The sequence below is a fragment of the Strix aluco genome, chromosome 22 (genome assembly GCF_031877795.1).
Source record: "Strix aluco isolate bStrAlu1 chromosome 22, bStrAlu1.hap1, whole genome shotgun sequence".
Classification (NCBI taxonomy): Eukaryota; Metazoa; Chordata; class Aves; order Strigiformes; family Strigidae; genus Strix; species Strix aluco.
In genome coordinates, this window is record NC_133952.1 from 9,047,978 (window position 1) to 9,188,515 (window position 140,538).

Genomic DNA, 140,538 nt, shown 5'->3' on the forward strand with positions numbered 1-140,538 from the left:
TTTACCAGGCAGACTCGGTGGCATGCGGGGCTGGTAGGACATCTCCAGCCTTTCATTTTCCACCAAGAACTGAGGAGAGACAAAGATCAGAGGTGCTGAGGAGCTGTCCTCTCCCCAGCCACGCAGGGCTCCTCCAGGAGCTCGCCTGCTCCTCTGAGGAGCCAAGGTGGGATGGAGAAGGAGGTGTCCGGGTTGGATCCTGGTGTGCAACATCCGATCTAGTCAGATCCTCCTGTGACTTGTTCCCCTCCCTGAGATGACGAGGTAGTGACCTTCCGTGCTGCTCCAGGCATTGTACGTGCACACCGGCCTCGGCCTCCTCCTCTGCTGGCGATGTGTGAGGGTTGGGCACCGTTTGTGGAAGGGGAACTGTGAGCCAGGGGTATGGGCCTGCCGAGGGTGGAGGTGCACTCGCGGTTGGGGTCCACCAAGAAGCACCACCTCCACCTGCGTTTGTGGTTGGGCTCTCCAGGCTTCCGAGGTGCTGGTGGAGGAGCCGTGTCCTCTCTTCCCCACGGCATGGTCTTGGGTGCAGCAGTCACTCACCTTCCTGGGGCTTGCTTGCTCCAGACAGTCACTCAGCTCCAAGTGACCTTCCCAGGTGTTGCCCTGTCTCTCCTTACCCACGGCTGAGGCAGACCCCGCTGCCTTCAGCTCTGCTGGGTGACACCTGAAACAACTTGGGGCTAAGTCTACACATCAGGCTTGGATCAGTTCATGTACACGCTCTCAAAAGAACCTCTGACTCCTGTAAACTTCCTTGTTCTCTTTCTAGCATTGATTTGTTCGTCTTACACCAAGTCCCCAGAGTATCCTCCTCCTCCTGGCTTTCGCCTGCAGTTGGGAGGGGTTTGGGTACCCCAGTGGAGTCCCACAGAAGAGGCGGCTGCAACACCATGTTCTCCCAGGTCACGCTCGACTCGTGCCTTTCCATCTCAGTGTCTGAACCTACTGCTTCAGCTTAGGTGCTGCAGTGACTCTGCCAAGGGGAGGGAGGTCCCTGAGACACCCGTGGGGATCAGCACCATCACTGGCTCTTGCCATCGCTGCAGTTTCTACCCCTTTGGCAGGGCAGAGCGTCCCCTCCAGCCTCCAGTCTCCCTCTCTTCTCATCCCCACACCCCCGGCACACCCTGGGAGTTGCCTTGAGAGATGCTTGAGGCTGCTGCCCTTCCCCGTGGGAAGAGCTGTTCCCTGCTCAGATTGCAGAGGGATGGGAGCTTTGAGAAAGCTTCCTGGCAGCCCAGGATTTTTTTTGTCCTCGATTTTCTGCTCCCAGCTCTGCCAGATGCAGTAGTTCAGCCCCATCCAAACGTGGTTGAGCCTCTGATTGGCAGAAACCTGGTCCCCGGAGTCAATGTGGGACATTTCAAGCACCTTTACGCAGCTCACTTGGAGCACAAGGGCAGATTAAAAGCAATGTATTATTATTAGACGAGAGTATAGTTCATTCCTTATCGAGTCACAAGTGTCTAAATTGATGGGTTTTTTTCCCTGCTTGTTTCATCGCCCCAGGTCTTATTTTACTGCATGTTATTAAATCTCAACTTGGAAGGGAGAAAGTTAATTACTGCATGGGCTTTGCCATGGTGCTAATTACAGCAACGCCAGAGATCTTTGCATGTGTTGATTTATGCTCCTCTGGGAAGAGGGGATTCCTGCCCCAGTTTTATCTCTATTTCCCGTCATTAAAATCTGTACAGTGACATGCACAAGGGGATCAGGGAGATGTTTGTAGACCTCCATAAGCTTGTGATTTCACGCACTGGCCTTTGGTGGGATTTCACACGTGTTTTCCTACATCTCCAGCAAACACCCCTGACCCTCTCTATCCCATAACGCCCAGGTGTCCTGCAGTTCCTCTGGGCACTGGAAAATCTTTTGCTTGGATTTGCCCCAAAAGAGCAAAACCACTAAGGCTGTAGCTTTGTATGAAAATATAGAGAAGGTATCAAGAGGCAAGACATGGAGACAGTGGGCTCGTGCTCAGCGCTCTCTGCACTGCGGGAAGTGGGGATGTGGCCGCTGAATGGTCCTGCTGTGGGACCATGTGGGAGGTGATGCTGGAAAAGGGGAATCATTCCCCCAAAACACTGACTGGTTCCTCCAAAACAGCTCGCCCAGTGCTGCCATTTTGTCTGGTTTTTGATCTAATTAAACCCAAAGAGCTGAGGCAACGTCAGAAATAGTGGAAGGTGTTGCTGCAGAGCCGAGCAATCCGTCCTCTGGAAAGTGAGCAAGGATGGAGCCGGTGGCAGAAACATGAGCTGAAGCCTCCTGCAACACTTGCAGCAAGGATGAGTTTCTGGAAGACCAAGGAGATGGTGCTTGGTGGAGGACTCCTCGAGTCCCTCCAGATTCACAATCTCATCTGTTCATCTCAGCCTCTATGGAGCCGTTGCCTTTATGGGTTTTTGGCTCGATGGGGCAAGGTTTTAATCCAAAAATCAGCTGGGAAGAGTCAGCAGGATGTGGTGCCGGAGGGCAGAGGTTGGCTGCAGATGAGGTACGGGCCATGTCTCGCTCCTACATGTTTTTTAAGCCTTTCATTTAGACGAGCTTGGGCCCTCTGCTTTGCTTGGAGGAACAATCACGTAGGTAAGGAGTGAATGAGGCAGAACCAGGGGCTGCAGGCTTGCAGCTGCTGTTCCAGCTGCAGCACATAATGTATTTCCCAGATTAAAAGGTTAAAAATCAGCCATCTCTTGCAAGACCACTTCCATTTATGGCTTCATCTCGAAAATTAATCTTGAAAATATTCCTCTCCCTTTGCTCTTCAATGAGCACTCAGGGCAGTGGTCTGAATGTGGTCTGAGGGCAATGGTTGCTCTGAAATCCCCAGGGATGGACAGTCTTTGCAGGAGGAGACACAGATGGGCTTCTGACACCATTAAAGTTGGGCAGAGCAGTTTTTGCTCCATCTTTGGACGTGCAGATAAACCAGGGCTCATTTAAAAGGGCCGGCAGAGGGATGCTTTTAGCGTCTGATCCTCTCCTGGATGCTCCCCAGAGCCAACGCTTGCTGACTTTTAGGGCTGCTGTGAGCCTTCTTGTCTTCTTCTGGTCCTGAGAGATGGATTTATTAATGGCTCAATGGCATGAATGATAACTGAGTGAGGGAAAACATCTCTCAGACGTGCTAAAATTGCAGGAGGCACTGAAGCAGGGCCAGGAACTGCAGGCAAAAATGAAAATGATAGAGAGGGGGTTTTTCAGCCTTTTCAGATAGTTTTCAGCTGTTTGCAGCAGGGATTTTTAACCACAGGGTTTCTGCTGCTTCCACCTTGAGCCACACTGCAAGACCGACAGGTCTTCCTGGCTTTTAAAAATTAACTCTAAACAAGTTTTCTGTTTCAGGGCAGATTTTGGTTCCTGCTTCTCAAATTGGTAGAGCCCGGAGATTTTCTTCTTGTGCTCTTGTTCTTGAAGGGTAATATTTCCTTTTACCTGGGGGGCTTAGGGGTGTTTGGTTATAACCCCTGTGAACATCCCCTGCACTGCGGGGCCGTCGCCCACCCAGGGAGACTTCAGTAAAAGCCCCTCTGGGATGGCAGCGCGAATTAGCTCATTGTTGCTGATTAACCCCTCATCCGTAATTCCCCAGGATTGGGGGGCGTGCAGCGGATCTAGCAAGGTTAATAAAATTTGGGGATGGCTTTTGTTCTCCCTTTGGGGGACAACGGGGACCTGGGAGAATCTCGCCGGGAAGCACCCACGCAGCATCGCGCCCCGACATCGCGCCCCGAGGATTAATTCGGAATCAGGCCCGTTCTTTTGGGCAGCGAAGGATGGATCTCAACAAGAGGAGTCGCAGCTCTTTGGTCCTTTGTGTTTCAGCTTCAGCTCCAAGCAGAAAAAAAAAAAAAAGGAAGAACAAACCGGAGGGAATTTGTTAAGGGTGCTGCAGGGGTGCACGTGCACCCTGTAGGGGAGAACTTGTGCCCTCCATGTGCTCCGCTACGGGGTGGGGGGGGGTCGCACGGTGCCCGGGGTGTTTGCTTGGCACGGGGGGGGCCCGGCCCGGCCCGGGAGATCCCCCCCCGCCCCCCCGGTGGGCCTCGGGGTCCCGGGGGCGCACAAGCCGCTCCCGGCGGGGCGGAACGTGCCCCCCCCCCGCAGCGCCCCCTGCCGGCCGCGCCCCGCCGCGCCCCTCGGCCGCGCCCCGCCCGGCGCCCGCTGCGTGGTGACGTCAGAGCAACGTGCCCCTGTGCCTGCGCCGAGGAGACCCCGCAGCGAGCTGCCAACGCCCGGCGGAGACTGAGGTGAGCGGCCGCGCCGGGGCGGGCACGGCCCCGCCGCGACCCCCCGGCCCTGCCGCGACCCCCCGGCCCCGCCGCGACCCCCCGGCCCCGCGGTCCCCGCCCTCCGGCCCCGCGGCCCCGCCGCGCGGGAGCCGCCTTCCCGGGCCCGCGGGGTGGGGGGTGTGGGGCCTCCCCGAGCAGCCGCCAGTGAAGGGGGTGGGGGGGCCCTTCCCAACGCCGCGGGCGGGTGGGGGAGTGCGGGCTTGCGCCGAGCCCCCCACCGCACCCCCGGTGCCTGTTGAGGGGGGTCTCGGCGTTTGTGGGGTCGGGTCTGCCGGGGGGCGGCGGTGGCGGGCCTCCTCCTCCTCCCCTCCCCCGCTTCCTGGCGCGGCGGGCGGGGGCCGGACCCTCGGCGCTGGGGAGCGGCGGCAGGAAGCGCTCCCGCTCCTGCGCTGGGTGCATCGGCCAGCGCGGGGGCCTGGGCCTGGTTCCCCGCCGGGGCTGCCCTGCCCTGGCCTCCCGCTCCGCCGGGCGGCTTGGCTGTGCTCGGGGGCCGTGGGGCAAAACCCCGGGGGTCAGCTTGTGCTTGTGGGGCTGCAGGTTGGGCTCTCCGGCCTCCTCCAGGCGAGGAACGCCGGGCACCACAGCAGCGCTGAGCCGCAGCGGGGGTGCGGGCACTGTGAAGGGCTTAGCTTAAGCTGTATGTGCAGCAAAAAGTCAGTTCCTGCACGAAAATGAGTTGGGAGGCGCTTCCTGGGTTTTCCTTCCTTAGGTGCGAGGTCGCTGGCTTAGTTGAAGACTGTCCCACAGTGCAAATGATGTTGCGGGTTTTGGCTGGGGTAGGAGCCGGCACTGCTCTGAGGGTTGGTGTTGACATACACGTCTCCTTCTTTGAAATCTCCTCAAGACGTATATACTTCAGCAGCGTGTCACCTAGCTGTGTTTTAAACGTTTGTTTTAGCGATCTGGACTTCAGCAGTGTTTTTTCCTACGAGCAGGTAGAGCTTGTAGCTGGTGGCGACAGTGGGAGACGCTTGTATAGCCAGGTAGCTGTGAACATAACTGGCGTTGTGAAACCTGTGCTTAGTGAAGAATTGCAAAATTGTCAGAATTCCTGTTGCCCTGTCTGTGTGGGTACTGCAAGTGGTGGAGCCGGAGTGGCTTTGCTACCCTCTTTTGGCAAAAGCCCGGGGAAGACAAGGCCGTAATGAGGAGGCCATGTTACACGGCAACTGGGTAGTCAGAAGTAGTTCGGTCTGGCCATCTGTGATTGTCTTTGTCTCCTGTTCATCTGTGTTTCTTCTCTCCTAGGAAAGGAGGTGCTAGCTGTCTTTATTCAAGGTGTTAAATTGCAGTGCCCCAAATATCCTTTTTTTTTTTTTTGGAAGGGATTTAAAACTTGGATCAAGCCCCTCGTTGCTAATCAGAGTAACTCAGTAAAGCACTTAAAGCTTCTCTCTTTCAGTTAGCAAAAAGATCTTATGCAAAACCAACTTTAGATAGAAAGCCTTTGTATTCAATTAGCTATACGTAGAAAATCTGTTGTTCTGCTTGGTAAACTGTTCTTTCTTGTTAGTGTAGGATTATAGGGGAGGTAGTATGGGCAGATGCATGTTTGAAACAGGTCTTATGGATGCATACAAGACTTCAATTTTTTGCTAACTGGGGAAGTGGTTCTGTGTTTAAATGTTCACTTGTACGCTTCAGTAACAATGAGAAAGAGGATTTTTAAGTCTTGGCAAGGAATAAAACTACTGTGATGCAAGATAAAACATGTTTGCAGTTTGGTAACATGTTCTGGACAGAAATTTTAATCATTAGATTTGCATACTTTGAACTTGGTTATTCATGACCCGCGACTGATGCTCTTTAATTCATTACGTGCCCTGCACTGGGATTGGTTGGTTGCCTGAAACTGATGGCCAGTTTTGGGAAGTTGATGATGTTTTCACCGTTTAATGGAAATGCTCTGGAAGTCCTGGAGTATCTAAAATGGAAACTGTAGATTTTCTACTAAAAGAACAATAGTAAACAGAAACAGAGCCCATCTGAAACTCCTAGGGATTTTCCTGATGAGTGTGCAACTGTGCTCTTCTTTCCTGTAAAGCGTACGAAAGGCCCATGTGAAGTGCAGCATGTAGTGGACCGCTAATCCTGATGTAAAAGTTCCTTCTGGTTAAGATGCAGTTGTAGTACTAACATAAATTTCCAACTCTTATGAGCACAGACAGCTGGACATCTTAATTAAAATCTTTTCAACAGCTATCTGTTAACCTACAAGCTTCAAAGTTAATACAGCATATTGATGTAGCTGGCTTCCAGCCCTGCTTCTGGATCCTTGTACAATAAATGAATATGCATTATTGCAGTTGAGGTGTGTGTAATCTGTTTTATGCTAATGTGAGTGCTCACAGCTTTTAAAAATATCTATGGGCTTGTGTATTTTAGCCCTCTCTTTCCTCTGGTTGCCTCTTGTGGTCAGCTGGGCTTTCATGCCGTCATTAGGGTTGATCATATGAATTTCAATGATCCTAGCTTCTGGAGTGTAGCCTGTAAGGAGGAATTGTAGGGGGATGTAGTTATCCTCGCACTTGAGACTGTTCCAGATGAAAGAACAACACCTTTTTTGTAGGAGATGAGGATGCTGTCAAATTAAATGGAAGTGAAATTGGTTTCTGGTACTCCAGGTAGCAAGAAGCTCTCTTTAACCACTTAGGGTATTGTAGACTTCTGCCTTGGCTCATCTCACCCCATTGTGCTAAATGCAGGTGAAAACCCCCCTATTTTTAGTATTTATTATATGACAAATAAAACAATTTATTGACTAGATATGCTTTTATGCTGACTTTTAAAAAGAGATTTAAAGTACCTTTACACTTCTGCAGCCTACTGTCATTTAATCAGGTGACTTCCTTCAAGCCTTCTTTAAAACAGCTTACACCATGATAGCTAAGGGTGTCCATCAGCAAGGTTTACCCCTAGAAATGGCAGGTAAACCCTTTCACCAGAGTGTCCCCTAGGTCTAAAGCCTGGCACAAAGTGACCCCTCCCTGAGTGTGTCTGGCCACCCCTGTGCAGCGGTCAGCTGCCTCTTGCAGCCCCTGCTGCATCTTCATGGTGGTGCTCAGGTAAGTGACAGAAATGGCATTAAGACAAGGTATTCCCAGCATCTGGTGGGGGATCTTCTAGATTATTTTTGGGTGGAAGAACTGGGTTTTGTGTGCAATAAACTTAAAATAATGAGTACAAGAATCAGAGTTTCAATGTTGTTGTCTTGTAATTAATCTTTGTAATCTTCCCTTTGAGTTTCAGATAGTGACTTCTGTTTTAAAGAGTTTTAAAACTTCAGAATACTGTTTGTCCTGTTCTCAATAAAGCAGCTATTCTTTTCTTGAGATATATTGACTTTTCTAAACAAATGACATTTTTATAAAAGAGTTTAGTTTTGAAAAAGCTCTTACAAACTGGTGTTCTATTTTAAGGTCTTGGGCTGCTAATTCACCCCATACTCTTGAATGTTACGTCCTAATTCCTAGCAGGAGAGTTGGTCTGTGCGCTGTGCTCTTGTCTTGTGAAAAAACAAAATAAAACCTTTATAAAAAAAGTAATGCCTTTCTGTCTGGAGGTGGTGTGCAGACACCAGCTCATCTGTACCAAGACTTAGGTGCCTGTGGTCGGATTGCATGGTATCAGCATGTGTTTTTTTAAGTGTAGACCAAACAGGGTGAAGGTTTTTACCAAGCTAACACAGAGTTAGAGCAAATCTTAAACTGTGTAGTGGAGTGGGACTAGTTGAGGCCCAGCGGCAGACTGTACAGTGGGATAGGATTGCTGTCACTTGTGGTGCCAGGCTCCCAGCAATAGCTGAGGCTGCCAGAATTGTCTTGGTTTGTAAAAAGCTGTTTTGAATTGCTCAGCCTTTCTGAAGTTGAAAGATGCTGTGCTGTGTTTTTGGCCAATTATGAGTGTTCTGTTTGGGGGGAAAAATGACAAAAATGCTCCTGCAGCTTTGGATGTAAGGAAAGAAGGCATCTGCCACTTCATAAACTGGTGTAGCTGTTTGCATTGGGCCAGCTGTGGTTGGTAAACAGCTGAATGCAAAAGGGCTTGTTGTGGGAGGGCTGTGTGCTGGGCTTGGATTTGACAGCAGGCATGCTCTGGTTGTGGTTCACCTTGGTGTGTCAGGAGCCTCTAGGTCAAGTTTAGTGATTTTTTTTTTTTTTTTTTTTTAATTATTTTTTTTTTTTAGTGCTTGTGAAGTGATGCTGAGCTAAAGGCTTAGTTCCTCTCAGAAGGATCCTCTTCCATGTCCTGGAGTGGGGGCTGTTAACTTCTTCTTGAGTGTCTTCTGCATTTCCGTACCGAGAAGCTGCCAGTTGCCCGGCAGGCCCTTGGTCCTGCTGCCTTGGTGGCGATCGCGGCGCTGCGGGTGGCTTTGCCTTCTGTGCGAGGAAGGGTGGTTGCAGCTGCTCTGGTTCCTTCCTCTGGTTAGGTGAGTGCAGGGCTACCTCTCCCACCTCAGTCCTGCTGTTAGCAAGCTTTCCAGCTGCTTTGTTTTGCTAGAAACACCAAGATAGCTCTGTGCCTGGGAAAAGTTGCTTTTGCAATGTTTTTTAACAACGCTTTATCTTTTTAGTCCATGGACAGTGTGTTGCTACTTGGCCTGAGCTATCCTCCCCCCCAACACCCCACCTCCTGACGGCTCCCTGAGCACCCACAACTGTGCCGCTCCCCGAGTGTAACAGGAATGAGGGGTGATCTTTTGCAACTGGTGGGCATGCAGGGTGCTTCCCATTATGCAAAACCGTGCCTCAAAATAGAGGAACTTCTGCCGGTGTCTGTTTTACTACTCTTAAATGTAGTTGGCCATGGGTATGGGGAGAGAAACACCGAGGCTAGTGCGCGCTGGGATTTGGTAATGTACGTGAATAGGAGTATAGGTACAGCTCATTTTTAAAAATATTTACAGTGTGAAACTAAGCTGATAAAGGTAGTGTTTTTTTAATGTGGTATTAAAATACTGAACAGGATTTTGTTACATGGTAGAGTAAACCAGCTTCCCGTAGAGTAGGAAAATGACGAGTAACAATGAAAGATTAAAATGCCTTTGACAGAAAAGGACTTAATGTAAGCCCACACTTCCCGATGTTTAATCTGGGGCAGGTTTTCCCAGTGCTGACGGCTGGTTTTGACAGTGTAACCTTAATCAGAGTAAGAACAGAGAAGTTGACGCTTTTGCTTTCTTCTGTTGAGTTTGTGGTGAAGTTAAAGTAGTTTTTCTGAGCCATGAAGTGGGACAGATGGGCAATGCCAGTGCTAAAGCGGGTGCTTGCAGCACCCTGTTAACTGGTGTGGCAGCAGAGGGCCTGCTGAGTCATACTCTGCCTGACCGGACTGCACGGGCGGCTTGAAGTAGGACTAAATTCTGATAATTTTGAATTTAGGACTAAAATGCAATGACATGGCTTTCCCCTTCTTTTTTTGAAGTTGTAGAACTTCAAGCATGTTGGTACTGCTGGTAGCTTAGGTTCAGGCCTTTAAAATTCCCCCACCCAGCTGTCTTCACTTCCTATCTTGTGTATGTCTCTGCTTTACCAGCTTGTTGTGAGGAGCCTTAGTGAAGATGTGCAAAGCAGATGTCAATTCTTACATAATTAGAAAAAGAAAGTTGCATTAAATGTAGAAAATAGCGGTTCATCTCAGTTGCATTTTGAGATCTCTTACTACTTCCTTGGTAATTTGTAGTAACTTGTCCAGAAATGGGAGCTTCAAAACCACAGAGGTGTTGATACACAGGTTTTGTCAAGTAGCCGACTTAGGGGTGCGCCGAGATCCCAGACACATACTTTACCTCAAATGAGGATTCCCATAATAGCAAATTTTGTGGGTTTCAAGAACAACATCAGCCTGAGAACTAAGTTAGGCCTGTCATGGTGACGGTGAGCCCTTGTCTCTTCATAGAGCTCGCTTTTGTGGGCCTGCCTAAACATTTCTCATTCTTGTATCCAGCACCAGGTTGAGACTATGGGTGTGGGCAGGCGTGTGAGGCAGAGCCCACCAGTGTGCTCTGCTGCTGTGAGTCTCTCCAGCTTCAGACTGAGACCTGCTGGCTGCGCATCTGGATCTTTACCCAAATTCTTGTGTTCGTCTTGACACCGAATTGTAGCACAACTGAGCTTTTTTTGGCCATATGTCTCATAATTAGATGCCTTCCATATGAAGCGAATAGCAATGGTGGGTTTTGGAGATCTCCCTTGTGGGGTGCAAATGCTGAGGTAGGATTTAAAGGATTGTCTGACTTGTTAGTAGCAATTTAAAAAAAAAAAACAAACCACCAACCAACGCTTAAGAAGGGTATCTTTCTCAGGATCCTGAACTGATGCGATACAGGATTGTTTCTTGAGTCTGTCCCTTCTGCGTTCTTCAGGTTTTGCCTTGGACTTCCTGATTTGCCTTGTTCTAAGGGAGTGCAACTCCTGCGCTGGTTTGTAGTTTGACAGCCTTTTTAAGCTCTGTTTAAGAAATTAAATACCCAGGCCTTAAGCTCAACTTGGAATCTTTGGGAGCAAACACGTTTTTGTATATAGCTTCTGTGCCTGTAGTAGTCTGAGCTATGGCAAAGACAGGCAGGTGGTCTTGGGTGCCAGGTGGTTTAGAGCATAATATATTCTTTTAAATTTTGTTTACCACATTGCTAGCATAGACATGGCAGATGTGATTAGTTCTGGGGTGAGATCTCCATGAAGAAGGTGATTCCTAGCAGACAGAAAGGTGGGAGATTCGGGTCATGTCTGTAAATGGCTGCTGTACACCTGCAGAGGAGGATACTGGCCGTGGTAGTACTGCTCTTGAAACCAGTTTTGTCTTCCATGCCTGTTAGACTTTCTGGAGTTCAGCTCGTAATCAGAGTGTGGCTTCTTTCACTGTTTTGCATCATAGGTTTGTGACAACATCAGTGCACCAGGAGGCCCAAGGTCTTTTAACTCTGTGGTTGACAGCTGAACTCGTGTGGTCTCTTCGCTAGTGGCTTGTGATCTTTGCGGGGAACTGATGTGTTGTATGCAGTGACCTTTGATGAAGTGTTTGCTGCACCAGGTTTGTAGTACTGGCATGCAGTTAGTACCTTCTTCATGTAATGCTGGTAGGTATCTGTGGTGGGGAAAACCTGATTGCTTGGATTGTAGTAGCTGATTATCTCTCTTTGGTGCCCCAGATTTGGGAGACTTGTCGCTTTGAAAAGCAAAAGTGTATTTTGCAGTAGGGGTAGAGGAGGTGGCAGAGGGCAAGGACCTTGAAATGGTGGGGCAGAGGTGCCTTGAAATGGCTGTGATTAATCCAGGAACAAATTGTCAAATAAAAACAAATACTTTATTTAGATACGTGTTTTTATAAGATATGAAAGTAGCATGGAAGGATAAAAGTGGCTAACAGAGATCAGCATGTAAAATCCTGTGAATGTTGTTCTTTTATTGTGGAATCCTGAGTGCTTTGAGCCCACAGGAGTTAGGTGAATAACCTGTTTACTGTATAATTAAATTATTGGGGTGTGTGGGGGGGAAGGTCTTACTCTTAGTTTTCAGAACTGGCTCTGTTTTCCTGCGGTGTGGAGCGGGCTTTCAGACAGGATCTGGAAGCTGAGGTGGACTGGTTGTTTCAACTCGTGAGTTAATGGTGTATACTAAAGAGCATCATGAAATGGTTCTTGGTCACTGGCTGGCAGTTGCTTGCAGCAAGCTGAGTTTAGCTGGTACCTGTGATGAAATGGCAGCAGTTTCAGTCCTGCCTGAAAGAGGAAGTCGTGGTGCTGCTGAGGCTCGACAGGAAACTAGTGCAGGATGTGTAGACAGATTTGACAGCTCGGTTTCCTTTGGCTAGGAGAATGTACACATTTAACCTGAAAACAGACTTCAGTAGCTTAAAAATAAAAGGAATCTTAAGCTTGAAGGCTTGTGGTTTCTACTTGAAAATTGCATGTACAGCAAGAGTGAAGGCAAGATACTGCAGATTCTTACCTCGGAATAAGTAGGGAACACTGATTGTGTACAAAGACCCACAGAATTTCACTTAATTCTTCACGATCAGTAGTTCATCATCTGAATTACAGACAGTTTTTATAACTAAATCTCCCATAGTAATGCCACATTTCATGTGCTTGCCATTAAAATGGGAAAATTAGGCTTGCACAAGAGGGGTTGTGGCTCTCGGTGTCAGGGTGCATTTGGGACAGCATTTCTTGCAACTTGTGCTTAGTAAGTGGGAACTTGCTGTAGGTACCATGGATTTCTTCAGCCTTTGGTGATCTGTCAGTGTCTTTTGGTGCGTGCACAGGCCTGTGTGAAGAAAGTGCATAATTCCAAATTTTCCTTTGCGCTAGGAAGGATTACTGATGTACACAACATCCCACTGGAGATCTCGGTTAACTCTTTGTTGCAATGCTTACATCTCTGTTACCCTGTTTTGGGATTAATCCTAAATGCAGATCAGCTGTCTTTCATAAAAGTGTAACTGAGCTTTAAAGCAAAATTCTGTAAAATGGGCCTGTTCAGTCTGGAATAGGGCTGTCTGATGAACTTGACAAAGTTTATAAGGCTTTGTAATCTGCAGCTTCCAGAATGCTAGATTCTAGTTTTCCAGGATACTGTTGGGTTCTGTGAAATCCTGCGCCTGTGATCATGTGCTGAACAGGTTAAAATCCCCAAAATATTAGAAGTGTGATCGATCAGTTAACATGTGCTTTACTGAAGCACTGAAGTTTTTAGTTACAATACAGAGAGGTTTGAGAAATTAAATCCATTCAGTGTTGGTTTTTTTTTTTTTAGAAGTCTTTAGATCTTGTTGAACAGAACTAAGTCATATTGACTTGCATTACATTCCCAGTTTATCAGCTCTCCTTTCTGGGCTTGGCCAGGTGGCTCACAATTACATTGCTCAAAATCCACTCACTGCACTCAAACTGGGATGACTTCAGTATTTCAGTTCCCTTAGATACTTTACTTGGAGCGTTGTCTAGTCCTGCTGGGTGTTGTATATGTAGACTTCCTTTTATTAGGCTACTTTGGAGGGGGAACAAACCCAAACCTCTTCGAGGGAGGGAGACACAGAGAAGTTGGGGGGGGGATGAGTTATTCTCTAGTTGTATCTCATATTGGACTAAATTATGTTTAAACCACAAGTCAATGTATGTGTCTTTAAAGCCTTTCCTATGGGAGAGTAGGTCCCAGGATGGTGCATCTAAGCTCCCTGAAAATGAGTTTGTTTTTAGCTGTGTTCTGTGGACCTCTTAGAAGTGAAAAACATGAAGTAGCTCATCCAGCTAATCTAGAAAGCCTACTAATCCAAGTAAAATAACCTATTCAACAACTCTACTTTCCCACTGGGTAAGACTTTGGAGGCCTATGCTTAAGACTCTAAATCTGTTTAAAACTTAGGCTAACTTATTTCACTATTTAAAGATAAAGTTATATATCCATTAAAAAAAAAAAAGGCTGAGGGGATCCCTTTACCCGAAGATGTGCTCGAATGCATTTTGGTCCTTTAAACATGTAATCCTGAAGTGTCTAATGGGGGGGGGGCAATTAAACAACTGTGTGAGAGAAGTGGAAGTTGCTTGGTACATAGAGAACTTCTAGTAGGCCAGTTGAATTTTTTTTCATGGTGAATTTTGCTAACATCTTCCTTTAGAAAGAAGGAAAAAATAAAAACACCCCAGCCTGCCCCGGGCTTTTCCAGGTCCCCTGTTGAGCAGTTTAGGTTCTGCTTTATGCTCCAGAGTAAGGCCTTGGGTTATTTGCCCTCTGTTTTGTTCCCACTGCCAGAAAGCTTAAAAGGATTGGATCAGCTGGTAGGAAGAGGTGGCTTGTGGCTTGAGTTCAGGGCCTTTACCTCACACTAACACCCCAGCGCAGGGTGGTACATGTTTGAATTGGTGATGCAGACTGTGCTATCCCTTCAGGTGTGGGTTTGAGCTGCAGGGTGAGAAAGCAGTGCTTTTATAGGAAATACTCTTAATTTGAACTGCTGGTGTTCCCTACCGTATGAGTAATTACGTAGATCAAGTTGATCATTTGCTGCAAAAGTCAGAATTGACTGTTGCAGGAATAATGCAACCTGTGTGCAAGGTGTGTGTGCACAGCTTGTGCTCGGTCTTAGCTGGGGTCTTTGAGCTGAGCCCTTACCAGAGTACAGCAGCTGCTTCTCTCCCAGAGCCGGTGTGGGCACTTGGCTGTGTCTGAGGGCAGGAGGAGGGGGGAAGTTTGCAGTACAGTCAGGTGAGCTGATGTGGTTTCGTTTTGTTGCTTGCTTGATGCTCGCCGGAGGAATGAGTTTTAAAGAGTAGCACTAAACACATCCCTTTTTTTAATGAAGGCATGTGTGAGCTTATCTTGTATGAGTGCATATTCGGCATTTTAAGATTTATAGTTAACCATGGACTGGTATGCTGCAGTGAGCATAGGAAGCGCTTCAGAGTCTGGATTTTTCCTCTACTGTGCTTCTTTCTGGGTTCTGGAAAGGCTGTCTTGAAGCAGATGTGCAACCTGCAAATTATGGTTAAATGAGGAAATACAAATAATTGGGGCAAAAGGGTAGAAGAGGAGGTAGAGCAGGAAGAGGGGGAAGAAAATCAGAATGGAGGAGGAGGTGCCTGCCAGGGGGAGGGCAGGGTGGAAAGCGAGATTGGGTTTGTCTAAAGGGGTGTCTGCGTGGTGCTGGATGTGCTTGTCCCCTAGTGATAGCACTTGGGCTGAGCAAGGACAGCTGGAGCAGGGGTGTCCTCAGCTGGGGTAGGCAGTGTAATGAATTCCACTTAAAATTGAAAAAGCATACAGGAAGTGGCTGGGAAACCCTGTGTGGAGGGTTGTTTTATGCTTCATTTATTAACTCTGAAAGGAATTTGCAAAGGCTGCTACCTGTGCTGTGCAGTGACACAGCTGAATGGCCGTGTTTGGGCAAATCCCAAAGCAAAAAGCAGATGATGGTGCCTTATTGTGTGGATAAGGCTGGCAGGCTAGTGAGGCATGCTGGTAATTTAGGCTGGTTTTACTTGGAGTGTGCTTGAGTTGGTTAGCTAGGCCATACCTGTTTTGATGTCTTTTCCTTTTAAAATCATCTGAACAAGTGACTCATCCCCTTCCACCTTTGTTTTGAGCATGAAGCCTTTCTTAATTGGGGACTGAACTGCTCTGTTCCATTGCCTGCTTTCTTTCTGGTGACTTTTTTTATTCTAAAGTGTGACTCTTCCTCTGTGTTCTGCCTTGCCGTGCTGGTGGCACTGATCTACATGAGCACCTTTGCAGTTGAGGGAATATTGACTAATATTACTTAGATATAAACAGTTGAGCTGGCCTGAACACAAAAAAAGTCTTTTGAAATGGAAATGATTGCTTTGTTCTTCTGAGTAAATGTGTGCTTGTTTCAGGGCCAAATTTCAGAGCTTTTTGTAGTATTAATGAAGGGCCTGTTGATATGGCTTTGCTGGGCGTCCTGCTGGTTGTCTTGTGTGAAACAGGTCTGCTGCATACATCAATAGATTCTATTATTTTGATATTGAAATACAGCACCAAGGAGAGGGTTGGTGATAATGCCTGATGCCTACGCAATCCTTCATCTCTGTATATGTTGAAAGAAGATGTATAGATAGCAGTGTTGTGAGTGCATGACGTACCAGATGCTGGCTGGTACATGGTGTCCTGCTCTGACAAAGACTCTTTGCTGCCATTTCCTAAAATTGACCACTTGTGGATCTCTCTATGGCTTGTAGGAATGGTGGTGATTAGTATTTCCCTACAATATTTTTTTTAGGGACTTTAGAGGATGTTTATTACCCAGGTAGATGTCTCTGTCTAAATCTTTGGGCATCCCTGCAGTATCTGAAGAGAGGCTGGTGGTGTAAGGTTTGTTTTCAGTCACTAGCAATTACCTTTCCTTGCAAGTGTGATGTGATGTGCAGTATCAAATCATGTTGCTAGCTTTGACCAGAGTCCTCAAAAACCTGGAATTGCATTGTACTTCTTGAAGGTCACTCTGAGAACTGAAATCCCCCAAAAGTTCCCAAATGCATAGTTCAGTAGGGTTTGATTCAGTTTTTTAATGTAGGTACCCAGAAGTGAGAGCCATGGCAACATCCTTGGTAGGCTAAAGCATTGCCACCATTCTGAGGGTAAATTTGCTGCAGTGGATGTCTCTTCTTGTTCCCTCTGCCTCCACCCTGGCAAGGGGTAACTCAGTTTGCAAGTCTTTGCTGCTGTAATTAAAACTACTTCCAATAATATGGAAATGTTGAAAGTCAGTGGGAGCTTTGCCACTTAGGCTTGCTGGGGTCAGGATTTCACACCTGTATGTGAATGAATGGCTAGAGGCCTGGTACTTTTTCTAATTAAAGTAATATATAAATGCAGGGCAGCTGTGTCTGGCAGTGTTAACTAATGTTTGGAGGAGGTATTGATGGCAAATACTGGTTAATGTGCTAAAGTCTGTGCTGGGACAGTGTCGAAATAGCTGGGTGCATTATAATTTTGTAATGTCTGGAGAGTAATACAGTTCCTTGGGAACCAGATGCCCTGCTGAGCTGCTCAGTGCTGTTAGCCACTTCAAAGGTGGCAATGAAGGTATGTGTTAAGTAGCAACTTTAACCAAAAGATTGTAGAACTGTACTTAGCCTTAAAAAAGGCGAGGGGAGGAGGAGTTCATCATGTTTACTTCTGTCCCTGCTTATTTTTATCCCATAAACTAGTTTCAGAGCTCACACTGCTGTGTTTCCTGCTGAGCTTTCTTCACAGAAGTGCTCTCCAGAGGGAAGATCTCTTGGGAGGCAGGTGTGTTACTTAGCAGCTATCAAGACCCAAGCTTAAACTTTTGGCTTTCAGTGTGTGTAAGGCTGGATGCTTCCATGCGTTAAAAACAGAGTCTGGTAGAGCCTAAAGACCTTTTTTGCCCATCTCTAGGTAACTAGGCAAAAATCCCACTGTATATTAGACTGACTGAATTTACCTAGTCCTCCTTCCCAGTGCAGAAAAGTGACCATGCCAAGCGTAGTCTTAGATGGTGTTTGGCAGTTGTATGCAGTGGGAGGGGTCTAGTGGTAGGGAGGAGGTATTTGCACTTATGAAAATGAGCAGCTTCCTATTGTGTGCGTGATGGAGGGAATGAATCTACCAACTGATTTAGGAATGTCTCGTTTTTGGGTCCCAAATATGCTGCTGGTGGTTTAGGCTCTAGTCAAAGCTCATCAATGCCATATGCTGCTATCTGGTGATCATGAGAAACATCTAAATATATGTATCTTTTTTTTTTTTTCTTCAGGGTTCTCGTTGGAGCTGATATACTAGTAGACTTCAGCTATGCAGACGATCAAGTGTGTAGTCGTGGGTGATGGTGCTGTTGGTAAAACCTGTCTCTTAATTTCTTATACAACAAATAAATTCCCATCGGAATATGTACCAACGGTAAGTGTGGGAATGGCTCCAGTTGTTCTTTGGGCATGATGGGGTAGGGAAGCATGAGTTTCCTTCTGAACTACCCTTTATGGTGTGCACACCTTAATACTTGTTGTTACAGCCTGCTTTCCTGTTGGAGACTGAACTAATACATCATGGAAAAGTAATGATCAGTCTGATACGCTGCTGTTAGTTATCTTTGGCATTGCCTGGCAGTGCTGGGATGCCTTTCCTGTATCTGGTCTGTTCTTGCTGCTTCACTGCTCTGCAGAATCTGGGCTTCTGTTTGTTGATGGCCACCAGCTGGATTCTGTGAACAAGGTTATTTGCAGTTGTTAGGACTGCTAAGTGGAGAGCAAGGAGCAGGAACACCTGCTCTCCAGCTTGTGATCTCAGTTCTTGCTACATCTTCATTTTTAGGGAAAGTAGTATTTTATGCTGCTAGAGTAGTCAGTGAGTACACTTAATGCTTGCAAAGCAAAAATGAGCATCAGAAACTCTGAAAGATCCAGAGGCTGTGCAGTGTGGCTAGCTAACTTCAGCGAAGCATGAGAAATATGTTTGAATTTAGACTGCGCAGTTTCACTCATTTATACTGTCAAGCATCTGCCAACTTTGTGTGTAGTCCTTGACTAATTCTAAGTAACCTTTTTGAGTTTTACACCCTCAGTTTTCTGAGATTCTGAATCCCTTGACTTACCTAAAGATCAAGTTGGGAGCATTTTGCTGACTGCCTGTGAGAATCATGTGTATTATCTTTCCAATAGAAAAGTGTTTTTCTTTTTAATATTGCATATGCAAGATCAGCATACTGATACTGAGGTGGCTCGGTTCTTTAGTGAGATTGCTGCAAGAGACTTTGACATCTGGATGCTCTTTTTACTAGTTTTCTCTGTTACGGACCTGAAGAGGACATCATCTACTAGTGTAAGATTTGAAGAGTTTGCCTAGCTACCTCAAATTTGGATCTGGAAATGCATTGCAAAGAGATTAAACACCTGCTGCTGAAAGGGTCAATCTTTTCTGCTATTGTAAAGCAACTTTAAAATAGCTCCTCTGAGATGGCAGGTAGCTCTGCCTAATAGCTCTTTCAGAATAGTTACTTCTTTATAAAAATGTCCTCTCTTTGTGGAAAAGAATTTGCAGTGAATGTCATTGCCTCTTTTTGAGGTATTGGCTTTGTACACTATCCAAAGATTTTTCAACTTGCCAGATTTGAGGTTTGTTAAAGATAGGACAGACTTCCACAGGGCAAAAATGTTTGTGTTTAGTTGTGGATCGGGAACTAAAGATGAAAGAACTCCTAAACCTGAGAGTGTTCAGGTTGGATGCAGTGGCTGCTGTTAGGAACCTGAGGGTTTTGTTGTAGGCGTGGAGACCCACGGTCAGCCTCTCTCATGGAGGGCCTCTATTATGGACTGGTAGAGAAGTTGTGTTTGAAACTGTTATTTGCCATTCTTAAGTTTTTGAGAGTGGTGTCAAATGTCCTGCTGCGAGGCTTCTAGGACAACCACATCCTGTGCTGAACCTGTGGAAGTCTGCTTGCCCTATTTAAGCTATTCTTTATGGTCAAGACAAAATGAAAGTGGTCAGCGAGTTCAGGCAGTGAATGTTTCTATACTTACCCCTAGTGAAATGACCCTTAATTATGTTGCAAAAAAAATGTTATAATCTTAAAGTGTATATTTTGAAAGCTTGCGAGTTTGTCTGCTGTCCTGCAGATGGTAGTACTGGCTATAAATCCCTGCTAACAAGCAATGTGGAAAAGCCACTCAAAGTAAGTTGCTTGCCAGTAAAGTGTGTTCAAGGTGTGCTAAGGCTTATTTATGCCTTTTAAAACTGTCCCATGTTTTCAGAATAGTATTTACCTCTGCACTTCATGGCTTGAGGAACTCACTGTTCTGGGGATATCACAGGCCTACTGATAATTCTGTGTATGGCCTAAAGGTGTATTTCAGACTCTGGAAACTGGTAAGTAACCTCTGATATTCCAACTAATACTTCTAGTAATAAATGGGCAAAGAACTAGCATTGTTTCCAAAATGAAAGCAAGATGTCTGAGAGCTGACAAACCTTCATGTCCCCAGAGTGTCTGTGGCTGAATAAGGACCCTAGAGTAAGGTGGGTAGGACTCAAACTAACAAAAATGTTTAAGCAGGAGGAGAACCTGGAGGTAAAGTTCTAATTTTGAGAACGTGGTAAATACTGGTGGTAGCTCAAGGCCAATGTACCAACAACACCGGGAATCAGCTGCAGCAGCTACTGCGAAGTCTCTCTTGAGAGGAAGGTGGCACCTTTCTTCCCTGACGGTGTCCAGTGGTACAGGGCACAAAGCAGTTAGTACAAGGTGAGGATGCTTTAGCAAATTATTAACAGTCTGGCTTCACTGAGCTGCGCTGTGTGTGCAGGCACTGGAGTGGCTGGTGTAAGCTGCCTGTGCCACTGTCCTGTGTAGCTGTTCTTGTGCAGCGATGTGGCCAAAACTGACTGGAGAATGCACCAGTTCAGGCTGACAGATTAGTTTTTTTCACTTGGCTCTGTGTTTTGCAGCTCTTTCTCTTTTTTGAGGATATTTCCCGGTGGGAGATGGGTTTCATACTGGTACTGCACATGGTTTGTCACCTGCATGTTTTTGATGTCATTGCTATTCTCAGAAAAAGCAGCAAGGGACATGTTCACGGAAAGCCACTGGCAACATTTGGGTAGTGGCAGATCAGGTGTGAGTCCTGTAACACAAAAGCTCATGCCACCTGCTGTAATAGACTGTGGCACCGGCAGGAACTGAAACTTCTTGTTGGGCTAATTGTTGCTCTGGTTTTTAGCCTGTCTGGCACAATTAAGGATGAAATTTTCTGTGGATTATGCTATGAGGCTGTAGTTGCCAGGTTTGCCTGAAGGCTGGCCTTGTAACCCTGGCCTCCTTAGGGCTGAACCTTTTCAATAGTGACTGTACCTTTAAAAAAAAAAATTAAATTTTAAAATCGCATTTTGCAGCTAGGGAGCTTAAAATAAAAATAACGATGAGGGCGAATGCATGCTAATTGCCCTAAAGGGCAGCTACAGGTAATACTATTGACTTCCTATCCGCTGGGTGAAAATGAGGAGAGAGATCTTTGGGGGATAAAGCTGCTGACCGTCTTCTAACATCTGAAAAAGCAAGTGCTCTGACCCTCAGTGTGGAGCATACCAGTTTTTGGTTCTGTACCTAGCAATAGATGAGTTCATCCTGACCTGTCCTTTGGAGGCTTAAAGTAGTAGTTGTGGCATATCGAATAGGCGCTGGGAAATGCCTCTTCCACCCTCCTCCAGCCTGAAGGTCTTATTTGTAGCTTGACACTTTCTGGGTTGTTCAGTAAGGCAAACTCAGTACAGTGTGTAAAGGTTTGGGCTGCAGGTAATGGAGATCAGTGTTGAAACCTCTTGCAGAATGTTAATCCAAAATAGTATGAGAGGTAGACTTCTGCATCTAGCTGATGTTCCTGGGGATGTGGAGCGTGCAGCCATAGCTGCCTTCTCAGTTGCTCTGAGTTGTGAAAAGTTGAAAAAAAATCAGTGTGGTGTCTACACTACTACTACTACTCCAAAAAGGCCATTGAATGACTCGAGCGTGTCCAGAGAAGGGCAACGGAGCTGGTGCAGGGTCTGGAGCACAGGTCTGATGGGGAGCGGCTGAGGGAACTGGGGGGGTTTAGTCTGGAGAAGAGGAGGCTGAAGGGAGACCTCATGGCCCTCTACAACTCCCTGAAAGGAGGGTGCAGAGAGGGGGGATGAGTCTCTTGAGCCAAGGAACCAGCGCCAGGACAAGAGGGAATGGCCTCAAGCTGTGCCAGGGCAGGGTCAGACTGGCTCTTAGGAAGGATTTCTTTGCAGAAGGGGTTGTTGGGCGTTGGAATGGGCTGCCCAGGGCAGGGGGGGAGTCCCCCATCCCTAGAGGGGTTGAAGAGTCGGGTTGACCCAGCGCTGAGGGATCTGGTGGAGTTGGGAACGGTCAGGGTGAGGTTCATGGTTGGACTGGAGGAGCTTCAAGGGCTTTTCCAACCGAGATGATTCTGTGTGTCAGGTACAGCTTTAACCAGGGCAGTCAGGTAGAAAGGAGACAGATCTGAACTCTTGGAAGTTCAGCTTTGAAGTGTTGTCTTGCTTCTTTTTTAGTTGTTTTGAAGTGTTGTCTTAACTCAATTTTTAGTGGGATTTTTTTCAAGGATCTAAACTCTTACTAAAACCCTGTTCATATATCCATGTGACTGCTTATTTCTGCATGTCCCTCCCTCCTCACTTCCAAGCTTTTGAGATGACTGCTGGCCTCTTCAGTGTTGTGGTTTACTTCAGCTGTGGGAGCTGCTCAGACTTCAGTTCTGTGTTGAAGAAGAGCTTCCCTATTATTCAGAGATCTCAGCTGTCTCTGAGTAACCTTGCACGACAGTATGCAGGGACAGGTTGTTTGGGTTTTTTTTACAGTGGAAAGGATTTTTTTGCCAAAGGTACTTTCTGAAATACTGTCTGTTGCAGTTCTGAAGATAAAACTGTTACTGTAATTACGGATACTGACCACAGACAGTATACTCTTTAATGCTGAGTGTGTGGGTGTTGAAGGAGAAGGCTTTGGATAGGTCCTCACACTCAATTATGTTGTAAACAAGTTACTGGATGAAACATTTTTGGTAGCGTTACCTTTTGATCTGTAGCAGGTCTGCCTTGGAGGACAGGACTGTTGTGCCAGAGGCTGTACAGAGACAATATAACTTGGTCTGCTGGAGCTGGATTCTCCATTTAGATTGAGATCACATGAATTTGATACAGACTGATTTTGATCAACTATATTGCTTCCTCCAAAGATGGAGGGTCAATTCCTGTTGAAAAGATGGGCTCTGTATTGAATTCCCCAGAAGTTCAGAAAGATGAACTTCAGAGGACTCGGATCCTGAGAGAAGCCCCGTAGCTCTGTGCCCTGAAGGGCTGGGCTGAAGTTTATCAGTTCTGTCTTTGTGGGGATGTGTTTACTGTGTCAGACCAACAGTGAAGGTTGAAATTTCTGTGGCGGTGTGGGAAGCCTCCGCAATTACAGGCAAGAGGTGCTGCAGGTGTTTTGTTCAGTGCCTTTTACCCTGTTATATGCAGTGGCGTATCTAGTGTGCCTTTGCTTCAGATCCCTCACAGAAACAGCTCTTGCATCCCTATTCCCTCTTGAATTGTCCCGTAACAGCCTTAATTAATGGTAATAGCATCGCAAGCCTAATGGCTTCTGTTATCCTGTGCAGGTGACTCTTACACAAGTTGGAGTGGTCTGGCAAGGTAAGTAGGGTGATGGTTTGAAAGGTGGCTTGTACACATCCTCTTAAATGTTTCTCTTTTCTTACCAGGTTTTTGATAACTATGCTGTAACAGTGATGATCGGAGGAGAGCCTTACACCCTAGGCCTCTTTGATACTGCAGGTGAGAAAACAAGTGCTTGTGTCATTGTAACTGCCCAAGGTTTAGTGGAGGTGGTGTTGAACGTGAAGACATACAGTTGTCTTGGGGTTTTTAATGAAAGGGAAAAAACTTTCTTGGTTCTTCATTTCTGACCTTTGAGGAATTGCTAAATCAAGTTCACATAAAAAAACTACCAGCGAGCTACAACCCCCCCTGCCCCCCAAACATCTACTTTTTTTAGAACTGTTTTATTTTGTGACACCAGAGGACAAGATTCAAACTTTCATCTCTGATCTAGGTGATAACTGGAGGATAATGGTTTTCTATTTTTTGAACAAAATTTAAGGAGAAAATTGTGTTGAATAAAATGTGGATTATATGTGGGTTTTGTTCAGTAAATAGCCTATTTTTTGCCAAACATCAGTACAGAATGACTAACATTAGAACATATGCATGTGTTGTGTCTCTAAATTCTTAACATCGATGAAGTCAAGATGTTGTGTGGTGCTTCGTAAGCCCTCTCACTATAGGCTTTTTTAAAATTAAAAATAAATCTGCAGGCCTCTTTGTTTATGGTTATTAGACTGTATCTCAGGTTCTGGCTGGGGAAATGTACAACGATTAAACAGCTACAAACATTGCTTTGCACGTGTGAAAATTTAGCAAGAAAACTGGTTCAGCTGTTAGTTACCCAGTCCCCAACCTGTAATAATACCAAAGTGGTATGGCAGTATCTGGTGTTGTAAATTATCCTTCAAGAGAGTCCTTCCAGAGAGCTTAGATAAGCTGTTACCTCAAATTGTCTTGCTAGAGCATAATCTGAAGGTTTCCAGCTGAATTCTTACAGATGCATCATTAATGTCTTATTTGATTAATGAAATGATCTTAGGCTTCCAGTCAAACACTGTAGGTTCAATTTTCTCTTCACATTCTCCTAAATGTGATTTACGTGTTAGTTTTTGCAAACTCCCTAGTTCATGGCTGAGGAGTTGAGCAGAGAGGCTCCTTCCTGACGCATGCTGTGTAGGCTGCTGTAGGGACCAGTATTTAGATGGGTCTTAACTGTAGCATTCTGGTACCTGCATGGGTAGAAGCTGTGTTAGATCCTTTTCTGCCTGTTTTCCTGCTGAGGTCCTCTGGAAACTGGTGTGTGTGTGTGTAGATATGCATATCCATATGCACATCAACGTGAGTGCAGTAACCCTGAAAGTCATTTTGAAAACTCACTAAGTGGCTTTAGTGCGTGCAGGTGACTCTGTGCACTTGTGAATATAAAGGCTTTCCTTTCAGAGCTGGGCTTTTGTTCTTTAAAGGTCACCTGCTTTTTGCTGAATAGTAGCCAGCACAAGTTACAGAACTTAACAATGGGCAAACTCACTATTAATAACTGTCAAATTGGAAAAAAAAAAAAAAACCCACAGAGTCTTTGTTTAGAACTTGTACTATGAAGACAAAGCTTTCTGGAGTAGTCTGTTAATCACAACGAGGTGTTTTGGTCAGTGCCTAGCTCCTCTGTGTCCAGCTAAGCATGATAGCTGTAACAACCTGCCTAGACCTCCATCTTCACACTGTAGATCTTCCTCCATTGAGATGTCCCAAGTGTTGAGTTGGCTCCTTCAAGATCTCGGAGGTCTTTGTGCTGTGTGATAGGTGAGAGAGCATCGGTTGAAATCTGAGGCATTTTGAACGAGTGTTTCTGACTTGGCTGCCAGCAAGTACAGCAGCTTCTGTAGTGCCAGGTTTGCTTTCTAAAAATAGAGTGCTACTGAATTGAGGAGGAGGAGGTTTAAGAATGAGCTGAGCAGAGTTGGGCTGGTGGTGCCCTGCAGGGACTGCCTGCTCTCTTTCGGGCCCAAAGGGAAGAGCCTGGCTTCCCCTGACGTACAGCCCATGCAGGGACTCTGGTGCATTCTTAGGGGAGTGCTGCTGGATGGTCTGAGTGTGCCCTCACCTGTAACAGCAGCATTCTCCTCTTACTGCTCGGAGGACACTTCACGAAGTGGTCACAAGTGTAAGTCAGAACGTTCTAGAGAACAAAACTGCCTCTTTGGTTTTTTCCCTCCAAACTGCAGGGTTTTTGCAGGGTAACGAAATTTGATGGCATGATACTTTTAATGAATGGACTTGGTGCAGAGGACCTCATCTGAACTGGATCCATGTTTGGTAACTTCATTACAATCAAGGAAAGTGTTATGCAGTCTGAGGCTGTTTGATCTAAAGGTTATTAGAGCGTACTCCTATCAGACTTCCTAGCTCTCCTGTGACTCTAAGCAGCTCGTTGTTACATAGCAACTGAATGAATTGAGGATTTGAAAACTGGGATCTTTGAATGGTTGGGTTCAGGGCACGTGCTTAAGAGCTAGGATTAATCACAGTAATGCTATTGTGCTGGAATATGTGTTCTAACCACCTGTAAAGGGCAGTATTTCATGGTCTGGGTCTCTAACACTGTGTGAATTTTCTCCCCTTCTAGGTCAGGAAGACTATGATAGATTACGACCCCTCAGCTATCCACAGACAGATGTATTTCTGGTCTGTTTTTCAGTGGTGTCTCCTTCTTCATTTGAAAATGTGAAAGAAAAGGTTGGTTGAACTCTGCCTAAAAAGGGAGCTGCTGCAGTGATTTTGGAAATATGTCAGGAGTTATCTGAGGTGGTTAGTAACAAATACTGTGTCTTCTGTGTCTTTAGTGGGTACCTGAAATTACTCACCACTGTCCAAAGACTCCTTTCCTGCTTGTTGGGACCCAAATTGATCTAAGAGATGATCCCTCAACAATTGAGAAACTTGCCAAGAACAAGCAGAAGCCCATAACTCCAGAGACGGCTGAAAAACTGGCCCGGGACCTGAAGGCTGTCAAATACGTGGAATGCTCTGCACTTACGCAGGTGAGAGTTGGTCTTTGACCATTTTTGCTTGTTTGTGTTCCATGCTTTTTTTCAGTTATGGGGGAAACCAGCTCAATATGGATGTGAAAGGGTATGAGCTCTGTTTCTGCTGATGACACAGTAGCTTTCTCTTTGTCCTGTTGTTGTAAGGCACAAGGAGTTGGCAGTGGTAGAAAGAAAATGAGCCTGTGTAGGTTAGGCATAGTGTAGAGGGGTGATGGAGGAGGATGTTTGCTTTTGTGTTGGAGGAAAATAGCTATTGAAAACTTAGGAGTGTTACAGACAATAAGTGGGTTAGGACACAGAATGCAACTCTCCACTGAAGACAACAGGCAAAGAAAAACCTCAGAAAAGTCAGTTCTGGTACTTCTAAGACTAGGAGCCTTCATACTTGCGGGACCTGCTTTCTCTTCCTGCGCAGTTGGTGGTGAGCTGTTTCCTGTGTCCGCCTTGAGATGGAAGTTCTGTTGAAACAGAAAATAACAATGAAATAGTTCTTGAGACACAAATGTGGTGATGTTGTGTGAACTAACTTGTGAATATGAGTCTAAAGCCAACTAAAATAGCTAATTAGAGGCCAGGAAACCCAATTATCCTTTCCCTTGAAATTAGGAATACTAGGATGGGGTGGATGGGAGCCATCGGCTGGCTAGCTGGCATGTTGCCTTGACTTTGGATGCCCCGGGAACTTGTGTGCCTACTCTTGCAGAATTGACTACAGCTCTTTAACAATTTCCTTAATGTTACTCTAAAGAATTTGTCCCCACCTGATGTGCATTGCACTAGGGGTGCACAGTATCAAGTCCCTCCCTCTTTTCAGTTTTGTTGTACATTCATCTCTAGTATCTTGAACACAAAGCTTTGTTGCTAAACTTCATGAAGCCTGAAGTTCTGCTTATCTTGTACCTTTTGCCCTGATTGCATGTTGACTCTTCCGTTTGGGATCCTGAGACTTTTTTTTTGTAACAAAAGATTTGCCTGAGTGTTTGCTGAGAAGGAAGAGGCTTTCAATGGAATTGTGCAGGACACTAGCACTGGAGGTGTTGTGACAGGCTCATCCTGGGGATCCCTGATCAAAAGGTGGTCTTGGCTGTGCTTCCTTGCTGCCCACACACAAGCTGAGGGATATTTGTGCCTGAGTTGTAATTCTCTTGGATCTGTTCAGTCCTGAAATACCATTTTAGGTGGTGTCTGGCACATCCTGAACGCTGATGTGAACCAGGCTGTAGAACCTGCTAGTTGGTTAAATATATACCAGGACTTTGTCCTGTATAGCTCACTGAGACCCTTTCCTCTGTACCTTTAAACTTGCCTTGTTTTTCAAATTGCATGGAAGCACCTAAAATTGCCAGCGTAAGAGTTGATGTGATTAAAAATTTCAGTGTTTATCCATTCTTTTTACTTCCAGATAGACTAAACTGTATCTGTTGCAGAGAACAGCTTTATCACTTGGAAGCTCAGCCTGAATTTCTTCCAGAGCACTAGTGCTTGTATACCTATTGATGGTTTTAGGAATCAAGAGTAACCTGGGAAGGAGGGTTCAGAAGCCTTCTCACCTGGAAGACTAGTTGGTTTGCATCTGCTCTATTCTTCTTCCTTCATTTATTGTTGACTCCCCTCACAAAACACCTTTTTCCTCAGCCTGTCAGTAATAGCTGCCAAACAGAAATGTAGATTATTTGTGAAGGGTTGCTTGGAGTTCCTGGCAGCGATCTAGCTGGCAGCTTGCTAAACACAGAAGTCGTCTGGCTTTGCTAGCCAGGAGGGTTGTTTTCCTACCTGCAAGGCAATGTTGTAGTAGCTGATGTCAACTACTCAGCTGGGTAGTTCACTCTCTCTTTACCTTGGCTTCTGTCTACACAGTTCACCTCAGCAGTGTAGGGTGTCTTTTTACCTTCCCAACTAATTTAAAAATGACTTTGACACCACAGTAGCAAGTAATCATAAAATCATGGAACCAGAGCATGTTTGGTTTTTTTTTTCCTGGGAGGAAGAATTTGCTTGTCTGTGTAGAAGAGTTGATGTTCTGAAAGTCCTAAGAGGCTGAGTTGGAGTCTTTTCTGTGAAGACAGAATATCTTCTTCCTGAGTTTGGATGACTGCCATACTGAGGAGTCAGTTCTACTCCCTCTTTCCTCAGGTTATGGAATCCCCTTTTTTAATTAAGGCACTCTCAATGTCTATTTTCAACCTTTCTCTACAAAATAGTACCCAATACCACTGTAAAAAGCGGATAACGCTTTGCTGTTAGGTAAGGGTGGCTGACAAACAGATAACCACTGAAATGATTGTTGCTTCTGTAACACCTAAGAGGTAAATGTCTGAAGCTCAATGCTAATACCTAACGCAAGGGAGAACTCTTCAGTTCCTTTTTTCCCCCCTGATGCTGGGTTGACAGTTTTGATAGATTTATAAATTGTCTTTAAACTGTCCATGAATGGAGGGTGTAAAGGGAGCCAGAGCTCAACCTATTTCCCAGTGCAGCACAGGAGCCGTGTTACTTTAACCAGAGTATCAAGGCCTGTGTGTCAGTGGTATCAAACACAGTTCCCTTCATGCGGTTACTCTTGTATCATTGAGGCTTTCAACCCCAGTCCCATTTTTGTAACCATTGTCCCTGTTTTGTTTTTTTTTCTCCTCTTCCCTTGAGTGTTTTGCTAGGTCCTTCAAAACAAATCCCAAATTCTGTTCTCTTTGAACAAATTAATTTCTCCTGTGCAACAGGAAAACAAAAGATGAGTCCCTGAGTAGGAGAATTAAGGAAGCTTGTCTTCTTGATTCTTGCCCTGCCTGGGTTCTTAGTCTAACAGTACGTAATTGAGCTTATACTGCAGCCTTATTCTCAGAGAAAGAAAATCTGATTAGTACTTGGACTTCACATAGGCATTATTTATCTGAAGTCTCTAGCTCTTTTGTCAGCCTAGGTTGCAACTCATTTAAAAAAAGTTGCTGGGGAGGATGGACAGAATGACTCTGCATGGTAATTTCCTTCTGATCTTTCAAGTATAATCTTGCGTGTAACATGATGGACTTCAATGCTTCCAGATAGAATTGCCTTAGAGATCTCCCATGTATGTGCTTCAGTAAAACAAGATTAAAGCCCTTCTAAAAGGAATAGATCCAGTCTAACCTGTGAGGGAGAAACCAGTTACATTTGATTTAAATAAAAAAAAAAAATCTTAATTTTGCAGACTACAATTGTTTAGAGGAAATAATTTCAGCGTTTCTGTTTGTCTTTAGCTGGGATAAAGCAGTTCTGAATTTGTGAAGGTCACACTCATGACAGTAGATTTAGGCGAGTCCAGTTAGCATAAACTGAGCCAGGTTTCACTTCTGGTGTTCTGTGTAACTTGGCAGAGTTGCGTGGGAGTGGTAACACACTGCAGTGTTCCTGTTGTGCTTATACCAAACGCAACGCATGCTTCGTGCTCCGGTGAAATCCCTGCAGACTCCTTGCAGCTCTGTGACTGCTTGTCTGTGTTGGATCTCAGTTACTCCAAGCCTGACACCGTTTCTGTCTTCCTGTGACTTGAGTGGTTATACTTGCTTTGATAACTAAACTGAATAACTGAAATGCACCATTTCCATGCTGGCTCTCAATGTCAAAACGTCTGAAGATGACGATGGCTTACCAGAGCAGTACTGCTTCGATCCCCAGTCGTGTTTTCCCAGCCATCTGGAGATCTTCAGTTATTCAGGGGCTGAATCCACAAAGCAGAGGAGTTGTTTGAGCCTTTGCTCTGGACTAGCTGCCACTGGGGTAGTTGGGAGCAGTAAGTCCGTGCATCTGAGGTACTTGCTTATCCACAGTGGGTGGCTACAAAAGGTTTACCTGACCTTTTGGATCCCTGTGGTGGGGCAAGCTGCTCTCCGCTGTGTTTATTCCCCTGTAAACTCCCTGAGTGTATATTCAGCAGTTAAGTGGAAACCACCATCGCTTGTGTGGCCCCTCCCACCCCTGCGTTTTTGCCAGTTGCTGCTGTGTTTGTGCCTCTGCCCTTCTGGGTGTTCACTTTGTCTAACTTGGTCCATCACATGTTCTGTTTCTGACTTCTGGGTCATCTAAATGAGATTTCCTCCTGGGATCTACTTTGTTTTTTGCAAAGTAAATCTGTTTACTGCCTCTGTGAATTCAGCCTGGTCTATCCTGAATGCTCTTTGTATCTGCTTGTTTTTCTCTAATCCTCTAACCTGGCTGCTGTTTTTTCTCCTCCCCTCTGTCTTGTAGAGAGGTCTGAAGAATGTGTTTGATGAGGCTATCCTAGCTGCCCTCGAGCCTCCGGAAACTCAGCCCAAAAGGAAGTGCTGTATATTCTAAACTTTCTCCTTCCCCTCTTGCTGCTGCTTCCTCTGTCCCACTACTGTAGAAACCTGGTTAAAAAAATGAATAAAACCACCTTGATTGAAAGCTGTTGTGTCTGCTTACCATCTTAGAGCAACCTCTGTATTAGCTCTTGGACTGAAAACAATACTTAAGACCTTTAGTAAAACATTGTGACTGTGGAACACGAACTGGACTCGCTTAACTCTCTGCTGCTTGGGTTGCCAGATGTGGGTAGCTTTATAATTCAGGCTGTTGGGGGAAGGGATCTGGTTACATCATTATTTAAAGAAAGATCAAAAGAATAAGACATGATGTTTGATCTTCCTGAATTCAACTGGAAGAAGCGATGCGTGTTTTTTTTCAATTTCTACTTGTGACTCTTGTTAACTGTATTTGCATGACAAAAGTACATGAAACGGTGATCTGCAAGTTACGCTGTAATGTGAAGGGTTTTCTGGTTCTCCTTTGTGCAGTGAGATGTTTTTCTGTTGCTATTGCTTTGGCTGTCTGTGCTGTAGTGGAGTATTTGTCAGTCCTTGGGGGGAAGGAAGTATCAATGTACTTGCTACTGCTTTATGAACTGTTAAAATTCTTGCTTTCACTAACATGGTAGACCTCTTCATTTCAATAATAGATCCTTAAAGCCTGTTACTGTAAGATGTAAAGCTGCTTCTTACTATCATGCTTCTGATTTTTATTGTTTTAAGGAGAAAACATAAATTGTAGCTTGTCTTTAAATTTTGAAATTAAAAACTGCGGTTGTTTGTATAAATGACTGATGAAGCTTTATTCCGATTTGCACTCCTGGCTTCAGTTTACCACTTAACGCAATGTACAGTACCCACTTCGTACTCCTCCCGTCTTGACTTCTCTGATGCCATGCACAGCTTCTGGGCTCTACCTGGCTGCTTCTAACGGTCGGGCGTTTGGGGCCAGAAGCCTGACCGGGGCGTGTACCGGACCAATTTATCGTTGCATGCTTGCCTTGTCTCTTCTCTCCCCCGACACACGGGTGTCTGCGCTGCTGTACTGGCGTGCTCCCGATCGAGCTCTTCCATTTGAATGCAGCACTTTCTGCTTTGTCATTAGCATGTGAAACGTGTTAGTAGCCAACTAATCATAAAAATTGCCTTAAGGAAATGACTTTGGTACGTGTGTTTTTGCTTCTCGTGAAGTATACTGATCTGGTCTCAAAGAACGTGCGTTCCTGTTGGGAAAATGAGACGCTGCGCTCAGGACCTGCGAACGGCAGCAGTGCGGCTTGGACAGAGCCTCGCTGAGCAGAGGACGCTCTGGGAGTTGTAGATGGCAAACCTCAATTCGTCGTTAGAGGGGTTTGTCTGCCACTTGACTTTCTGTGGTTTTGTTTGTGTGAAAACTCAAAAATGAGACTGCCCCTTTCTCTCTTTGCCCCTTTTCAGAAAGGCCTAAAGAATGTATTTGACGAAGCGATATTGGCTGCCCTGGAGCCTCCGGAGCCGAAGAAGACTCGCAGGTGTGTGCTGCTATGAACGTCCCTCCACAGCCCCTTCTGCAAAGCTGGTGTTTGATGTCATACTAAAAGCAATGTTTAAATCAAACTAAAGATACAAATTTTAAAATTTGTTTTCGCAATAATGACAAATGCCCTGCACTCCCATCTCCCCCACACGATCCCTGTGTGAGATGAGAATGTTAGTGTTTATTCCCCAGTGCTCCCTCAATTCAGTTAAACTAGTTAATTTTGAGTAATTATGTATTATCAGAAAACACTGATCAGTACTAGTTTTTTATTTTGTTTACTGTTTCTAATTTTTTTTTTGTTTAAAATCCAGGCATGCTTGTGATGACTTTTTCTGTAACAGACTAATTCTAGGCTGTTTTACTGAAGCCTTGTCCCTTATGCCAGTCTGGCAGGACTCGGTTCTGGTTTCAAGAACTTCTAGGGCTGTTCTGCAGCCAGCCAGCAGCCTGGGTTTGAGCAGACTTTAGTACTAAAGACAAATACAGGAAAGTAAAATGTCCCAAGCTGGTGCTCCTCTAAGGAGGAGTGTAGAAAATGTATCTGCATCTCCTCTGAAGTTGCCTTGTATCTCTTCCCCCTGGCTTTCCACTGTGCAGGTCATAAATTTCTACCCCATCCTCTAAGTTATGAAGCCTTAGGAATACGAGAATCATTTTCTCTGGATGCACCATCAGACTTGAAACTAGCTTGCCAGTCTCTTCCTTAATCTTTGACATCATAAGCTTTTTGTCACATGATGAAGAAATAACTGTACCTTTTTAAGCATGCCCAACTGATTCAGTTGGCTTTTAACAAATTCATCTTCTGCCAATCCTTAATTATTAGAGAAACGCTTACAATGACCAGCATAGACACTGCTGTTTGGACACTGAAAGGACCTGGTGTATGTTAAGATGAGTTTTGGAGCTGGTCCTGGTGGTGCATCTCTTACTGGATGGCTTGGCATCCTTCAGGGAGGGGTGGAAAGATAGACCTGTGTCAGTAGGAGGGAGCTGCAGGGAGGGGTTTCTAGTGTTCAGTGTGGCACCCTACAGGGACCAGTTAAGGGAATCCTCTTTTTCTGCATTTTGCTCGTAAGTAACCTTGAACCTGTAAGATGGGCTCCAGTCCACTGAGGATTGTGTGCAGGGTCTTTACATAGACTGACTGCAGTGTTGTAGGGATTTTACCAAAAATATATTTTGGCTTGCAAATTCAAAGTTTTTTAAGACTTAGGGAATCTCCTCCATCTTCCAAAATTCTGATTTCTTGTAGACTCATTAGTGTTGAACCAATGCTTTTTCATGTGTAAGTTCTTTGTATATGCATTCTTTTCAGATGTATTAAACATCAAGTATCTTCACAAGCCTGCCTGAGGGTAGTTATTTCCCTTGCCTTTCTCTTGAGTGTGAAGGACTTTTAAATATGGCTTTTATCCCTTGCGAGCTCCACTCTCCTCCTTTCAAGTTAGTTTGGGTCTTTCCTTAATGCTTAATCCTGTCAGTTCGTGTCTTCCCTCATTTCTGCTGGGCTCAGTTCTGTCAAGGTTGCTCTAAACTTTGATGCAATGTCTTTGCTGTTATACCCAACTCTGAAGGGAGGGCACTGTGGTTTTTAACAAAAGGAATACTCGTTGTTGTGCATGTTCCCAAATATTAAAAGTCGGATTTGGGGGGTTATTGGGCTCTTGCACCTCTTCTGTCAAGAAGCTAGTCTTTGTGGAAGTTTCCTGTTGTTCACTGGCAGGGAACCCTAAAGGGTCAAATGACATCATACCTATCTCCCTCTCAAAAACACACGGAATTTGTTACACCTTTTTGTTAGTTCTCATAAGAAACAGTGCAATCTTACACTGTTGATGCATAACTTGTATTAATTATTAAAACACATTCCGAAGAGCCTCATTAAAGGTCATTTTTATTTTAAGAACCTGACTTGAGTGCTGTAATCCAGAAGCTCAGGGTCAAATGTGTGCTTTTCACTCTTTTTAGTGATTAGAGCTGCTGTTCAACTTTGCAGTACAGTTTTTAAGTGCTGTCTTCTGTGGGGAGGCTTGGCTGCAGGTCTGTGGCTTGCAGCTGAAAGTTCTGCTGGTACTTGTAATGTCTGGTGACAGTTGAGTGTTGGTGGCTGCTCTGTGAGCTTGCAGCAGGCTGAAGTGGACTTCTGCACCTTCTCATAGCTAAACCTAATTCATATGTCTAAAGCCAGCAGCAAGACTGGTGACCAAGGGTTTGCCTGTATGAAATCAGGCAGAAAACTGCCTCTGAAGTGGGGGGAGAACCCTTTAGGACTTGTGCTTTAAGCACAAGTGTGTCAAGCTTTTTCTGTCTTGGATTCATCCTTACGTGGAGGTTGCCTGTAGCTGTCTGGTCTCTCTGCATATGTTTTTATGGCAGTGATTTGGGGCAGTCCTTTCACGCAGGTCCGTTTGGCTAAGCAATAAAGTCTGTGCTGTTAAATTGGTGTCACGAGGTTAAACTTGCTCTGGAAGGAATCCTGGAGGTGTTGGATGATGGAAAAACACCCTTTTCAAAGAGTGGTGCTGCTTCCTTCCTCTCTGTGTTGCATTAACTTTGCAGAAGTCTGCTCTGATAGCTCCATGACTCCACTAGTACATAGCTGTCCCAGTCCAGAGAGAGGATGGGATGCTGGAATTGGTTAAACAAGCAAAACCAGCTTAGCTCATGGGCTTTTTCACACCATGCCTTTTTTTCTCTGGAGCTCAGTAGTGAGGCCTCTCTCGAGCTGGGTGTGTGAGATGTGCTTGCTCTGTGTTGTCAGGTTATATGAGTTGCTCCGAAGAGCTCCTTGGGGACTGCCTCCTCCCTGTGTGAAGGCATGCAAAATGGGCAAAACCAGTGAGAAACATCACTTTCTTCCCTTTCTGGGGCTGCCATTTTTAGCTAGCAGGTTTGAAAGCAAAGGACTTGGAGGCAGGTGGGAATACTTGGCATTTCCCTTGATACTAGTGTGGCAAGTATGTGGTGTGAGCTGGGATTGCCTCATGTTACTGCTTTTGCAATAGAGGACTTGCCTGTTCGAAGGTGCACCCACAGCTCGGGGTTGGCTTCCTTATCACCTGTGAGGATTCCTGAGGTACCCATAGCAGCTCACTAGCACAAATAGCACAAGAGGTCTGGGCTGGCTGCTTAACCAACTGCTACATGTGTTAATCGTGTCGCTTGTAAAGGGCCAGAAATCTCTGTGGTAAGGCATCTGAGAATCATACTGAAATTGCTCTAAGGACTGAAGGCTGCATGGGCACTGAAGAGCAGCTTCTTGTTTTAAAAGCTGGGATGCACAGCGATATCTTAATGAAATGTCTTGGTTATCCATGTAACACTTCTACTAAACAGCCACTTCTTCTTGCATAAGGAATAGGTTAGTGATTTCTGGATTTTGGTTGGCTCTCATGTGAACCTCCAGTTCCTAACACTAAATCAGTTTTGCTTAAAAGCAGGTGGTGAGTGGAGCTCTTGCTTCTGTTGGCTACTCCAAACAAGTGGCTCTGTATCAGCTGCTTGTTGCCTCTGAAGCAGTAATCATCCCCTTTCCCTGCCTTGGCTGTGTGTTCCCACACCATCCTTCACGTTAGCTCCATTCAGCTGTATAGGGAGACCTATAGTCACTAATTGCATGGAAATGTAACATCCTGTAGGATACTTTCCTGCTGAACTAGTGGACTCTACTGCCTGGTTTCCATGGTCAAGCTGATCCAAAATGACTGCAAGGGAGGAGGTAGGAGAGCAGATCTGATGCAGAGGCTTAGGGAGGAGGAGGGAATGTGCACACAGTCTGACCAGTTCAGCTGTATCAGGTAAACACGTGTATGCTGTGGTGACAAATAGCATGAATCAGTTTGTTTTCCCACTGTGCTGTTGTCAACAGAGTTGAAATATGAAAGTTGAGGACTATCGGCTCAATAGGCAAGTACTTAATGTTGAGAAAAGTCCTGCCTCTGTTGTAAGGGACGTACTTGCATCAGAAATCCAAAACAAGAGGTTGGACTCCAGGATTGATTACTGGTGGGAAGAGTGCTCCAGGGCAGTGGTTGCTTTCCTGAGCAGGAGATAACTTAAGCACACCCTTATGTTCAGTCCCTCCCTTGCTGATTTAGTTAATATGTGGAAATTCCCGCTGTGTCTAAGCTAATCTAACCCTGCTGTTTCTGTAGCTCCTGGTGCAGGCATGGTCTCTGCGTGGCTGCTGTAACTCAGACTGGTTTTAAACTGGGGGCTGTTTCTTCTCTCCAAGCTTCCCTGTGCTGTGCCATCAGGAACATGTTGGAGATGTGAGCTTTGTCTTGGTCTCCTTTGCCTGTTTCCTTGTGGGGTAATGGGAAAGAAACTACGTTATGCCTTGGAAGGTGCTGCTGAACAACAGATGCAGCTAGGGTGGTCTTTTCTTCAGCGTTTGGGAGGTCGGTGAGACCAGCTGAGCTCTGCAGCTTTCCCAGGAGGGAGTTCATCTGCTCAGCCATATTCTTTCCTCCTCTCAGTCCCAGTAATGTGCTAGTTCTTGCCATCAGCGCTGTGCATTATGCTTACTTAGGTGTGGCCCTTATTAAAACATGGGTAGGATATCGTGTAAGGAAAGATGAGCACATTTGATAAGACCTCTGAGAGAAGAGCTTTTGGGAGCAACTGCATCTTTACCAGCACCACTGAGTCACCCAAACTCCTTAGCGGTTTGTTTCATGGCATTGCCCAGGCTGTGGTACACCGCCAGGCAAGCTGCCTGGTGCCTGAAAGGCAGTGTGCTGTCTCATCTGACCTGGGGATGGTCCTCTTCATTGTTCCCTGTCTCTGCTTGGGTTACGTCTGTCTGCTCATCCTTTCTTAAGGGGCTCCCAGAAGGGAGGTTTGACAAGGTGCAGCTACTTTATTGTTAGGTCAGATTGATGTGCAAATCTCCCGAGTTGTCTGTACTTGATGTGATCTGTTTTGCATCCCAGAGCGGTTTTGGAGTGTGCTAGTTGGATTTTTACTAGGTAAAATTTAAATGGATATTGTCCTTCAGCAGCGAATGGAGTTTGGGTCTTTGGGACCTGGCTAGAGTTAGTTTGAAAGGACCCCTGAAAAACTCACAGTGTTGCTGTTGGGTATGGTTTCATTTGGCAGATCTGCTCCTGCTGTCTCTGCGCTTTGCTGCTGTAGACACAGCTAAAAACAGACTGATGATTTTGGCATGTTCCCAAGAGGCAGCAGTGTCCTCTGTTTCTTGGCCACCATCTAGGTCTCATTTTGCAGCTGGTAGCAGCTGCCTCCTTTTAAAAACAGACTTTGAGTGGGATTTGTGAGAGCTGTTGTCAGCACTGCCCCTGACCCAGCCTTCCTGTTGCGTTAACTGCACGCACCAGCCACTCACCACGCAGCTATTTCACGTGGGGTGCTTGTGGGGTCCTGTGCTGGGGAGGTGCGTTGCTTTGCTTTCCCTGGCTCACACTCTGCTTCCTCTGAGAAGCATTTCTCACTGTTGTTCCTCTTCAACCCCTGGTCTCCTGTCTGAGGACCTGCAAGTCACCATTTGGGTGCACAGTCCTTCCTGCTAGCGAGTAGTAAAACAGAGAAGATCAAGCATGAAAGAGGAAAGTACTGCTTCAAAAACTGTAAACAATAATCCTGAAGTGATTAAACTAAGAATAAATTAGTTCTATCTGGTGAAAGGGTCAGGCCCCGGCTCCTGTCTGTGCATGTTACCTTAGTCCTGGTGGTGATTTGTCTCTTTTTGTGAGCTGAATCAGTTCCTGAAACCCAGCCTGGGAAAAAAGAAACCATGAGCGGGGAGTCATTGGTTGGCTGGAGTTCTCCTGTGAACTCCTGCCCTAAATGACTTGTCCAGGATTGCACAAGAAACTGGTAGCAGGGCACAGGCTTGAGCTCAGCTGCGAGGTTATCTTAACTAGAGATCCTGCTGCCCCGTCATAAACACTGCCAGGTCCTGGACCTCCTCCCTCTCCTTCCCTTGTAAGCTGGTGCCAACTGACCAACTCCTCGCTATAGTGAGGTGAGATAAAAATACCATTTATCATGGGCTTAGACCAGGATAAAAAGCCTAGAGAAAAAATAAATTGGCTTTAGCTCAGACAGAGAAGCCTGGATGAGGGGCAGGGGAGTGACACTAACTCCTGATGCTGCAGCAGGGCTCCTGTCTGATTCTGAGGACTCTCTTGGGGATGGAATCTGTATTTTTCTTAGACCTCACCTGGTGCTGCTGCCCTCTGCCTGCTTCTCAGCTTTGTTGGAGCTTGAGAGTAACAATGGCAGGGTATTTGTCTGGTCACCCCTAATCTAGTGGTCCCTAGAAATTACTTAAGTCTTTTCCTTACCCCAAGGAGGTTTTGGGTCTGAATTGTCAAGGTCAGCCTTGAGAGCATACTGCTAAGGACCAAATCACCACAGACCCTCTGCCAGATGTGCTGACAGGCCACTGGGATTGCTTTGCAGCAGAGAAGAGGGCTTCCCTGAGACTTGAGCAGTCATCTCATCGCACCTGAAGCCCACTGGAAGGGCTGAGAGCCTGTGGTGGGGTGTCTCTTAAGTTACTGTGGGGCAGTAGCTGGGCAAGCAGGTTTCACTGCTCAGAAATGGAAGATTTAATGTGGCCAAGCCTGTAAATGGTTACATTTCAAGCTGCCCTCTGGTGGTTTCGGACCGAAGGACTGAGATGGAAAGTCAGCCTGCATTATTGACGTCAGCTGCTCGTAAGAGCCTCTGCAGCAAATTGGATTGAGCGCTCCCCGCACCACACCCAGGGAGCTTCCGGAGCTGAGCCACGCTTGGAGCAGGAGCCCGCAGGGTGGGACATGGTGGGCTGGACTCCAGCAGCCTTCTGGGCCTCCAGGGTGGCCTGCAGCGGTACCCGGGTCATGTGTGCTGCTAATAAAGCCTGATGAGGGACGAAACGAATCAGCTGTAAGGATCACACAGCTTGGTATCTGCATGGGTGGTGGCTGGATGTTTCAGGGTGAGGTGGAGTACTGGAGCAGGAAAATGTAGGCTAAAGGCCTTGGAGCAGCTTCTTCATGGGCTCTCTGATAAGAGATGGGCTTGAGCTCTGAAGCACAGGTTTACAATCACCTTTAATCCCTTGCCATCAGTATTTGTGCTGGGATAAACTGTGTGAATGATAAATGTCTAGTTCAATTCTACATCTCACATTCCCGACTTAGGCTTTTTGCATGTGTGAAAATACTCCCTTCTGATAGCTTCGAATTTCCAGCTTTTTGCTTGGTTCTGAAGAAATTGGGACTCGGAGGGTTTGGGTAGCCCATATGGAATGTGTGTGTGTGCATCTGCTTGCTCCTCCTGTGTGTCTACTTGCTGCCCCTCTCAAGCTAGAGAACTGCCCATGTGAAAGATGTAGTTGTAAGTGTATGGGCAAAAAGCCCACACCCCACAGTACAAGGAGAGTACTGGCCCCATCTGTACGTTCACTGCAGATACTGGTTGGAGCTGGACAAACTCTGTGCGGGTTTGAGTGGTGTGTCTGCCTGTTGGCTGAAGGGCTGATATTCCCTGGTAGCAGTTACAGTGGCCGAGCTGTATGAAGGCGTTAGGGCATCTGCAGGTACTGTGCTGACATCCCAGCGGAGCTGCAAAGGTTGCTGCTGAAAAGTCTGGCTCCTCTTTCCTGAATCAAAGTGGTTTCTGTACAAGCCTGGGATGCTGAAAACCTGTCAACACTCAACATGTGGGAGGACATCAACAGCTCTTATTTTGGGGTGATAGTGCTCACCAAAGCATACCTGTGACTGCATGGGGAGGGGATTTCTCTCACACATGCAGAGGGAAATGGTTGCTTTATCTGCAATACCGCCCTGGAAGGATGGATGGGTAGTAAGCAGAGTGCTGCATACATCTTCCTTGAATTTAGCACGAGAGCTAGAGTCTAGGTGCTATTTCTCACATAGATGTGACCTCCCTGTGTGCCTGGTGACATGGTTACGCTACAGGGAGTTTACCCAGGGGAAACTCGCAGCTCTTGGCCCTTCCTGAATGTTTTGGGAGCATCAGGTAAGTGGGGAGGGTCCCTTGCCAAGAGCTGCAGCAGCAGTGAAGCAGGTAGGTATCTTGCCCCCTCCTTCATGATGCTTTGCTGGTTTGAAGGTGTTTCTCTTCCCCTTCCCATCAGGTGGGAGCCTTCAAAAAGTCCTGCACTCCTGCTCTGTGGCTAGTCCTGGCTTGGTCATTTGTTTCCCAAATCTCCTCACTCCCACCTTTCACAATTTGGTACCCAAGGGGAACTTGAGGTGCCAGCACAGCGCAAGACGCTTCTCGGAGCTCTCAGCGGGGTGCGCTACTCTTTCTTGATGGTTTCTGAGTTGTTTGCTGCCTGTCCCAGTTCTGGGCTGTGTACCTTCCTTACATCCAAAGGCCAGCATAGGATAAGAAGCAATTCCTTTAAAATGCGGGGCTAACGTGGGCAAAACCAGAAACACCCAACGGCAGTTGGCAGCTGGCCATGAGCACCTTCCCGCAGCAGTTGAACGGACGGCTCCCGAGCGAGGTAAGTGACTGCTCTGGCCCTCGAGGAGTGTTTCAGCCCAGCCAGCGCTGTCAGCTCCTTCTTTCGGGCCCTGTGCGGGCTCTGTGTGTGCAGTGGAGGTGCAGGGCTGTGCTGGGTGAAGGGGGTGCTTGAATCCTCTGTAGGAGCTAACGGTGTGTGAAAAGCTGGCCCTGTAAACATGCTCTGGCTCCTTCCCTTCTCCTGGGCAGTGTCTGACTTGGGCACCAATTTTAGAAACTGCTGAGGCATCGTGCTGGCGACCAAGAGGCTGCTCCTTGTTTCCTGCGAGGAGGGCCAGGTCTCGGGTGCACTCTGTGCCTGGGTGACAGTGGCTGTGGAGGAAGAGCTGTTCTGCTTTCTGAAAAGCAGAAGCAGGAGGAGTCAGAAGGGCAAGCGGGTGGGAGCTGAGGCTGTGGTACAGTTATGTGGTTGCTGCTCTCTGGTTTTATTCAAAGTTTGGTTTTAAGAGATGTTGGCCGGCCCACCCTGGAGCACATCTCCGCCTTCATCCCGAGTGGTGGCAATGTTGGGATGTGCAGGTGGCTGCTGAGGTTGTCACCGACAGCAGGGGATACTTGGCAGCTCAGGAGGTGGTTATGGCACATCCCTGCTTAGGAGGCCTCTGTGCCAGCAGAGGGTGAGCTAACGAGTATTGATTCAATTATGAATTTGTCCTGGCCCTGGGTCAGGACCTGGGGAGGAAGGGGTCTGCTCAGCTCCCCAGGCACACTGCATTGCTGTGTGACAGGAACGGGACACTCGTGGCTCCTGCTCTGTGGGCGTAACTGCTGTGGCATTAACCCTTTGCTCACCGTCAGGATTTTCCTGTGGGTAGCTCTGAAGCTTGTCCTGTATTGCACTGCCTTCATTCAGTCTAGTTCACCAGAGCGTGTAGCAGCAATCACAGCTTTCTAGCACCCAAAGATCTGGCTCTGAAGCACAAGAAAAAGCCTTTTCCACAACTGCATTTCTCCACTCGTGTTCCGCATCAGGAGCTCTCGGGGTAAGCCAGGCAGGTATTGCTTGCTGTAGGCACAATTTTTACAGGACTGGGGAGCACTTGTGGTGATTTTCAGATTTGAGGGCAAAGAAATGAGCCCACCAACCTCTTCTGAGGATGGCCAGCGGTGTGTTTATCTCAAATCTGGGCTGCTGCGCTGGATCTGCTGTTGGTACCTGAACTCCATGAACACTGTGAGTACACCTGACGCTGGTGGGAGACCAGCAGCTGTGAAGGCTGGTGCCAGTCTCTGCTCTGCCTGGTGTGAAGAGCATCCGTGGTGCAAGCTGGCATCTCCTAGGAGCTCTGCACGCTGGTGCAGGGTGAAGCAAGGCTGGCCCCATCGTTGCTTGGGGGTTGAGGAGTGTTGCCTTCCGTGTACAGGTAGGGGTTTAGGCTTTGCTGCCTGTGTTGGGCTCACAGGGAGGCGAGGGCAAGCACAAGATAAGTCATTAAGAAGTCATTGCTATACTGTGGAGCTGGCATTGCTCAGTGTTTGTCCTCCAATGGGATAGGCATCCTTATTGCTGCCCCTGGAGGTTTTTTTTTTTTAATTTCCTTTGAATTAATGAAAAGAAAAAAGGAGGAAAAAAAGAAAAATAAGTCTTTTACAGCAAACCAGGGCCAACCGTCCCAAGAGGTGCTTATGAACCTGGGACTGACTGATATTTAAAGCCCTGTTAAAATAAACCTTGAGATGTTTTGCGCAATCTATTTTTTCTTCCCTTATTTGACAAATACTGATCACCCTGATTTGGTATGTGCTCAAATAACAAAGATGGTAATTTGTCACCTACGTGCAGTAGGGGACTGCGTGGGGACTGAGCTGGCTGCAAGAAATAATCTGGAATTTCTCACTGCTGCTCAGCACAGGGCTTCTTCCAGCCTGTGCAGCTAACCTCACAGTGGTGTCCTGTCAGCCACGGTGCTGTCCCATTCCTCCGCTTACAGTGGCTTTCCTTGGGATCAAATCAAGTGTCTGGGACATGGAGGCTTTCAGTTTTCCTGTGGGGTGCCTGTGGCACCATTGCCAGAGCTGTGGGTGAAGCTGGAGGGGGCTTGGGGCACGGGGGTCTGAGGGAGGTGGTGCAAGCCTGGCCTCTGGTGTGAGTGGATCCTGTGGGGATGTTATATCTGGGTTAGTTATGGGATCACAGGGGTGGGTAAGGTATCCCCTTTTATGTGGGTGATTATCTCCTGCTCCTTGTGGGCTAGTTGGCAAATTTTTGGTGACCTGAAAGGAGCAGTTTAGGACAAGCCTGGTGTTTCCAAAGGGGGTGTCACTGCTCCAGTTAATCCCAGGTGAGCCCTTCAATGAACTGTCCCTGGGAGGCTGGAGGAGAGGAGGGGAAAGCTGCTGATTTCCCTCTTCCACTGACAGTCTTCTGCTGTGTCTTGGTTCCCCACGTGTCTTCCCAGTATCCTCTAACCCTGTTCCTCTTCTCTGTTGTACCTCTAAACCTTTCCACCTGTCTCATACCCTCTGCAATTTCTCCCTTTCCGTCTATCCCTCTCTCCGCAGCTTCCTTTCCTCTTCCCCGCGCCCCCAATTTGCCTTCTGTCCTTTTGAGCTGTCTCTTATTAGGTCTCCCCTTCCCTGGAGGGGGGAACCTGTTTATGGAGCAGCATGGAGAGATGCTGGCACGTAACATCAGGAGACGGGGCCAGGCAGCAGATCCCATGTGTTCAAGCCTTCTTGCAGACATCTCAGCGTGCCATAGGATCTGCCAGCAGTTGTGTCCCTGATTCCCCTGGGGTCACTGTCCTTGAAGCCTTTTGGAGGGGGAAGATGTGCTGCCGAAGCTGGGCTGGCCTTGCTGCAGCCTCCTGAGCAGGCGTGGGGAGAGCTGGCTGCTTGCTCGGGGTTACAGCGAGACTTTGAAACCCCTCTAGCAGTGGGAGTGAAGTGGCACCAGTTCTTCAGAGCTTTCCCAGAGGCTGAGAGTCGGTACTGTTGTGGTTTGTTGTTTGGTTTTTTGGTTTTTTTTTTTCCCCCAAATGTGACACTCTTGTCTTTTCCAAGAGGCGAAGTAAAAGTGATTAGTGTTATGTTTGCTCAACCTTATCTACAGCTGAACAAACTTTTTCCTCCTTAGGAATTATTATTTGGATGAAAATGAAAATGGTTTACTTGTTAGTGCTGTTACATAGTATCATGTGTTTTTCTTTCTTTTTATGTCCCCTTTTCTTTATGATCCTAAAGCTGGTGCAGTGGGCTGTGGGGCAGCAGGCCTATCTGGGTCCACGCAGCCCAAATGATTTTTAATTGAGCTGGTGGCCAGGCTGGCTGGGAGCACAGTGGGAATGTTAAACCCTTTTCCCTTGAAACCACTGATAGAAAAAATGAAAACATTATTACTAAAAATAACATTTAGCCTTTTCTGTGAACAGGTGAAGCAGATGCAGGTGCCATCCTTGCTTTCATGGGATGTGGCCACCTCAGCTGTCCTGGGGTGGATTTTCAGGCTTCTACCACGTAGGTACAGACCTCTTGCCCTGCCCTGATGGCTGTTGCCTTGTCCCAGGATGTGTTGGCTCCAGAGCTGGGGTCTCATCAGCAGGATGCTTTGCAAGGTCCTGGTCCACCACCCTGCCTTGACACCATTGCAAAGCATCGGTGGGCTGAGGGGTGACCAAACAGCCCCGTCTTGGCCAAATCGCAGAGATTTTGGTCCAGTCCTGCACGCTGGCCAGGCTTCGCACTGCAGGGCAGCACCTCTGTGCAGGCTTTCCCAAGCCCACTAGATGGCAAACACGTAAAAGCTTTGCTCCTCCGCTCCTGGCCAGAGTCAGGCCACTGTTTGCAGTGCCAAGGAGTGGGCTGGAGATACTTTTTTTTTTTTTTTTTTTGTTGGGGGCCGTCTGCACCAGCAGCCACCGGCTGTAGGTCTAGTGCAATCATTTACATTTCCAGCTCCTTTGTATAACATCAATACTGGAGAGTGTACAAACTGCTGAGCTGTTTACAACTGCGCCGGGGCTCTGCCATCAACAGAGCGTGGCTGAATTAGCAGCGTCCAGCTGGGCTCCGACTGCTGCCGGACTGCAGAGAGCAGCCTCAGCTCTGTTGGTTTTGGCTTCCTCCGGATGAACCCAGCCCTGGTTTAGAGAGGATCGGGAGGAAGAGGAGAGGCGCGAGGGGGTTTGGTGGGGGAGTTTGTTTCCACTGATGGGCTGTGTTGAGCAGCCTGGGTTTCCCTGCATCTCCCTGGCTGCGGGGAAAGCTCATCCTAAGCGCCTCTTTGCCCTGAAATTGTGTCTCCACGGGGTGGTTTCTGCATGGAGACAGGACAGTGGGCAGAAAGGGCTGAGCCCCTCTTGGGTGCCCTGATCTGGGGTTTGTAGAAGCTTGTACCAGCTGTGATGCTGCCCAGACACCCCATCCCTCTTTGTAGATGTGCCTTCAGGGCTGCTCTCTGTCCCCTAATGTCTTAACCCTGGTGAACCTGGGGTGGCTTGGCCTCTTTGGTGAACAAAATTGCCAAGGGGGATGGGGAAAACTCCTCCCAGGGAGGACACTGCCACCAGGCTGATGCCTCCTCCCGGCTTTGGCCTCTGGACCTTTTCATGTTCTTGGCGTGAAGTGAAGATGCTGCTCAGGTTTGTGGGCTGGGACTTTTTTTTTGAGGGTTCAGTGAAACAGTGAGAGCATCTTTTGCTTCCTGAAAGTAAGGAAGCTTGAGTCTGCTGGGCTGGCATGTCTCGTGATATGGAAGAGCTGCTACCAGCAGCCCAGAGAACCTGGGGATGTGGCTGCCAAGGGAGACTTCTTCAAGGTGCTTGAGTAATTTGGGAGCTTGATGGATGCAGGTACTGAACTGCCCAGAGAACTGACTCTGAAAACCCTCCCAAGACTTTAATCTGTATCTTGAGAGGCTGAAATATCTTTGAAAATCTGGCCGTGGTGTCTGGCCAGAGCTCAGCTGCCGTGCCTAGAAAGCAGTATCACTTTTGAAGATGGGACTGTGTTGCTCGAGGGAGCTTTTGTAAATGTGAGCTTTGACCCTGTGCCCTGATCAAGCCTGTCCTGCTCCCGAGCCCTGTCTGGAGACATGATGGGGGATGATTTGCCCTGGGGCTGCCTGCTGAGACTGAGGTGGGTGTTCAGATGCACTTCTAACCCTGGGAGAAACAGGAAGGGTCTGGCTGTGTGATGTGTCCACAGTGCTAGCAGGGCATGCATGGAGGGCATGCGTTGCCCTTCAGTGATGAACTTGTCTGTGAATCCAGGAAAGCCTTAGTGTGATGCTGCGGCACCTACTTTGTACCCTAGTCCTTCCTCAGACCCCTGCGGCAGGGTCCCTGCCCCGCTGCATGGTGCAGGCTTTGCAGGGAGAGCACCTGGAATTTGATTCCTGCCTCGACCTCACTCATTATAAGTGTCTGCTCCCTTCTAGTTTCACTCGCCTGGCTCCAGGGTGGGTTAATCTGTCAAATTGTTTCTAACAAACCCACCCAGACAATGAACTATCTCAATCTCTGCCCCCTCTCCCCTCCTGTGACCGACAGCAATTTGGGTTCGAAAACAATAGTCCTGGTCTAACAGACCTGATTTCATTCTCTGGGGAGATTGCAGGTTTGGTTGCTAAAGATAACTGAGTTTACGTGGTCAGCTCCAGCTCTGCAAAAGGTTCAATTTACTCTTGTGGTGTTTAAAAATTAGCACAGCACACTGCAAAATGAGTGTGGTGCTCGCTCAACCCGCTGCTCGTGTCCTGTGTGGGAGTCAGCCTGCAAAAGACTGGACATTAGGAAAAAATTTTCACCAAAAGAGTGGTCAGAGAGTGGAATAGGCTGCCCAGGGAGGGGGTGGAGTCCCCATCCCTGGGTGTGTTTCAGGGTCGTTTGGATGAGCTGTTGGGGGATGTGGTGTAGGGGAGAACTTTGTAGAGTTGGGCTGAGGGTTGGACTCAACCTGAGTGATTCTGTCATTCTGTGAGAACAAACCATGCTGGAGGAGCTTCTGCTGGCTCTGATGACCCATGGGAACGTCTTGGGACTGGGGTGCTGGTTTAGGAAGGTCTGCATCACTGTGTTTTCATTTCTGGGAGCAGCTCAGGGTCCCAGGCTCTGGTATGCAGCTGGGTCTGTCAGTCTTTTGACACCATTCTGTCCAAAAAGCCCCTGAACCTGCTAGCTTAGCTTGCCAGCTCTGGCTCCTTGCCTGCTTCCCTCCTGAAGGCTGGTTGGAAGCACACACACGGACAGAACAAGCACTTACATCTGTCATGATGTTGCTGCAGCAACAAAAAGAATCATTTTGGTCACTCCGGGTGCTGTCAGAGCTTGAAGTACCAGAGACCCACACCCCAGCCAACGCCAGAGGCTGAGACCTGGCTGTATGTTGGCTGAATGGCTCTTTATTGGCATCTTGGAGGAGTTGTCTGGGCAGGTCTCCTCTGTTTTGGGGTGGTGCTGGCAGCTGGGGAGCCAAGACAAAATGGAAGCATTGGTTCATCCATGCTTTCCTGGGCAGTGGGTGCAGCAGGTCCCTGGTTTCAAGGGACATCGGTGGGTGGCAATATGCTTGGTGTGTCCTATCTGTGGGTTTGGTGACACTGGGTAGAGTCTGCTTGGCCGCACTGCTGGCAGCAGAGCGTGGCGGGTCAGACCCAGCTGGGCTGGAGCTTGCAGGGCAGGCTCTGTTCATTCCTGGCTTTTGGGTGTTTGTCCCTCTGTGGCTCCTTACTTGTCCCTGAAGACCTTGCAGGGGTAGATTGGAGATCTGGTGGGTAGATGTCCTAGGAGTTTTCCTGCCTCCACAACATTCCCAAAATGAGCTGGCACTGGAGTGGTAGCTGGCTCAGGGCATCCTTCACATTTTATGGCTTCTTTCCTCCTCTGGCCCACCCTGCTGAGGACGAGACCCTGGGGATGTGGCAGCAACCGAATCCTTAGCCACTGGGTACAGCGGAGCAGCGGAATACACAGAGGAGCCACTGAGCAGCGGGCCAAGCCCTGCTGCCTGGGGTGAGTGCCCCAGAACAGCCTGGTCCTGCCAGGTACAGCTGCCTGGCTCTCCACTGAGGCCAAAACCTGCATCCATCCGCCCCATCCATCCGCCAGCCTCTGCCCTGGCCCCCTCACGTTTTCCTCTCCTACGGCTTTGCAGATGCATTCAGGGGCTGGAAGCTGCTGGGCGCACGCAGGCATGGTGGAAAGGAGCCCAAGGGCTGGGCAGAGGTGGAAAAGGGGCTGCTTTGTGCTGAGGGGCCTTCCCAGCCCGCTGGCAGCCCCCCAAGCCCTCCGCCTCCTGCCACTCCCCCCCCAGTCCTGGCAGCCCCCAGTCCTTGGCTCCTTGGGGCGCTTGCACGAGGCATCGTTTGCTGAACCCCCCTCTCCCTCCCCACCATGGGCTGCGGCACGGGGATGCCTGGCCAAGATCACAGGACAGCTTAAGGGTTTAAACAGATAGGAGGCTTAATAGCTTGACCCTGGGACCTCTTCATTGCCTGCTTGGGGCAGCGGCTGTGATTTTGCAGCGTGTGTGGGAACATGTCCAGAGCCAGGCATTGCTCTGCTGGAGTGGATCTCTGGCCGTGCGTTGCAACAGGGGCTGGACAGAGCCGGAGCTGGACAAACCTTCGCTTGCAGCAGAGGACGGAGCGTCTGCGGGCCAAAGGGACTCTTAGAGTGCGTGCTGGGACTCAGAGAGGCCAGGCCCCTGTGTGAGCCTGGCTTCTGCGGGGGGGAATGTGGTCACCCCTCCCTCTGCTGTCCGTGGGGCTGGTTGGGGGACCACGGGCAGGATGGGCAGCCAAGCCCCTGCCTGAGTGTACTTGAAGGGACCCCGCAGAGGCAGGGATTTGTCTCTGGCTGGGAGATGTGGACTTGGGGCTGCTGCTTGGTGATGCAGGTGTCACCTCCTCTCCTCCAGCGGGTGCCTCCAGCGTGATCTGGGCCATGTCCTGGCATGGATGATGGGTGGGAGAAATATGCCCCCAACTACAGGAGCAGCGAGAAGGAGCTGGCACACGGGGGTCACAGCCTCTCTGATGCCACCTGGGGTCCCCAGTACATGCTGACCTCCAGCAAGACACGGTGTGGTGCTCAGCGCTGCTATAATGCCACCGGCTGCTCTCCTGCACCACTCCCGACACGTCTCCTTGTGTGCTGCCCTGGGGCTGTCTCAGCGTGCTTGCACAAGGCGGGCAGCCCTGACCTGCTCGGGGCTGTGTGGGTGGCATCCTGGGCTGGCAGCGACGGTCTGGTGCCCTGTGCCAAAGGGCTCCGAGCAGAGCTGGCCCAATGCATGCTGGCATGCCAAGGGGGAGGATTTGCTGCCATCTCCCTCTCCAGCCATCAGTGGGTTTGTCTCCTGGAGAGCAGCCTGGGTCTTTTTGTTGTCATGAGACGTGTCCTGCATTCTCTCCTTGGAGAGACAGGGAACGATTTTAACTCTGCAAACCTGTTGAACCCGAAATCACCACATGCCTCAGAAAAGCCTGGCAACCCTGCTTGTGCTGCAGCATTGTGAGGTTCAAACAGAAGCAGGAGCCCTGGGGTGAGTCCCAAAACCCTGCCAGGGGCTGTCACCAAGCCGAGGAACATCCCTGGCTCCAGAATGGATCAGGCGATCCCCGCGGTGACCCATTGACCTGCATCCCAGCAGTGCCCGAGCCCAGCAGCAGGGATCGGTGCTGGGGTGAGGGGGGGCCCAGCAGCATTTCCCCCCCGCCTTCCCCAAGTTGTTATTTCAGCTGCTGGAGCCTCTGAGGGGCTGACAAACACCCCGCAGGTGCTGTTTGCAAGTACCTTCTCCCCTCTGCCCCGAAACCCCCCTCTCCCATTCCCTGCTTCGAGACTCCCTTGCCACCCGCCCCCAGACCTCGCGCCTCTCCCCCCCAGGCCCCCCGGGACAAGGACCACATACACAAATCCTTGTTGCTTGCCTCCGTCCTGACCCGAGCTGTTAACAGAGGCTGCTTTTCTGCTGGCTTAGGAGCCGGCAGCAGTGTGCATGGCCCCGGCCACCAAGCTCCAGCCCTCCAGGGCTGCCTCTTAACCTGGAGAAGCAGCGGGTTATTTGTGTTGCTCTTGGCAGGGACACCCTGGCCCTCTGAAACAGAGGTGAATGTGCGCGGAGGTGTGGGGCGCAGGCCAGCATGCGCTGTTTGTGTTGGACCCACCACGCAGGGAATTAGTTCAACTCGGCTGCTAATTGCTTCTGAAGTGCAGGGCTCTGTCAAACGGACGTGGACGCGTGACGGGGACAGTGAGCGCAGCCGGGGAGGAAAGCTGGCCCTGTGCTACTTTGCTTGGGGCTCTGGAGACCTCGATATCTCCCCTCTCCTGGCTCTATCAGCCTCACTTAACCCACAGGAAGCGGAGGTTTTTCGGCCGTGACCCAGCTGCTTGGGGGTCCCAGGACTGAGATGCGATGCTCTGCTTTTGGTGGGGAAAGAGCAACCCCCTTCCCTGCCCCCCATCATCTCCTCTGGGCTGGAGAGGGGGAATTGGCAGGGAAGAGGCTTTCCCTGCCCCGAATCCCCATGCTGAGCCCTGCTGACTTTGTCTGCCCTGTCTCAGCCCAGTTTTGCTCTCATGCAAATCCCCCAGTGCTCCAAGTGGTGGGAAAGGAGGATTTTGCCCTGTAGAAGGGCTTCCCACTTGCTCAAGCATGGGCTGACCCCTTCCATCCCTAAACCTTTGCTGTACCTGGTCCTGCCATAGCTTTGGGGCTGGCATGGTGCTGCAAAGGGCTCTGGTTCCCCCACCTTGATGTGAGTCCAGCCGAGTGCAGGCAGGAGAGGAGAGACCTTGAAAGCACCACCCTGCATGTTGTGCAGAGCGTTTCTGGGTCCTCCAGCCATGTCAGCACCAAAGCCCTGGGTGCATGTCGTAGGGTGCTGAGCATTTCCCTTTGCAGGCTGGACACGGTGTCATTCAGCATCACTCTCTGAGGCAGCAGAATTCACCACAGCATCAGCTGTCTGTCCGTGGTGGGGAGGAATGTCCTTTCCCAGAGCTGGGGGGATCTAGGGCAGGAGGAGGTGCTGCCAGATGCTCTCCTGGCCTTAGGAAGGAGCCACCAACTCTATCACCATCTTTCATGACCCATGGCACCCTCAGGGTGCTGTGCAGGGAGAGGGCTCTAGGCCAGGTCAAGGACAGAAAGCCACAGGCAGGCTAAGGTCCCTGGGGTGGACATGGTCCCCTGGTCCTCGTCGCTCTGACGTTCAGCATTGACTGTTGTTTTGAGCCTCTCTGGGCTAAACCAGGCTACCTGTCCCGCACCTGCATCCCTGCTGGAGGCCGAGCAGTGCCCCGCTCGCTGTGCCATTGGCCTCCATCCTGCAGTCCTGCCTGTGCCCTCTCCCACCCCTTGCTGCCTCCCCTCCCTTCCCCTGCTTTCATTTAGTAATTGTCGTTTAAAAAACCCAAACGCCCATTGTCCAAACGGGGATTAAGCACCATCTGTGCAAACTTTGAGGCCATTTTCGGTGACTGGGAGGAAACGGATGACTCAGAGAGACATTGCGACACAGATAGGCTGTGACCCCGAGCTGAGCGGGTTGGATCTCTGTGGAGCAGCCCTGTTAACCCAGGCGCCTCCCGGCAGCCTTTTGAGGCTCATGGCAAGGGAGCCAGCAGCAGGTTTTGGAGGGCTGTGGGGGTCCCCCCTGAACCATGAGGTGTTTCCAACCAGCTATCCCTCGTGGCAGAGCTTTACTCCATCTGGTCCCACTGGTGGCTCCTGAGTTCTGGTTTTGAGCGGTGCTGATGGGAAGGGGATGTAATGTGGGGGCTCCATGGTGGAGCGCTGGGGCCGGGACGTCAGTCTGCATTAGCGTAGGACCTCCCAAGACCCTCCTGTTGTGATCATTTGCCCTCAAAATGGTGTCTGAATGATGATGAAGGTGGCTCTGCACAAAGATGACAACACTGCATCCGCTGGTAAATACCAGGAGATACCTTCTCATGAGAGCAAGAAAGTTGTGCTCCAAGTAGCTTCTCTTCACACCACCTCACCTGCCCCATGCAAGACATGTTCCCGTAGCTGCTCTGGGCTGGGATGACACCCAAACTGAGGACACGGTGGTGGTGAGGCACGTGGGAGGCAGAGGCCCGGGCTGCTGGCCACGGTGGTGCAGCCGTGAGGAGCACTTGGCCAAGGTGGGATTTTCATCAGGACTCAGTGTGGGTCCAGCTGCTGCAGGGTGAAGAGGGAGACGTTCAATGCTGGTTCTGACCAGCTCTGAGCCATGCAGGGACTCTGTGCAAGGCGACTGGTGTCCCTGCAAAACCCCTGTCTTAGCAGACTTCAACCAACGACCCCTTTGGTCCAGTGTCCTGAAGAAAGAAGTCTGGGGAAGGACAACAGATTTTTAGGGCAGTTAATGTTGGGAAGACTGAGGGGATCAGATGTTTTGAAGGATGGTGGTTTAGCTGATCCCATGATTGCAGGAGGTGGATCTGGGTCCTGAGGAGGGCAGGCAGAGCTAAGCCTAAGGAACTGAACAGGGATCCCTGCGTGATGCATGTGAGAATGATGAATGGAATGCTCCTGATCTTTGTTTGTAGGGGAAAAAGAGATTTCTAGCTTACAAGTTTTTCCCTTTGCCTCATGTTTTTGTTGTTCCCCAGCTCCAGCATGGCTTGTTTCTGGCTCAGCAGGACACTGTTGATGTACAAAAGGTGATGTTGGAGTAATTCTGAGCTCAGGTCCAACAGCAAGGACAAGGCAGGGCTGGACTTTGAGTTCTGGCAGTGATATGGAAGGAGCACCAGGAATATGCTTCTTGTTTGGGAGCGTTTTGCTCAGCTCCGGCTCATGGTGCTGTCCATGCCCATTGCACTGGGATGGGAAATGGGTGTGAGACATGTCAGCTGCCTGCTTTGCTGGGGGCATGCCTGTATCTAAATCTAGTATCCTGTGCACCGCTCAGGGTCTTCAAATTCAGAGAGGTGATGGTTGGGGCAGGAAATAAGTAGCCCTCAACAAGGAGCTGTGATTAAGACAGCTTTACACCACAAGGCTGGCTTGGACAGATACAATAACCCTAGAAGTTGGTGAAATTATTAGGCAGAGCTTAAGGAAAATGATCTGAAGACAGTGCTAAGGCAGGTGAGATTTTGCTTGGCTTAACGCACAAAACAGAGAAGAAAAGGAGAGGAAAGAATTTCCCCTGTGAAAGTCTTGGCTGGTTCAATTTCCAGTGACGGTCAAAGAGTTAAAGTGATATGTTGGGAGTTATGAGTGTTTATCTAAAAGAAAAGTGGCAGGTGAAAGGGATAAAATAACACAGTTTGTAAAGCAATGCAATATGTTCGAATTATCCGAGGATCAGAGCTGGAATTTGGAAGGTAATATTGGATAGAAGGAAATGGGAGATGGAGACAGAAATAGGATGGGGGAAAAAACAGCTTGAGGTGGCTTCCCCATTGGTTGCTACAAAGGAAAAAAAATGGGTTGGCATTATTAGGAGCATTGTGAATTTGTTTATTAGAGGGGATTTTCATTGTACTTTCAGAATTAAGCTCAGGGCCTCTGCTGTATCAGGGCGCAGAACAGACCCTCCTGAGCGAGTTTTGGCTGGAAAAACATGTGCAGAGTCTGTTACCGTGCCCGAGAACATCCCTGGAAATGGCCGTTGTGCTCAGATGACCTGTGAAATGCACAGGACCATCCCTGACTGAGTGCCGGGATCCTTCCCCTCCTCCTCCGGTGCGCTGGGCTGTGTGTGCTCGACCCCGTGGCAGAACTGGGTTCCCCCCAAATCTCCAACGGGCTGAGCACTTTCTCCAGCAGCGAAAAACAACTCCTCTCCACCTACCCAACCGAGCATCTACTTCTGCTCTTGCCTCCATAGCATTGGGGGATCTTCTTCATGCGGAAGCACACGGGCAGGTGGGTCTTGGAACCATGGGAAGATGCAGGAGATGTAGCTGGGAAAGTGCTCTGCTGGGAGAACCTGGGCACCTCCAAAGGGCTGCTTGTAAAACTGTGCCAGAGCCGTGCAGGAAGATTTCAAGTAGATTTGTCCCACTGCCCTCACTCTTAACTGGCTTTTACAACCTTGTCTTCATCTGCTTTGCTGGCATCATCCTCACTAGTCCAGAGCTCAGCTTCTCCCGGGCTGTTTGCCCGGTTCTGGGAGGTTTCCAGCTCATGCTAGCTGGAGAAATTCAGAGAGGGCTTGGGGAAGTTGCAGCACCTCCACCACTGCCTCTGTCCTGGGCCTTCTGTCTGGACAGGCTCCCCAGCTCCAAAACTCCATTTTCCTCCTCAGCCACATCTTTGTCCCTCCCCTTGCATGACTGCCCTCTCTTATCAGGGCTTCCGTGCCTTTGGCACTCGCCAAGGAGACCAGGATTGTGTTCAGACCTCTGTGTGGTTTGCAGGTACAACAATATACACCAGCCTTTTCTAACCAAGAGAAGGTAAAAGGAAAAAGCCCAAGCGTGGAGTGCAATTGATGCTTTGACTTCCTGAATCTGCTGGCAACCCAGAGCAAGGACTCCAGGGTGCTGCTTTATCAGCCTGACTTTTCCTAGCCGTGGCACGTGGAAAACAGAGATCGCAAAGTGACTTTATTGAGAAAAAAAATACACAAAGGACTGATTTATTTTGCATCTAATTCAGTCCTGAGCCCCTCCCAGATGTTCCAGGTTTCTTGGTGGAAATGAAACGGCTGCAGATTTTCCAGCTGGCCACAGAGAGCAGAGCACTTGTCCCAGGCCAAGTCCCGAATGAGCTATCTGCAGGGCTGCCACTGCTGCCGTTTCACTGTGCCTGTTCTGCCTTTCCCCATGTTTGTCTCAAAGTTCAGTTTTCTTAACAGCTTTCTGGGGGTCCTGTCTGTCCCCCTTGTGGTCCCAGTCCCCTTCAGAGTATCCATCTTCCTGCTGTGCCGTGGGTTGTGTGTTTTCTTCCTCCTTTTGTCCAGTTGGTTACTCATTCATCCTGCTTTGCATCCAGACCTGGTGTCCTCCTTCTCTTGGCTTTGATGAAACAGTAAAGATGTGGGACCATCACACCAGCTTCCATGTATGTGAGAGGCAGCCCTGGAGCTGCAAGGTGTCCTCTTCCATGCTCATTCCCCACTTGTCTTTATTACTTTAGATCTAGTGAGGTCTACTGATGGACTTGGAACAAGGCTGCCTTTTGCTCCAAAACAAAGCAAACCAGGTGGAAGGAAGTGTGGCTCGTTGCTGATGAAGTAAATGAAGTAAAAAATGAAGTGCTTGAGTTCACCTGCCTCTGACTTTCTAGAGAGAAGACTTTGCTCTAGAATTGAAAGCTGCACCATGAAGCCTTCTGAGATGCATTTCTTCTACCCCCCCATGAGCCTGGAGAGGGTTGTTACCATGCAAAATAAGTTAAATATCCTGCTGCAGATAGAGACTCCAGAATATCTTCATGGTGTCCTTGGAAGTGGCTGCAAGCTGACGGTCACCCTGTGGTTGGCCTCAGTTTGTCTGTGCAGGGTCTGTTACCCCTGGTAATTCTGTGAGGCAACATGAATATTGATGTTCCTTTTTTTGCAGAATTCCAGATTTTTTCACTCTTTTAGCTGAGCTGCATATAAACCACAGTGCCTTGACCCTCGGCACTGCTCTGAACGTGTTCTGTATTTCTGTGGTCTTTCTTGGACATTTTGTTTTATAGCCAAGCTTCAAGTTTGAAGGCATCTATAATCCTGCCACATTTAATTTTCTGCACAACTTCCTGGACAGTAGCTCAGCAAGCAACTTTCTGCAGTACAACAGGGTGCCTGAACTATCTTTTTCAGAAGCAGCCTGAAAACTCCCTTTTTCATTTCTAATTCTTGGGTTCAAGAGCCATTTGCTGATAAACTTCCATACACCAACTTTCTCTCCTTCAGAAAAGTTGAGGTTTTGAGTCTGTAACTTGCTTGCTTTGTCAGGTGCTGAGTCTCAGGTTTCTTTGGTGGAAACTGTAGATAAGAGGGAAGATGCGGTAGCACTTTTGGTGTCCTACATCTTTTCCTGGCCACGGCAATTTTCCTGACAGTTCCTTGACATGTGGTGGGAGCAGACTGTGCCTCTCTTGTTTCTGGACCAGCAAAGCAATGCTTGTACATGCATGTAGCTGAAACCATCTTGCAGACTGAAGGATGGGAACTGGAGAAGCTGATGGCTTATGGTGTGGGGAAGAAGTCACAGTTCTGCTGAGCTCTTGCCTCGTGAACAGTGGTGCTGTTCTGGCAAAGGGTGCATGTCTCTGTGAGACCACCTTCGGGGCACCTGGGGATGATAAGGCAGGTGACAGAGGTGACCAGCCGTTGTGGTTTCGGTTCCTGGTTTGTACACCATTAGTCATTTATGAAGGGAGGTTATGTTGCCTGCTTTGCAACCCTGCTTAATAGCCTTCTTTTGGAAAGGGCTGGAGGCGGTGGTGACACCTTCTCAATGGACTAGGCTTGGCTACCACCCAGTTCAGGGAGACTGGGACATCTGAAGAGTCAGGCTGTTGCTTCTTGTTATGCCTTGCTGTAACAGCTCTCGCTTGTGGTGTGTGTGTGGAGGAGCTCACATGGATGTTTCTATGCTGTCTTGCCTCTGCTTTGTGTGGCTGCAGTTACGGGAGCAAAGCTGTGACAGTGCACCAACGATCCTAAACCAGAGAGCCGGGAGGGACAAGTGGGCTCAACAGCCGCTGAGGCGTTTTGGGTGTTGTTTTGTTTTTTTTTTTTCTTGCACTGCTGAGCAACTGATTCTAATTAAGGCTTGCAATTTGTGATTTCCCTTGTGGCTGGTGGAAATCTGGAAGGAGAGGACCTCTGATGTATGATTTAGCTGCTTTGGACCGTGTGGCTGGTGTTGAGCCGTTATCCAGGGCAGGTTGGGGATCTGCAGTGGTGTGAAGACTCACCCAGCCAACGACATGCCTTGCTCATGCGCTTGAGGAAATATTAATGGTCAGAGTTGGGATGGGGGGAGGAATGTCTTGCCAGGTGAGGAGGCCAGCCTAGGGGAGCTCGTGGCTCCTGAGGTCCAAGCACAGGCACAAGGATGGGGTTTCTCTGTGGCCGCATCTCTGGGACCCCTGAGGCTGCAGAAACATCCTGGGCATACCTGCGAGAGACGAGGAGGAGAGCGCCTGGTGCAGGCACTGCTCAAGAGGCAGATGTTAGCGTGGTCCAGCCTAAATGCTGAGATGCGGGGCCTGATCCTCAGCCTGGCTCCTGCCCTTCCTCCCCCTCCTCCTGCACTGGGTGTTACAATCCAGTCTAAGGCAGGTTGCACAATTTATTTTCCTGTACTTAAAGCAGTATTTTGGCAGTCAGGGTCGGGAGGCCTCTCTGAGGAGCTCTGGCTGGGCGCCCTCCCGCTGTCACGGGATCAAGCTGCTGTCAAAGGCTCTGCTCCGCTGGGCGTCCTTCAGCGTGGCCTTCTGCTGCAGCTTCAGGGCTGATGGAGGAAGTGGCTGGGCAGCCAAGACATCACTGACATCTTCAGCAAGTGTAGGTGGGAGCGATGGTCACCCCTGCATGGGTGCTCTTGTGCCAGACTGAGGTGAGACCCATCATTTCTGATTCCCGTAATGTGGCAGCTATAAGGAGGACTCATCTTCTTCTGAGATCTGCCCATGCAGAGAGACACCCTCCCATCCTTAAAGCATCTTTTCTCAGTGGCCCCAGGCTCTTGTTTCCTGCTGTCTCCATCAGCTGGCTTCCCTACAGCCAGTTAGTAAATTCATATGGATAAAGGGAGAGCAGGAGACACAGGAAAATTACTGTGGTCGCCACTGCAGGAATATGCAAAGAGATTTGCTGTTATGTTTGCTGATGGTGTAAGGGAGGGAAAGGATGCGAGCGCTAATTTGTGCTCTGCATAAGCAGTATTAATGTCACCCATAGTGATTTAATTGCTTTGCGAGGAGAGTGGCGGGTGAGGCTGAGCATGCCCGGGGAGGGAGGATGAGATAGTTGGGAGTGATGAAAGTGTTCATGGCCAATAAAGGGCATGAGAGTGATGTGGCCAAAGCAGCTGGAGAGAAGTATCAGCTCTGCCCATGCGCTTGGCTGTGTTGTGCTCAGGCTGGAAGGTGGAGAGTTGGTAAACATGAATCCCAGAGCGTGGAGTAGCTGAGGTTGAAGGTACATGACACATGGGGTGGGTTTTCCAGGAGAAATGGTGAAGAAAAAAGAAGCAGAAGATGGTGGTGAAGTTGGGAGTTTGGGGAGTGGGAAAAACTCATGGAGTTACCCGTCTGCTGGAGCAGGGTGGGGAGGACTTGGAGGGGATGTCCTGTTTTTGCCACGATGATCTCGAGTTGGCAGTGGGACATCCGGGAAGGTTTATGAGTGGGAGAGGCTGGGTGGAGACATCAGCCTGCACGTCCTCAGAGGAGAGATGAGCTCACCAGGGAGAGGGTGTCAAGGGGGCTGAGGACAAGGACTGAGTGCTGAGCCTATGGGGTTGGGACAGGGGCAAGGGATGCAGTGGTGGGGAGAGGCTTAGCAAGATGTTCTCGGATGTATGGGGGATGTAGGGGACAGGCTGAGTGGGTGGGGGCCACTGGGGGAGGAGGATGTGAACGTCTTGCTCTGTCCACGATTGCCAGAGCTGGCGTCTCCCTGCACCTTGTTTCAGCATGAGGGTGAAACAGATTTTGTTTCTCTACTATGCTGGGAGGTGGTGTGGGGGAGTGGACACAGTCCCTCCCCTGGGGCTGAAGCTGGAGTTGGGAGGGGAAGGGATGGAGCTGGGAGGTGGGATCCTCCGAGGGAAAAAGAGGAGCCATTTGAAGCTTTTGGGAAGCTCAGGGCTCATTTTCTCCCATCCTACCGTCCTATTTCTGCAATAACAGTTAAACTTAAAAAACCCAGCCCTCAACCCCTACCACCCATGGAGGCCAAAGTGAGAGAAGCCATTGGTTTTACCATGAACCCCGTGGAAAGGTGAGCTTGGAGAGCACAAAAACAGAGAGCTACAACTAAAGAAAGGAGACAAGGCAGAGTCTTAGCGCAGCCGGACCCAGCAGCAGCCAGTGCTGAAGCGAGCAGCTCCAGGCTGTAGGGAATGGCATGAAAAGGACGCAGCTGAGTGCCCCTGGCTTGTGGAAGGACAAGGGACAAATGAAGCGCACTGGCTGGGAGCAGCTTGGAGCATGCCAGGCATCTGGCACTGTATCCCCTCCAAACCCAGCACCCCGCAGCAAGGGACGGAGGCAAGAGACAGCAGGTCCATGACTGCATCTACAGGCAGTTCTTGCCCCCTCCCAGTCCAAATGTACCTTGAGACTACTGGCAAGATGTTTTCAGCAGCACATGTGGCAGCTGTGGCCCCTTGGCTGTAGGCAGGGGAGGAGAGCACTCTTTTAAGCAGATGAATATCAGTGCCCTCTCCACAGGAGGAAGTCATAGACTTACTGAAATCTAAGATAAGTGGCCTCTTAAGCCAGCGGTGTGTCAAGTGGTTAAGGCAGAAGATTAGTGAGCAAGCTCTCCTTCCACTGATGGGAAAGCAGTGGGAATGCAGCCTGTGGTCCGGACACCAGCATCTCTTGAGGAGAGACCTGAGGAGGGACAAGGACAGCCTTAGCATCCCCTTTGCACGGCCAAGAGGCGCCATGGGGCACCTCTTCTCCTAGCTAAGGACTCTGAGGAGGACACCAACAACCATTAGGTGTTTGCAGCACGTGCTGGTTTTACACAGCCCAGTGGAGCCTGATTGCTAGGAGAACATGACCCCAAGGCTCATTCAGCACAAACTCATTATTTAATAGGCAAAGTAAATATGAAAAAAAGGCATTTCCTGCCCTCCCTCTGGTGCTGAAATTTACAGTTGTGAGAAGAGCCGGAGTGCTGCGGAGCCAGGGTATCTCCGGGTGACATTTACAGGACTCAGCTTTCATCGCAGCTTGAAAAAATTCTGTGCGCAGAGATTATCTCCACACTGATCTGGATTGTCTTGTTCAGTTTTGGCCATCATCCTAGATGGACAGTGAGCAGAAAACTTGGCCAGTGGCCTGCGGTCTGTGACCTCCTCTGCGTGAGCTGGGAAGAGGAGGAACAGTCTCCAAGGTACTTGAGATCTTGCAGCCTTGGGGGGCTAAAGAGATGGAGCAGGGGGGTGAAGCTTAGATCCCCTCGTGAGGATTTGATGCTGCACCCTTGACCAACCATTGAGAGAGGCAATCCCTGCTCTGGTGAGGAGATCTCTGCTTTGCATTGAAGTGGATCAACCCATGGTGGCTCCACCTCAGGGTCTCCCCGGGGTGTCAGTCCCCCTGGCACCCTTTGCTGAAGGTTTTTTGGAGCTGGGGCTGAGCAGGCAGGAGGGACGCAGCCAAGGCGTATTGGGGGGATGCCTCTGCAACCCTCCCTTGCCCTGCACTGCTTCAAGTCAGTTGTCAGCAGCCTTCCAGCCGGATGGTGTCTGGAGACCTTCCAGCGACCACAGACTCTCCCCCAGCCCATCACTGCCACAGCACAGACGGGATTTAACGTATGTCTGCACGTCCCCCCAACCTTTCCCCTCTTGAGATGAAGCAAGGAAGAAAAACAAGACTGCAGGTTTGCAAGGACCCCCTCCTCCAGCCCAGAGGGTGATGGTCACAGCTCTGGGCTTTTCTGGACCATACAAGGAGCTCCCAGATTGCACAGGAGGGCTCAGCAATGCCACCCCATGCCGAATCCTCGCTGCACCATGGGCAGACGTTCCTGTTGGCTTGAGGTGTCATTTTGAGGTTTTTCTCTGCTCCCCTTTTGCCTCTCAACTTGCAGACAAGTGGGTGAGAGAGAGAGGAACCGGTTTGCTTTCCACCTCCCCTCGCAGTGCCCCTCTGCTTATTAGTTCTCCAAATATTTCGTCCTGCAGCCCGGCAGCAAGGACTCTGCACTAACCCGATCCCAGGCAGAGGGGAAGCCGGAGCGGGTAGGACAGCGTGTTATCCTCATGGCATCGCTCCAGGCCAGCCTGCGGGGAGCGAGACGGGGCAGCTGGGGCCCTGCAGCACTAAATCCCAGTGGTCGGGGCACAGACGGCAGCAGCCCTCCAGCTCAGCCTTCCTCTCACGCTTCCCGAGGGCAAGACAGCGATAGCGGCAGAGCACAAGCATTGCCTTTCCCCCCAGCAGCATCTCTTCCCCACTCCCAACCATTGCTCCACTTTCTAGTTTTTGCTTTTCTCAGGACAGGGACTGTCCCTAGAGCCCTCACGGGGTCTGGAGAACAGGCATGTGGAGGAAGAAGAAGAGACCTGGTTGTGGGATGCTGGTGAGGGGCAATTATGGGACAGAGGAAAAGAAATCCCCTGGGATTTCCTCCCATCAGCTCCCAGCTCCATTAAGAGTCATTAGATTGCAGGTACCATGGTCCCTCTGGACCCTCTTCACAGTTTCCAGTTGAACGAGATGCTGGAGAAGTGAGGGGGAAAGGGGGCAAGGGGAAGGGGAGCACGGTGGGAACATTGTGTCCTCTGACAGCCCTGGAGCTGCTGAGGAGCTTCTGTAAATCAGTGGCCACAGGAGCTGCTCCAAAATCCATCCAACACCCAGGAGGCCATTGAGCATCCCACAACAAGGAGATGCAGGAATGTCCCACATCCCTCTCACACACTGATCACCCTGGCTGGGCAGTCCCTGCATCGAGCTTAACTCCCGGGGACGGTGCCACCCCGTCACCATCCGCCCATCCTCTGCGATGCACCTGGCTGCAGATGCTGGCCGCGCTCCATCCCCTCCCACGGCTCAGCCAAGGCAAGCAGTGTTCTGGGATGCTCATCGCATGCCTTAAATAAAAATAACTGTGACAGAAGATACTGAGTGCCTAACGCTAGCCGCGGCTTAAACGCCTCCCATTTGCAATGCTCCAGAGTCAGCGGGAGCTCATCCGATGAGAGCAGGCATCACGCAGGTCCCCAGCCAGCTGCTGAGAGCAGACACGTCCCTGCTGGCACAGGACACTGGGGGGCTCTGGCTTCAGCAATAAATAAAGCAAGCAAACCAAACCAAACAAAAAAAAGCCAACAATGATGAATTTTTTGAAACTTTAAATATTTTTTTTTCTTTAAAATCTGTTTTCCTCTGGGGCTCTGTCTCTGTAAAGAGCTGCGCTCTCCCTGCAGCATCTGGGTTACTTCCTCAGTCCTGGCCGTGGGGCAAGGGAGAAGCAGGGTCAGTTAGAGAGGGGGATGGATGGGCGCTTCCCTCCATGCATCACCGGCACGTATGGATTTCCACCACCCGATGGCAGGGTTTGCACTTGACGGAGCAGCACCAGTGGAATTTGCAGCTGCATCTTTCCACAACCTCCACTTCGTCCGTATGAAAGCCCCGGCCGCAGCACATCAGCTCACAGCCATCGATAGCCTTGGAGGTCTTGTTGCACTGCCGACCGCTGGTGCCCAGCACCCCATTCTTGAGGTCATGGTCACAGAAGTCGGGACTGGAGTCCAGGTAGACGAGGTCCTCGTCCGTGTGTGGCTTGAACTGGGAGTTTTTGGGCACCAGCACTTTGGTGGATCCGATCTCGCTCTGCTCGACCTCCGTGGCACCGTCGAATTTCTCCTTCAGGACGTTGCCCACTTTGCGGAAGGGGGGCATGGCTTTCCAGCACGTCTTGAACTCACACGAGCCTGACACGCCGTGACACTTGCACTCCACCCGCATGTTGTTCAGGATGGCCTAGAGGAACAGACAGAAGAAACAAGACGGGACGGTCAGCTGGGGCTGGACACGGCAAGAAGGGTGCAATGTATGGGGTCTGGAAGGGTTGTGCAGAAAGCGATGCTTGATGCATGTGAGCTGAGGGATTAAATGAAGCCAGAATCGCTCAAGCAATGGCTGCAGAGCCCAGCCGGGATGCTGCAGAGCCCCACCAGCTTTTCCCCTCACCATTACCTTCCTCCCTGCCTCGTTGTTGTGGAGGTTCATTAACGCTCTGTTGGAAGAGGCCCCTTTGCTCCTCTCGCGGACATCGACGAAGGACTGCGAGAAGGCCACGCCGTAGGCGATGTTATCAGAGCAGCCCGACCACTGGAAGCCTAAGGCAGAGAGCATGGATGAGACAGATGCAGCCAGCCTATTTTCTCATCCTCTCCAGCCCTGCTCTTCCTAAAATACAGCTGACCTGCCCCCCTTCTGTCTTGCTACCCACTAGCGGGGCTGCCTGGGGAAGCTGGGGAGTATGGCTCTGGGGGACACATGGAGAAGATGCTTTCTCTGCCCCATGGGCGATGCTCCCAGGTGCATTTTTGAGGGATGCAAGTGGACTAACAGGAGGTGGGTTTTTAAAAAACTTTTTCCTCCTTTCTGGGTGGCTCCAGAGAGCGAGCATTTCTATGCTTGGCTATTTTGCATCCCCACTTGGCTGCCCCCGTTTTGCATGCTCACCCTGCGGGCTGCCCCCTTGCACCGTGCGGTCACATCCACACTTGTCCAGCTCGCCGCTGCTGCAGGCTCGGGTCACTGCGAAGGCCACCCCTGCCGAAGAGATGGCATAGACGAATGCTGCCTCCCGTGTCCCTGCAACAGCACAAACGATGGTGGGAAACGTGGCAGCAAGTCCAACGCGCATGAGAGGGCTTTCTGGAGGGGTGCAGCCAGGTGGCCAAAGGGCTGCTGTGTGTGTCTCTGCTCCTCTTCCCTCCTAACGCTGGTGTTGCTCATAAATCCCCTTGAAAAGCTGGTCTGAAAACTGTCTCTTGGCAAAACATGCTATGCAGACCCATCGAGTCAAACCCTTTGCTCCGTCTCTTTGTGCTGGGTTTGCGTGGTGGGGTTTTTGGTGGTGGGAGAAGGGGCTACAGCAGTGGCCCCTGTGAGAAGCTTCTTGAAGCTCCCCCAGTTCCAGGTCGGACCCACCTCTGGCCAAGGCTGGGACAATTAGTGATGGTGGCTGCGCTCTGTGATAATGTATTTTAAAAGGGGAATCTGGCAGGAGGAGTGGGAGTTGTGAGGAGAAGTTACGAAAGGACACCTGTGCGAACACTGAGGGCACTGGGAGGAAGGGAGGGAGGTGTGCCAGAGCAGAGCGCCCCCCTGTATCCCGGGGTGAGATGGCAGGGCCCTGCCACCCATGGAGGTCTGCAGTGGAGCAAAAGCTGACCTGCGGCCTGGGCAGGACCCCACAGCGGAGCAGGCGGCTGTGCCTGAAGCAGCTGGGACTCTGAGGGGAGAAGAAGCCCCCGCTGTTGTAGTTCAGTGCCGGGCAGATTGAAACACGTGGGGGTGACCCATGCTGGAGCAGCATGGGAATGGCTGTGTCCCGTGGGAAGGACTCATGCTGGAGAAAGGTTGTGGAGAACCGTGTCCCATGAGAGGGACACGGAGCTGGAGCAGGGGAGAATGTAAGGAGTCCTCCCCCCGAGGTGGAAGGAGCGGTGGGACTGACTGCACCCCCCGTTCCTTGCCCCTGCGCCGCTGGGGAGGAGGAGGTAGTGAGATCGGGAACAAAGCTGAGCCCGGGAAGAAGGGAGGGGTGGGGGCAGGTGTTTTTAAGATGTGGTAATGCTTCTCACTGTCCCGCTCTGTCTGTTAAGTGTCATTGTTAGTGTTTGAATTAAAGTGATGTTCTTTTTCTTCCCCTAACAAATCTGTCTTTTGCCCATGACCATAATGGGTGAGCCACCCTACTCTGTCCTTATCTCAATTCCTGAGCCTTTCGCTTTATTTTCTCCTTGCCATTCCTGAGGGGAAAGGGGTGAGTGAATGGCTGTGTGGTGATCAGTTGCCCTCTGGGGGCATGCGAGTTGTCCTCCCAAGATAGGGTACCCCATGCAGGACACTCATCCTCCCCACTCCCATGGATGCTGTTTGCTTAGTGCCAAGCCTGGACCAGTCTCAGCAAAGACACCTCAGCACTGGGAGATCATCTGCAGCGGTGAGAGCCCTGTCTCACAATAGTGAAGGAGCTGGGAACTGCCCCACAAGGTTAAAAACATGAATGGGATGGACAAATTATAACTTGGCAAGAAGGGAGCTACAAAGGCTGTATTGCCAGTGTGGGGAGAGGTCTGAAGAGCTTATATGGAGAGACTGTCTTGCCTGGTGCTTGCAGGGCACCTCTGCCATGAAATCCCTCCTGCATCCAAAATAGTTGGGCTGCTTTCCACATCCAGGAACACCCCCTGCAGCTGCAGATCCTTGCCATCCTCTCACACGGGGTCCTGTAGCTCTCAGCACTTCCCAGACTAATCTGCAAAACCCCGCTCTGCTCCCAAAGCGCCTTGCAAAACCATGCTGGTCCCCAGGGTGCAGCCCCTTCCCAGCTCTTGCGTCTACCTTATGTGGTGCCACAGGGTTAGGAAGAGCTTGTTTGGGAAGTCAGGGGACATCCCTGGGCAGAAACACACAGGGCAGCATGGCCAGGGAGCAGCTCTTGCAACACCCAAATCCCCACCGTCCTCTAAGGCTGGTTGAGGACATGGCCCCTCCATCTCTGAGCGAGGAGGGTTGGCATTTGGGGTAGTCCCATGCTTGGGGTAGAGGAGGGGGGATGGCTTGTGAGCAGACATCACCCCAGCTTGCCAGCTGCACACAGGGCAGCTACTTTGGTGGTCGCAGCCCAGACTTTGGTGGCCCAGCTGTAATCTGGCCCAGGCAGCAGTGGCTGGGGAGGACCCAGCCAGCGTGGGGACTGAACCGTCTCCAAGTTAATCGAGGTTAATAGTAGGATCGTGTTGGTCGGTTTGTGCTGTGGCTGCCTAAAAAGAGACGACTTTTAGTTTCTGGTATTTCTGGTATTTCCAGTCCCTGAACCTTCACAAGAAGAGATCTTCACCCCTGTGTTGAGGGGAGGAAAGTCAAACAAGGAGCCAGGGCGGGGGGGAGGCTTCGGTCTATGAGTCCTGGGATGGGAAGTGAGAGGGTGCATCAGTGGCACCTGAGGGGAGGCAAGGGCCACTTCGGTGGTCTCCAAGGCTTGCAGAGGGGCTTTCCTCTCCATCTCCTCACCCCGATGCTCTGGGTCCTTGCTTGGTTTGATCACAGCCCTGTGCCTCTGGGACGCCTGCATGCAGCTGGGATCAGAGGGGCTGGGGGCTGCCCTGGCCATAAATCGCCCCTGAAGGCTGGCAGCTGGGTGGTGGCGGGTGATGATGCTGTCCTTGGAGGGTCCAGCTGCCGCGTGTTTTACTCGCATCGGGCGGCAGAGGGCTGTCCTCCCAAGGTCTTGCCCACAGACGGCTCCACTCGAGAGCAGCACACCAGGCTGGCAGCGGTCACCGCTTTGGCGCTGCCCGGAGAAGAGACTGAATAAATGCAGCCACGGTTTCGTGGAGTGAAGCTCCTGGGCTTGGCAGGGAAGAAATTAGACAGCAGGGCGACTTTAGGGTCCCCGCTCATACTTGGTGTGTCCTTATAAGCTCCAGGCTCTCTGGATGTCCTGGGCTGGTGCCTCCATGCAATGGGCACCCACGGGGTGTGAAAAAGGTTCTGGAGAGGGAGCACCCAGAAGCTGAGGAGCTGCAAGGGTCTGGATATGCTGCCCCCAATACAGTCCAGAGAGCCCTGCTGAAATGCCCAGGGAAGACCCGTCAGCCCCAAGATTCAACACTGGGCCATTCCCTGCTCTCTCCAGCCGCTGGCTCAGGGGCCAGCAAGCAAAACCCTCCTGCAGCCCACCGGCCTGCTGTTGTAGCCATTCCCCCATGCAGTGTCACCCTAAGGACACGTCCTCCCGGCTCACCTTGTGTTACCACCTTGCCAAAGACGGGCAGGGTGTCCAGCGTGGAGCAGTTCCAGCGGCGGTTGCGGAACTGGTACTGGCACTCCTCGATGGCCAGCTGGGCTCCGCGCCGCACTGAGTCCATCACCTCCAGGTTCCTCTTGCACATCTGCACCTGGCGCTGGATCAGGCCCTTCAGCTTCTCGCAGGTCTCCTCCTCGGAGATGCTCCCCACGGAAGACAGCTTTGCCAGGTACCTGCCGCAACAGCCAGCACAACTGGTTAGGAGGCAAGGGTTGGGGGAGCACGAGCCCATGTTCAGCTGGGACAGCCCGCACTGCAGACAGCGAGGAGAGCTCCTCTCCTCCCCTCCACAGCGGAGGCCTGGTGCCTATCTGGGGTCACCTTAAATGTGCCACCGCGGTGGCTCCTCAGGATGCGTTTCTGGCCGGCAGAGAGCAAGCCCAAGCAAAACAACCATCCCTCTGCAGCCTGGTTGCCTGTCTCTCGGGGAGCCCAGCTGCTGGCTCCCCTTTGCCTCTATTGCCTGCAAGGAAGATATTTTCGGTGTTGTCTGAATGTGCCCGGTCAGGTCTCCTGAGTACCGGCACATCCAAGTGCTACTAGGAAAAGCCAGAGGTCTCTGAAGTCAGCCAAAACAAGCAGGACAGGCGCTTGGCTGCCAGCTCCAGCTGCCACACTGCTCCCGCAGCATGGCTATGTGCTCATCACCGACAAACATCACCCTCCAAACCACTTCCCTCCTGGAGCCTGCTTTTAGCTCCCCCAACCTCCAGTAGGCAAGGATGGCCTCGGGCAGCTGCCAGGTTTCCTGTCACTTGGTATTCAAGCAGGGATTGAAGTTGGGAAGACACAGTCAGGAGCCTGCTGTGGACAAAACCGCACATGCTGGGCACCTCCTCCAGCAGCTTGGCTTGTGAACATGTCCGTGAGGTCTTTGCTGACCTGGAAAAGACTGGCCCAGCATGGCGGTGACCACATGCTCTGCTTTCCATCACCCCATTCTCAGCAGAAAGAGTTACAGAGCTGCTCTTTAGTGTCAGCATTAGGGCAAAGGGGAGCAAGCACCCCGCAAGCTCTTGGCATCATGGGCACGATGGTCCATCCTGCACATCCCAGTAACCCACCGTGCCCTGCGTGCGTTCATGCTTGCCCATGCCCCAGCCTCTGGATCCCTGAGGGATTTTAAGATAGACCCGCACAGCTCGGTCAGGCTGTTGGATAATCTCAGAGCCTCTATCTGTGCCTGTGCCAGAATGTGCTTGTTGAGACTCCCTCCTTCCCACAGCTGCTGGCACCCGGTTTAAGTGACACTGCCACCGGTGGAGCCCCGTCCTGCCGCAGAGCAGGGGTATCCCCTGCATTGGACAGGCAAAACTCATGCTTTCACCCGCTGACCACACCGAGCTTTAACGTCCTCGGGAATTGCCAGTGTCAGCTCACGTTGCTACCTCATCTGCACCAAGAGATGTGAGTACCGAGCAAAGGCTTTCTGGAAACCTCATTCCTTGACTCTGCATTTCCCAGCCCTACAGAGCTTGTGGGTTTTTTTGTTTGCTTGTTTTTTTCCTCCTCCTCCCAAGTTGCGACATCCTGCTAAGGATTTTTCCTTTGAAGCGCTGCTCGCCTCCGAGAAGTGACTGTGCAAAAGTGACTCCTGCTCCCTGCCTGTTCCCATGTGTACCAAGAGCCAGATCTGCTGACTTCAGCCACAAAATCAAGTTGTCACAGCCTCTTCCTCCCATTAGCCCTGCCAGTCTGCCCCAGGAGGAGAGAACAGGATTTTCTCTTCTGTGCATCAGCAGAATTATTCACCAGCTTGGTTTCACGCTTACAACTGGGGGGCTGTGGGAGATGGTGAGAAAGCTGGCTTGGCTTGCAGCGTCCGTGGGGAGTCTGCATGGCGAGCCGTCAAAAGCATTCAGCTTTCCTTGTGCGTGGAGATCACTTGATGCAACGCCTCTCGGACAGTGGGAAGTGGCAGGCTGCCGTGGTTTCAGAGCCAAGTTTTTTTCTAGCCTTTATACCAGCTAAGCATCTTTGCCCAAGGCTTTCTGCTCCTCCGAGGGCACAGCCCTGTTTGCAGAGGACCGGCCATGCACGTGGCTGTCTTGCAAACCCCACCGTGGACAAACCCAGGACTGTCACCTTTCTGCTGGCCCCCACACCCTGCAATGAGTGTCCCTGTGCTGTGGTCCCGGACAGAGGGTGCAGCAATTGATGTTCCCACATCTCGCTGCACTCGGCTGACCCAGGATGAAGGCAGGAAACCACCCCTGGGGGCTGTGAGAATGTTTGATGCTGAGCAAACCTGGAGTGATTGTGACAGCTCTGTCCCCTCCCAGATCCAGCCGTCATTTCGGTTTGGGCATGGGGAAGCTGACACACAGCAGAGCGGTGAGATTCACCCCAAGACACCATGGGTTCGTTGATCAGCTTTGAGCCTGGAAGCCAAGAAAACCAGATTCTGCCTCCAGTACTAACCCTTTGTGCTGTTTTGGCTTTCCCCACCTCCTGCAACTTAAGCAGCATTTATCATACCAGGGAACCAGCTCCTGCAAAGCAGCACAGCCGGTCCTGCCGTTGAGTCAGTGCCCAGTCCAACTGCAGGCACCTTGGCAGCAGAGAGCTGTGCCGCAGGTGTAACAGTCCCATTAATATCAGCTCTGCTCAGGATGGGGGCATCATCTCCTTTTCTAATATATTTCCCAGCTAGGTGGGATTCTCCAGGCAATGGGGAGCTATAAATTCAAAGAACACATGAAGAAAAGCATGACAAGAGCCTTTCAAGCCTTTCCAAGTAGATGCGCCTGATAAGATGCCTCCCCAACAAGCATTTAATGCTGTTTGGGATGCTAAAATGAAGGCCCGGGATGCTTCAAAGATAGCTACAGCTCTCCAAGAACGGGTCTGGTAATTTGTTTTGCAAGGCAGGCAAATAAGATGAAGCTACCCAGAACAGTGCTCTGGCCTCTCCCCCACGACAGGTCCTCTGTACGCCATCATCCCTCCTCAGCACATGCACGTCTGCCCCTCCCTGGGGATGGGGGAAACTCTGCCTAGAACGCCACAGCCCCAGATAACTGCCTGCTTGCTACCAGTCTCCTACATCCCGTGAGCACCATCACTGCTTTCCAAAAAAGGGTTTTTTTGGGGGGGGGAGGAGGCTCCCATCTGGTCCCTGGTCCAGGAGGGATCCAGAGGTTGAGTCAAGGATGCAAGGAAGGACCTTTGCTGAAGGACCTCAGCTTTGAGGCTTTCACACGGCATCTCTCCACACCTATTCAGGGGCACTGGGCAGGAACATCTCCTCCCTTTCCTCTCTCTGGGGCTGCTGAAGGGCGAGATAAGAGCTGGGAAACGTGCTCTGCCCTCACCAGCACTCAAAGACGCTTCCACCCCACAACTCACAGAGTGTTTCTCAGGGCTGTGGAGACCAAGCAAGGCACCAAACCCATCCGCAGCATCCCACGGTCACCATGGAAACCTGGCTCTAGCACTGTAGGTTAATGAGGACCTTGTTCCAAACTTCCTTTTCCTGGACTGAGGTGGTAAAAACCACAAAGCCTTTGTCTATCTGCACACACGACAAGAGGCACGACAGGAGGAATCCCAACAGTTCCTGCCCTCTGCAAGGTCTCGGTGCGGATCTGCATCCTAATATCACATCTTCATTGATGTGCAGAGCTGCACGGAGCTCTAGATTATGACTTAGGTCTCACACGCAGCCTCAAAACAGTTCTACTTGTGGAAAAAAACCCAAATAATGGCATTTTTTTTTTTTCCTTTTCCAAGATTGGGCAAAGAAAGTTTCAAGGGGTGAGCTGCTGCCCAAGCCATTTGTTCAAGTTTTATCTTCTTGCTTCATCATGGCATTTGTTTCTTTTTTCCTGCTTTTAAATCCAGGCGAGTCACTCACAGAACAAGCTCCCTTTTAATAAAAAAGTCATTAATTTAACACAAACTGAGGGGAAAGCCCTTCCTCTTTTTTCCATCCATACTATATAGATCAAAATTGAAGCCCCGTAATTTAGAGAGCTGCAGTTGATCCACCCTGCAAGATGGCAAATAAGGAAACCTCAAATCCAGGGAGCTTTGAAAAGGCGGGGAGAGGGGGCAGGGGAAAGCTCTACTTAAATAAAAATAACTATAATAATTTCAGGAAGAGTAATTGGTGGAATTACAAGGAGACACTGGAAGAGCCACAGTGGTTGGCAGATAGAGCCAGAAGGAGAGGGGAGGAGATTCCCTGCCATGGGAAGGTGTGGAAATTTGAGTAATTGACAAATTCTCAATAGAGGCGGGTCAGGGAAGATGTAGCAGATGTCTTGGAGAAAGCAGAGATTTTTGGTGTTTCTTTTATTTAAACAAATGAGTTTCAAGTGCGAGAACTCCTTGTATTGTCTCATTTTGGGAATATTTTTCTGAAGATGATAACAGTCAGACCCAGGCCAGTGGCATCACTGATAGATCACTTAGAGATGCTGAGAAGTCAGATGAGCTCAGAAGCTTCACCCTGTTCAGCAAACACTCAACCTGCCTGGGATACCTGCCTTGGCCAAGGCCACAAAAGGCTTGTTCAAGTCTTAAATTGCAAAGATGCTTCAGCTCTGCTCCTCTCTGAGGGAGCCTCTGCAAACATCTTCCCTACTTGTGGAGGAACACAGTCAGCCTGGATCAGCAGCGCATCTCGGTGCCTCTTGAGGCTGGACGTATGGTCACCCAGTGACTCAGGGTTGTGCTTAGGATTGAGATTGCCTTGTGCAGACAGGTTTCTTCTGAGGAAGAAAAAAAGGCTTGTTTAGGACAGAAAAAACAGAAGTGCATGAAGATAGACAGATAGGTGCGTGCAGACAGAGGTAGTGACCAGGCACCGCAAGGAGCCATCCTGTAGCTGCGGAGAAGGGGATCTCTTTTCCTTGTTGCTTTTCCCTTGAAGCAGAGAGAAGGCACGGAGAGATGTAGGGTTGGCAAGTCAAAAGATGCTCTAGGTGGGCCAGAGAACCCTTGTGCTTTCTCGTGGTGTCACGTGCTGGGCTGAGTACCACTCTCCCTGTGCCAACAGGGCCAGGCTCGTAGGTACCACCCACATCCTTGGCATGGTTCAGCAGGTCTGACAACCTGGGCACATTCCTGTCAGGATCTGCCGGGGACCTGCAACTGGCAAGGTTGCCCTTATCCAGCTGATGGCTCTGCAGCAGGACATGTCCCTCCCAGAGACCAGGCACCCCCCTCCTGACTTTCTATCCTTTTTAAAGTGTAAACCATGATTTACAAAGTCATCATCTGGGAGCCTGTCTGTTTTCTTCCCTGGAAGAAAAGCAGTTCTCTGGCTCAGTCCTTCCTGTCACAGTTACTGCACATTTCATCTCTTGGCTGAAACCAGGCTTTTCACACCCTAATCTCCACCTCCAATTAACAGCTGCCAAAACAGTCTCCCAAGAGGAGGCATTGCCATGCTCACCATTACCTGCCAACAGACCTGAGCGTGCAGCTCCACTGCCTGAGCTCAAAGGTGACTCTATAGTTCAAATCCTGTCCCCCCACACCTCGGAACCTGCACCCGACACCATGTGCACATAGCAAACACCCATCCACCCATGCGCTGGTTGGTGGTACCCTGCATCCCCTATCACAAGTTTCTGGGGACAGCGAGATGGCCCGGCTGCTGGACACAAGCCAGTGCTGCTTCTTGGCTTTCTGAGCATCCCGGGGCAACATCTCCACTTTGTGATGGGGAAGACCAGGGTGGAAGCTGGGAAGACCCTGAGAGCGGTATCCACTTTGGAAATCTGCTTTGGCTGCGTAGGAAATAGCTTGTGCTGTGTCTTCCTTTATACGTCAATAGAAGCTACTCCTGGGCTCGAGTACAACAGCAATGCCTTGTTGCATGAGGAGGCAAGTGCAGGTCACCAGGCTGAGCTCTGTGGGAATTCCCCTCGTGCAGCGCTTCAGGCTAGACCTGGTTGGAGAAAATCTGATGAGTTTTTAGTTTCGATCAGAATTTGCAAATACGTGGCGAGAGAAGCCTTCTGCGGGATTAGTTTGATCTCACCCAACTTGCAACAGACCCCAGGCTGCTCTCCATCGGCCAAGATACTCAATTAATTTTTTCCCCCAAGTAATTTCATGAAAGCACAATACTGGCTCCAGTTCTGCTGAGCCAGCCAGATCCTGCACACCACCTTCCCAGCTGCAAACTGCAACAGCCCGTGGCAGCAGCTCCTGGAGAGCCTGGAGGATGCTGTCGGGGGTCACCCACAGGCGTGGGGGGCAGACACCCTGGGGCTGGAGCCAAACAGAGGCTACCTGCACTTTGTATCCAGAGCAGGGTCTGCCATTCGAGCAGCCTTGGGTGTCTGAGATTTTTGTGGATTCCCAAGGCTTTCAAGCTTTAAGAAAAAAATCACCAAGTATTGTAAGAGCCAGCATCCTTGCATTTGTAAGGAAATACGGGAGAACCTCCTGGAAACTGTTAACCTCCAGGATTGCTCAGCAATTTCATCATTTTAAGAAAGCCCAAATAAGTGGCTGTAATGCACTTCTCTCCATCTGCAAGGATGAATTAATTGAGAGGACAGTAGCTCTCAGCAGAGTAACATAAACATTTTTTTTGCTTCAATGCAAAAGTCCAGTTCTGACTCATGGAGTCATAGCAAACCATTGCAAAAAAGAAATCTGCTTCTTGCTGTTGCTCATATTTGGCACTGATCTGATGCTGCACAATGTGGGGCGCAGGGTGGTTTTATCTCATTTCTATCCTCCCTAGAATAAGGCTCTGCTGCTAAAGACTGGGGTGTAGTTTTATTTGAGGCTTCTTTAGGAAAAGACAGAAATGCCCATCACCGCTGAGGAGGCAGAGAGCACCAGTCCCTCCTATACCCTGGCAAGCGCAGCCAGCCAGGACCAGAGCTCAGAGACAAGCCAAACTGGTTGGAAGTCCAGCGCCAAGATTGGCAGAGGTCTCTTGAGTCTGCAGGATGCAACCCTTGAAGCCAGTCTATTTTCATTGCTGAGCTAAAATTAGCTGGTTTTGTCAAAAGCAGCAACACTCATAAATAAATAAATATATACAAAATTAAAATCTATTTCCAATGGAGGCTGCTGGTTTCAGTCTCCCGTCCCACACCCTTGGGGAATGGGTGTCACTGGTTGCATGCCCCAACCTCGCGGACCCAGCAGGATCCACAGAGCGATGCCCTGTGCACCCCAGAAGTGCAGAGCAGCTTGTCCAACCCACAGCAGCCCACAAAGCAAGGAAATTCTCCAAACCCGACCGGTGCAACCCACCATCCTGACCGCCAGAGCAGACGTGACCGGGGAACCTTCCCGACACTTGTCCTCGCATCAAAACCCAAGAGCGTGGGGAGGGGAGCGGGGCTCGGCAGGAGCAGCTCTGCCCTGGAGCTAGCTGCACCTGCCGAATCAGCCGTGAAAAACGGGAGGGTCACAACGACAATGCAAAGAATCTTGCACAAAATTAAACCAAGCCAGGCTCAAAGCGAAACGAGCTCTCCCTGCTACCAAAGCTGGGGAGACTCACCTTAAAAAAAAAAAAAAAAAATCAAGTCGGGTTTAAAACCAGAGGGATACAAGTGTAGGACTCAAACACTCTTCTTCCCAAATCCTCTACGTTGCACAATGACCCAAACCGTCACAAAATGAGCATTCAGGCTGCTCTTGCAACATCCGCACTGCCAAGCTGGCAGGGATGAGCATGGAGAATCGGGCCCCGCGTTTGCAAAGCACCTTGTGATGTTCAGATGAAAGGGGGCCAGAGAAACCCAAACTCCTTTTATCCCGCCCTCTCCAGCCCTCAAAAGTGGTTACTGTTAGAGAGCAGCTGCTTAGCCAGGCTTGTTCGGACACTTGCAAGGTCTTCAAACTTTCCCAGAGTGCTCAAATTCAATTTTTTTAAAGCGTTTAAAAGCCCATCTGTGCTCCTGGCCCTTTAAGCCAAGTCTCAAGCCCGGACGGAAGCTTTAAGCCCCTGTAAATAGGGGGTAGACAGAGCTGCTAGTGGCACACCCTGCTCTGCAGCGGCACAACCACATCTCAGACTATCCAGTGTACACATGGAGAGCCTCCTCCAAAGCCAGCTTTAGCTGCAAGAAAATGGAGAGTGGCTGTAATGATTATCAAATAGCTTGATAACCAGGGTGTCCCCCATAAAGGACCCCCACCCTGTGGTATCCGATGCTTATCAGGCATGGGATTTGGCTCTCCTCATTCAAACCACCCAAACAGCTACAGAGCTCAGCAGCCCCAGTGCCACTGCTTACATCCACACCCCACTCTACACATTTTCTAGTTCATCTCTTCAGGTGAACTTCCCTCCCTCCAAAATAGAAAAATAAATGAATAAATAACTAACTAAATGACTGCTCGTCCCTTACCTCCCACTGAAACCAGAGCCCAGTGCTCCCATACTGGGAGGTGCTCCTTTGGCTGAAACCCTCTACAAAACACCCCCAGCACTGGGATGGTTTTGGACCACTGAGAGAACGGGCTTCCAAATCCAACCACATTAGTGCATGTGCAGGTTCGAGAGCTGAATGGAGTCTGTGAAATGTGAGTTGCTTTGGGAAGTAACTCAGCTATTTCCCCTGTATAAAGCACGTCCCTGGACTCCTCCAGAGATAAAGCAGAAGCCAGAGGGACCTTCCTGTGCACAACCAGCTAGATGTAAAAGGCACTAACTACAGCCCTTGATTTAATTTTACAATTCTGTGACTGAAGAGGCAGGAGGAAAAGCTTTAAAACTCTCTGAGCCTCCAAAGGCGGGGGGAAAAGCAAGCCTTAGGCTTTCATGAGAAGGAGGAACAGAGCATCTCTTCAGATTTGGAGAACAGAGGTTTTCTGGATAGGCAGGAAGCCAAGCAGCGACTCCCGAAACTCAGACACTGAGAAAACACACCTGAGGTTTGCTCCCTAACCAAAGGGAAAGTAGCTCGGTCTGTTTAATGAAAAGATTTGGCGAAGTCCCTTCCAGCTCAACGGTCGCTGTAGCAGAGCGATCCCTCCGAGTGATAGCTACAACTGTCTCCCTTTTACATGGGTGGCTCAGAGGACACCATTTGCATGGCCAAAACGAGCCCTTCCCCACAAAGCCAGGCTTACAGAAAAACTTCAGCTCAAGTGTTGCAAGCAGCGTCTCTCCGAAGCGCTGGGGGAATGCGAGTCTGGACAGGTCGAAAGAAGCTTTAGGGGAGAAAAAAAAAAAAAAAAAGTCACAACTGAGCTTAATCACTAATCCAGCAGGTTTCTGGAAAAGCAAACTTCACCGCGCACTGCCACCCAGCACACACACCTATGCGCAGAAATATGCGCCCAGCACGGCTGGATCTGGCCCCGGTGTGCTGGGCGCGGGTTGGCAGCTCCCGGGCAGCTCTGCGCTAGAGCAGAGCACACCAGAGCCCACACACACGTGTGGCTTCGTGAAGATGTACGAGGCACACTCATTCCTCGAATATCTGATAACTCCTGGGATCCTTCTAACTCTGTTTATTGCCTCCGGCGGCCCTTGTTTCTGATGTGAGAAGATAAACAATGGGAATTGTCTTAATCCTAAAGGCAAAGAATAAAAAGCACCGAGCGGGGGATGATCCTTTTATCACGATACATTTGCAACATCAAAAAAAGTTGAACCCTTTCCTTTCAAACGCACTGAAATGTATCTGCTTTTCCTCCCCTGTTGGCAGGAATGAGCCCTCCGCTCTCCCGCCGCCGAGCCCCCCGCGCCCACCCCTCGCTTCGCCAGCACGGACGGCTGCACACAGCCCTCCCGGTCTATCGCGGCCATCCACCCCTCCGCCCCAGCTTCCCAAATACGATCCCAGCTGCGTGCGGCGCCAGGGACCGGGGGGGTCCCACTTCTGCGCATCCACGCCGGGCGGTTTGTCGACCTCGCTCACGAAATCCCCCTTTGCCAGGCACTTCCCTGCGCCAGTCCCAGGGCAGCTGAGGCTGCTTCTCTCCGGGCACCTGCCATCATCCCACAGGGCTCCCTCAGCAAGACTTTCTCCCTGCAGGAAAAACACTCCCACAGTTCCCAATATACCTTCACCAGAAGCGTGACAGCTTAAAAGACCACCTTGATAGCTGCTATGATCCACCCACCACTTGCCGGAGACGCGTGGCGCGCAAGTCGCTCCATCTGGCAAAGGAGGAGGGGAGGAGGACTAAGCCCTAACGCATCCCAGGCAGCTACCGACCTTTTCCCACGGGCAGGACGCTTGGAGAATGCCGCTGACCTGGTGCCTTCCCCAGGTGCAGGGAGCATCCTCCAAAAGCCACCCACGTCCCACAGCCTCCAGCGAGCCAAATCTAAAGGCAGGAGAGACGGGAGCCGTCTGTGGATGCGGAGAGGACCCCTCGCATAGGGGATGTGCCCACCTGAGCGCAGGTGTTGGGAGAAGCAGGAGCCACTCGGGATCTTTCAGGCTGACAGCCCCAGGGGCTCCCTGCCCTCACCGATGGAGACCCGGGGAGGTGAGATGGAGGCAGCCCACGTTCCCAGCCCGAGAGTGGGTCTGCTGGGTGCGGACACCGGGAACTAATTAGTCCACGGCAGCCAGCAACGCTGGGAGCAGGGGCAGCGCCATCTCCCACCAGAGTACATTAATTAAGAGGAACTGGCGCTTTTGTTCAAAGTTAGGTGGGAAGGTGCTGTCATGCTCCATCCCCACTGCCCTGAGAAGGGGGGGGGGGGTCTCCCCAGAAGACAGTCCCACCGCCTTGGCAAACACACAGGAATTTTCCAGAACTATTTCCGCCCCTGTTTACCTTACACATTATTTCAGTGTTTGTTCAGTGGGTTCCCAATGTCACCGGGCTCCTCTGCGGCATGCAACAGCCCCCCACCACCCGTCCTCCCGCTGGGAATGGGGGGCCGAGGCGTGGACAGCCCCTGCCCACCGCAGATCCCCGGGGCCGGAGCGCTTGGTCGCCCCAGCCCTGCCAAATCCTCCCCTGGACCACCGGCCCTCGTGCAGCACCTCACCAACCCTCGGGCCCTGCTCTGACCCGATGCCCCAACCTCCGTCCGGCCCCGGTGTGGTCCGGGATTCATAACTTAAAGACAAAAAGAGGATGGGGGGTTCAATAACCAGCTCCTGTCCAACCAGTCTCAGTAAGACACTGGACCTGAGTGGCTGGGGAGGGTCGGCATCCCCCGCAGCCCACCTGCCCGGGGGTGCAGGCTGGGACCCCCACTGTCACCGGTTTGGGGGGGTCAGGCGGGTACCCGGCGCAGCAGGGACAGGAGCCCGATGCCCCGCCGGGTACCAAGCAGCATCGTTGCAGGGGGTCGCGCCCCGATGCTGCCCGACCCCGGCGGCACCTGCTTCACCCCCCCCGGGGGGTACCAACAAGTGGCGGCGGCCCCCCCCACCTCGCCTCGCTGCTACTCACAGCCAGTTGCTGGCGTTGGCCGAGAAGGTGGCGAGAATGATGAGCAGCAAGGAGCGCAGGAAATACTCCGGGCTCATCCTGGAGGGCAGGCAGGGGTAGAGCGAGCGGGGCCGGCGGCGGCAGCTCCCCCCCACCCCCCCGCCCGGCCGGGGCAGCCGCCGCCGCAGGTGGGCGCCGGGCAGGAGCGGCGGCGGGCACTGCCCGGTGGATGCGCCCGCGGCGGCCGCCGAGCCCGACTGTCAGCTCGGCCGGCCCATCCCGGGATGGAGCGGCGGGCCGGGGGCGGGCCGGGGGCGGGGGCAGCCCCGGGGGCCGCCCCGGCTCCGTCGCTACCTGGGCGGGACCCGCCGCCGGGGACACCCCCGGAGGCGGGACGGCGGCGGGGAGGGCAGCGAGGGCTCGGCCGGTGCCCCCTGCCCCGCGGCTGCCCCCCCCCTCACCCCGCAGAGACCTTCGCCACCCCCTGGGTGGGTTTGGGGGGGCGCGGTGGGAGCGGAGCTCGGAGGAGGTTGCTTATCCCTGGAGGTGCAGGGAGAGGTGGGGGCATCTCGAAGCGGGGAGGAGGGTTTTTCCTCTCGCATTTGATGTTTTCAGGGTAATTTCTGCGTGGCCGCGAAAAAGCAGAGCCCTCGGCACGGGGCCTGGGGCCGCCTCGGGTTTCCGTACGGCTGGGAGCAGCCTGGGCATCTCTGAGACCGCCTCCCCCATTAACAACCACCCCTTCGGTCGGGAGGGATTTCCCAAATCCCAGTTTCTAAGGGTTCAACACAAATGCCAAATTTTGGCATTGGAAAATTCGCAAACAAGGGGAGAGAACTGGGGGGGTTTCTCTCAGGAGGGAATAGCATCCGGAGCCAGTGGCAGGGACGAGGTTGCAAACCCTGTCGGTGTCTCCCCAGGGCTGCCCCTGGAGAGAGCAGCCAGCCACAGCGCTCTGGGGACGGGCTCCGGGCTGCGCCTGTGGAGGGTGATGCTTGACCAAGTGTCGAGGCTTAAATCCACCTCCGAAGTTGACTAGAAAGGCAACTCTTGCAAATCCCAGGAGCTCCTAGCAGCGTGGCTTGCCCACCCTGGAGGCCAAGAGCTGCAGTGGGGGTCCCTATCTCATCTCCGGCCCACCGTGCCTCCATCTGTCCCCCGCAGTCCACGTGGGCGCAAATGACTTAATTTAAAGCCAGGAGTGACACGAGATGGCTGCTTGGTGTGAAATCCAAGATCTCAGGCAGCCAACAACGGTGCACCAAATCTGCTCCTGACAATGTTGTTAGTTATGTCCATTACTAAAACCTCTTGCTACCATCTCTAAAATCTTGCCAAGCTGGTTTGGAGCTATTCAAAATTCCCTTTGTCTTTTCAACTCCATTTTCCTGCTCTCAGCGTAGCCCGGACACACTTATTCAAAGCACGGCAACTTGCACTGGGCTGCACACATGCCTGTCTAAGTGTATTACACCTACTTTAAAATCTCTGCATTAGTTCCCTGTCAAAGCGTGGATTTAATTTCAAAGTGCTTTGACTTATATTCCAGCTCCTGACAGGCGGCAGCCCACCCTTACCTAGTCATTCATCTGGCTTTCACGTCCTTGCTGATTATCCTGGTTGAAAGCGGGATGCTGGCTGCTTTGCTGGTGAATTGGAGGTTGTTGCTGTGAGCCCCGACTGGGTAATTCAGTGCAACTGGAGCTGATTAATCTGGCTCATCGTTCGAGACAAAGCCGTGGCCTTCCTCTGGCTTCTAATCGCTCTGGGTGTTGAGTGAAGTCATCAGGAAGGCAAGAGCTAATTGAAAGGCTGGGGGGAATGAGAGGTGAGAGGGCCACGGCTGACTGGACAGAGCCATGTGGGTCCATGGGAATACCATATTTTTGGGCCTCAGATGTGTTATTCCACCCCAAGAAGAAACACCAGAATGTTCAACTGAAGCCAGAGGGGTGGGCATGGTCCCAGATTTCAGCACGGGGCACCCTGGCTGGTGTACACACCTGCAGCCCAAGGAGCATCCCTGGCCGAGATGCTCCTGGTGCCAGGGCTGGCGGTGCTGCTGGCAGCCCCAGGACACCCTGCAGCTCTTGTCAGGGTAGCTGTGATGGCAGGGTGGTGTGGCGAGTGCCTGATTGAGCTGGAAGACCTCTGTGAGATGCCACAGCATGATTTCCCAGGGTCATGTGAGATGCTCCTCTGCCCTATGATGTGCCCTGCCGGGGGCTCCAGACTCGTTCCGCTGGCCCTGTGTTAAGGGCAGGCTGGGGGGGCCAAGGAGGTGTTTGGGAAGGCAGATCCCCTGCTCACTCTGCTCCTCATCCCGCTAGCAGCAGCGGAGGTCGGTAGCCACTTGGCCCCAGCACCCCTGGAGATGCTCCCCCTGGGTCTGCTCCCTCCTCCCTTTCGCTTTCCACCTTCTGCCGGCCACATCCCTGCCCTGATGCCTCTCCTGGCCTGGGCGAGGAGTTGTAGAACGTGTCCACCTGCTTCTGCAGCAGGTTCAAGTCACTGTCTCCAGCGTAGCAGGCAGAGCAGAGGGGAACATCCTGACTTACCCAGCAGGAAGGAAGGTGTATGCAGAGAGCACGAGTGTCAGGCCATGTGCAGCAGTGACAGCGTAGGATCGGTTCCACAGGATGCGATGGGACCAGGGTGTCCACAGGGTGTCGGGTGGGAGCCCTGTGCCGGAGGGGAGGCAGATGCAGACACATCTGGAGTGAGTCACCCTGAAGGGAAGTGCAGCGTGAGCTGTCTGCGGAGATGATAACAGCACGGCAGGGCAGGAGGGGTGTTTATTTTACAGCCTCTGTGGTGGAGGAGATGGTGAGTGTGAACAGACAGAATATGGAAATGGGCACTCACCAGGAGAGGGGGGCCCCTTGGCCTTTTCAAACATGCCCATGAAACACTGCTCAGACATTACCTGCAGCCTAGGCGCTTTCTGCCAGCTACGTTCTTTTGGCCTTCTATTCAGAAGACGCCAGGTTGCTTCAAAGACTTCAAAACCCCGGTGATTTGGAAGAGAGGAAGGCCCAGATCCAGGAGAGCATTTAAAAGAGGTACCAGGTCTCCTGGTCTTGTACGTTGGTGAGGAGCATCCTGCACAGCGGGGCCCCTCCTTTGCCACCTTCTCAGGACAGCAGCCAGGGTGAAGAGCCCTTGTCAGCCCCAGTGTGGCTTGGAGATCGGTGCCTGCTGACGACCCCAGCGCTGCAGGACATCGCTCTTGACTACTGCCCATGTGTTGCTTTAATGAACATCAAAACCTCATTAGATAAGAATGCTCCTTTTGATGTGTAAATATTTGAGCGGATGGGAAGAGGAATAAAATGCACCTGAGGAGTGTTTCATAGGCTTGCCCAGGTGCTTCTCTATTCAAAGGCTGCAGAGAAATTACCATCAACAGATCACAGGCGAGGAAAATGTCCCAGTGGTGGTAGTAGGACGGGGGTTTTCTACTCTGAGATCACCGTGAAAGCACAGAACTTGCAAAGGACCATGCAAAGGTGTAGACAGATTCTGGATTTAAGTGATGTAAATACAACTACACTGAAGAATAAGTGCAGGCAGGTAGCACTCTTGCTCAATTTCTGGATCTGACCAGTGCTATTAGTCATAGAGGTTGTGGGAGATATTTTACAGGTTCTTTTGGCTTTCTGATGCCCCTGGGACTTACCAAATGGGATTGAAAGTGGGGTAGTCACAATCTGGACGGTGGTCTCAGCCATGCGATGGGGAGAAGAGCTGTGAGAAAGAGGGAGGCGAAACTCATGGGTGAATCCGAGGCTGTGGGGGTTGATGCTGAATAGAAATAAATTCTGTTTTGAACTTAATGGAACATAAATATCGGACACTTAGCAACAGTACATGTATTAATCCTGTCCTGGAGAAAGGAGAAGCTGTTCTGAGAGCCTCCATACCAGAAAACACAGGACAATTGTACTCCTTTATAGAAACCTGTGGTTTTTCTGATGAAATTTATTTCAAACTATCCAAACATTTCAGACTGGCGCTGATGACTGCTCAGAGAAGGTGCTGTATAGAAGTGCAGTTCACAAACAGAAGCAGCTTTGCAAAGATTAAAATTGCTCTGACAAAAGAACTGTGTCCAGTGCATTATAAACAGAAGGCGAGTGGTTGCTGTAACCCATGCTCACCTGATCGACTAAACATAACACAATGGTCACTAGAAAATCAAGACGGTCCTTTTCCAGCTGCAACAGGAAGCCTTTAGCTCTGTGTGGACTGCAGAGCACTTCAGCGTGCATGCTTGGGGATGTGCATTTATTTGTGTGAGTTTTCAGAAACCGCAGGCGCAGACATTCAGTCCTAACAAATCTGCCATGCCATCACCTGAAATCCAGTGCCAAGGCTGGAAAAATTCACTCCTCTGAGTTTATTGTCCAGCAGGGCATTGAAAAAAGAGCAGAGTGGCTTGGGATTTAAGATCTTTGCTTTTGGATGTTGTCTCTGAACACATCATGAAAGTTTCTCTGGGAAAAATTATTGTCTATGGTGAATCTGTGGGTGCTGTTCATACAGGATCTTAGGAGCATCCCTGAATATGGTGAATGCTTTAAAATCATTCCATTGCAGAAAGAGCCAAGTTTTCCACCAGCCAAATACATCCTTTTTCACAGGGCTGTGAATGAATTGTCCCCTGGCTTGCACCATCTTCAGAGGAGATTGTCTCATGATTCCAGGCTCCAGGGTTTAAAATATAAATATATTAAATATTAAAACATAAAATATATCACAACTGACTTCACCACTCACCCGTGTGCCGTCCAAACTGCTGAAACAAATCTTGATCCAGGTGCTGGGTCATAACCTTCGCCCTGCTCGCCCGGCCCAGGGAGAAAATGAGACTGCAGGCTGGTCGGAGACGTGACACCCTGATCGACTCCTCTTCAGTGCTTATTACACCTCCAGGAATTTAGGAGCACTGAGACTTCATCCGCTCTCATGGGAGCTGGTGGGGAGCCCTGCTCAGCTGAGCAGTGTGGAAGGAGGGATGGTGACCACCAGGACTTAAAGGGTCTTCCAAGCTGGTGACGGCCAGGAAAGGACTGGGCGGGGATGAACACCTCTGACCACTCATGATTTGTGGTGGAGTTGTCTTCACATTAAGCTCATTGCAGATAAGACCTACTCCTGCACTGGGTGGTGTTATCAATGCTGAAGATGCTCAGCTTAAGTGATGTCCACATCTCTTCCTGTGTGTGACCATTTTCAAAGGAGGTTGTGAGGACGTGTCTTGCTCCAGCTCTCTCCTGGCACCACTCAACCTGTTGTTGCTCTTGCTGGTGTGGTTTTAGCCCAGCCAACTTGCACCCTGCCAGGCAGTGGCTAGGCAAAGTTCAAGGGAGGTCTTGTCATAAAGAGTGGGATAGACGAGGCAGCTTTGTTTTAGGCTTAGCTTTATGGTCCCTCGCAGGGTCATACCCTTTAACCCTCTGTGCCACCATTCCCTGGCCTGTTTTGCTTAGCCATGCAGACATATTCTTTTGGGGATACAAACCCAGAGGCGGGAAGGAACAGAAGAAAATCAAGGAAAAGAGAGATGCTGGTTGGGATATTGGGTCTACTGATGGTGAATAAAATGCTACTGGAGAAAAATCCTCTAAATCTCAGGCAGCAAGAAAAACTGCACACTAGAGTGTGGAAAGAGCCTCCAAGCTGCCTCCTGGGACAAGGGCAGAGACAAGTGAGCTTGTCTGTGCCGGTGGAGAAGTCCAGGATCAAAGTTCTCTGCTGCACCTCGCCCAAGGTGTCTGCCTTCTCCGTCCATAAATTCCCCCTCTTTTCTTCAGCAAAGAGGCTGCAGAGCTGCCTTGGCAAAGCCCTTTGAAGACCCTACGGTGTATCAGTAAGGAACAGAGTTTTTTCTGTCTTTGGCTATCAAACAAATGACAAGACACTGGCCTTAGGGCAGAGCATGACTATGTTTGGAGGACATCAACCTGTCTTCCTCTTCCCTGAGTGGAGAATGTTTTAAATGAGGACAGCATTTCCCCTCCACACCCATCGCCAGGAGGTTCCAATGATTGTGCTGAAGCATCTCTTCTATTGGCTTAATCTGCATCCACAATGTGGAGGAAACAGGAACCTGAGATATGAGCAGCATCTTCTGGAGAGCTGGTCCTTTGCTTAATGGGGCCTCTCAGGTGCATGTCTAGCAAAGTGTTGGCTGTGACTTTACAACTTCTTCACGCTGGTGACTCGTGAAGGTGCATGGATAGGGCATTGTCTTCTGGTTGGAGGAAGATGCAGGGCTGGGCTTTGGGAGATAACCAAGGGACAGGTTCCTGCACTCAGACCAACTTTGAGGCTGCTGCTTTGCCAAAATGCAATAGATAATTGAATCTGATTCCCTATTCAAATTCTTGTTTCTCCTGAAACACATCAGGAATGAAGCTTGCACAGCAGTGTCTGGGCCTCTTCAATTTAATTTTCTCTTGTAGTGGGAAATTCTTATTTTAAATAATGTTCTTTTCAGAAATTGCTAATTAAACAACAGAACAGGAAATGTAAGAGACGGTAAAATCCCCTCAGCTATCCAGTGTGTTTCTACGTAAATATGGTGGTAAAACGATGAAAACAAAACCTTTCAGGGACAAAGGCAAGTGAAAGACCCGGTGACGCAGCAGCGAAAAATCTATACTTTGTTATAATAAAGTGAAACCACTGTGTTTATCCTGTGTCTTGGAGGATTTGGTGCAATTATTCTTAGAAAGGGAGGGAAGCCACATAGAAATCAGAATAGTCCAGATTTTTGCTAAAATATTTGTACAAATCAGGTTATTCAACTACAGCAAAGGACTTCTTTGGGGCTGTTGCTTCTGAAATTATCCTGCAAAACTGGAAGGACCGTAAATGCTTGGCTTTAATAGCTAGCTACATACAATGCAAACCTAATCAGTGAAGCTTGAAACGTCTGTGGCAGGGAAGAAAGGCAGTTTTATGGCTCTACGGAGATGTACAGAAGACTGGACAAAAAAGCCGCCTAATGCACATGGAGGAAAGCAGCTGCTGATAGCCCATCTGCTGAAAGTCACTTTGTGGTTGGAGGCAACGGGGCGAATTTTCCGTGCTGACATGAGCTGCCTTTTGCCCGGATTGGCTGTGAAGGCTAGGAGGAGCCGTAGCATCGGACCCCCCTTGCACCCAGCCTCCCCCAGGGTGTTCAGGCAGCCTCCTTACCCCTGACTCCCACCCAGGCTGTACGGCTGTGGGGCAGGGACCCAGCAGAAACCATCCCAGCAATCTGGCGAAGAATTAGGGTCTTACTGTCTAACTTTCGGTTTTGCCTCCAGCAAAGGCTAAAAATGTTCCACATCACTTAGAGGTGTCAGGTTATTTAGCCGTAGGCTGGGAACGGCCCTCAGAACATCTCAGTTACACATTACCCTGAATATCTCAGCAAATTACTTGCAGCTAATTGAAATAAAGGAAACCCAGTGGCTTGGTTTACCCAATGGACTGTATATAGCAATGCAAGCACTGCCTTTTGCATTGATCATAAATCAGGATTTATTATCCCACCTGGCAAATATTGACTTCACTTTTTTTTCTCCGTTGGTACTTCCTTCTAACGTCAATATAGCAGTGTTCATCCCAACTAAAGTCAACAGTTAGATGTGAATCATTTAGCATATTGAATTTAGAGGGGTTCCTCAGTCATGGGGCAGATGTGCTCCAGAAAACCTCTTAACAGAAATCACCAAGAATAGGACTGTTGAGGCGAGCAATGGCTGTGAGTGCTTGCATATGTTTGACCTGTGGATATGCATATATATATATATTTTGATCTGGGAATTCAGCTTGAAGTCAGGAAAATGTTGCATGGGTCAGGGGATGGGAAATCAGTCCTGTACTGGCAGTGCTGCATCCATCGCCTGTCCCCTGTTCATAGGAAAGCTTCTGGGACAAGGTGGTGGCTGCAGCCGGGGGAGCCCGGTCAGCTGAGTCTGCGGCATTGGGATTTCTCCAGAGCAGAACAAAGAGATAGGTTGTAAATACCGCAGAGCCAGGGAAACGGGGGAAATGCAGAGGGGCTCAGACACAGGAAATTTGGGGAGGAGACGGGATCAGAAAGGCACATGTTCACAGTCTCACTCAGGTTAGTGGGAAAGAATGAAATGGCTGGAGGAAAGAGTGGGGAAGCTCCACATGTTTGGGGACAAGCCATGGGCAGGTGGAAGGAGCCAGAACGCCTTGGAGAAGGCTGAACAGCAAGCGGAGAGGAGATTAAAATGATAGATTGTGTTGTCCATGTATCTGTGCTTCCTGTGCTCTGTAGCCAGGTGGTGATGGATAGTGGAGCAATATCTTGTCTCCCTGATGAGGGGAGTTGCACCTCCAGAGTAAGTCCTGAGGGGTTTCTGTGCAAAAGCCAGTGAAAGGATGGCTTCTGGGGAGTGAGGAGGAGCTACGGGCTGCTTCTAGGGCTTCTAGACCCAATGTCCTCTCCCATCAAAGGGGTAACACTTGGTCTTTGTGGCCTGGACACACAAAGAGCACTGGGGGCTACCAGGAGAACATGAGTGTCCAGCCACAGGGTGAACCACTGACTGCTGAGATGCAGGAGCCCTACCAGAACAGTGTTAGTGAGGCAGACGCAGAAGAACGGTGCTCTTGGGCTGCCTACCAGGAGCACACTAACAGAGGTGCTCTTGAGTCACAGCCGATGAGGAAGAGATGCCAGGAACAGGAAGGCACAGTACAGAAACCTGGCAGTGGAGATGGAGGATGTGGGTCTTCCCATCACCCATGGGTGTCTGGGTAAGCAGTGCCTCAGGGAAGAGGGATGTTAAGAGTACAGGAGATCCCTAACACTGACATTTTCTGAGCCAGATGCTCAGCATCAAGGGAAATGTCCTAAGTCAGGACCCTCTATCCAGTAACCAACCTGGAGACTGAAGCTGAGAGTCTGGCCATGTTCCTCCTCCCAAGGGTTTCTTCTGTGTCCTCTGGCTTGGACTCCAGGGATTCCTTCCCCCCATGGACACCTATACCTCCCCTGAGGAGGGAGAAATGGCAGAACCCATGGGGGCAAGGCAGGCCTTGGGGATGCTGAGGTTTTGGGTGGGGGTGCTGTGCTGAGATGTGTAACACACTACAGTGGTGTCTGAAAGCCCTGGGAGCCTTGAGGGCATCACTGGGCCCCTTTGAGGTCCTTAGGCAGGTTCTTTGCTGTGATTTGCAGGATGAACCATCCCACAAAGTCCAGATACCCAGCACACTGTGGGGAGCTCATGCATGGCAGTTCACCACAAAGGGTTCAACACATCTTCCTTAAGTGTAACCACCTGGAAAATGGGTGTCAACTGTAAGATAATCAGCCAGAGTTCCTAATCCATGGAGAAATGTTGTCCTCTCCAGTGGATGTTCACCCCATCTCTCCCCGGTGGGTGATTCTTGCAGAGCCTGTGGCAATGCTTGGCAAAGATGTAGAGAAGCCCATGTAAGTTCCCAAGACTGGAATTTTTTTGGGGTGTGTGGGTGAGGTGAATTCAGTCCTGGCAGCCCATGTGAGGAGGACTCAAAATGAAATCTGTGAACTGCTTGCTGATTTGAGGCATTTTCCCTGGGTGTCTCTGAAGGGGAAATTACAGCAACAAGTCAGGCTACCCAGGCCCACAGAGCTGCTGTCACAGACACCAGAATTCATAAGTGCAGTCGTGGGTGACTCAAGGGGCTCAGATGACTCCCAGTTGTAAATGCTGACATTGATATATGGGTCATCTTCCACCCTAGAAACACTGTACAAAGTGACAGACTTCATACAGCCCAGAAACGTTGCATGATTCAGGAAATACCTTGGGGCACGTCTGGCATCGAGGGAAAGCCAAAGGGAAGATGTTTAACCATCTCTCTGGCTTTCTACCAAGCTGAGATGAGCAGTACAGAGTGGCCAGTGTGCATGGACCCAGGCCTGCTGAAATGAGTAGAAAAATACTCAAAAGTTCTCATTTTTATTTTTTCCTTCCCAAAGTGCATTTTTTTTTGCCATTTCTTTGTTTTTCAGATTACTGATTTCTGTTGGTTGGGGAAATTCCTAGTTTTCAAGAAAATTGGGAAATATTTAGAGAGCTGATTTCCAAGCAGTTCCTCTCTAGAGGTGCAGGAGATGATGGCAAGAGTCTCACCATGAATGTGACCAGAGCCTGCAGAACTCACAGCATTGTTTTCAGTGGACGCTCTGATGCTAAATGTATATGGGTGACTAGTTTGGGGACCCTAATACAAAAAGAAATTGAAACACACGTTGGGGAGATGCCCTTTTAAGGATCTGTCCTGATCCCAGCGTGCTCAGCAGATTCCCAGGGTGTCCCATCATCTCTTAGAGCTCTTATGGTCACCTGGTTTAACACCATTTCAAAACCAGGAGCGTACCTGTCATCCCACCAAAGGAAATGCCGTGTTGATTCAACACAGTTCTGCTCTCTTGAGCAAACCAGGGCAGTTTGCATTGCTTACTCTACCAGGATATATGGAAACACAAAGCTGTGAAACAATTACAGTTGCTTAAGAGAATCGGCCAGCAAAACAAACACTAAATATTTAGGAAAGCAAGAACAGCTATGTCCCGTGGTGCACACACAGCTAACAGAGAGCCTGCCCTGCTGTGTTTTTCAGGACTAAACACAATCTTCAGCCATAAATGTGGCAAGGAAACAAGTTTCAATCCTGCCCTGTGGTGGTATTATAGATGTGGGGAACATGAAACCAGAACCGTTGAGGAAGTCCAAGTTAACAGCGATGCAGAGTGCTACATCCTAGTTGTGCTGAGGAGGCATCTTGGTAGCTTCACAGCCTGGATAGCTGTAACTCATCTCTTCATCTGTAGGCAGCAGTTGCCAGAAGTCAATTCCACTTAATCCTCCCAGCCCTCTCAAAAAAACCCCCTTCGTATGAGGCAGGGAAGCCGTTACAAACTCTGGTACCTGTGACTGGCTGTAACATTGTCCTGCTTGGCCAAGCCATCCTCTGGCCCTTCCTAGTCCAGCCGCTGGAGAGGTTTGGGGGACTAGGAACATCCTGCTTGCATTGGTGGACCAGCCCTTCCCTACAGGAAAACCTTGCCCTGACATGGCTGGCACTCGATACGGGGCAGCAACAGTACTTCTTGGAGGGCCTCTTTGTGCATCACAGGTCTGACCATGCTGCCGCCCAGCACAGGACCACCGAGGAATAATGGAGGCATGAATTTGTGGTGACCACACCAAGGGTGAGCGCGTCCGGCTCATGGCCATGGCCAGCAGCGTGCTGGCTGGGACACGCCACTAGAGGGGGACACAGCCACGTGTAACAGGACGTGGCCACTGGTCACGAGCGTGGACCTGTGGGGCAGACTCAGTGGCCCAGTGGCCGGGTGGCCATCATGAACCATTGCCGCCTTGGACCTTCTGGACCTCGATTGCCCATGGTGCTTACAGCCAGCTCATACCCAGCCACAGGAAGGCAACATGCATGTAAAATTCTCTGGCCCTTTGGTTGACGGTGAAGCCAACTGCTGTGGTGTGGCATGGGGTTGACTTCACCCTTCACTATTCCTGCTCATCATTGGTATGACTCTTTTCCAGGTCTGCAAATCCTGGAAACCCTGCACTGGGTCTGCTCAGTGTGTGGAGTGGGCATATGGTATGGTGGGATGTGACCTGTGGGGAAGATCAAAAAATGACTCAAATAAGAGGAAGAGTTTCAAGAGTTTTCTACTTTATCTTTCCTTTTACCGTGGCATCTCTAAAAAGAGATCACTAATTTGGGATAGCCAGGCTTTGTGCGTGCCTGGCGCTGTGACCTGCAGCCTCCCACTTCTCGTTCCTTACAGACCTTTTCTCGGGGACTCTTAGCTACAGCGATTTCTGATGGTACAGCTGGTTTGATCTTGATGTACACCTATGTAAAGACCTGAAGGTAGGGCAGGGTTTCAGAGGAACCTAAAGGAGGATGGGACATGATTCCTACTAAACTGTAATGGGATCAATGCTTAATTGTTCAGCCAACTTTGAAAGATACAATTTTGTGGATCAAATTCCCCAAAAAAAGGTTTATACATGGGCTTGAATGATGTTGCTGATATTCTGTTCATCTGGAGGTGAGATAGCTGTTTACACGGCTGCAAGGTCCATGTGCTGAGTGGAGCCAGAGGTGTGATACCCAACTACAGACATGCAGTGGAGAGGACCATGGTGTAGGGTCCAAGCATGGTATTTGACGCCCTGGGTGTGTTTCATGTGCCCATTCAGCATGGGTGACATCTGAGGATGGGGTGAGGAGGAGTGTCCCTCCTGGCTGCTTGTGACTGTCAGTGGGGCACGTGTGGCTTTGGTGACCTCCCGTTGTATGCTTGCAGTATGGACATGGGTGGTCTTGGTGCATGTGGGGCTTGAAGAGCATGGGTGTGTTTGTGTGTGTGTGTTTGGATGGGCTCAGCTGACTCCATGGCATGTCTCCAGCAGTGGCATTTCACGTGGCGTATCTAGTCCCATGTACCATCTCTCTCATCCTCAGCAAACCACGCAAAAGGGCTGACAAAGGTGCCTGATATCAAACAATTCTCTGCAAGCGAGGGGTGATGGTAGCGGATCCTGGTTCCTGCAGGTGCATGCAAATATACAGAAACTCAGCAGAGATGTCTAGGGAAGGCCCAAGTCTCTGTATCAAAATCTCTCCTGCTTATGTTTTTCTCTGGACAGAACTGAGGCTGTCACAAGAAGCAGTGGTCCATGCAGTTTGATTGACAGATCATGATTTTGAAAAAAACCACGCAAACCCCCACATTTTCCTCAAATGTTTTTCAATCAGCCACAGAAGTTTTGCTTTTCATCTGAAGGCAAAAATGACTTAAAATTCAAACTAGAGTAAGTGAATTTAAATTGGTAGCTTGCAATTCCCAGAAGATAATAAGAAGTGAAATTACTTTGCATTGTGTTAGCTAATTTGCTGAATCTTACAGTCATTTCTCCTACTCAAATGGTAGGTATTTTATTTACTAGATTTATTGCTAACTGAAACACTCCATAGCAGTGAAATTACTTAGGATTTCTTTAGTATAAATGATTATGAATTTCTGCAATTGATTGCACAATGAATAGCTCTTTTTATCACTCCAGAGAAATGTAGGGATGGGATTTCATGCCATTAATTTTTATGGGAGTTCAATGTCAGGGCTCCTCAGGGAGCTTTGAAAATCACAGCCCTTAATTTTTAATTTTCAGTCCTTATAAACAATGCTATTTATTTGGGTGTGCCTGTGAGCTGAGGGCCAGTCAAACGTTGGTTCTTCGTAGGCCCTGCCAAACGCTGGATCCTTCTGAGTTTATTATTTTAATTTGCAGTTACAGGGGAAGAGCTGAGCCGTGATGCACAGCCCAATCCTGTGCTGTCCTTCCCCTGTTCCCTCACCCTGCTTAGCTTCGTTTGATGCATTTGGCCAAGGATCCACTCCTGGACCTATATAAGGGATCAGAGATGTGACATGTGAGAGCCAAAAGCATAGTTTTGGGAGGGGGATTTGCTCATTTTGAGCCAGGCTTGGGCACCTGGGCACTTACTGCATGGGCTTGGAGGAGCCAAATTGGGTTTTGGAGGAGTCTGTGGCCACAGTGGTCCCTAGGAGGGTCCAAGTTCACAAGCAGATACTGCATCAGGCTGATCCCCAGGACGTGGGAGCAGCTAAGAAAACTGAGGAGCTAAGTAAGTTGGGGAAACATCTCTCTGGCTGTCCCAGAGAGGGGGTAGGAGGCAGAAGAATTTGGGGAAAGTCTCCCTGCAGCATTTGGTCCCATGGAGAGCATGTCGGTTTAGTCTTTGTTATCTGCAGCCAAGAGCTGGCACCCCATGCCTGAAAAACACCTGCAGCTTTAGAAATGGGAACCCATACCATGATCTTCACCTTTCTCAAGAGAAATGGCATTAAATCCCATGTTTTGCCTCAGGGGACAGGCGTCCGCCCAGACGTGTCTCAAGCGGCTTCCACTGCAATGACCTTATTGCCCTGACTCACATCTTCCTGGCCCAGCTTCTCTTCTCACTCCCTGCCCGTGCTACCCGCCTGCTGGCAGGGTGCTGGGGGCCCTGCGGCTGCTGGCACCTCCCCGTGCAGTCCCGGGTGATAGGACCCATTACACAGGCTGGCACCACCTTTGCTGTCCATGAGCTGAGGAGCAAATCTGCTTCACACTTTTTCTTGTAGCCAACCCAGCAGCTCTCATCCTCTGCAGGAGCTCTGCGGTTCTGGTCAAACCCAGAGGTGTTTGTACCCAACTGACTAGTGGCCATGGGTTGAATTTGATTGAAAAGTTGGGGGAGGGCACCAAAAAAACTCTGGGTAAAATGCAGCATCATCCATGCTCGACAAAGGCAAGGCCCAGGGATGCAAGTTGTCTCCTCTCCATTGTCTGCAGCCTGTAGTTCACCACCCCATCTGCTGTGCCTAAAGGACAATTTGCATTACCCCTGGTTTGGGTGGGGAAGGGGTTAAGGGGGTTCCTCATGCCATTCAAAGCCAGCCCTTGGTGATGGGAGGGAACTGGGGACTCCTGTGGAAGGGCTGGAAACTTCCAGCATCTGAGGCTGGAAGACAGTGGGTTGTGGGGACATGGTCCTTGGCTGGTCCCTTTGGTGAGGGGTATGTTGCTCTGGGACTTTGGATGGTGACAAGGGACCAGGACTTTGGAGGACTCTGTGACTTTCTTGAAACAGTGGGGAATGGGGAAAAGAGCTTGAAAGCAAGGGGGGGCACCTGCCCCACCAAGGGAAGCTTGCTTGGCTTGAAGGTAGTATCCTTGTTGATCCTGGTGGTCCATCAGTAGTACATCAGTCATACCTGGCTGCAATGTGCAATGCCAGACTCTGCTAGGCTGGGCTGATGAGATCCAGGCCCCAAGGGAGGCTTTAAGGACCAGGGAACCCTGATCATCTCCCACCAGCATGTGCTTGTCTGAGCGCAGTGGTCTCAGGTGGGAGACTCTTCGGTGACCCCTTACTGCCAGGTGAGCCCTTGTTTGTGCAGTTGCCCAGCGGATGAGATGTATTTATAGCTGTTGTTAAATCATAGCCGTGCAGCTGAGGGACTGGGCTGCTTCCAAGGACTGCTCATGCCGATCTGGCGGGGGATGGAGGCAGGTTACATATTTACACATTAGTTTAAAATGTGGATTCTTTCCCCCGGGGGCCCAGAATGGCTCATAGGCAGCTGCTCCAGCCATCAGCTCAGCTCGTATTTATTTGTGTTTTTCAAACATTTAGTCAGTATTTACACAATAGACGCAATATTAGTAATATCTGCAATAATTTATATGATACCAAATGGGATTTCTCACGGCCAATGGGCTGCCTGGGGACTTGGCCCCTGCTCCCTGTTAAAAGCTCGAAAAAGTACAAATTAACAAGCCGTAAACTAACGTCTTCATAAAAGAACAGGGGAAAAAAGGCCAGATCCTGGGAGGCGCTGAGTGATTGTGACAGCCCTGAAGGCCACCGGGGATGGAGGGTGCTCAACACCTGTGCAAATCAGGTCTCAGCTGTCCTGCAAGGAGGAGGAAGGATCCTACATGGCTCTCCCGGTGTGGACATGGGCGTTTCTTTGTGCCACAGTGGGAGCTGGAGCAAACCTACAACTGGGTGCTGGTGGCAGTAGGGGAATCCCTTTGCCTTCTAGGCAGTGGCCAGGGGCCACATGCCACCAGGGTGGAAAGCTTCTGGTTCCCCCATCTCCCACTTCTGTAGGTGCTCAGGTGAGAGGAGGCAGCTGAGCTTTGGGGCAGGGGCAGACTGGGGGGCACATGCCCACAGCAGTGCCCAGGATGGAAACCAGTGCACACCCATCACGTCCATGGCTGGACCCTGCTTTCACCCTGGGCACGGTGCTGCTACAGGAACCAACAACGTGACCACCGCACCTCGGAGGCACATTTCCGTGTGAGACAGACTAAAATGAGAATGCATGGGGAACACCTTAACGTAGGCCAGTGTTTTCCCATCTTCCTCCTGAAAAGTAAGAAATGGAAGCATTGCAGGGATGGGGCTGGGGTTGGGGCTTGCTTTCAGTTTCTTCATGATCTTTTGAGTCATCTGTGAGTAAAAGCTATTTTGCCAAACCCTGATGCTGTGCCTCAACACCAGACCTTCTTTTTATTTCCTGGGTATGTTCACCCTGGGAAAATTGGTTTCCCAGCCTGTGTCTTCTCTAGCACGTCATCCCCTCTGCCAGGGTGCTCCTTCACTGAGCATCCTTCCCTGCACCTCCAGCAGCTGCATGGCACCATGGTCCAAGGGGCTCTATGCAAGCAGCTTTTGCAGGCTCCCGTGTCTTCATGCAATGTTGCGAAGCCCTGGTTCATCTCCTGCTTCACTGGAGCCCCTGCAAAGTCCCTGACCTGTGCCAGCTGCAGATACAGGGGGACTGAGAGCATCCTGTGCTCTCCGGTGCTGCTGGTGCCACTGCCTCAGAGGCTGCCCCCAGCACCTTGTGCCCTGCAGCCAGCGACGTTAGACCAAAAGTTACTTTCCTCTGCTGAAATTCTGCTGGCATTGGCTCCACCTCTCCCTGAGTCAGCCTCAGCACCCTGGGGACGGCTTGGCCCCAGTCCTTTCGTGTCCTACGCACTGCAGCCCCCGCAGTGATCGCACACCACTGTGCATGGGCTGACGGTGGGCTCTGGGGAGGGTTAGAGAAATAAGCCTTTGGCATCTACCCTGCTTTCTTTTCTCTTTGCACCTCCCCTCCCACCCTCTCCTGATGCCAGGGAACGTCGCCATTTCATCTGTGTCATTCACAGCCATCCTGGCCATCACAGCCCAACCCACGGACATCACCCCGTGCTGGTCCGAGGGGTTGTCCTCCTCCATCTCCTGCTCCTGCCTTTGGCCGGGGGTATGAACTGCCTGGAAGTGGCAGCGGCATGGGCCAGGGTGATGGTGGCCTGAGACGATGGCATGTGAAGGTGGTGGCAAATGTTTGGGGATGCAGGGTGGGGTCTTGCAGCATAACGCAACTGCAGGGCACATGGTCCAGGGGGACCAGGAGCACGAGGAGGCGTGTGTTGTATTTCAAGCAGCTCCACACTGTCTCTGCCTCTGCAGCCACTTGCCATATTCAAACCAGATGCAATATCCGCTTGTCAGCAGCATAGCGTGCATGGGGGGATTTCATTCATATGTTTTGGACCTATCCCAAGCCAAACAAATGATGGAAAGGCGCAATTAACCCAATCTCAAATCTAATCCGCTCTGAGTGCCTCTCTGTCCTGGGCTCTGCCTGCTCCACACGGTGGTGACTTGCCTCCAGATATGTGTGAGGAGATGTCGGACACTTGGCCAATAAAGTAAATGACAGGGTTGGAAATGGGGGACTGGTGATGGTGCTGCTGTTGGGGTAGGCTGAACCCGAAGCGAAGGTCACACACTTGTGTGGCAGCAGCCTTTCACCAGCATGTGGATGAGGAAGGTATGACACAAAGCTGAGATCATGAGTGGGAAGGGACCAGGTCACACACACCACCATCTCCAAGACCATGCTGATGGCTGTGGGACTCAAGAGTAGGGACAGAGAGGTGATCTACAGAGAGCAGGAGGTCCAAGGTCTTTGGTGAGCTATGGCAGGTCCAAGGTGATCACAAGATGCTCTGAATGGTCTCGTGTGGACTCCCCATCCCTGTTCCCCAGGTACATTGCCATGGTCAAAGCAGAGGAGAAACGTAGTTTCCACCAACCACTCTGCTTTGTTCAGAGCTCAGTCCACAGAGCCATCAGATGCCCTGAAGGCTGAGCTGCCCCTCTGAACCCTTTCTGGCCTGGTCATGCCAGTTAACCTTTTCATGTCCCTCTTGCTATGAGCCACTTGGGTCTTCTACCTCTGCCAGCTCCCCCCAGGAGCATCCTTCCAAAATGGGCTTTTGACAGATCCATAGGCTTTGCTTTCTCTTCAGTGTGGTGTCCTGCCTGCAGGAGAAAGCAAAGGCTCTTGTACACCTCTTCCATGGCCTTCCTGAAAAGGGATATCTTCTAAATGCAAATTCCCTTCCCAGTTTTCCAGATTTCTATCTCTTCATTTAGGATTATCTGAGAGGGCCTTGAGCTCTGAGTTTGATTCCATCTGACTCTCATGAGTTATCCTGGGGGATGCTTATGGACATCTCAGGAGAACATCACTGTGGAGAGAGGTTGCATGAAGAAACTGGTTGTGGTGCTGCACAGGGAGCCCAGTAGAAACATCCCCAGGGGCACCACTGGTTCTTTCTCCATCTTGGGTGGACTCCAGGCCTTGGGGAAGTGCTGTCTCTGCTCAGGTCCCAGTGAAGGTGTCTGGATTTGGGATTTGCAGGTGGGGAGGGGGATCTGGCGTTCTGCTGGATTGGGTTTACCAGCTCAGAAATAGCTCAGATCTTGTGGTATGTTTCCAAGCTGCTGTCAGAGCTCAGTAAACCTCCTGACCTGGTGCATGGCTGACCAGCATGACAGAGACCCTCCAGCCATGCCATGGGTCATGGGAGGGCCTTTCCCATTCAGGCCTGCTCATGATAGGAAAACACATCACGGTGGACATAAGAGGGATGATAGGAAAGCACATCACTGGGAAATAGACCCAGGAAACTCACTGATCCATCACCCATCCTGACTCCATCTTCACCTTCCACTTGCCTCCTGCAGGACCAGGCATGCACCCATCCCACCCCCTCTGCCTACATCTGCAATGACAAATCTCCATCTTTTCCTGCAGGCCATCTTCATCCAGCCCCATCCCATATGTCCTTGTTCTCCTGCCTCCCTTGCCCAGCACAGGTTGCTCTTGCTCCAACACCCCACCGTTCCTGCTGCCATTGCTCTGCTTGCTCTCTCTCCCATCTGCAGGGGGTGGCCCTGCTCTGCAGCCATGAGCTCTCCTTTCCCAGCTTCTTGCAATGCCAACAGCTCCAAGGAAGACTAGGACAGTCCTTTCAGCTCAGGTCAGCCTTGCTTTCTGCCAGGGTCTGCCTGTCAATTTAACAAGCCTTTTGGGCTGGTCTCTTCATAGCTCATTTCATCTGTCTGGATGCCTGGCAACTGAACAGGCATGGTGGCCCAATTATGGCAGTCAACAAGGCCACATGGCCCTCTGAATGTCCTACAGCTATTTTCCTGGGTTGATGATGCTGCTCCAGCACAGATCCTCTTTGCCTGAGCTGTCCCATGCAGGGATGGCTTGGGCTGGTGCTAGGGACACGTTTGGCCCTTGTCACAAGCCCCAGCAATGTTAAAGATATTGCTTTCTCCCTGGGGACTGGCTAATCCAAACATAGATCAGAAATGTGGTGGACTAGCTCCAAGCCCCTCTAGCACCCTGCCCTAGAGCCTCTCCCTGGGTAGAGACTGGGCTCTAGTGGACAACAACCTTCACGGGACCTCCAGCAAGCGCTGGGTGATGAGCTATAGCCATGTAGTATCTTGTCTTCTCATCCAGGCCCCTGACACTTAGAGCTGCTCTCCAGGACCCTCCATGGGTCCTGAACCCCCTGAGGTGAAGCCTCAACATGTGGGAATGAATGTTCAGAAATACCTTGCCCAAGCCTTCGCCTGGATCTGAAGTCCACAGTGAGGACCAGTGCCAGGCCACCTTCCTGGGGTGACTGTGGATTGTTATGACAGAGTCACAGAGCGCTGGGTGTTCATCCAGACCAGGCTTACTGGTGTGGGTCATAACTGGTATTTCATCCAACTAGATGAATTTCTGTGATTCTCCCTCTGCTGATGCTCTGGGTAATGGGAGCAGGAGGGTAGATGTACTTGGGAGTGGGATGTACAGACAGCAGAGACAGACAAACACTCCAGAGGAGAGGGAGGATGGAAAACAGCCCACACCTGGCAGTGGAAAGAGATGTTGGATGTTTTCAGGAAGTGTTTGCTCTGATGTGAAAAGGCTCCTCGGCATGATAGTGTGATGTGTCCCTATGTGGCTCCTCCTAACATCTCCATAATGTATGAATAGAAACCTGTTTCTAAACATGTGAAGGGACTACTCCACCCTCACACAAAAAAAGTGCCATGGTGTCATTTTCAGCCGTGCACATTTTGGATAAAATCATGCTTGTCCCCATCCGTATTTGAAGATGAATGCACACTTCTGCCTGGCCACACCTGGGGAGAAAACCACATGCAAGCTGAGTGCCAAAGTACTTAAATGCCAAAGGTGAGAAAATCATCAGCTCTCAGTAACCAGGTGAGCCCAGAGCAAGACTGTCTTTGTTGCTCCATCCACATCCCAGCAGACAAGCCTGTGGATGCAGTATCTAGCTAGTACTGTGTTCCTTGTCCCCCAGTCTGCCTTCACAGAATCACAGAATCATCCAGGTTTGAAAAGACCTTGAAGATCCCCCAGTCCAACCATGAACCTCACCCTGACCGTTCCCAACTCCACCAGCTCCCTCAGCGCTGGGTCAACCCGACTCTTCAACCCCTCCAGGGATGGGGACTGCCCCCCTGCCCTGGGCAGCCCATTCCAACGCCCAACAACCCCTTCTGCAAAGAAATATTTCCTAAGAGCCAGTCTGACCCTGCCCTGGTGCAGCTTGAGGCCATTCCCTCTTGTTCTGGTGTTGGTTCCTTGGCTCAGGAGACTCCTCCCCCCTCTCTGCACCCTCCTCTCAGGGAGTTGTAGAGGGCGATGAGGTCTCCCCTCAGCCTCCTCTTCTCCACACTAAACCCCCCCAGTTCCCTCAGCCGCTCCCCATCAGACCTGTGCTCCAGACCCTGCACCAGCTCCGTTGCCCTTCTCTGGACACGCTCAAGTCATTCAATGGCCTTTTTGTAGTGAGGGGCCCAAAACTGAACCCACTCATCAAGGTGCAGCCTCCTCATCTCATCTCTGCTAGTCTGTTCCTGTAGCCTGGTTTCACAAGCTTGCATGGAGAATACCAGATGAGGTGCACCCCAAGTAAGCTTCCCTTGTGGGCCTGCCTCCCTGCCACTTGCAACTCGTTACACCCATTCCCAGCCCTGCGGAGTGACTCTTCAACCCGTATCTGACGCACATGGCCACATCTGCCTGAACCTGTAGGCAGCTCAGACAGGGGACTTGGGAAGCACCCATGACTTCTTCCCTGCCTCCAAATCCAGGGAGCCGTGTGGAGCCCAGAAGGGTCCTGTAGAGGAGATGCCATGGTATGGCACCCCACAAAGATCAGGGGGTCTGCTGGCTCAGGTGAGACGGGTTCTGGCAAGGGGGAACCACAGTGTATCTTCCCTCTGCCAGGTGGAACAGGGCCCGTGTGGGGAGGGAGCTAAAGGCAGCAGGGAGTTTGCAGCAAGAAAAGTGGCTCTAACGTGCACTTGCGAAGTGTTCATGGGTCAGGACCTGACAAGTCACAAGACTGATGAAAGCAAAGCATACGCTCTGTACAGTCCTTAGGTACCATCTGCAAGCAGCATGCTACAAGGAAGTCTTTACAGTTGGGCATGAAGAGGAAGAATGCAGCCTTTCTTTGCTAATCCCCTGACTCCAGCAGCTGGGTCTTAAAGGAAACAGCAAATCTTGCAAAATGTGTGCTGAGAGTTGACCAGACAACAGTGTCCTTGGAAGCCTGGTCTCTTGCTGCACTGCTGGGCGTTGCTTAGTCCATCCCAACTAGGGCTTCTGGTCATGGCCATGACTGTTGGGTCCCTTCATGCACACAGGGCTGTAGTTGATGATGGAGCTTCCTCTTGTGTTTGAGCTGGTGGGAAGGTACCAGGTGGGATTTCCACGCTAGGAAAGGTTGCAGGCACTGTGGGGCCTCTCTCCCAAGAGCACATTGTGTGACACTTGAATGTGTTCATGAGGATGGGATGGCTTCCACCGTGGTGGGACTGGAAGTCCTTTGTTAGTGCTGGACCTCAGAAATCCTCTTCTGCCAGTGCAGACAGAGACCATCTCCACTGGAGACCATCTCGGCAGCTGGACAGGGACGCGGGGCTGTCTCGCTGTCGAACTCCATCTAGTGGCATGTCCGGGCCTTGGCATGGCCTGGCCATCTCCATCCCAGCTGCTCCACAGCCTGGACACTTGGAGCAACCAGCTGGCCCTGTCCTTGGCTGCAGGAACCGGAACACCAGCAGCTTGCTCCCTGCTCCTCTTCCCCATCCCCAGGCTGTCTTGCCGTGCACTGGGCAGTTGTGGAAGAGTGTTTTGTAGCAGTGATCTGTTTACGAGCAAGGTAAACAGCTGATGCAGCAGGGGTATTTGCAGCAAAGGCTTTGCTTCATCATCCAGTGAGGAGAGCCAGCGAAAAAGCAAGTTGAGATTTGACCATTTCAATGGGACAGTCCAGCTGGCAAGTTGTGCGCATTTGTCCCTTCCAGGGGTTACAGATGTGTGCTGGACACTGTGGGAATGGGATTTTATAACAGTAATTAGTTTATTCCTGAGGTAAGCAGTATAAATAGGAGAAAAATTTGTTTCCTGTTCCAATGCAAATAACCAACTGGCAGCCAGTTGGATAAGGGCCATCAAATATCAAAAGCCGAACAGGGGACTGTGTCAGCTCTATATCCCCTTCTGGCTTATTTGCATGCTGGTTGGTAGAGGAATGTTTCTCTTTAGGTTACTAAATTTACTAGCTTACTGTATTTTTTTAACTTGGGGCTGGTTATTTGAGTGGCCACTGGCCAACTGGCTGCCTACTGTTTATTTGAATGGCTGGTGGCCAGCATTTGTCACTGGTCCTCTGAGCATCCCAAACCCAATCAACATTATTGACCCAGGAGAATGGGCTTCTTCTCAGCTGGGCTGACCCCATGTCAGCGGCAGAGCTCCGCGTCATGTCCCAACAGGCTTCTCCTCCACCAGCCATGAGCCTCTTGCTGCTTTTGCTCTTGGAACAACTGTGTTTTCTTTCTGCCTTTCTTGCAAGCTTTTCGTTTTCCCTACACTGGCATAAGCCACAGCTAGAAAGAGGTCGTGCTGTTCTCTGCTGGGTGATGCTTTCTAATAACACTTTGGCCTGTCTCTGCACCAGGGGTGTGAGGTCCCCCTCCTGCTCCGGCAAATGTTGCATCCGTGTTTTCCCCAGGCTTCCTTCACACCCAGTCCCAGACTTATATGGGATCCCCACCCTCTGCACACTGTGGTTTGAGCAGAGCGGGACCCTTTTTGGCTTTGGGTGTTGTCTCTCTTACCATGACATCCAGATGGGACAAAGCTTCATTTCTGTTGCAGAGGAGAAGCAGCTGGTTGTTGTTCCATCAACATCCAACCAAACCAGAGGTCCCTTGTCTGGCTATTGATGTTGGATTAGTAGAATGGTGCTCCACTCCCTCCTCATAAAGATCTGCAGCAAAGAAAGACTTTATTTTCCTTCCTATGCTAGAACCACATGGCCATTTTTCTGGGACTTCTTGGCTGTCTTGCAAGCCACTGGCTTTTCCTCCTCCCACTGGTGCTTTCACATGATTTTGGGGAGCCTTGGCAATGATTGTTTCCTCAGGCCCATGGCACCTCCCTCCATTTCCCCCTCCCCTGCACCTCCTTGTCTGCTGTCCTACTTCCCCTGACTACCCTGAGAACTTTATCAGCTTTGCAAGGACAAACAATGTTTTGCAGTGGGGCAAAACACCAGCCCACCTTCATCTTCCTCCCTCCATAGTCACAGTCTTGTGTGTTTGCAGTCTCACTCTTCTCTATCCCTGTATCCTCCTGCTAAGTGTGTCCAGCTGAAACTCATTTAATGGTAGAAACTGGATGAACATCCCTGACTTTTCATTTCATTCATGGGGGATTACTATGTAGGACCAGCCCCCCACTTCATGCAGATCCTTGACCCATGAGGGCAGCACCATAGGTCATGTCCTTCCTGTGGCTAGTGACAAAGACATTTCATGGGAGCTTTCCTCCAGTGTATAGCCAGGTCCATAAATTCCTCCTGTTTGCCTGGAGAAGCTCCACCCATTACATTTAAGTCATTCAGTGTTTCCCACAATGAAAGACTCAGCATTGAGTGCCTCTCAACAATGCCAACTCTCATAGCTGAGGCTGGAGTTATCCCCAGTCTGGTGTTAGGGGTTTGTTTTGCTAGAGAAAGTGGGAAATTTGGTAAAAATTATCTCTCAAAATAAGGCCAGGAAGAATGCACTGCATGACCCAGGTTAGCAACAGGCTTGGTGCATGTGGGTGTGGAAAGTTTGGTGGAGGAACAGTCTGGTGTTGGGAAGCTATTCTTCATCACCCTCTTGAATGTTTCCCATGCCTGGCCAAGGGCCATCTTTTCCATCTGTCTTGCCTTGGAGATGGATACGGTGTGCGAGACGTGACCTCAGCCCCTAGTCTGGACAGGGCTTCCTCAGGGACCTGGCAGGGGACAGCGTCACTGCAGTTCAACATGAGGCACTGAGGCTGGTGCAGGGCACTGTACAGACACCAACAGTCCCTATGTACCAGGCTGAGCAACCTGGGATCTTGAGAGGGATTAACACCAATCCCATTGACTGGCATTGGGACCTTCATAAAATGTTCTTCAGACACCTGTGGAAGGGGTGTGTATTCCCGAATGTAGCCTCCCTTCTCCTGCCTTGCACATGGACTGCAAGAGGCAGATGCTCCCATGATGGCTGATGGTGCCAAAGATGCATGGGATGATCCCGGGGTCCCTGCAGACAAACCAGGGAATTGCTCCAATGACACCAGATGCCAAAGCCCAGATTCACGAGGGTATTTGGGTGTGTTTGAGACATCTAAGCCCCCTTGTGAAGATGAGCCCACAGGTCCAACTGCTTTGGAGTGAAATGAAGAATTGTCTTCATGTTAAAATACTTCAGGAGAAGCTGTTTGAGTCAGTCTTAGAGAAGCCTTTCCTTGCAGCAGTGGTAAATCCCAGACCTTGCAGGGTTGCAGTGTGAAGAGGGAGGAACCGTGGGCTCAAGCCCCATTCACAGCTCTGATCAGTGAGACTGCAGATCCCTGTCAGCGCAGCCCATAGCAGATCACTTTATTATTTCCCTTGCGCTCTTGTTTCTACACACACTTCTGGTGCTGGGTGGCTCCACATGGATTCCCACTCGAACATCTCCCAGCAGATGCTGGTGAGTCGGCAGGGCTCTGGTTGCCAAGGAGGGGATAAGGGCAGTGCCTCTGTGCCTGTCCTTTCCCCGCCATCACTATGCAACTCCTATGACAGATGAGTCCCCTGTCCTCCCAGACCTCTCCTAGGACATCGGCTGGCATCACTCCCTTTTTCTGAGCTCAGCCTGGCTGGGTGCTACTAGAGAGTCCTCCAGAGACTGGGAGGGAATTTTGTATCAGCCCATCTGGGATGGGAAGTAGAAATCCAGCCAGGAGGTGCCTTCAGGGGCTGAGAGCATCTCTGCCATTGTGGGCTGAGCTGCAGGTCATTGGAGAGCCCCAAGCCCACTTGACCTTCCCAGGACCCTGGCTCTCCATGCCAGGTCAGAGGGAGGATGGCTGGGGTGTGCTTACCTCATGGAGGACCTGCTCTGAGGAGCCAGGGGATGGTCATGGTCCCTGGGCCAATGCAGGGCTGTCTCTGGTGGGGATGGGCTTTAGAGCGCTTTAGCCCCAGCATCAGAGGTGGTCTGGGCTTGGCATGGGCTAGTGGATCCTCTTTGTGTCCAGCCACTACCACTGGCATGAGCTTAGTGAAACACCTCCTTACTGTCCTCCCATTGAAGAGAGCCCCCCGCTGAGCTGCTGGGTGAATGAGGAGCTGCCATCACCAGCCTGGTGGCTGCAGGAGATGAGATTTCATCTCCTCGACCTTAATTCCTCCAGCCGCTCTGCCAAATCCAGCCTCCATCCCGCCTGCTGCTGGCTGGCTCTCTGGTGTATTCACAGCCCGCCATACAAACCCGCTTGGGATTGTTTTGAATTTAAAATCCTATTAGTCTTAAATTAATTGCCTTTTCTTGCAGAGCAGTGGGTTGGAACTGGCGGGCCTGGCTTGTAATTATTAACTGGGGAAAGGCTTGCACGGAGAAAAGCTGCTTCTCTCCTGCTGGGTTGTGCTCTATAGGCGCAGCCCTTCTGTCCTGCTTTCTTCTTCAGCTTTTATTAACCAGCTCATCCCCTTTCGCTGATCACCCTTTTATCTGGGAAAGGATGGGGAAGCTTTGAACCTTGGAATTAAATTCTCCTCAGAGCCATGACGAAGGGGCAAGTTTTGGTTCATTTCACTCTTGGGGAAAGTGGGAAAAGCCTTAACGGGAACCAAAACTTGTTGGCAGGAATGTCAAGGGATTAATGCAGAGGGGAACTACTGCAGCACCTGGGGAGATGATCCCTGTTCACACCGGCTGTGCTGAGCCTCAGTGTAATGCAGCTCAGGCTGGCATGCAACAGGACCCGGCATCCCTGCTTGCTTCATGTGGTACAGCTTCCCCCACGGCTGGAATCCTCTCCCTTATTCTGGCATAAGGATCTTTGGGTCAGGCACAAGCCAGAAGAAGCCTCAGGCTGTTGCTGCAAACAGCTCAGGAATAATGGCAAGCGACACTTTTTTTTGGTTTTAAGATGAAATTAGATTTTAGGAAATTTCTGACACCAAGTCCCGGTTTCAGTGCACCCGTGGGATCGAGATAAAGAGGGTTTGCAGACCTGGGTCAGGGCCATGTGAAGTCGTGGGTCTCCAGACTGGCTATGATGGTGAGATGGTGGCCGGCCCCTGGGAAGGGGTCAGGATGACCAGGGCACATCTGTCGTGTCCCTGCTTGTGGTCTTACCTGTATGAGGGGCAGGGGCAGGTCCCAAAGCACCCATGTGTGCCAGGGACTGTGCTGGCTTCAGGACGGTGTCAGGTACAGAACAGCCTGTGCCAGGGGAGGACATCTCCCACCAGGGGCAGGAGCAGTGCTGGTCACATTAACAAACTGCTTTGGCTTTTTTCCCTTTTGGGTGGAGCTGAGAGCTGGCTGTGCCAGGCCCTATCCCAGCAGCGCTGCCTGCATGGGACTGGCTCCTGCCGGTCTCTCTCTGCCCAGGAAGGCTGGTGATGGCTGGTTCTGCTTCTGCTGTGGGTGCAGCTCCATGGGTCCTCTTCTGCTGGAGCCATCCCAGGTCACTTCCACCCCTGGGCCAGGAGAAAGCAGACTCTGACAGGATTTTGCCATTTCCCCAAGGACGCTGCAGGTATCTTAGGGAACATCCTCATACGTTAAGCCTGAGTGACCAGCTGGAGCAGCATCAGTCAGCAGGGACCACAGCAGCCCCAACTGCCCTCCATCCCCATCCTCAGACAGACAGTGCGGCGGGGGCAGAGCCGTCCCGCGAGCAGGGCAGCAGCAGTCTGGACTTTTCCAGGATTTTTTGATTCCCAGCGACAAATCTCTCTTCAAGTCTGTGCATGACTGAAATTCATCTTGGCTCGTGGGAGCTCAGAGAGCCCAGCCAGGGAGGAAGGGAGGGGAGGCTGGGCAGCGGACAGCAGCTCAGCTCGCCCAGCCTGCTTGCCGGATTAGGCAGAAACAGCTCTTGCGACGACGGCTCATGGGCAGGGTGAAACAGGAACTCCAACTTCACAGACAAAGTTATTTTGGTAGCTGTGCGCAAACCCCCCATTGGAAAATGTGACACGCTTCTTATCCCCTTGAATTTGCTCACAAAACACTAATTAAGGCATGTAATGAAGACAGCAGCATCCATTAATAAAGAATCATTATGGGGGTGGATTAGCGAGCTTATCGGAAACAGGTGGAAGTGAGCTGGGAGTCTGCTCCGGGCGGCATGTGCAAGCCAAGGCTTTCCCAGCCCTCCAGGACAGCATGCTGGCAGCCTCTGAGGGATGCACCCTGCAGCCCCCCACCCCAGAATGGATGGGGCAGCCTGGGGGATGTGCATTCAGGGAGCTTCCCTGCTCTGGGGTTCGTTTTGGGACTGAGTTCCTCACGCTTCCCCGAACTGCTCCGCTGCCTGGGATGCTGCCAGTGGTGTTGGGAAGCCACATCTGTCCCATGCAGCAGATAGGAGCTGGTGGGGACAGCGAGACCCATCCAGCCCTTCATGAAGGAGGGAGGTGGGGAACAGCTGGAGAACGGGAACTATTCACTCCTTGGAGGAATAATAACTTCTCAGGCCAGGGGAACGTGGTGTCTGTCGTGCCCTTGTTAGCCCCTGACACCTGCCTGGCTTCTGCCTTGCTATTAATACAGAGCTGACTCATGGTCTCTGCAGCCCCTCTGGGCAGGATTTAGGCTGCAAAGAAGCTCAACCTGGTTATTTCAAGGTGTGTTGCATCTATTTCTGAGCAGCTCGGCTAAGGCCAATGATGAATAAAGGAAGCTGGGCTCTCCCTGGCCTTGTGACCTTTGTTGAGGAGATATTTCAGTGTCATCCTATGCTGCTGCCTGTGTAGTTGGGGGCCGCTTGCCCTCCTGTGAATTGGGGACGTGGCAGCCCTGCTTCTAGTCACAGATCGCAGTGGGACACCCTCCCACACTCTCCATAACCAGCTCCCATCGTGTTCACACAGGGAATCCATCAGCCACCTCTGGTCCTTTGCCAGCCGGGGACTCCCACGCTCCCTCTGTGTCCTCCTTTGAGCTCTGGGGTCTCAGTCCACCCCCACAACGCTTCTCCTATCCCCAGCTATCTGATCATGTTCACCCAACCCACCATCCCAGTATCCAACATCATTCCACATCCTCTTTCCTTACCAGTTGACATTCATTTCCCACAGGGTTCAAACCCACCTGGGATGTTCCTGGCTGTGTGATCCGATCTCCTGCCCCATGGATGGCTACACCTGGGTTTGGAAGTCAAGTAAGCCTTCAGGAAAAAGGTGAGGAGTCCTCATTTATGGACATGCTGGGGAAAGCTGCACTTTTTCTGTCTCCCCCATGGGCAAGGAAAAAGTGCCTCTGCTCTCATAAGCATCCTCCCCATGCTGCTCCTCGCAGTATCCTTCAGCCTGGGCTGGTGGAGCTTCTTAAGCATTACCCAGGCTTCGGGGGGGGGGTGGGGGGCTGGGGCTCTGGTCCCTTGTGGGTGTCTTTGGAGGGAAGTGAAGTAGCAGGTGGTTTTTCTCGCTCAGGGCATGATGCCCCGTGAAGAACGGAGGAAGGTGTGAGCCAGCAGTTTGGCCTCATGGAAACGGAAACCGGAGAGGGGAGATTTATCCATGGGCATTATGTGTGGTCTCTACAGAAAGCTGGTAGTGCAGAGAGGTCAAGTGTTTAGCAGGATGGATATTTGGCTGATGGCTGGGGAATATTTTGTGTACTGTTTTTTTGTATACCTGTTACCACAGCAGAGGAACTGGGTCTGGGAAGCCCTCCTGCAGCCCTGGTGCTGGCTCCCAGAAAAGCATCACTTACTCCCATGCTCTGAGATGGGGGATGTCCTGTCTTCATGTGAAGCACCTGGGACATAGTCTCTGAATGGAGGGACAGTCCATACTGGCATGTAGAGAGACAGGACTGTGTACCCCGTGGTGGAGCCAGACCCTGCCTGGCTTTCCAGGGTGAGAGGATGCTTTGTTGTCAGTGCTGAGCCCCCTGCTCTGGTGTCTGGACTGCAGTTGGATGGGGGAGACCTGGGCAGGTACTTGGTCCTCAAGTGCCAAACTTCACATGTTTTCCCTTGTCATCTTTTGGTCTCAGGTTGGTCCCTAAAAGTCTAAGCCTAACCCTCCAGCTCCTCTGTGTTTTGGCGACATTGCCAGGTATTGGAGAAGGGACAACTATGACAGGTCTCACTTAGGCATTGCTGTCAGGGTAATGCAATATGCCGGCAGCCTGGAGACCTCTGCACCGTGCAAAGAGCTAAGGGAACCCAAAGGCAAGGGGATGGCAACAGCGCTGGTGGGGTCTTTTGTGCCAGATGCTCTTCTTTTTTTGGAAAGGGTGCTCCTCCAGTGGCCAACATCCACCCTACAATGACCTGCTGAAGCTCACCCAGGCTTTGGAGGTCTGCAGCAGGAGAGCAAAGGGCAAAGATATTCTTTGGATTGCATTTACTTTCATGTCTCCAAAAGAAAAGCAAAATCTTTTGTTTTGGTGGATGTTTACCCCTGACGGGAAAGCCATGGCTGGTTGGCAGAACGTTCCCGGGAACCGATTTCACGGCAGATCTCATAGCAGTGGCTATCTCCCAGCTCTGCCTCTCCGGCTACACGTTCCCACCGGCCGTGCTGTGGCTGGGATGTTCAAAGGAGTCTCTACTCCCACTGCATTCCTGTGCCTGCACTCATCTGTGAATCAGCTCCAGCAGACCAGTGTGGGGCTGGTCAGGAGGCACTGGCAGGAAACGAGGAAATGCCTGCAGTTTTCTTACTCCAGACCATCTGCACATCTTCAGTCCAATGCTCTCTAAAAAGTTTTCCCTGGATGAGAGTGGCTGTCTCCACTCAGCCTGGCTCATGGCATCCTCCCTTGTTCCTTTCTGTGGGAGCTGGGCTTTCCAGTGGGATCTGATCTTCTCCACCAGTATGGCTATTTCCAAAAGCCCGTTGGTTTCTTCAAGCTGGAGGGAGCTGCAGAACCTGTTGCTGTAGTGCAGAGCTTGGACACTACCTCTGTTGTCTTGGGTGCCCAGCAGTAAATCTCTATGCACTTCTCCACACACCTCGGCAGAGATGTCTGACAGAGATGCAAATTCTTGGTGGGACTCCTGCCTGAGATTCATACTCCCAGTTTCTGAGCTCCTCCTTGCACAATTTGCAAGTCTGAAATTTCCTGGGCAGGGAAGACAAGGGTAGGGTCAGGAGAAGAGCAGCAGCCCCTGTGATTTACTGACTTGCTTTCGTCTCTCCTGGTGGATTTTCCTTTCTCCCTTTGGCTTGTTGTTTCTCTCCTCTCCTGTCTGTTCGTGGTTTGTGGTTTCCCCACAGCGTAACCTGAGTAGATTATGTGTTTATCTGCGATTATATGCGACACGTTTTGGCTGCCTCCTTGGTTTCTGAGGTTATTTGCGGAGCCTTAGCCCTGGGCAGCCCCAGGCTCTTTGGGGTTCCCCCCCGCACAACATCCTGGCATGGCACAAAAGGGTTTCAGTGCCTCGTGTCACCCTGTCATGAGCATCAGCGGGAAGGCAGAAGTATCCTGTGGTTGCCCAGGCCGGTGGGGAAGAGCCCAGATTCCCTATGCATCGCAAGGCAGCCCGTGTTGCACCACGCAAGCTCTTCTTCCGTGCAAAACCTCCTCCTCCAGCAGGCTCTGTCCTTTTCTGCTCAGCTTTTTTCCTCTGAAAGACCCTTCCTGCTCAGCCCCAAAATGGACTATTGTCCTTCTCCCACCCTCTAGCCCTTGATCTTCCTGCCAGAGGGGCTGGCCAGCCCACCCCGGCGGGCAGCTGCCTGACAGCTCTCAGCTGTAGGCTGCCCGGCTGTTGGTCCCTGCCACTGGCTCGCTGCTGCCTGCACCCTGTTCACACAGCTGCCAGCCAGAAGCCTGCCTTCTCCTGCTCTGGCCCCGCAGACTGGGGGGCTGTTTGCTGCTGCTCCAGCCCTGAGGTGCTGGCATCTGGGCAGGGAGCAGTAGGAGCACTCAGAGAGCAGTGGCATGAGTTTGCCCTCTGGGCTTCTTTTCACCTTGTAGGACTTCTCCTCCTGGCTGTGCATGTCTCTGGCTCCCAGGCTGCCCTTGAGGACCCCTTTTGTCCCCAAGTCAAGCTGTTTTTTTCCTATAGACACCAAAGGAGCTGCAGCCCAGCAGTTTCCTGGACTTCCTGCACAACCTCATCTCCTCAGTGGTGAAGCCAAGCTGAGACCTGTCAAGAAGTGCATGATCCAGGTCTCCTGCTGAGAAGGTCACCATGATCTGAAAGATCAGACAGCAAGCTCCTGCCCTTCTGCTTCTACTCTTCTGCTAAATGTTTCCCCCAGCATCCCACCCTCCAATATACCTCCCTGCAATTTATGCCCCATGTTGTACCCCTGGGGAAGGATTTATTTTCTTTGCAGCAGCCTTTTAGGGGCTTTTAGTTTTATCCCATGGTTTGCACTGGTGGAGGATGGGCCAGTCACACCGTTCTCTGAAACCATCCCATCTCTGCTCTCCAAAGGCATGGCTGGGCAATGCACTGACCAACACTATGCCTATTCAAAATCAGGCCTTTCTTCTTTGGAAACATCTAGTTTTTCTGTTTAGGAGGATAAAATGAAGATACACTGCGCAGTGACCTCACTGAGAGGAGGGAATGCAACCTCAGCAAGTTTGAGGGTGACACCAAAGTCTGGGAAGTGGTTGATACATTGGAGGATAGAGCTGCTGTTCAGAAGAACATCAACATGCTCCAGAAGCTGGTAGGAAATTCATGAGTTTTCAGGAAAATGCAGATCCTGGCACCTGGGATGGATTATCCTCATGCAGCAGGTTGCTGGGAAGGACAAATCAGGATCCTGTCCCCTGTTTTGGTCTCCTCTACAAAAGAAAGGTGTTTGGAAACTTGAGTGGGTTCAACTGAGGGCCACAGAGGTGGATGGGGGATGGAGGGTGTGATGTCTGAGCAGTAGAAGGAATCAGGTTTGCTGGACATGGAGAAGAGGAGCCTGATGGCGATCTAACTGCCCATGCCACTACCTAAAGGCAACTGCAGAGAAGAAAAAGCTAGCTCAGGTGCACAGAGAAAGGAAAGTGGCAATGGGAACATGCTGCACCAGGAGAAATTCTGATGGGCTGGATGGCCAGGCCCAAAGGGTTGTGCTGAACGGAGTTAAATCCGGTTGGCGGCCGGTCACGAGTGGTGTCCCCCAGGGCTGGGTTTTGGGGCCACTTCTCTTTAATATATTTATTGATGATTTAGATGAGGGGATCGAGCGCACCCTCAGTCAGTTTGCAGATGACACCCTGTTGGGTGGGAGTGTTGATCTGCTCGAGGGTAGGGAGGCTCTGCAGAGAGACCTGGCCAGGCTGGAGCGATGGGCTGAGGCCAACTGGGGGAGTTTCAATAAGGCCAAATGCCGGGTGCTGCCCATGGGCCACAACAACCCCCAGCAGCGCTACAGGCTTGGGGAGGAGTGGCTGGAGAGCTGCCAGTCAGAGAGGGACCTGGGGGTGTTGACTGACAGCTGGCTGAACATGAGCCAGCAGTGTGCCCAGGTGGCCAAGAAGGCCAATGGCATCCTGGCTTGTATCAGCAATAGCGTGGCCAGCAGGGACAGGGAAGGGACCTTACCCCTGGACTCAGCACTGGTGAGGCCGCCCCTCGATTACTGTGTTCAGTTTTGGGCCCCTCACTCCAAAAAGGCCATTGAATGACTCGAGCGTGTCCAGAGAAGGGCAACGGAGCTGGTGCAGGGTCTGGAGCACAGGTCTGATGGGGAGCGGCTGAGGGAACTGGGGGGGTTTAGTCTGGAGAAGAGGAGGCTGAGGGGAGACCTCATGGCCCTCTACAACTCCCTGAAAGGAGGGTGCAGAGAACTGGGGATGAGTCTCTTTAACCAAGTAACAAGTGATAGGACAAGAGGTAATGGCCTCAAGCTGCGCTAGGGAAGGTTTAGACTGGATGTTAGGAAGCATTTCTTTACAGAACGGGTAGTCAGACGTTGGAATGGGCTGCCCAGGGAGGTGGTGGAGTCCCCATCCCTGGAGGGGTTGAAGAGTCGGGTTGACTTAGCGCTGAGGGATCTGGTGTAGTTGGGAACTGTCAGTGTTAGGTCAATGGTTGGACTGGATGATCTTCAAGGTCTTTTCCAACCTAGATGATTCTGTGATTCCGTGAAAAATTTCCTTCATCCTGGAAGTGGTCAAGCACTGAAACAGAGGCCCTGAGAGGCTGTGGCCAAGAAAACTCTCCATCCTTGGAGATTTTCAGCACTCAACTAGACAAGGCCCTGAACAATCAGATCTAAATTCAAATTTAGCCCTGTGCTGAGCAGGGGGTTGGATGAGACACCTCCAGAGGGCCCATCTGACCTACATTTTTTGTTCATTTCTATAATTCACCATGTAAAATGATTTGCAAATTGCTTCTTCCCAGGTATTCTTTGCTTGCACACATGCTGCCTTGCAAATCACAAGCCGTGCAGCTAGAGGCGTAACCTGCAGTTTTGCCCAGAACATCTGTAATTACTCAGTGCAATTCCAAGGTGTGCATTAAATGAAAGATAGCAGGAGAGATAAAATGGGCTGGGACCCATATAGGGCAGGAGTGCCCTATAGCTTAATTCAATTCCTGAGTTTGTCATTTGTTCCCTGAGGGATTCTGGACAAGTTTCTAGGCAATAATACTTTTTACCCTACACTGACTGTAAGTGCATTTCCAGCACCTAACAAAATGAGACCTGGTTTTTTTTTTGCACAGTGGGGATTGAAAAAAATACTGTGAGAGCATCAGGAGACACAAATCTCCCTAGTCTCTGCAATGCAGAGAGAAGTTTGTCCCTATGCAGTGCTCTGCTTCACATGGGTGAGATTCCCCAGCAGCTGTGAACACACATGGAGGGACAGGGAGTGAAACTACGCCTTGTCTTTATATAAAATGGAGATTTTCTAGATCTTATAACCTTCCTGTGACAAACATAGAAATAGTGAATCTGGCCTGTTTCACCGCCTTTCAGCTTATACCACGGCAGGCATATCTGGCAGACTGTTCAAGTGATGATTGACTTTTCAGGTGCATCAGCCATACTTCCGCCCCTGCAAATGCTGGCTTGTCATATGGGAAAGCCTGTCTGGCTGCCTCTCCTGCACTTCAGCGTTTCTACTCTTTGCCCTCAGTCTCCAGCCAAACCCACCATTACACTGGCCAAGGTGCTGGCAAGAGGAGGGTGAGATGCCACTTCTCTCTCCTGCGTGTCAGGAGAGATGTGGGACTGTGCATCTCGGCCTTGGAGGAATATGGAGACAATGCTTCAGAAGGATGAGAGTGAAATCACTTCAAATCTGCCATGTCTTCTCCGTTTCCTCCAAGGTCTGCTTGCTCTTGTCTCTCACATAACTATACTAAGAGAAAAGGAAGGACTGGGTGGGGGCGTCTTCTCCATCCTTAAGTGCAAATGACCCATGTGTCATTCCCCATAACAGCATCTGTACGAAAAGACTTGCAGATGCTTCCAAATACTATTAGAGCCACCCAACTTCTGGCACTGCCCCCTCCCTGAGGACACAAGGACGAGGACACGGGGTGCAGGACCACACAGCTGAGCCTGAGCAGCAATGAAATATTTTCATAACAGCTCTGGACTGGGATAAAGAAAGTGATGGTTTCAGCTTGTGACAGGGATGATTAATTGCACAGTTCTGTCTACCTGCCCCTTGCTCCCCTCTTATTAAAAATGTCCTTGCTGCTTCCATGTCACGAGCTCATGGGATGGGTGCAAGCAGCACTGGGGGCGAACTCTCTAGGCAAAGACCAGGCTTCTCCTGAGCCATTTGGAGCGGCTTCCCTTGTCCCCACAGGGCTCCTGCCCTCTCAGAGCTGATCTGGGAATGGAGACAAACACAGAGCAGGTCTGTGGCCATTCCCAGACAGTGGGATGTCTCCTGTCCTTGACCAAATTAGAGCAGAGATCAGGATCTGAGCAGAGAAAGGCTGTTCACTTGCATGGGCTGAGCACCCTGTATCCATCCCAGGCTGTGGTGCATTCATTATTAAATGCTGTCAGGCAAGGAACATGGGAAATGGGGAGGAGGCAGTGTAAGGCTGGTTTGATACCATCTTCCCTTTGGTAAAGCTGCTGCATAAATCCCCTGTGGGCAGCACATTGGTCAGAGTAGGGGTGTTTATGATTTAGAGAGTGTCTCCTCAGGCTTGCCTTTGAGTTGATGGGCCTAGAGCAGTCCAGATCTCCATGCAAACCCATTCAGACAGTCTTGTTCACAACCCACCTCCTTACCAACTGTCTCTGTAGGGATTGCTAACACACCTATCTCAACGCCTCTGTAACCCTGAAATCACGAGCCAGTAGAAAGACAGAAGTCTTGCATGTTATTGCAGTGTGTGGGTCTGGCTGGTTTGAAATCCATCTGTGTTTGCTCAGGCCAGTCCCTCCTGGGGGGTAAGAGACAGGAGCTTAGTCATCCTGCATGGCAGGCAGCACACCGACATATGCATGGAGATGTGGCAGGTACTGATATGCCCTTGGCCTCCCTTCCTCCCTTGTGCTGTGCACATGTATGCAAGAGAAATTCCTCCCCAAAGTGCCTAGGGACTGAAAGACTCTCCAGAGAGCCTTATCCTGCTGGAAACTGATTCAACTTAAAAATATGGGGTGTTAACAGAGACACTTCCAGAGCATCTTCTGTGAATGCATCGATGTGGGAGGAAGAGGAGCTGGGTGAGCAGGAGAGACCTGGCAGCGGTTGGTGCTTGCAGCTCTGCAGGCGTGGGGGAGCAACCACTGGAGTGGAAGAGGATGGAGGAGGTTATGGGGACAGCAGCAGCACCTTCCCAACCCTCAAGGGGCTGCCTTAGCCACTGTGATGGCCCAGCTGAGCCATGCCTCTGGATCTTGAGGGAGTGACGTGGTCTCCAAAGTTGTGTCAAAGCAAACACACCAGCCATCACGTCCTCAGGGCTGCTGAGACCAGAGGCTCTGGGTTGTCCCTTTGGGATTCCTATTTTCAAGCTTTGTTTTCCCACAAAGTCCAGAAAAAAGTGATGCCAGGCTGTTGCAGGGCTCCAGAGTCTGGGTTTTTAAGAGTACCTACAATAGTTCAGGTGTAAGAGGCACCTAGGATAAATTGTCCCATGTTAAACTCAGCCCTGTGGTCGCTGTCAAACCCATCCGTGGCTGTAAAAAGCAATCACTCTGTATTGAAATCGTCTTAAGTTGTTCTCAGTGAAAGGTGCCGGGCTAATTCAATTAAAGGCCTAGTGCAGATGGATTTAGGAGCTGGGGTGGAGGATGAAAGAAAGCAGAGAAAGAGGGAGAGATCCATGTGGAGGCGGGGAGCAGTGCTCCCTGGGCTCTAAGTCCATCACCTAATTGCCCTCTGCTTTGAATCAAAGGGACAAAGGCTGCCCCTTGCCTCTTGCCCCCAGCACGGCCTTTTGCAGGGGAGAGATTCGGGAGTACACCCTCTGTGTGTGCAAGGAGAGAGCTGCTTAACTCCCCTTTGGTCTGAAAGGATTTCCCCTAATCCTGACCTCTCCTGGTGCTGCTCAGACGCCGCTGCTGAGAGCAGGGCGTTAGTGCCGGCTCTAATCCCACCCCACTGCTCTCCCCTCCACAGGGGAACTCGCCCCTTTTCAGCCTCTGTGTTTGGGATTGAAAGGCTTGCAAAAGCCTTTGGAGTTCAGCTCAAGAGCCACATTCCTCAGGACACAGCCCGCTCCCTGGGAGCCGGATTGCAGCGGCGAGGATGGAGCTCTCCTAGAAACCCCTCTTGGATGCTGTGGCTCTGCCCATCTTCCCCTGACTGAGGGTCTAGAGCGGCACCAGGATTTGGGCTTGCTGGTAGCGGAGCTGTATCCTCTCTTTTCTGCTTGGGATGCTCTGGATGAGCTGTTTCCATCTCCTTCCACTGGGTTTTGTCCCAGGAGCCCTCACAGGATGGTGTGATCTGGCTAAGGATGCTCTGCTGTCAGATTTATAAACCGCATGCTGCCGAGGCTGCTATTGCCAGACACAGCTTCTCCCACACAGAAGTGTTTTCTCCCCTGCAAAGCCTGGCAAGGAACATGCTTTTCTGAGGAGCAGGAAGCACAGATCAAAGTGACACTCGCTCCATGGACTTTTCTGTTATTTTTCACCTGGTTAATTGGTGTCTATCAATGTGTGAAGTCCTGGGAAGAATTTGCCCTGAGAGGACAAGCTGGGTAGCTTGATGTGGTGTTAGGCAGCTACTAAGGCTAATCCATGGATACCCAGAGGTGTCCCTAGGGATGCATATCACCGTGTATGTGATGGCTGCGAAGGCTGGAGAAGTGCAGCATCAGGGCTGCAGGATGGTGGGAAACGGGGTAAAGAGGACAATTGCTCTATGGTTTCCTGGCAGCAATTTCTGCCTGTGGTGTCTCAGGCTGGAAAGGGGAGAGGCAAATTCATGGTTAAGCAGAGACCCTAGTAAGAAGGTAACTACAAGACTAGGAAGGGCCAGCTATGAGCTGGGCAGGGAATGAAATAAGGGGACCTGCAAATGATGTAATGCTGGGGCCCTCATGGAAGCAGCTGATGGCAGAAAGGACACACAGCACCGTCCCAGATGGGGATCAGCAGTGCGGTGCTACCCACTGTACCAGTGCTAGCGACTGCAGGGGGAAGCAGGGACGAGGTCATCCCATGAACTGCAGCTGCTCAACTCCATCCTCCTGCCCTTGGGTTGCTGTTCTGGTCAGGCCCGAGTTTGGACGTATGTGTTGTGTGAAGCATTTTTCATGTGGATGCAACAGTGCCATTCAACTAGCAGAACTGCATCTGCTGATCTCCGGTGAGCACAGCTGGGTGACAGACCACACTTCTGCTCAGCTCTGCTGCCATAACATGGATGGCCGTGGAACAGGGATGTACTCAGGTGCTTGAAAACTGCCTGACTGGCAGCAGGAAAGTTTGTGGACAGGGTACACATGCCAGTGTGCATGGCTCCAAAGTCCTGCAGTGATGTCTGGAGGCCTTAAGGCACATGCTCTTTCCAGAAAGCCAACACAGGTAGTGATGGAGAGAAAACGCTGTGGTCCGCACTGCAGTGCCAGGCTGCAGCATCTTCTGCAAGGTGGGTGGAGAGAAATGAATGGGCTGGATTCACATGACCTGAGCTGTTTGCGCACTGCAGTTCACTTTGCCCTGAGCAAGGGGCAATATCCCACCATCAGCCCAGCCCTGGGGACCTCATGACAACCAAAAAGAGGCATCAGACCTACTAGGAGAGGAGCAGGCTGCAACGTGAGGATTCCTCCTCATCTGAGACACTCCCCGAGGGACAGGGACAACACAGGGACATTTCAGGAGCGCTGCAAGCTCTTGGTGATGCTGGGGAGCTGAGTCAACCCTAAATGAATCTGCACGGGCAGTGTCAGGTTGTGGTTGGATCTAACTTAGGGAGTCACATTCGGCATGTCCGGTGGCTGAGGGGCTCTTTGTCTCTTCTTGTCTGGGCCGTTGAAGGCTGCGGAGATCAGGTTTCCGAGGTGCTCTGGGCTGTTCAATAAGGGAGACCCATGTGTGAAGCTGCTGGGTAGTTTTCCTGCTGCCAGCCGTGCTTCACCCAAAGACATTAGATCAGTCTCTGAAGAGATGGGAGCATTTTGGACTTGGGCCATACCAGCACATTCAGCTGCAGATGGTTACAGGAACAGATAACTGGTCCTGCAGAAATTCCAGGAAGTCTGATCACCCTGGAACATAGATCCTATTCACATCGTCTGTAACCTGAGAGCAGCTCTTCGGAGCTGGGATTAGCAAAAGTATTTGGCTTCACCTGCCCTACTCCCAGGGAGCTGGTGGGCCAGTGCTAAACCCCTGCCAGTGGGGAAGAAGAGGAAGGGTTTTCTGCAGGCTCACGCTGGTCCTGGCATGGGAGAAACTCGCTTCTGTGCTGGTAATAGCTATGGAAAAGTGTAAGAAGGGGCTTTACCTGGATAACTCCCTGCCTGGATCAGTGAGAAGTACTAAATCTATATATGATGGGTCACATATACAGCTTTCACGCTCAGATTTGTCTGCATGGTCAGGTGTGTGCACGGATGTGCTCTTGCCTTACCATCCCCAAATATTGCAGCCAGCAGAGATGTGAAAAGCAGGGAGTGGCACAGAGGGTTGGGGTAAGCAGGGAATATGAATACAAAGCACACACCGCCTCTGGAGCCACTAGCGGGGGAAATGCTGAAATCTGCACCTGGAAAATACTCTTTTTCTTTGCTGAGGTTTCTCCTGCTCCCTGAGACTAGGCAGGGACCTGGTCTCCTGCCCCAGCCCCTGCCCTGGGTGATGGCACCTGGTCCCAGAGCAGATCCAAGGAGGAGACTCCCTTCCCCAAGGGAGGGGTATTAGGCATCCCAGAAGTGGTGCAGGCTGGGCAGGGAGATGCCCGATGCCCACCACTGGAAGAGGTGAGCACAGATGTGTGGGAAACCCCTGCCTGCCTCTGGAGGTTGCAGCATTGCTTCCCAGGAAAACAGGGTGAGAAATTGCCTGGTGCCAAGGAGTCAAGCTGGAAAGATGCAAAACAAACTGATAAACCGGACAGAAACAGTCACTGGGGCATACCTCACTCACCAGGGTTGGAGCCAAGTCAGATGTTTAGTGGGCCTGAACTTCTGTCCCAGAAGACTGGAAGCTGGTAAATATGATACCAATTTTTGAAAGAATGACCTAGGAAGCTAAAGGTCAGTGAATCTGACTTCTGCACTGAGCAAATTCTCAATATTATAATAAAAGACCAAATTAACAGACATATGCATGTTAGCCTGGAAGAAGGTTAAGATGACTTCTTGCTGTGGAGGTGGTGTCTCTCCAGTGCAGCTAGCTGATGGAAGAAATATGTGTGTAAATTTTAGCTCCATCTCTAAAAGCTCTTACTTTGTCACAACCTGAGCGAGAATGTCATTTCATGAGTTAGGAACAGGTGGAGAAGCAGACTTTGCAAAGGGGAGATGCTAGCAGGTTTAAATCTAGCTAAAGCAAGTCTTTTTCTATGGTGTGTAACTAACTGGTGGCATTCACTGCCAGACAGTGTTTGTGAAGTGCATTAAAGGCTCCAAAAATCAAGCAGATAAAGGCACAGGGGGCAGATTCATCCAGCATCCACTGTCTGTCAGCTCGGAGGTATATGAAGCACAGCCAGGACATGTACTTCAATTTCTGTGACTTGTGCTGACCCATATCATGTCCTGATGGCTGTGAAGCGGGGGTGAGAGAGTGAATTTGATTTTAGTTTGTGTCCCCCCACCCCAGCGGTTGTATTCTGATGTTACTTGGGCTCTTCTTGCCATCCCTTTCTCAAAGACCCTTTTTACTCATGCCTGAGCCCATGCTTGGAGGCGGAGGCATCCCTGTGCTGCTTGAGCAGTCCTGCATGCTGATGGGGCTGGGGTAGGTTGTGGGGCAAGGCAGAGGATGCACATGGGGCAATGATGGGAGCAGGCTGGTGTGATCCTCACAGAGTCTCCGGAAGAGCTCAAGCATGACAGTGCAGTGGCTCAGCCCCCAAAGCGCTGGGGGTCCCAGGGACATGAGGAAGGATGCCCTGGAGGATGGATGCCCTTCAAGTACCAGCAGTGCTGCTGCACCAGCGATTTCTTTCCTAGCAAACCCTGATGGACAGCACTGGCCCCCGTGAAACCCGAGGCCATGCTGGGTTGATAACAGTATCAGGGAGATGGCTGCAGGGTCAGAATACCAGCCCCAGCCCCTGCCATACCAGGAGGGCTTCCAGACACCCAAAACCAGCCATCAGAGACACACTTGGCTGAAAAGCAGGCGCTGGAGAAGACATGCAAGCAAGCCAGGCCGGGGGCCACGTGTCTGGGGAGGGACAAGCCTCTGGATCAGTTGCCAGACAAAGGTGGGCAGGTTCGAGTGCTTCACCCTGCTCTGCTCCAGCAGACGAGCTTGTAGAGCAGTTGGCCTGGGGGCAGCAGCTGTGTTAATCCAGGCCCTGTTCTTTATCTAAGGCTCTGTCCGAAAAAAATGTGTGTCTTGCGCACCCTCTTGAGCTTTCTGTTCCCCTGAGCTGTGCAAGGCAGAGAGCATGGCATGGAGGACAGGTCTGATCTTCCAGTCTCCCCTTCTGCCAGGACCTTGCTGAAGAAGCAGGCTCAGATCCACGGCCAAACACAGAACAGGGCTTTGAAAGTGAGAAGGTCAGCCTTGAGTCCAGAGAAGCAGCGAGCAACCAGGTCCCCAGGTCACTCGCTCCCCTATTTTCACTTCCTTTGCTGCAAAGTGTGTGTGTCTGGTGCATTTCACCATTTGCTTTCTGCAGAACTGAAACCTGTCTGCTCTCAGAAACCTCCCTGCCAGGTGTGCAGGTTGTGCTGTACCTTGAGCATCTCTTCGATAACTCAAAGCCGTTGCTGCGTTTTGCTTGGAGGCAGCTTTTCTAGACCTTGAATTGTGCCCGTGCCCCTCTCCTGCATTTCCTCCACATTGTCAGCAACTGTTTTGAAGTGCAGACAGCAGAGCCATGCCCATATCGCAGTGATGGACTTGCTCCCACCATGCACAGAGATAGGCTGCTTCCCCTTTGTTCACTGCCCCTTTGCTAAAGCCCATAAGACTGTTTGCCAGCTAAGCCTCCTTTTGTCCTGGGAGCTTATGCTTAGCTCGTGTTGTTTCCACAATTGCCTAAGGCCCTTTCAGTACTGCTGCTTTCTGAGGGAAAGGACCCTGTCTTGTAAGCATGACCCCCAGTTGTCCTTCCTAGAGGCATTTGGCCATGTTCAATTTGCAGCCCTTGTAAGCCCAGAGCAGTGGGGGACGTACCTGGTGGTGTCCCAGCTTATAACTCCACCAGGTTTCATCCGTCGCCTTCCCTCGCCAGATACTGCACAAGACCCTTCCTATAACATACCCTTAGCATCTGGTCTGGCAAGCTCAGGAGGGATGGATTTGGGTTTGAATGACCAGGTTGGTAACACTGTGCGATAAATGGTACAATAAATGGGATGTATTACCGCCCTGCAGAAAACCCACTGTTGCTGCGTGTGGAGTTGATTGTTTAGTCTCAGAAAAGGTGGAGGAGAACTAGAAAAGGCCGAGAGAAAGGTTCTGAGTAGGATCAGAGATGTGGACTAGTGGCACGAGGCCATGCCGGTCCAAGTCTGGGCCAGCATGGGGAACCTGACACCTTGGAGAACTGAATATTTTGTTACTTCAGACCTCTATGTCTCCCCATCACCCCCAAACTAGACTCTAGATGGAGTTACCAACAAACACTCCTCTGGGTCTGAGCTCCTGGTCCATTTCACATCAGCAATTTGCACAAATTATGTTAGCTGGTCACAGATGTGGAGACCCAGGCCTGGAGTATATCATGTAGTCATGCTGATACTGAGCTGAGGACTGAATTAGTGGCTCACTGAGTTCTGGGTTTCAGCAGGTTGGGATCTGCTGCTTGTCCATCTGCACTTGGGGCAGTGTCCTCTGCCTCCGGGCAGACTGTTCCCCATAAGAGCCAAGCAGAAAGCAAGGGCTTTAGATGTCACCCACTCCACCCGACCCGTTTGTCGGCCTCTATGTTCTCAGCTTTGACTCCAGCTCAGCCAGATTAGAGAGAAGACAAATCTCTGTGACCACTGGAAAGCAAGATCTCTGGTTTTAGGAGGACACATTGCATCAAAGCAGGGGAGAGACAGCTAGAGGGAAGGTGCTATGGCTCTGTCCTCCAAGGTTATCAATCTGTATTGACTCTAAACAGAAGAGTTGCTGTCTGCACCAATCTTGGCTAAATTTTCCAATCCCACTGCACAGCACCATTTCACTTTGGAATAACCACAAGGAATGGCTGGATGGCCATAGTCATCATGGGCATCATGGCAGGGACCAGGATCTCATCAATCAGGGACTGTGTCATTGCTTGATGAGGGCCACCAGAGCCATTTCTGACTCAAAACTCCTTGGAAGCTGCCATCCTGTCCATGCAGCCGGCCTCAGGATGCCCGTGCTTGGCTGAAAATGAGTTTTGAGCTACTTCATAGAGGCTTGGAGCAGAAATGGGACAGAAGGAAGTGCAGACCTGGAAGCCAGGGGAATGAATGGTTGCAAAGCTGGACACCTTGGTTTGGAGAGACAAGGTTCAGGTCTGTGCAGAGCTTTTCATCCTGACAGCACAAGCCAGTGACTGGAGCACCCCATTTGCTTTGAGGTATCGAAAGCTTCAGGAGGAATTTGCTGGAGCAGACCGGCAGAAGGCCAGCTGGGGTCTTGCACTTTGATTTGGACAGCTTCAAAGGATTCAGTGCTACTGTGGCAAGTAGTTCACTAGGGAATGGTGACCAGGTCTGAATGCTGGACCAGTTTTGGTTCCCATCCATGATACCCCTGTGCTCTTCATTTGAGCGTTAGTAGCTGAAGGGCTGAATTAATGACCCCTCCAACCCTGGCACCAAAGGAAGGCCCCAGGCTTCCCAATTCTCTTTGCAGGTGCTAGAAATCACCTTCCTTTTCTTTCTTCATGGTCCCTTCATGGCCATGGGCTCAGTGCTCATACCTCTGTGCCTTCCTGGTACCAAGATGCTACAAAGCATCCAGATCTAAGCATAATCCTCAACACAGCTGGGAAAAATGCTGGTCCTGGATCCCAAAGTACTTTTTGGTGGGAATGAATGAAGTCTTCTTGCAAATGCTGGGCAGATACCACCCAAACAAATGACCACAAATATTCAATTACAGTTTGAAATGCGTTTGCGCCAATGTGCTCTCTTGAGAATGAGCTTTCCTAGGCAAACACTCAGAAAACCCACATCGTAAGCTCAATTGCTCCCTGAAAACAAATTTCTGAATCATTTAAGTAACCACTAACGGCGGGAACTGGGGATCTGGCACCTGAGACACTATCTTCAAAAGGCAATCAGAGCTCTCTCCTTGGAAGGGATAAGCGGGGCAAACAGCTTACCTCACCTGGTCCTCAACTCCTCCTGCCCCATTCTCTTTGCCGTAGGATGGCAAGGGTCACACCTGGGCTGAAGCCATCTCTTTGGAATGTCTGTCCTCCTTTGGTGTGTTTCTGCTTCTGTGCTGGCCCAAACAGGAGGCCATGCATATTGATGATGATACAGGGAGCACCTGGCCAGACACAGGCAAGATCCTACCCAAGTGGCTGCCTCCAGCTGGAGGCTGATCTCTGTGTGATAAGGACATGCTTCTTGCTTGTCAGTCCCCCCCACCCTGGTGCTTTTTCGTGCCCTGGCACCCCGGGTCGGCCCCCTCCCCAGCACCTTCCCAGGGTGGCCATTTAGGGGACCTGCTCCAGACCACGGTGTGATGGGGCATTTCCCCTGGACAGGGAGACTCAGAGCCTAGCCTTGCCATTGCCTTGCAGAGCCAGCTCTGCCAGTGGGGGGAGCGTGACCTTGTGACTCCCCACAAATCCCAAATTAATTAATCCCAGGGACACTGGGGCGGCATGAACAGCCCGTTTGATTTCTCTGCAGTTTTTTCCTGGGGCTCAAAGGGATTAGTGCAGGCGGGAACAGGGAAACATAACAAGGGGCTCAGCTTTCAGCTCCCGCTCCCAGCCAGCAGACTTCTGTTCTTACCAGAGGTATTAGCAGCAGTAATCCACAATGTCTCCGAGCGCTATCTGTGTGCGGCATCCTCTTCCTCTCCCCTCCCTCCTCTCACATGTGTGCTCTCACACTCAGCTCACTTGTGTGTGTTCATGTCCTGCCTGACGAACTCACACCATCTTGGACACATGCCCCTCCATGCTCATCCCATACCTATATATCCTAAGGCATATGCAATGCCCCACACAACACCCACCCAAATAACTGTAGGGCCATGTACTTCTTGCACATCTGTCCCCATGACCTAACACACTTCATGTGCAACCCGTTGATGTGTGCTTTCACACACATGTTGTTTATCATGTATACCCCACTGGGCTTGGGCATCTCTGCATCCCTCCCCATGCATACACATCTCACTCATGTAAACTCACACGTGTGCTGAGAGCCTGCCCATCATAGTCTCATCACCCTCCTCACATTCTCTGCACCAAATACTGGCTCATCTCTGTAAGGTCAGCCTGCTCATGTTGTAGTCTGCGGGCTTGGATCATTTCTCTTACGCCATTCTTCCATGACTCCTTGTTGAGAGTGTTAGGCATGCTGGTACCCACTGAGAACTATGCCATGGAAGTGGTGCTCCAGAGTCAACATATGAGGCTCAAACCTTTTTTAGAAGGAGTTTTGTCACAACCTGGGCAGGTACCAACTACAAGGACCCTTGAAGACATCTGGGCTTGGTATCATCTCAGTGCAAAGAAGTCTTCAGTGGAAATGGCTGAGCTGCCACCATCTGTTTCCTCTGACAAATCTGCTAGCATTGTTGCTGTCTGGCACACCTTTTAGTACCCCTGGGGTAACTGGGAGCAGAGGGCATCCCTGTGGCCCAGTAAGCTTGGGCATCTCTGGGAAGACTTGAGGTCACTTGACTGAGTCACCAGCTCCAGCACCTGGCCACGACTGTTGAGGTCCCAACTAATAGGGAGGTGAGGATGGATGTATTTAGTGGCCCGTGGGCACCATTCATTGCCTGGTATCCAGTGCTTCTTCATCCTGCCAGGAAGATGTGAAGACCCAGAGGGTCCTGAGCACAGTCACCCTTAGCATAAGGAGAAGCAGAAAAGTGTGTAGTAGAAAAAAGTAATAGGATTTTGTTAAAACACTAAATCACGGGGGTCTGAGAGTGTCCCCTGACTGGGCAGGGAGGAATAAGCCCTCCAGAAGTCAGCTGAGCCCATGCTGCTGCTAACTCAGAATAGACCTGTGCAAGATCTCACCCCTGCATCTGCTGTTATTAACCAACAGCATCTGCCATGTGCAACCACAGTATCAGAAACATAAGCAGTGAGAGAAAATTGGGACCCTCCTAAAAATGATCAAGTTGTCTACCAACCAGAGGCATTGAAACCATTGAAACAGTGGGGAAGACCTGTGAAGGTAAAAGAGTTTCTCATTAATCTTTTCCAAAGGCAAATGGACTGAGTGTTGATGAGGGAGAGAGGGATGGCAAAGCTACAGATGGAGCACGTACAGTGGCCTGGCTATGTCTTGTCTTTGGGGCAGCAGCAAGTGTGGATGGATGAGGAGCCTCAGATGAGTTTGGTAGCCCCAGGGGTCCAAGCGGAGAACTGGAGAGGAGATGGCTGCTGCTTTGGTATGCTCTGCCAATGGGAGCACTGTGGGTGCCACTGGTGCCACTGCCACCTCCCAAAAGGAGGCCACTGAACAGCAGCAGGACTCATTTTGCAGCAAGACTTTTTAAGAAACTACATCTCTGAAATTCATGTCACCCTCCAAGGGGAAGAGATTCCTGCTGGGGTATGATTGTTTAATCCTGTAGGGGAAAAAAAAAAAAAAAAAGAAAAAAAGAAAAAAAAAGAAAGGGTATAACAGGACCTTGCAGCTTGAAATTGAAGCTCAGCAAAATCTGACTAGAAATGAGGAAGAGATGTTATCACCCAGGGGATTAACAGCAACAGTCTGCTGAGGGATTTGGGGACCCTCCAGCACAGTAGAGGCCAGGCTGTCCCTCACTTTATCCCCACCCTGGGTCCAGCCTGGTGTCTTTTTTACAACAAATTCTCTGAACATTAATGTCTCAGTGACAGAAAAATTGCTATACTCTGAGATAGCCCGACTTGTCTTTATTGCTGCATCTTCACATCCCTTTCAGGGTGGGCTTGCTTAACTCCTTCCTGAGTTATGAAGATGGACAGCAGAGGCATTTTCTGATCTCTCACCCTCCGAGGGAAGCTCACAGTGATGGATGCTTTCCTTTCCCCACCTTCCCACCCGGTTGCTCCACTCTTGAACCTTGTGGCAACCCGAGTATAAGAGCCTGTGTGAGGCTGATGCCCATTAAAGGGCACCAGTAAAACCTCCACCATGCTCTAGATGTAGGCATATGGGAAGAGATATGCATTCCCCACTGAGAGAAAGTAAACCTCCAGAGCCTGGTCAGCAGTGCTCGGGCTGGGGCAGAGGAGATTGCAGCAGATTGTGATGCTAAACAGAGTCAGAAACTCCCTGGATTAGTGGAATCAGCAGAGTTCTAATACCGGGGTGAGTTCAGCCTTGTTCAAACCTCTCAGAGATCACAGCTGCATGTCTTCCTTGGGCTGCCTCATCAGCTTACCATCCTGTGTCACAACCTGAACCAGTATCTCAATTCCCTTTTGTCCCCCGCTATTGGGAAGAAGGACCCACATCGAGTCCTGAAGAAGAAGGACACACCTACCCTGGAGCCTGGGCTAGGCAGGGGATTCAGCTGCGGAGAGGACTCTTGGGTGCTAATGTGGGGTCAGGAAAGCTGGGTAGCAGGTGACTGTAGGAACCATTTAGCAATGGATTTCTTCATGGGCTGGAGACAACATATTCTACACCCAGGTTGTGGTGGGGAAGACATGAGGGCAGGCATCTGTTTGGCTGCAAGCGCTTGTCTGGATGGAGGCACCTTCTGGATGGGTCCCGGTACCTGCTGATTCTAGGCACGTCCTACCAGGGTGGGGGAGTCTGAAGGCCACATTCAAGGCTGTTAAGCTCCAGATAAGCTCCATGGAGAAGCAGGTGCCCCATGCAGATGTTTTGAACTGCTCTTTGGAGACAGATTGTCTATCTAGAGAGCCTGGGTGCTGGGTTGGACCAGATGCCTGGCCTGAAAACACTTCACTTGTAACACTGGACTTGAATATCAGGACGTGGCCCTTGTGGTGCAAATACATGAAATAACTAAAAATGCCCCCGGAAAACTCCTTTAGCTCTTACACATGATCTGACCTTAAAGATTTTTTTTCAGTAGGTGAGTGGAGGGTTGCCCAGCTGCTTTCCTGTGGGCATCTCCAGAGGAGGGATTTGGAAGGAGGACTTGTTGTGACCAAGAGGGCATAGGGTGAGGGGTGAGTGGAGGTGGTGGTCGCAGTGCGGGATGGAGAGAGTCGAAACTGCATCCTGAGGAGAAAACTGGTGCATCACGGCGCCAACACAGCGAGCTTGAGACTGCTGCAGAGGTGACACCACCAACTTCCTAAAGGAAAAAGACCCCCACCAAGTAAGTTCTCTTTTAACGTTTTTTTTTTCAGAAAAAAAAAAAAAACCACAAGATTTTTTTTTTTCTCCAATTGCCAGGGGAAATTGCAGGATGAGGTGGAAAGTTGTGTTTCAAACTCAGGCTTTCAGTTTGTGTTTCAAAGCCTTTCGTTTGAAACTGTAAATGGGAAGTTTTCCCTCTTTCATCTCAGTTTGCTGCTGAGGGCAATGAGATGACTCATGTCCTGGAGTTTTTCTTCTCTGCCTTTTCCCCATTTTATTTCCCCATCGCTTTCCCCAACTGCAGGAAAGCTATCGAGTAGGAAAAGGAACATTAAAACCGTGACACCTTGTCACCTGGTGACTTGCCCAGCACTGCTGAAATTTTGAGACATTTTAAATGGAAAAGAACCAAGAAAGGAGTGAGGACTGAAACTGGTGATTTATCAGAAATAAAGAAACTTTTCAGAGGCCAGCATTTACATTTTCATTCATTTTTAAGCAAAATAACTTTTCTGATTTGCTTCACATCAAAATTTGTATCCCCACAGGGAACATTTTCTAATAGAAATGATCTCACTTTAATATTTTGGCAGGATTTTCTTGTGTATTTTTTCTCCTTGGAACTGTGCAAATGCTGGGCTGTAAAAGATGACAGACTGGCGAACTGTGTGGGTGCTGAAAGGGCTGAAACTGCTGCCTTGGAGCTGCAGAACTCACTTGTACATGTAACCAGTGGAGCCTCCTCCAAGGTTTTGCAAGGCCAAGGCTATGCACACGTCAGGCAGGAGCAGCTGGTGCTGCCTGCACCGCCGGGGTGCCAAACCTTCACAAGGAGGTCGGTGGTGATGCATTTTATAGCAGGACCCATTTCTCTAGTCGAGAGGGAGCCCAGGAGCGATGGCTCATGGAACACGAGTGTACCCATCTCCCCCCACCCAGCGGAGAGCGGAACAGCTGCAGTTTTCCTAGGAATTTTCATGGGTACTTAGTGCCGCAGGGCTGCAAGAAAGGGTTAAAGTGTTTTCGGTTACGCAGTGCACAACAAACAAAGGGGATGTGGTAATCCCTCCTGCCACAGAGTGAAAAGTTCACTTGATATGCTACTTTACACTGATTCTCACAGACTCTGGGATTAAACCGGACACACTCTGACGTCCAGGTTTTCTAGCAAAGGGCTCCAGCCCAGCCTGCCACATTCACTTCATATTTGGGAGCATATTCTCTGAAAATCCTGCTGACAGATGAAGAGCAGGAAGACAGCCAGTTTCCCATGGAACAATAACTCCATGCAAACCACGACCCGCGGCGCCCAACCTGGCCTTGCTGGGGCGGCTGCTGGGGATGTCGGCTGGAGCAGCATCTCTGGGTCCCGGCCAAGCCCCAGGTGTTGTCAGCCAGGATTGTCCTTCTGGTGCATGTCACAGGGTCTTGCGTTTATGCTCTGGCTCCCTGTCAGGCTTTGGGGATGATCTCTGCACCGTGTTAACAAGTTACATGCCAGGGAGCTTTTCCTGAGTTAAGGGGCAGAGGATGTGGGAGCCCAGCGCTAGGGTGAAGTGAGATGCCTTGTGTGATGGTTGGGCTGGGATGCTGAGCAAGTGCCTCTCCCTGGATGCCCCTGGCACTGCTCATTTCCATGCTACTATGTCTTAAAAAATTCTTGCAGAGTGGCCTCATGTGTAGGAACAATTGCCAGAGCTCTTCTAATTGCATCTCTGTCAACGCTGCCAGGTTCACAACGGTTCAAAGGCCAGAGGCACTTGAGCATGTTCAGGACATTTGTTTTTATGGGATGTTTGAGCTGTTTGGCAAAAAAGTGACAGTCTGACCATTGGGGAGGGCAGACTTCTTTCAGCTACAAGGGGATGTTTGTCCTTCAGGTGTTTTGGGTTTCCATTCTTCAGCTGGATGGCAGGATCTACCCAGATTTCCCATTGCTGGGAGATGTTGCAGTGACCTTTTTAAATTCAATGCTTTTTCTTTCTTCAGATGAAACACTGTAAATTTTCCCTGAAAGGAGATGTTTTAATGAAGAGGATGCATTCAAGTGAAAATCTGATTATGTCTCGAAAACCTCTCTTTGGTTCATGATTTCTGTCCAGTTTTTCTACAGATGCTGTTCAAGGAACAAGGTGCGAAACTTCCCTCTTGTTCAGTTCTACAGTTATTTCTCTGCTTAGGGGCACCAGCATTAATTCCTCTGTCGGATTCTGACCCAATGGGTGTGTGAGTAGGAGAGAAGCTGCCCTGGTACCCGTGCCAAGGGGATGCCATCCAAGGTCCCTTTTTGACGGTTAACATGAGCCTGCCCATGTGGCTGTTCCCAGCTGCTCCCTGGAGCAAATACTTTGGGTTTGAAAACAACAAGAGCAAAAAGAAAGGTCTCATGGAGACATGTTCACCAAAGGCTGCAGCCTGAAAGGTTGGTGTGACCAGCACTGACTCTGGAGGCTCTGCTCTGGCTTCAAAGCATGCTGTGGACATTCACAGGATGAGCCAGGGCAGCTGCATTTTTAAAATTAAAAAAAAAAGTCATCTTTCCCCTTCATAGATGTCCAGAAGGGTTTTGCTCCAACATCTCTTGGGCTGAGGGGAAGTCAAGGTCCAAATTCAGTTCAAGTCAAGCAGTGGTTGCAGTGTTATCCAATGCCCTTTTACATTTACCTCTGGGGTGTCAGGACTATGTCCTGTTTTGACCTTTCTCTGTTGCACGACAGCACTGAATGGAGATCTCTTTCCTAAAGATGATCTTCCCTCCTCTCTGTCTAGACCACTGTGGTCAACAGGGGCTGGGGATGACTCCTGGGGACATCCAGGACATCACCCTCTGTGAACCAGCAAAGGGGGTTGCCCTGGCATGGGAGATCTGTGTGCTGTGGGTAGGTTAAGGTCAGCAGGGTGGGAATGGATGGGAGAAGCCCTCACCCTGCAAGAACCACAGAAGTGGGATCTCCTTGGCCATGCACAACATGGTCCCTGTTGTGCCACAATCTGCTGTGGGTAACGTGTACCACCAGCTCCCACCCCATCACACCATGGCTTGGGTGATGCTGAAACCCAGCCTGTCCAAAAGGGCAGGACCTTGATCCTTCAGAGCCTAGGGATGGGCCTGATCCTGCTCTGTGCTCTGTGCCCCCAACCCACACTGATGGCAAGCTGAGACGAGAGGGCTGAAGGCTTGCAGATCCTGCCCCGTAACAAATGTGACGGGCACAACCATACGTGGACTGGTCCCAGGACTGGTGAAGCTGGGGTGGCATGGGGTGGCTGGGGGTTTTCGGACAGCCAGGACTCCCCAGCTGCCTCCCCCCTGCTGTCCCCTGGCTAGGGGAGGAAAAGGTGCTCACTAACCTCCAGCTGTCCATCCTGTCCAGGCCAGGGTGTCTCTAGTTACAGGGTTAGTGGAGCAGTGAGTTGAAAAATGCAGCCTTTCCCTGCCCAATCCTCCTCTCCTGCTCCCTGCCCTCCCATGCTCTCCATCACTTGTCTCATCCCAGGGTGGCCCACCACGCTCTAACTCCTCTCACCAAACCTTGTCCCTCACCCTCACAGCCCCCCCCCTGCCATCATCATCATGGGGATGGGACATGAGGGAAGAAATGGGGAAACAGGTTGAACTGGTGGGGAAGAAGCAATGAGAGAGACCTGTAGCTCCTGTCCCTTTGGGAGCTGCAGAAGAACATCTGGCTTCCAGGGAAAAGGGATATTTGGAAGGAAATGACCACTAAGGCAGTCTCTTCCCAGCCAAAAAACCTCCTGGAAGGATGAGACTCCATCCTAAAGCTGGCCTGTGGAGACCCCCTCCGCCAAGGCATTCCCACGCGTGCAGCCCTGTGTCGGTCAGGGAACGTGCAAGCACACACACAGGCACTTCGAGGGCCATCTGGGGGTTTCTGAGGCCTTTTGTCATCCTCCCAGCAGCACTGCACCAGCCGGGGTTTCAGAGAGCGCCCTTCAGTGTCGGGAGAAGCAGCTGCAGCCGGGTGTTGGGGGACGGAGTGGGAGGGAGGAAGGGGAGCTGCATGGCTCCCAGCTGGGGAAGGCGGCTTTAGGTTTTGGCCGGACCTCAACAGCAGCTCTGTTGGCAGTGTCAGTCTGGGAGATGCACTGCGCCTCATCCTCCGGCCAGATCCAGCCTGCTCCAGGCCCCCCGCGCAGCCACTTGTGCTACTGTGCGCTGCCAATCCCACGCCGAGCGGCCGCAGCGCTGGGCTGATGCCACACACACAGATGGGTCCCGGTGACCTACCTCCCCGTCTCTGCAAGTGGGAGGGTATGGAGATCATGGCCGCGCTCCTTGCACCCTCACCCGGCAGGTCTGGGATGCTTTTGAGGTGCATGGTGGGGAGCCAGCTGGGGTGAGGGGTTTGTGCCTGTCCTGCCTGGGACTTGAACAGGGCAGCAGGGTGGAAACACAGCACACGGGGCAGGTTTCTACTCTGTCACCTATTGCGCTGCTGGGAAACATTCGGTTGAAAGAGGGACCCGATCCCATGAGGAGGCTCATCTCTAGCCCTGCCTGGGTCCCAGTGCCTGGGTGACAGAGGCACGGTCCCACTGTCCCCACAGCCAAGTGGCCTCACAATGCTCCGACAGCACTGCCGAGCGAGTGCCGGGGGATGTGGGAACAGCTGCTGGACAATGCCATGCAGCTGTGTGCTTTCACGCTGGGTAATGCACCAGAACCAGACTGCAGCGGGCTGCTGTCCTGCCTGTTCCTATGGAAACTCCTTTCAAGGGAGAGAGGCAGACAGACAAATATCCACCGAGTGGTGCTGGGGGCCGGTGAGACCATGCGGGAGCCAGCGTTTGGATGTTCTTGCAGCCCTGGTGCTGGCTGGGCTGGTTGCAGCAGCTGCTGTGACCCCACCGTGGGGCTATGGGGAGCACGACCAGCCAAGGGGGGTGATTCCTGCAGTGCTTGAGTCCCCAGGAAGGACTTTTACTGAATCTCCACAACCTCAGGATAGCGATGCAGGTAGTTAAATAGAGCTACTGAAGGAGAGGGGGCAGTTCACAGACCAGTCACAGGTTTGGGGACTGGAGCGCTGTGGCAATGGGAGGGAAGATGTCTGGCCACCTACAGCTGTGCAGGAAGTCACAGGAGACCAGAGGCAGCAAGGAAAGATCTGGAAGAGGGGAAGGGATCTGATGTGTCTAGAGCTGTGCTGGGCGAGAGCAGAGGTTTCATCCTGCATCTGCAGTCCGGGAAGAAAGAGTCCTGCAAAGAGCTCTAGTGGGGTTTGCAGCCGGCTGGCATGGATGCAGGAGGGGCCAGGTGGGATGCGAGTGGGGAGGCAAGGAGCAGAGTTCCATCTGTCCGTACTTTCTGCGGTGTGCAGGGACCAGACCATGGGAAATCACTTGAATTTCCATAGCAGGATGGTGGTTAAGTGTGGCAACCATCGGCCTGTCTCAGAGAGCAGATCTGTGGAGCACGGGAGGCAGACGTGCCCTCAGGGAAGAGCTGTCCTGCTGCCCCGGAAATTGCAGAGGATTAATTAAGTCCATGACATGTTACAATGTAAGTCTCCCCTGGCCCAGGAAGTGGCTACAGGATGCTCAAGGCTTGATATGGAGGATAGGGATGCTGAGACCTCTCCTCTCCTCTCCTCTCCTCTCCTCTCCTCTCCTCTCCTCTCCTCTCCTCTCCTCTCCTCTCCTCTCCTCTCCTCTCCTCTCCTCTCCTCTCCTCTCCTCTCCTCTCCTCTCCTCTCCTCTCCTCTCCTCTCCTCTCCTCTCCTCTCCTCTCCTCTCCTCTCCTCTCCTCTCCTCTCCTCTCCTCTCCTCTCCTCTCCTCTCCTCTCCTCTCCTCTCCTCTCCTCTCCTCTCCTCTCCTCTCCTCTCCTCTCCTCTCCCCTCCCCTCCCCTCCCCTCCCCTCCCCTCCCCTCCCCCCCCTCCCCTCCCCTCCCCTCCCCTCCCCTCCCCTCCCCTCCCCTCCCCTCCCCTCCTCTCCCCTCCCCTCCCCTCCCCTCCCCTCCCCTCCCCTCCCCTCCCCTCCTCTCCTCTCCCCTCCTCTCCTCTCCTCTCCTCTCCTCTCCTCTCCTCTCCTCTCCTCTCCTCTCCTCTCCTCTCCTCTCCTCTCCTCTCCTCTCCTCTCCTCTCCTCTCCTCTCCTCTCCTCTCCTCTCCTCTCCTCTCCTCTCCTCTCCTCTCCTCTCCCCTCCCCTCCCCTCCCCTCCCCTCCCCTCCCCATCTCCTCTCCTCCTGCCAAACAGCCCAAAATAGAGAGTTTATCATCTGAACACATCAGTGCAGGCTCTGTCAGTGGCCAACATGGCTTTTTGACTACTAGCTCCCAGCTCCTGGTCTTGCAGGTGTCCCGAGGAGGTGGGGGTGAGGGAAGCACAGGTATCAGGTCTGCACAGCAAGGACAGAATTGCAGCGGTGAGACAACCCTCATACAGGGCCTGGGGGAAAGCTGACCCTGGCTCTCCAGTCGAAGCATGCTCTTCATCACCTGTCCTCCCGGACCACATCAGCTCCTGCCATCGCATCAGTGGCAGATGTCAGTGCAGAAGTGCATCGTGATAACTCTTACCATAGCCCTGGGTGTCAGCTCTAGCCAGGGGGACAACGCTGGGGTGATGCCAGCCCTTGGAGGATCCTGGCAGGGACAGTGGGAATCAGGTGAGGGTGAGCTCTAGCATGAAACTTGGAGTGAGGAGGCTTGGAGCTTCCTCACTCACATCTCTGTTAGCAGCACTTTCTGCTCTTTGCTTGCAGAGAGGAGGTGGGACCTCTGCAAGCCAGCATGGGACAAAGCTGGTAACGTCAGCATCAACAACCTGAGTGCACGCTCCAAGCTCAAGCTGCCTGATTTGGCTTCCCAGGGTGTGGGCAGGTGTCCTACAAATATCTAATTTTCCCAGTGTACACTTGGAGCAACAGTGCCTTGGGCCAGCCAGTAGCTGCTGAAAGTGGAGAGCCTCCTCCCACAGCACCCTAGGGACAGGGCAGTGCCACCGGGACACTGTGGCCTTTCAGCGAGGGACTTTGCTGGCCCAAGTGGGGACTGCAGCTGTGTGGGATGGGTGGCAAAGCTGCTGCAGCTTTACTGGAATGGGAGTGTGGAGGCACCTGCTTGGGCTGAAACTAAACCCAAGTGATGTAAGGCAATGAGTTAATACCATCTTGCCTGGGCTGCCAAACAGCTTCAGATGGGCCTTTGCCTTCGTGAACCCGTTTCTCTGGGCAGAGGGGGCTGGAAGTGGTGTGGGTAAAGCCATCTCCTGGACACATTTAATTACGCTTCTGTGTTGGTTGGACCTCTGACTGCTTCTGAGGGGTGCTGCTCAGTCATCCTCCATCATTAGGATGTGCACAGTGTGCTCATCAGACAGGTATTGCTTTCCTGTTTCATCACAGTCCAGCTCTGGGTATGGAAGGTGGTGAGCAAGTTCTCGTTATTCAAAATGAGTTTTAGCAAGCAAGGAGATCAGGTGCTTGCCAGAAGATTAGTAGCTGCTAAAATCTGAACTGGTATTAACTTTTAATGAGGCTTCAGCAGCTTGAAACTGTCTGAGCATACATTGGGTTTCTGCCTTGAAATAACACTCATGATATCTTTTCCGGTGAGCTCTGAGACATCTGGGTAGACAAGCATGACCACAGGCGACATTGCTGCATGATCATACAGATGTCCAAGTGAGAGGGCTCCCTGATGGACTCAGAAAATCATTTTGGGACTATGATGTACAGTTGTCTCTTGAGAGCTTTGCAGATGTGCTGTTGAGGTCATGCATCTGTCATGAGCTTAATAGTGCCAAGCTTATTGGAGATACCCCAAGTCAACTGCACAAACTTCGGCAGAGCTCACCTATAAGCTCATCCCTTTCATTCTGAGTTCAGATTTCCCTGACCCCTCAAATATCGTGGTTGCCACAGAGTCTGGCAGCAATCACTTTTGATCACACAGGTATCTTCCCATCTTCCACTGCAGTTGCCCGTGCAGCATTTTAGTGGTGCACAGAGACACCTTTTCGTGGGAGGATTTCTGCTGGAGGGGACTGAGCTGCATGTGAAGATGGCTCAGCTCCTGTTGCCACACGTTATGTTGTGGGGATGTGATCTCACCTGCATCACGTTAGCCTGGACAGGCTTAAATCTTGTCTGCTTGATTCAGGCACATCCAGCCTTGAAATGGAATTGCCCTGAATATACAGAGACACCAGGACTAATAAACATTTCTGATGGATAAGTTTCTTTGAATTTTTTTTGTGAGCTCTGTTGGGTTTGTGTGTGGCAGGGTTTTGGTAGCAGGGGAGGAGCTACAGTGGTGGCTCCTATGAGAAGCTTCTAGAAGATCCCCTGGCTCCAAGTTGGACCCACCACTGGCCAAGGCTGAGTCAATTAGTGATAGTGGCTGCACCTCTGTGATATATTTAAGAAGGGGAACCTGAGAGAAGGAGGAAGAGGAGTTGTGAGGGAAATACCTATGCAAACACCAAGGTCAGTTGAAGAAAGGAGGAGGGGGAGGAGCTGGTGGTGAGAGGACAGGCTGTCCCCTGCAGCCCATGGAGGTCACCAGGGGAGCAGATGCCCTCCTGCAGCCCATGGAGGACCCCATGCCAGAGCAGGGGGCTGTGCCCAGAGAGGGCCAGGACCCTGCGGACAGCCCATGCTGGAGCAGTCTGTTGCTGGGATTATTGCAGCTCGCAGGAGGGACCCACACTGGAACAGTTTGGGAAGAGCTGCAGCTGGTGGGAAGGACCCATGTTGGAGCAGTTCGTGAAGAGCTGCAGCCCTGTGGGAAGGACTTATGTCAGAGAGGTTGATGGAGGACTGTCTCTCATGAGAAGGACCCCACGCTGGAGCAGAGGAAGAGTGTGAGGAGTGCTCCCCCTGAGGAGGAAGGAGCAGCAGAGACAGTGGGTGATGAACTGACCGCAACCCCCATTCCCTGTCCCCCTGCACTGCTGGGTTAGAGGAGGTAGAGAAATCGGGAGCAAAGCTGAGCCTGGGAAGAAGGCAGGGGTGGGGGGGAGGTGTTTTTAAGATGTGGTTGTATTTCTCACTGTCCTACTCTGTTTGACTGGTAAATTAAGTGGTGGTGATGGTGGTGTTCAAGTTAAATTAATGTTCTTTTTCTTCCCCAATTGAGTCTGTCTTTTGCCAGTGACCATAATTGGTGAATCATCCCTCCCTGTGCTTGTCTTGATCCATGAGTCTTTTGTTTTATTTTCTCCTCCCCATTCCTGAGGGTGAGTGGTGTTCAGTTTCCCTCTGGGCTTAAACCACAATACAACACAAGCTCAAGAGGTTTCCATCCCAACAAACACAAAGTCAGGCAAAAATGCCAGGAGGTTTGTGTGGATGAACAAAGAGCTTTCAGCCAAACTCAAACACAAAAGGGAAGCATACAGAGGGTGGAAGCAAAGAGGAATGGGAGGAATGCAGAAACATTGTCCAAGCATCCAGGGATGAAGTTAGGAAAGCTAAGGCCCAACTGGAATTGAATCTGGCCATGGATGTCAAAGACAACAAGAAGGGCTTCTGGAAGAACACAGGTGACAAAGGGAAGACTAGGGAAAATGTGGGCCCATTGCTCAATGAGATGGGGTATCTGGTTACAGAGGACACGAAAAAGGCTGAGGTCCTGACTGCCTTCTTTGGCTCAGTCTTTACTAGTAACACCAACCTTCAGGAATCCCAGGTCCCAGAGACCAGGGGGTAATTCTGGAGCAAGGAAGACATACCCTTGGTGAAATGGATCAGGTCAGTGAATACTTATGGACATACTGGACATATGTGATGGGATGCACCCGTGAGTGATGAGGGTGCTGGCTGATGTCATTCTGAGGCCACTTGGAACAATCTTTAATCAATCATGGTGACTGAGAGAAGTGCCTGAAGACTAGAGGAAAGCAAACATCACTCCGATCTTCAAGAAGGGCAAGAAGCAGAACTCAGGGAACTATGGGCCCATCAGCCACACCTTGATCCCTGGGAAGGTGATGGAGCAGCAAACCCTGGGAACCATTTCCAGGCACATGGTGGACAAGAAAATCATCAGGAGTAGTCAGCATAGCTTCACCAAGGGGAAGTCATGCTTGACCAACTTGATAAACTTCTACAATGTAAAGACTGGCCTGGTAGATGAGGGGAGAACAGTGGACATTGTCTACCTAGACTCCAGTAAGGCGTTTGATTCTGTCTCCCATAACATCCTCATAGACGAGCTCTTGATGTATGGGCTGGATGAGCAGACAGTCTGAATGGCCAGGCCCAGGGGTGGTGATCAGTGGAACAGAGTCCAGTTGAAGGCCGTAACTAGTGGTGTACCTCAGGGTTGGGTTAAACCTGGATGCGTGTCTGATCTCTCAGAAACATGTCTATATCCAGCTCCTAACAAGAAGCTACTAAAAGTTAAATTCGTGGGAAAGCCTTGAGGAAAAGCTCCATCATTCAGAGAGTGCTTGCTTTTCATGGGACAGTTTGGTGACCCCAGGCCTTCACCACAGACTTCTGTCAGTGAGCGGTAAGGAATATAGGCCTCCACAGAGCGATCTATCTCATCTCCAGATACTTAAAAGAGGTCACTGCTGCATATGAAGGGAGCTGAGGGACATACTTAGATACAGGCTTTTAACTTTTGGGCATTTGTGGTTGAGTGAAAAGGAAACAGTGAATTTACAGGCAAACACTCATAATTTCCAAGCATGTGATAAATCCAGTTAGTGCATGGTTACAAGCAGCTGATGTTTGCCAGCTGCTTCTCTCCAACTAATTGCTATCAGACTATTGACTGAGTTCAGATGGCTTAGGGTGGATGGTAGGTGCGTGGAGCAGAGCAGCCCCTGTAGAGTAAAGGAAAGAGTTAATTCTAGCTCTTTTGCATAGCATGTCACTCGCTAATTTTCAGTTGCCTGCTAAGACTTGATTTTAAACTGCTTTTCCAGTGCTTTTATCATCTTCTGACAAGCTGTGAAGCAGCAGACGAGTGTGAGAGAGACTGCCCAAGGGGAAGTGGGAAGTGGAGAAATGCAGAATATTGTCTTCAAACACAGCACAGAGGAACTGAGGACACCCCTCACCCAAGGCAGCTTGGAGTGGGTTGGGTATGAAGTGTTTGTCCTGGCTGACCCATCCAACTTGTACAAAGAGCCAGTCACAAATGTGTCCAGGACTGCAGACCCCACAGGAGCATTGGACTTTTATAGTGGGCTCAGCTGGGCCAGGGACCTTGCTCGATGCTGTCCTAGGTATGATCCAGCCCCTCCTAAGGGTCATCATACTCCCTGTCCCACCTGTGGGATGCTTTTCTCCAGATCATGGTAAGCCCTGATCCAGCTCTTCCCAGAGTTGGACAAAGCCCATCTCCTCAAGCTGAACCCTTGGATCCTCCCTTCACAGGCTCTGTTTTCAACTTAGCTCCGGCTCTGAACTGAGATCAGAGTAAGGTGTGGGTCAAAGTGGCCTTTTCCCTTCATCAGGGTCCAAATTGGAGCCACCCTAACCCTGCACCACCTGGTGCTTCCTTCAGTGGGATGCTGAAGATAGCCAGAACATACTGCTATTCCTCCTGCCCAGGTGAGCGCCCTGCATCAGGGCTAGGAGCAGGACCTGGAGAAGACACGTGGGTCTCAGGGGCATGGAGAAATATCCTCAGGACTCCCGTGCTGTGGCATCATAAAGGTTTCCCCATGGCATAAGACCATTGCTGGCAGGGCTGCCCCCCCCCAGGACCTCCCACCCCAGAGAAAGGAGTGAGGGAAGGCAGCGAGGGAGGTAGTGGGAAGGGAGGGGAAAAGAGGGGAAGAGGAGCCCTGAGAGGGAGGTTCGGCAGGTTTGGGAAAGCCCTGTGTTTGCACAATTCAAATGGCCTGAAAGGAGCAGTGAAAGGAGGGGGCAGGGCTGGGCAGCAGCTGCCAGGGGAGTGAATGTCCCTGCTCCTTTTCCCTTAGTCTGCCTTTGTCACCTGCCCACAATTAACTACAATTTATCACCCCAGGGGCCTGCAATAAGTCACTTGGCTGCCTGAGACTGCCTGGCCACTCCGTTTCCAGAGAGCAAGTCTCCTCTTTCCCATGGGTAGGCAACTAGGCGACCGCCTACCCTTTGTGTGAGCTCAGGGTAGAGGAGGCTGCTCCTTCCCCACCGTCCTGGGCTCCCGGGCCAGGCAAGACCAGCTGTCCTTACTGTCCTGCTTGTCCTGCTCGTGCTGGGCACCAAACCCTGGTTGGGACTGAGGTCTCTGCATAGTCATGAGGGAGAAGCAGACACTTTGGGGTATGGTTCATTGTACCCTGCAGGGGAAGGTCCAGCCATGCTTCATGCCAGACAGGGTGCAAAGCTCCCTGTGCTCCTCTCTCCACCATTTTACTCAGCTTATTTCATGTTCTTGAGCTCAAGGTCATGGACAAGGGTCTTGGATGAACATCCATCTTCCCCTCATACAGAGAGCTCATCTGGCTGAGCCTTAGCAAAGACTCATGTGAGCAGAGCTAGGTTCAGTGAGGATGCTGGTGAAAAGTGATGCTGTGATGAGATGTCCTCAAAGTCCAGCCTCGTGTGCCCCTGAGACTCAGTTTCCACATTTTGTCAATGTTCCCTGCTACAGAAAAGCAGCAACTGAACGTAAAGGCTGATGAGACAGTGCCTGGCAGGACCAATTTAGGGTCACACTTCGCACTGGTGAACACTGCCCCAGAATAGGAGTCATAGTCAGTTCAGCAGGAGCTGGGCTTTTTGCATCCCTCTAGGCATCTCTGTTGCAGTCCTCCTCTTTCACTGCATATTCCCCTGGCATACCTCATTCAAGCAGGGCTTGTGGTCCCCCAGACAATGGAGGTAGGATGGTTTGCTCAAGTAGTGGAGAGCATGGGGAGGGAGGCTTAGACCTCCTGTCCTGCTCTGCTCTACCCTGCAGAGGGAGGACTCCTTCCCCACTGCCCCCCCCCCCCGCCTGATTTTTGCATAGTGCTGCAGAGAACAGCAGGACTTTACACCTTGCATGGATGCCAGACTCCTGCCCCTGCCTGTTGCTGCTTGGATGGGGGCATAAGGGGTGCCCAGGCTGCTACAGCCCTTGTAATGTGCTGTCAGCCTCTGAGCGGGGGAGCAGGTTGTAAGAAAGCCCTGCCTGCCTGTATCTGCCATGTCCATGCTGAAACCCTGTCCGTGGGGATGATTCTTACTGGGCCCTGAAGGGACAGGGCTGGGTTTTGCAAGGCTCTGCACACCACATGAGTCTGCCTGTTCAGGCTTCTGCGGTAGAAGCTGAGTTATGCTGAGCAGTAAAAGGTATGGGATGAGCAGCAGGTCTCTCACTGCACCTTCATGCCAACACATCTGGCATGCCCTGTCTCTGTGCCTGGCACTCAAGGAGGTGATGGGCACATCCAAGGGTGCACAGGGTGATGGCTGGTCCAATTCAAGGCATGGGTGAGCAGAGTTCCCCAAAACTCCACCCTCTCTCTGCCACAACTCTAACCCAGCCTTTTTTCTCTGCAGAGCCTGCTTCTTCGCCACCACTAAATTGCCTCTTGCCTTCAGGAAGGAGAAGTCTTGAGCTGCCTCTGTTATCACCACAAACACCATGGCAGCGGGGAAGGATGGGTGGTAGCCCTGACAACGCAAGTAAGCAACTCGTGCTGCACAGTGTGACCAGCAGCCAGCTCATCCCACCAGGTAGACCCCAGGGCAGTGACTCATAGGGGTGTAAGCCAGCACGGTCCAAGCTGGTGTGTGGGAAGTGCCCATGGTGCTTGGCACTTGCTGAGTGATGGGATGAGTGCTCTTCTGCTGATAATATTTATGGCTGCCTCCAGGGAACATGTCCAAAGCTCTGGTTTTGCTGGTTTGTTGCTTCCCTGCCTCTTTCCAGCTGTCATGTTGCAGACAGGCTGTGGTTAGCGTCCTGACCAAGGACTTGGAGCTCCCTCCTTCCTGCTTTTTCCTCCATGAACTGGTCATGAGGTGGGTGGCCTCCAGTTTTTGTGAAGCTGTGTGTGCCCCATCCCATCCATCTGCTCATAGCTGTGGTTGCTGCTGGTGGCCATAAGCCACCACAGTGACACTTATTTCATCCTACAAAGGGGAGACCTGAATGGGAAACAGAGAAGACCTTGATGGGCTCCCTTGAGCCACTAATGCCTCTGAAAAACCAAATTGCTGTAGTGGTAAGAGAGGACACCTGGAAGAGGTGTGAACACCAGTCTAACAGACTGTTAGTGTCTTGTCCATCAAGCTTTCCCTCCCTGATGCAAGCATGAGCTTCTGCCCTTGGCTGGTGGCTCCTGGAGCACCTTAAGGATGTGGGTATGGGGCTGCCCTCCCACTCCATGCTGTTCAGGTGGGTCACCTCCAAATCTTGCCTGCCTTGCCCCTGAGTAACCAGCTCCAACACTTCTCCCATCCCAGGGCCCCTCTCACTCTCATGTCCAACCTGGTCTTTGAGCACCTGCTGCCCAGGGGGGTCCCAGCCTGGAGCTGGGCGAGGTGCAGCAGGGCAAGAGGGGTGGATCATCCCCAACAGGTTCCAGCCCTTGTCCTGGCCATGCCCTAGTTCAGGGAGATCTTCTTGCCCTCTGCACCATGCTGTGCTGGATCCAGGTGGTTTCCTATGAATCTGGAGAGCTGGACTGTCCCTCGCAGGGTTTAGTGGCAGCAGTTGGAGGCCACTTTCCCTTGCCCTGTGGAGGGAGACAGTGCATCCTGTGCTGGCAGGTCCTGGGTGTTTTTTCAGCATCTGTCTCTGACACACGGC

General features: G+C 50.9%; 2 protein-coding genes across 6 annotated transcripts; one reads left to right on the forward strand and one right to left on the reverse strand.

Moving 5' to 3' along the window:
* Positions 1-4,183: 4,183 nt before the first annotated feature.
* On the forward strand, positions 4,184-33,146 carry CDC42 (cell division cycle 42). 4 transcript variants are annotated; one of them, XM_074848386.1, is made up of 7 exons: positions 4,244-4,262; positions 16,972-17,053; positions 17,541-17,683; positions 23,035-23,107; positions 25,560-25,669; positions 25,777-25,974; positions 31,719-33,146. In XM_074848386.1, exons 3-7 carry the CDS (start codon positions 17,579-17,581, stop codon positions 31,806-31,808), a joined length of 576 nt encoding a protein of 191 aa, XP_074704487.1. In that variant the 5' UTR covers positions 4,244-4,262; positions 16,972-17,053; positions 17,541-17,578; the 3' UTR covers positions 31,809-33,146. The 4 variants fall into 4 exon arrangements, with proteins under 4 accessions (XP_074704486.1, XP_074704489.1, XP_074704487.1 ...); XM_074848385.1 differs by lacking the exon at positions 16,972-17,053 and having other exon boundaries at positions 4,184-4,262; XM_074848388.1 differs by lacking the exons at positions 16,972-17,053; positions 31,719-33,146 and adding an exon at positions 30,202-31,069 and having other exon boundaries at positions 4,184-4,262.
* Positions 33,147-61,224: 28,078 nt separating this feature from the next.
* Positions 61,225-77,503, reverse strand: WNT4 (Wnt family member 4). 2 transcript variants are annotated; one of them, XM_074848232.1, is made up of 5 exons: positions 77,306-77,503; positions 65,894-66,129; positions 62,599-62,730; positions 62,107-62,249; positions 61,225-61,890 (listed from the first exon to the last, which is right to left on the reverse strand). In XM_074848232.1, the coding sequence occupies exons 1-5, from the start codon at positions 77,380-77,382 to the stop codon at positions 61,423-61,425; spliced, it is 1,056 nt and encodes a 351-aa protein (XP_074704333.1). In that variant the 5' UTR covers positions 77,383-77,503; the 3' UTR covers positions 61,225-61,422. The 2 variants fall into 2 exon arrangements, with proteins under 2 accessions (XP_074704333.1, XP_074704334.1); XM_074848233.1 differs by lacking the exon at positions 77,306-77,503 and adding an exon at positions 75,014-75,476.
* Between the last annotated feature and the right edge of the window lie 63,035 nt (positions 77,504-140,538).

Excerpts from the sequence above, each read along its gene's own strand:
- WNT4 (XM_074848232.1), bottom strand. The coding sequence starts at position 77,382 with ATGAGCCCGGAGTATTTCCTGCGCTCCTTGCTGCTCATCATTCTCGCC. Across the intron at positions 62,250-62,598 it reads GCAAGGGGGCAGCCCGCAGG|GCTTCCAGTGGTCGGGCTGC; the intron begins GTGAGCATGCAA and ends TCTCTGCCTTAG. Across the intron at positions 61,891-62,106 it reads ACAACGAGGCAGGGAGGAAG|GCCATCCTGAACAACATGCG; the intron begins GTAATGGTGAGG and ends CTGTTCCTCTAG.
- CDC42 (XM_074848385.1), top strand. The coding sequence starts at position 17,579 with ATGCAGACGATCAAGTGTGTAGTCGTGGGTGATGGTGCTGTTGGTAAA. Across the intron at positions 23,108-25,559 it reads AGGCCTCTTTGATACTGCAG|GTCAGGAAGACTATGATAGA; the intron begins GTGAGAAAACAA and ends CTCCCCTTCTAG. Across the intron at positions 25,975-31,718 it reads AATGCTCTGCACTTACGCAG|AAAGGCCTAAAGAATGTATT; the intron begins GTGAGAGTTGGT and ends GCCCCTTTTCAG.